The sequence below is a fragment of the Phyllobates terribilis genome, unplaced genomic scaffold (assembly GCF_046119375.1).
Source record: "Phyllobates terribilis strain yellow unplaced genomic scaffold, ASM4611937v1 Scaffold_11__3_contigs__length_659146591, whole genome shotgun sequence".
Taxonomy (NCBI): domain Eukaryota; kingdom Metazoa; phylum Chordata; class Amphibia; order Anura; family Dendrobatidae; genus Phyllobates; species Phyllobates terribilis.
The window spans coordinates 411,634,493-411,778,671 of NW_027362771.1; the positions used below are offsets into that span (position 1 = coordinate 411,634,493).

Here is a 144,179-nt window from a genome sequence, read left to right on the forward strand (position 1 = left end):
TCCACTTGTAAAGTACCGGTATTAGGAAAAACTTTCCAACCAAAATATTCATAGTCATCTTTTTCAAATATACAGTAAATGCCACATTAAAAGTACATTGCGTTATGCAATTAAATATGAAAAAATCAGCTACACCAACATTCACTAGGATTTATACAAGTCAAGATTTAGAAGAGTTGAAAGAGAGCAGGCAGCAATTCAGTGTGTGTAAGAGAGGTAACATGGTTTTCACTTTAATCCTATATATATTTCTAAGGTTAAAAAAACTACCTCCTTTTTGTTTCCTATTAACCATTTTACACCTTTCCATAAGCTGCATCCAGGCTTGGACTGGCCCACAGGAGAACAGGAGAATCCTCCGGTGGGCCCCTGAGCAGGAGTGGGCCACCAACCTCTTATATGATCAGCACTTGGCACAATATACTTGAATCACTATGTGCAGACAAAGGCGGCATCTTTTCATGGGACAACACTGAAAATATGACCCTTTGATACAATGTAAAGTAGGCAGTGTACAGCTTGTATAACAGTGTAAATTTGGCATGCCCTATAAATAACTCAACACACAGCCATTAATGTCTAAACCACTGGCAACAAAAATGAGTACACCCCTAAGTGAAAATGGCCAAATTGTACCCAAAGTATCAATATTTTGTGTGGCAACCATTATTTTCAAGCACTGCCTTAACGCTCTTGGCCATGGAGTTCATTAGAGCTTCACAGGTTGCCACTGGAATCCTCTTTCACTCCTCCATGATGACATCACGGATCTCGTGGATGTTAGAGAACTTGCGCTCCTCCACCTTCCGTTTGAGGATGCCCCACAGATGCTTAATAGGGCTTAGGTCTGGAGACATGCTTGGCCAGTCCAGCACCTTTACACTCAGTTTCTTTAGCAAGGCAGTGGTCATCTTGGAGGTGTGTTTGGGTTCGTTATGTTGGAATTCTGCCCTGTGGACCAGTTTCTGAAGGGGGGGATCATGCTCTGCTTCAGTATATCACAGTACATGTTGGCATTCATGGTTCCTTCAATGAACTGTAGGTCCCTACAGATAGCAGAACTCATGAAGCTCCAAACATAACACTCCTACCACCATGCTTGACTGTAGGCAAGACACCCTTATCTTTGTACTCACCTGGTTGCCGCCACACACGCTTGACACCATCTGAACCAAATAAGTTTATCTTGGTCTCATCAGACATGGTTCCAGTAATCCATGTCCTTAGTCTGCTTGTCTTCAGCAAAGTATTTTCAGGCTTTCTTGTGCATCATCTTTAGAAGAGACTTCTTTCTGGGATGACAGCCATGCAAACCAATTTGATGCAGTTTGCGGCGTATGGTCTGAGCACTCACAGGCCGACCCCCCACCCCTTTAACCTCTGCAGCAATACTGGTAGCACACATATGTCTATTTTGAAAAGACACCTTCTGGATATGACACTGAGCACGTGCACTCAACTTCTTTGGTCGACCACCGCTGTATGGTCTTGGCCACCGTGCTGCAGCTCAGTTTCAGGGTGTTGGCAATCTTCTTATAGCCTAGGCCATCTTTATGTAAAGCAACAATTCTTTTTTTATGATCCTCAGAGTTCTTAGCCATGAGATGCCATGTTGAACTTCCAGTGACCAGTATGAGAGAGTGAGAGAGATGACACCAAATTTACCACAACTGCTCCCCATTCACACCTGAGACCTTGCAATAAGTCACATGACACCAGGGAAAATGGCTATAGGGCACATTTTGGCCATTTTCACTTAGGGGTGTACTCACTTTGTTGCCAATGGTTTAGACATTAAATGCTGTGTGTTGAGTTATTTAGAGGGCACACCAAATTTACACTTTTATACAAGCTGGACACTGACTACTTTGATACAATGTAAAGTGTCATATCTTCAGTGTTGTCCCATGAAAATATATAAGAAAATATTTACAAAAATGTGAGGGCCGGATGCACTCACTTTTGTGACATACTATATATTCAGTTTCCTTAAAGTCTATTATTCACATGATACTTTAAGGAGTTGTAAGGTGGCTGTTAGACACATAGTGGATGGAAACTAAACGTGGAGTAATACTTTAGTACATATAGGACAAAAAGGGGTTAATTGGCCATGACAAGTTGATTATGATCAGCTGAATGACTGCTCACCATATCTCCACCCCTGGTTGTGGTTCACTTGGTAAAATGAGATGTTTGTCTCACACATGGCTGTGTGTATGGAGGTGTTCAGATCTCCTGGATTGAGTGCCTTTGCTAAAGGAATAAGAAGCTGGACTCTAAACCATGAGGGCTAACCAGCACTATTGTATGGACTTGTTTTATGTTATGTTTAATTTTAAGCCGGACAGGGGCTGTATTTGAGTTTCCTGTGATTTGGTTTATGAGGACTGAAATAAACCAGCTGGACTTTAAATAGAAACGGTTCCTGTGATACCGCAGATCGCTCCCAAGTGAGTAGCATTGTTACTGGTATTCCCATCTTTAAGATCTTATCCCAATATGTAGTAGGTGTAATAATAATAGTATGTTGGTAGCATCTTCTCTTTCAAAATAGAGAAGAACATATGTGAATTCATGATAACATCAATGAAATGTAGCTCCCTGACACCAGCAGCATTCATGCACCTCCACATAAGGACACTTCTTTTTTCTTTGCACTCCTCACCTTTGCGACGCCATACCTTTTGAAGGCATCAGTTCCAAAAACATTTATCTTGGTTTCATCACTCCAGGGTATAGAGTCCCAGTAGTCTTCATATTTTTCATCATGGGCCCAGGCAAATTGAAGGCAAGCTTTTTTTGTGCATGGGCTTTGGGAGAGGCTTCATTCATGGACAACACCAATCCATGCCATTCCTCTGTAGTGTATGCCATATTGTGTCATTGGAAACTCCCACCCCAGTTTGGCTTTCTATTTCTTTTGCTAACTACAGCGAAGTTACATGTCGGTTTTCTTCAACCTTTCCCAGAATAAATTTGGAGCCAATCAAACACTTCCCTGATGCTATTGCATGATGGAGAATTATCAGCCTGTATTTTCTGAGCATTGAGAACATCATTGATTTTGAACAAATTCACAACTGCATTTTCTGAAATGTACCCCCAAATTTGCAAGGAACCTCCAATTCACTTGTGCCTGCAGGAACTCATTACTGTATCTCTCTGAAGCCTTTCGGAGAACAAACTGCCAAATTTTGACTCATCGGTCCAAAGCACCTGCTACTATTTTTCTGCATCCCAGTTCTGATATTTTCATGCATAGTTGAGTCGCTTGGCCTTAATTCCATGTCGAAGGTATGGCTTTTTGCCACAATTCTTTCTTGAAGACTACTTTTGGCCACAATTCTCTGAAGAGTAGATCGGTGTAACCGTGTCCGTGTTCCACTCGTTACTGCCAGTTCTGAGCTGATGGTGCTGCTGGATATCTTCCGATTTGAATGGGTAGTAAGCATCATGGCTTTTTAATCTGCTGCTCTAAGTTTCCTTGGCCAATCACTGCATCTACAGTCCTCAGTGTTGCTCATTTCTTGGCATCTTCAGTGCTGAGATATACAATCAGATACTTATGGATCATAAGCTCTGGCTTATCAGAAGAGGCTGTAGTAGGAGGGTAGATTAACCACTTAGTGACGGAGCTAATATTGACCTTAATGACCAGGCCACATATTTGAGATCTGACCCGTGTCACTTTATGTGGTAATAACTCTGGAACGCTACAACAGATCCCAGTGATTCGGAGAACGTTTTTTTGTGACATATTGTACTTCAGGTTAGTGGTAAATTTTGGTCTATATGATTTGTGTATATTTATGAAAATACAAAAAATTAGAACATTTTCAAACTTAAAATTTTCATGCCCTTAAATCAGACAGTTATACCACAAAAAATAATTAATAAATAACATTTATCATATGCCTACTGTACATCTGCATCATTTTTGAAACATAACTTTTTTTTTTTGTTAAGAAGATAGAAGGGTTAAAAGTTGATTAGCAATTTCTCATTTTTCCAACATCCAAGGGGTAATTTTTCCAACCACATCATATTTGAAGTGACTTTGGGGGCCTATATGACAGAAAATACCCCAAAGTGACACCATTCTAAAAACTGCACCCCTGAAAGTTCTCAAAACCATATTCAATAAGTTTATTAACCCTTCAAGTGCTTCACGGGAATTAAAGGAATGTGTAAGGAAAAAATTAACATTTTACTTTTTTCACAAAAATTTTACTTTAGCCCCAAATTTTATACTTTCACAAGTGTAACAGGTTAAAATGAACATCAACATTTGTTTTGCAATTTCTCCTGAGTACGCCAATACCCCATATGTGGAGGAAAACTACTATTTGGCACATGGCAGGGCTCAGAAGGGAAGCAGCACCCTTTGACTTTTTTAATGCAAAAATGTCTGGAATTGAGAGCGGACTCCATGTCGCGTTTGGAGAGCCCCTCATGTACCTAAACCCCCACAAGTGACCCTATTTTGGAAACTATACCCCTCAAGGAATGTATCTAGATGTGTGATGAGCACCTTGAACCCTCAGGTGCTTCACAGAAGTTTATAATGGAGAAAATAAAAAGTAAAATTTTGACACAAAAATGTTCTTTTAGCCCCAATTTTTTTATTTTCACAAAGGTAACATGAGAAAATGGACCCCAAAATAGGTAGTGCAATTTCTCCTGAGTACACTGATACCCCATATGCAGGGTTCAGAAGGAAAGGAGCACCTTTTGACTGTTTGAACGCAAAAATAGCTGGAATCGAAAGCGGACACCATGTTGCATTTGGAGAGCCCCTGATGTGAATAAACAGTGGAAACCACCCACAAGTGACCCCATTTTGGAAACTAGTGCTCTCAAGGAATGAATCTAGATGTGTGGTGAGCACCTTGAACCCCCAGGTTGCATTTTCACAAGGGTAACAGGAGAAAATGGACCATATAGATTGTTGTGCAATTTCTCCTGAGTACACCCATATCCCATATGTGGGGGAAACTACTTTTTGGGCGCACGGCAGGGCTCAGAAGGGAAGAAGCGCCATTTGACTTTTTGAACGCAAAATTTGCTGGAATCATTAGTGGACACCATGTTGCGTTTGCAGAGCCCCTGATGTGCCTAAACAGTGGCAACCCCTCACAAGTAAACCCATTCTGGAAACTAGACCCCTCAAGGAATGTATCTAGATGTGTGGTGAACACCTAGAACCCACAGGTGCTTCACAGAGGTTTATATTGCTCAATTGTGAAAATTGAAAAAAAAAATTTCCCGCTAAAATGTTGGTTTTGCCTCAAATTTTTCATTTTCACAAGGGTAACGGAGCACCCTTGTGAAAATTTGCTGTGCAATTTCTCTTGAGTACACAGATTCCCCATGTTACATACCTGGCAGCGTCCTTGCATAGTGGTTCATCTCCCAATGTGCAAGAGCGTGCACTTGATCTCCAGTCCAGACTACCACTTTGGCTTCTTTGCATGTTGTCTGCTTTGCTTTGCTCTGTCTGTTTAGGGCGACGCCCGCCGAAATTCCTGTTTCTTGTAGCTGCTGCAGACACACCCCTGATGCGTCATCAGCCTATTGCTGTCTGTCACCTGGTATTTAACCCAGCTCCTCCCTGGAATCCATGCCTGAGCATTGTGTTCTGTCAGTTGGCTTCTGGTTGCTGACGTGCCAGGTCCTGTCTTTGTTTCCTGCCTTGCGGTATCAGTTCCCGTGTCTGAACTGAGTCCTGTCTGTGTTCTCTTGCCAGCTGCCTTTCCTGGAGGCTGTATTTCCAGGCCCGTGTGAACACGCACCTTGCCTGTTCATCTCACCTTCTGGGGGCCGCATACCCAGACTCGCTCCTGTATCTCGCTACAGTACAGTTCCTGTCTGAACTGTCTCCTAACCTGCTTCCTGTTTTTCTCTGTGTCCGTACCTTCCCTTTCTCCTGCTTTGTCTGAACCAGCACTTGGCTTTACCTTGGCTCATTCCTGTTTTGTCGCAGTACAGTTCCTGTCTGAACTGTCTCCTAACCTGTCTCCTGTTTTTCTCTATGTCCGTACCTTCACTTTTTCTGCAGAGTCTGAACCTGCACCTAACTCCTTCTCATTGTCTCTGTACTTCTGTTTGTGAGTTTAGAGTTCACTCGCTACTTCATTGCAAGTATCGATTGTGTATCTGGTTCTGCCTTTCCCTTCCTGTCTGTTCCGTGTGAACAGAGCCCTGTCCCTTCTGCTCTGCCTTGCTCACCGCTCTTGCGGTTTCCGCTCTCTGCTCTGCCTTGCTCACCGCTCTTGCGGTTTCCGCTCTCTGCTCTGCCTTGCTCACCGCTCTTGCGGTTTCCGCTCTCTGCTCTGCCTTGCTCACCGCTCTTGCGGTTTCCGCTCTCTGCTCTGCCTTGCTCACCGCTCTTGTGGTTTCCGCTCTCTGCTCTGCCTTGCTCACCGCTCTTGCGGTTTCCGCTCTCTGCTCTGCCTTGCTCACCGCTCTTGCGGTTTCCGCTCCGGGCGGTCTCACTCGGCTGTGTTTGTCTACCGCATCTGCGGTTCTGTTCCTGAGTCACAGTCTGTACTGGGTCCTATCCACTCTGTGCTCCATTCCGGCCGTACCTGCCTGTACCTCTCTGCCTGCATAGCAGTCGTGCTTACCAGCATCCACCCGTCTGCATACCAGCCGTGTCTGCCTATACCCCCCAGTCTGTGTGCCAGCCTAACCTTCCAGTTCCTGTATTCCCCGGTGTGGGCCAACAGCCGTGTCCGGAGTCTGACCTGGAGTAGACCCTGATCCCTCTGCTTGGTTCCTCCCTGGTGCACTGGCGTCATATGCCATCGTGCGACCTTGGTCGGATCGGGCAGATACCTAGTTACGCCCCTCCAGGCACTCTCCGGTTCATGGTCCAGTGGAGCTACTAAACACGCACACGCCAGTCAGTCCGGGCGTGTGCATTACACCCCATATGAGGTCGAAAACTACTTTTGAGGCACAGTGCAAAGTTCAGAAGTGAAAAAGCATCATAATGGAGTTCAGATTTTGCTGGAATGGTTTGAAGGTGCCATGTCACATTGCCAAAGCCCTTGAGGTGTCAGAAAAGCAGAAACCCCCATAAATGACTTCATTTTACAAACTACACCCCCACAATGAACTGATCTAGGGGTGCAGTGAGAATGTTGACACCACATGTGCCTCACAGAAATTTATACCATTGGGTGGTGAAGAAAGAATAAATACATTTTTAGTATAATCTCTTTTTATTGAAATAGAGATAGACATTAACAAAACATATATTAATAAATGCCGGTGCTTGGTCACGATGATCAAATTAACATATACTCAAAGCATGCAGCAATTGCTCGTGTATGGCAGGCAATCCCTGCACGTGTTTTGGTCGTCTAACAGCCGCAATATATGCGGGGCGGAGACTCAAGCATATCACTCCAGCACCCGCGATACTTGGTGCACCCCGATGCAAACTCAAGTAGCAGGCATTTGCACTCAACACTAGTTGTCATATGTCATCATTTTTTTTTTTTTACTTTTGAAAACCCTAACCCTAACCCTAACCCTAAACCCAACCCTGACCCTAAACCGAACCCTAACCCTTAGCCCAACCCTAACCCTAACGGCACAAAATGAAAGAAATAAAAATTATAAAATATATAATCTGATTGAGGGGATGACACAGGGGGGGTGACATACTAATTACTGGCTTTTGATCACTGTGATAGACCCTATCCCATTGATCAAAAAGAATCAATAGGAAAAATCCCTGCTGTTGCCGGGTAGCGGTTAGCAGCTTTTTTTTTCAGGAAGAGGGGGCAGAGACAAGTATATTAAGTCAGAAAAAGAGAAATTATTTTAATTGCGTGTGAAATATGTTGGTGCTATAAAATATTATTAAATGTTTCCTATTCCTGACTCCTGTATAGATAAAATTCATCACCATATGGCTGATATAGAAAACTTGTCATGGACTATAACATCTGTGAGCGAATATAATGTAGGAAACCTACGGAAACTGAATAGACACAGCACAATGTGTAGATAGAGAACACATATAAACCATGTGTTGCTTGTTTTTGATTTGTACAGTAGGACGATTTTCAATTCTACAGCAGGGTATTTGCTTTTGTGGCTGTGTCATGGTTAAAGGGACACCCACGATTTTATTCCTAGGTTTTGCAGATTCAGCTATTAATTCCAGAGCTGATGTATAACTGCATCCACATTTACAATTTTCCCACTTTCCTCCCTATCTTTATATCCTAGAAATGCCAATGAAATAGCACTTTGTTTCCAACACAATAAGCCTTTTTTCTTTCTCTTCAGTGTTGTATTTATGTATCTTCTATGTAAATAGACATACAATTCACATTACCAAAATAGAAATTCTAATATATCAAAATTGAAATATATTTTTCTGATATTCTATACATTTCAATGCAATTTATAAAAAAATTAAAAACACAAAATCCCATCGCCGAAGCAAGACCAGAGATGCCCATTAGACAGGACCGTGCTGTATGGGGGGATTATAAAAGGTATTTTTGTGCTATGCAGAAGGCATGTGGGATTTATATACAGCATACTAGAATACCTGAAAAAGAGGCAGTAAAGGTGGTGGCTGTAGTCTATATCAGGAAAAGCTGGTGACAGGTTACCTTTAATTATCCTAAATGTTATGACTATTAAACACCTCCTCAATACTAGAAAAAAACAATAGGTGACTGGATAATAACTTTAAAAGTTGTTGCAAAAATCATATGCAATATATGCAGTATTATACTTTTTTTCTGCAGCAACTTTTTTTAGTTTATGGTATTGGGGAAGTCTTGTAAGGGCACTTTCCTGATTTATAACACAGATGTTGTAGGATAGTTATACCTAAAAACATTTACAGTAGAATTTAGGTCCTTCTGTATCATCTCTCTAGTAATCTGTTTTAGAGGGACCATTCCGTTCACTGCTAATTATAATGGGAGTTGTATTTGTACATCCAGAACTGCAAGAAAAGACAATATGGTAAAAGAATATTGCTTACAATAACTGCTGCATTGTTAGTGCCCTTTAGTTTTAAACCATGGTAATAAATTTCATCAATGGCTATAAAAATGCATGTGACCAAGTAGTACTCATGTGATTTATAGCACGAAGATAAATGTGCAAGAAAGATATGCATAACTCGTGATTTCATTTTCAATAAAGGTTTAGAAAACTTGCAGGAATGCCCTATAACCCTCCCATTAGGTATCTATGTAATAGGGGAAAAAACAATACTAAAGGGACCTGAGGTTTATTGTAAAAGTTCTGTTGGCAGCCTGAGTTCACCGGATTTTTCCTCAGCGTTTCTGCATCTCCCTGGCAGAAAAAACGCATGCGGATTGTACATGCGGATTGTACATGCGGATTGTACATGCATTTTTCCTGCCAGGGACAAGCGGATGTGAAGCGTTCTTCACATGCATTTCCGCATGCGGGTTGTCAAGCACTTTCCAAGCGATTTTAGCATCACTTAGAAAGTTCTTGACAACTTGATTACACTATATAAATCCATGCAACCGGCATGGGTTTATATAGTGTGACTGTAAAAGAATGGTAAAAAATAAATATATACGAATCAGCGGTCGCGTGCCCCGTCACATGACTAAATGATGTCACTGCAGGTCCTTTATTCTACTGCGAGCTGCCGGCAAGCGAGATAAGGACACCGGGGGCCATCAGAAGGTAAGTATATATTTATTTTTTATTTTCTCCTTTTTTTTTTTCAGATTCTATGGTACCCGGGTCTGGAGGAGAGTCTCCTCTTCTCCAAACCCAGGTACCATCCGCACATTGAAACGCATGGATTCCGCATGTACAGATGCAGTGATGTTGATTACATACGTTCCAATGCAAGTCAATAGCGGCGAAAACGCAGCGCTTCCACAAAATAATTGGTAGTGCTGCGGATTTTTCCGCAATGATAATCCGCAGCGGAAATTTCCTCAGCATGTGCACAGCACATGCGGATTATCATTGGGGAACATGGCAGGCCTTCTACCAAGCGTTTTTTAAGCGTTTCTGCAGCGGAATTGCCGCTGCGGAAACGCTTAAAAAACGCATAGTGGGCACACAGCCTAAGATTTGTGGCATAGCGCTGCTCATCATGAATTTGGTCTCCACGCCAGGGGCGTACATAGGAATCATGGGGCCCCATAGCAGAAGCTCTAATTGGCTCCCCCCAAAAGAAATAGTAAATAATAGTCGGGGTCACCAAAGATCAGATCTCACAACTTTCCATCCTTTACATAGTAATTTTCCTCCTGCTGAAGTCCTAGATCGCTCTTTCATTGCCCCATAAAGTGTGATGGCAATAAAAGGGCCCCCCAAAAACAGTATGATACCCCCATGGTGAATTCCTCCACATACGCAGTATAATGACCCTACTATACCCCACCTCAACTCCCAAGGCAAAGTATGCTGACCCCAACACAGTATGATCCCCCAACTGTGAGCCCCTAGAGCTAGAGAGGATGGTACATAATAAGGGAGGGTGTTATACATAATAAAAGAGGAAACTATATAACTAAGGATGGCGCTATACAAAATAAGTGAATACACTATATACTAAAGGACTGTGCTATACATTATAAGGCTACATTCCTGCATCTGTGTGCAGTGTCGGTGTGCTACCCTGTTTTACCGACGCATTGAGCATGGCCTATTCTAATCCTCAAAATCGGATCAGAACAGGACATTCTCTGACCCTCTTAGATCTCATTCTCAGATCCGTGATTTTCATGGATGTGTGAATGGATCTATAAAACTGTAAGAGTCCGTAGACCATCCTATAAAAAAATCTGATAGCACGCGGACATTTTACACAAATGTGAGAATGTGGCCTAAGGGATTTTACAGACAACATTATCACTCCAAGTCACACAGTGCAGATACAGAATAATATTTACATCCAGGCACTTGCCGCTGACGTCTCACTGATCAGAGACTGTTTCTGCTGCTTCTTCTCCATCTGGTCAGACCTTCATGTCGACATCTCCCAGCCACGTCTCGTCTTGTCACGATGATCTCCAGCCTAGAAAATAATAAGGTCACATATTGTATGCATACATAGGTCTCCCCCGCTCGGCGTCCTCGAATACAGATATGTACCCCCCCATTAATATACTATTTGTCACTTAGTAATCAAAACATAAAGTGATAAGCAGCACTGTGCCCCCCATTAACTATAATCTCCACCAGCCAATAATATAAATTATTCAGTCTCTGTGACTCTCCCCAACTGTAAGGCTATGTGCACATGGAAAACATACAAGGCTTTAAAAGTACAAGCAAAGTGAAACCCCCACAATTGCTCTCTCCCACCACCTCCATCATTGCTCTGTCTCAGCACCCCCATCATTGCTCTCTCCCACCACCTCCATCATTGCTCTGTCTCAGCACCCCCGTCATTGCTCTGTCCCAGCACCCCCGTCATTGCTCTGTCCCAGCACCCCCGTCATTGCTCTGTCCCAGCACCCCCATCATTGCTCTCTCCCAGCACCCCCATCATTGCTCTCTCCCAGCACCCCCATCATTGCTCTCTCCCATCCCATCATTGCTCTGTCCCAGAAACTCCATCATTGCTCTGTCCCAGCACCTCCATCATTGCTCTCTCCTTACCCACCATCCCCATCATTGCTCTCCCCAGCCCTATCAGCCCCATTATTGCTCTCCCCAGCCCCATCATCCCTCTTCCCAGCCCCATCAACTCCATTATTCCTCTCCCCAGCCCCATTATTGCTCACCCCAGCCCCACCATCCCATCATTGCTCACCCCAGCCCCACCATTTCTCTCCCCAGCCCCATCATCCCCATTATTCCTCTCCCCAGCCCCATTATTGCTCTTCCCAGCCCCATCATTCCTCTCCCCAGCCCCATCAGCCCCAATATTGCTCTCCCCAGCCCAACAACCCCATTATTTCTCTCCCCAGTCCCATCATTCCTCTCCCCAGCCCCATTATTGCTCTCCCCAGCCCCATCACTCCTCTCCCCAGCCCCATTATTGCTCTTCCCAGCCCCATCATTCCTCTCCCTAGCCCCATCATTGCTCTTCCCAGCTTCATCAGCCCCATTATTGCACTCCCCAGCCCCACCATCCCACCATTGCTCTCCCCCCACCTCCCCTCCCCAGCGTTTCAGTAAAAAAAACAACAAAAAAAAACAACTTACCTCAGCTCGCTCCCCTGCAGCATCCTCCTGGTTGCCGGCAGCTTTCTTCCTGACCCAGGCGCGCGCTGCATGATGACGTCATCAATCTACGCGTGCCTGGGTCAGGGAGGAAGCAGAGGACGAACCTTCCAGCTCCGCTGCTATTCTCCTCCTGACAGCAGCTCAGCTCCAGGGATCGCTCACTGACCGCCACGTGCAGGGAGCAGCTGCACCTTGCGGGCCCCTTGGTGCAGCTGCATGGTGGGGACCCGGCGCAGCTGTACCGGTGGCGGTATGTCCATCCCTGGACTGCTATAGGGCCCCCCCTGGGCTCACGGGCCCCATAGCAGTCGCGTGGTCTGCCGCCATTGGCGGTACGCCACTGCTCCACGCTCCGGTCTCAGTTCAGCCCACTTTTTTCTGAGTTGGCGAAACTGACGTTAGAGTGCCAAAAGTCACATCATTTTAGTACATTGCCAGTTGCGCCAAAATTCTGTGACTTTTCGAAGCTTTTTGTGTTATAATACTGGTGTGAAAGCTTTGATGAATCTGGCTCAATGTTGATCACCTCATATCGCATTTTGTTTGCAAGGGTACAGTAGCTGAAAAAAAACACAGTTATGGCGTTTAGATTTTTTTCCTAGTTATGCAATTTACCAATTAGGTTAATATTGGGTTATATTTTGATAGTTCTTTTATGGACATGGAAATGCCACACTTTTTAAATTTATTTTTAATGGTGGAAAATTAGGTGGTTCAAACTTTTCTATTTTATTTCAAGTTTTTAAAACTTTTTTTTACTGTATTTTGTAGCCTTAAGGGAACTTTAACCTGCGATTGTCTGCTCTATATACAGCAATAGCACAGTACTGCTGTACATAGCAAACATCACTGACTTATGAATGCCAGCCACAAACTGGCTTTCTTAGGAGTAGTGTCATGACAGGCACTGGAGTCTTCCGCAGACCACCGGCCGTCGTGACAAATCATCTGCGCATCTTTGGGGCGCCAATGAGCAGTTAGAACAGCCCCTTCCACCGGGCTGCCGCTCTAAATCTTGCGGTCACAGATTTACAGACGTGAACAGAGCTCCACTCCACTCGCGTTTGTTAGAGCTAGATGATGGCTGAATAACAGTCATCATCTGCTGGAAAAGATGCAGGCTCAGGTCCTGAACACGAATCAAAGATAGGGAACAGACTTATGACCTACCAGTACATCAGGGTTATTCCCATCTCAGCCATTTATGGCTGGCCCAGAATACCAGCATCGAAGTGCTGGGACCAGGAGATGAGGCTATGGCAACAGTGAACCACAGCTGAGCTACAATTTCCATAACTTACGAGTTCGGTAAATCGTATTGCTTGATGCACTACACTGTTTAGCCAACTCCTGTTACCTTCCATGGGAGCTACAGAAACAATGTAGCCAAACCAGGAGGGGAATACCTATTTAAAGGTGTTTTGCTAAATGAATTTGATTTACTGCAATGGCTTTCCAGTGTAAAATTAACAAACTTAGGTTAAAGGCAATGTGTCATCGAAAATGGCCTCTTGTTTAAATCAAGTTTATGTGCAACACATTATTTTTAATGGACATTTTTAAAAACTAAAATGAGAAAGTTTGCCATTTTCACACTGGCCACGTTTTTAGACTACCCTTTTCAGGAAATTCACATGGACATTCACCGCAATGAATAGACTCATACACTGTCTTTTGTATTGACGCAACTAATGAGTGTGTGCAACAGTCACTGTGGAGGGAGGGGGACAACGGGCAGCTGTGACATCACCTATTGGCATTGTAATCCTCCCCTGATAAGGAGCATGCGGAAAACTCTTCCTGAAAGGACAAAAAGTATGAATCTAAAATAGTCTCAGTGGCCAGAGTGAAAATTGAAAGATTATTAATTTTGGTTTTTAACCACTTCAGGACTGCCCAACTTAAAAGGAATCTTTCACCGGGTTTTTGCTACTTCATCTGAGAGCGGTGTTATGTAGGAAGGGAGACCCGGATTCCAGCGATGTATCACTTAGTTTACTGGGTTCAGCAGTTGTGACACAATCAGAGTTTTTAGATGTAGCAGAGCTCAAAAACACTGCCCACACTATAACTTTCTGTGTACACTGTATATTGACAGTAAGCTGCTTACCAGAGGAGGGGATTTGGTCAGACCACTTGGCATGAAGGAGCTAGGCTGGGCAGTGATAATCGGGTAATAAAACACATAGCCTAATAAATGACACATCCCTGAAATCTGTATCTCAGCCTCTACCTTATCATGGTATTCTCAGATTATATAGCTAAAACCTGCTGACAGATTCCCTTTAAGGCAATGTTCACACACATTGTGTTTTTTTTCTGCTGCAAATCTGCTAACTTTTCTCTGGCAGGAAAATAGCTGCGTAAAAAACACCGATAGACGTACTGACTGACGCAGCTGAAAATTTGCATAAAAATCTGCTGCAAAATACGCAGCAAAACACAAAGTGTGTGAACACAGCCTAAGGATGCAGCATTTTCCTTTGTTGTTTTTTCACTGTCACACTTTTTTTTTTCCATTGACATAACCGTATGAGGGCTGTTATTTTTAACGAGGTGAGTTATATTTATCAGTGACATAATTTTGGGGCCATATAATTTATTAACCAATTTTCAGTAATGGGTGGTCAAAAATACGCAACAAAAAACGCAGCTGTTTTCCTGCCAGAGAAAAGTTAGCAGCAGAAAAAAACACAACGTGTGTGAACATAGCCTTCCATTTCAAAGTTTATGCCATTCAGCATGCTTCAAAAATATGGTGTTATCTTCATTCTATAGGTCAGTATGATTATGGCGATACCAAATGTGTATAGGTTTCATTACTTTTGGACATTAAATATATTGTTTGGAAAAAAAATCCTTTGTTTTTGTGTCGCTATATTCTGAGAACTAGATGTCTAACACTTTTCTGTTAATAGAGCTGTGCGAGGGGTTTATTTTTTTTCTTAAGGCAAGAGGTAGGTTTTCATTGGTACCATTGTGTGGTATGTACGACTTTTTAATTATTTTATTACACTTGTAAGGCGGAATGAAGAAAAAAAAACGTATTTTTTTTCTGTGCAAAGGGAGTAAAAACTTTTACAGCATGTTTTTTTTTTCTGGAACTGAGGTTTTCACTGGTATTTTTGGATACATACAGATTTTGATCACCTTTTATTCCATCTTTTTGTTCCAAGAATAAATAAAAAACACTAAATCTAGAATTGTTTTTTATTTGATTTTTTTAGTGTTCACAATACAGTATAACATGTTACTTTTATTCTGTAGTGATATACGATTATGCTGATACCCAATTAATGTATTTTTTTTTTCATCTTAAGGCTATGTTCACACACGTTGTGTTTTGCTGTGGATTTTGCAGCAGATTTTTATGCAAATTTTCAGCTGCGTCTAGCAGTACCAGCAAAGTCTCTGAGAAATCAGAACTCTCTGTTCACACATGTTGCTTTCGGTTTGCTGCATTGCTTGTGTTTTTGGAAAATAGAGCATGTCACTTCTTTCAGCGGTTTTTCACCCATAAGAAGGAATGGGTGGTGAAAAAAATGCATCAAAAAATGCAGCTACATTTTTTCCAGCATTTTTTATGGCAAAATATGGGTTCTATTTTGTGATTAACCATCTTGTTTTGGTCACTGAGATGGTTGCATTGGGAGAGTTTAATTAAATTAGTGATGTGTACAGTCTAAACATTAGCTGACCTACCTGTGAGAATGAACAATACCTGTGGCCCAATGAGGTGTGAAATTGATCAATGCCTGTGCAACTGAATGGCAGACCCCATAGTGTGAAAGTAAAGTGTCATACAAACTCAATGCATTGCCAGTACCTAAACTATTCCTGAACAATTCACCTCCACCACTATGCCAAAAACAAAATGATTTTTTTTTCACTGAACTTTTTGTACATGGATGAATAGAGACAGAATGACAGTGAAAAAAAATACTGAGAACACATAAAAAAATGAAGCAAAACCTGCATTTTTGACGCAGTTGTTTTCCTGCCAGAGAAAAGTTGTCAGCAGATTTAGCTGCAGAAAAAAAAACACGTGTGTGAACATAGTCTTACTCCTTGGCAGAAATGTTTTTTTATACCTGTTCTTTTGGGGGTGGGAGAGTGGTGACATTCTGAGAGCTTTAACCTTTTTATTCTTTGTTTCCAATGTTGTACGAGGGCTAGTTTTTTTTGTGTAACAGGCTGTGCATGTGACTTGATTCTTTATTTTATTTTTTTTTGTGAGGCAGGATAAACATAAAAAGCAATTCTGCCATTGTTTTTCCATTTTTGTTGTGGAGTTCACTCTCCGAGAAAAATAATGAAACAGTTTTATAGTATGGGTCGTTACAGAAGCACAGATACCAAAATATGTGTGGTTATTTTTAGGGTGTTTTTTTATTTTTTATTTACAAAATAAAGCTTTGTGCTGTTTAAGTTGGAGTTTTTTTTTTTTACTTTATTTTTAAATACTCATTAGTCCCATAAGGACACTTGAACATGCAGTCCTCTCATCACATGTTCAATACACTGTACAACCTATCTATCCTCTGGTAGGATCTAAGAGACTGAGGGATTTGGCAGACTAGGAGGCCTTTTTTTAGGCCTCCAAATCCCCGAGGTAGAACTTTCCTTCTGTCAAACTCATTATATGTGCTGTCAGTACGTCCGCAGCATATAGAGTGTTAAAGGGCCAGCATCACACAAAGCTGCGCTCCTGGATGTTGCAGTGTGAACCCAGGTGTGCCTTATGCATTCACGAGCCATACATAGAAGCTTCATATAATGCTTCACCATGACGTACAGGTACAGCAGAATGCACAAATGGGTTTTTGCTGTTTACCATATTTTGCAGACTATAAGACGCACCCCAAATTTTAGGGTGTAAAATAGGAAAAAACAAACTGTGGTGCATCTTATACTCCGTTTTAACGTTAGTTTACCGAGAGGATCGGTGGTGTTTCCCGAGATCTCAATCTGCGCATGTGCCGCCTCTAGCAGCCATTTTCCCGAAGCCCACCGCATGGAACTGAATGAGGAAGGGGACACTGCTCACGGACGCCGACATCTAATGAGCGCTCAGGCACTGCAGCATAGCCCCACTCCTGCCGCCGGCCTCTTTAAGCAGCGACCCTTCCTCCTGTGACCCCGCTCCACCGTCGCCGACCTCTCTCCCCAGTAAGCTACCTTCAGATTATAACACACACCCCCATTTTCCTCCCGAATTTGGAGGGAAAAAAGTGTGTTTTATAATCCAAAAAATACGGTAATCTGAGATCATCATAATATAGAGCCTGATTCCAGGGCTGTGTCACTTACTGGGCTGCTTGCTGTAGTTTCAATACCATTAGTTTTTTATCAGCAGGAAATTATCACTGCCTGACTAGGTAAAACTTGTGTAAACTGGACCCCCTCCTCTACTGACTGTCAGCAAGCTGTCAATGTACACGGGAAGCTGCCAGTTAGGGGTGTGGGCAGGGTGATACACAGCTTAGCATTTTGAACACCGCTACATCTACAATAAGGATTGTATCAAAACTACACCAAGCAGTCCAGTAAGTGACATCACTGGAAGCAGGGTTTCTTGCCCTTTATTATGCTGCTCTCAGATTGCATAGCAAAACACATTTTTAAATGCAACTCAAAACAGAATTAAAAATGGCATATTTTTGTAAAGACACTTTCCTTTAAAGAAGCACTCCCATCACAGTTTTTATCCTCTTAATATATTGTAGTTATCATATTATATAGCACTGTGTACTTACAATTGCTCATTTTGCATTTCTACCCAGCTAATTCTTCTGTTTCCCATTAGATCTATGGCATCACGTGATTAAAAACTGACCAAGTTCTATTCTATGTATGAGTCACTACAAAAGTCTATAGCAGGGGGGAGGAGCAGAGCAGCTGGGTCAGAAGTTGAAGAGGGGAATGATTAATGCCCGGACAAAAGACTTCCTGTTTCTGCATAGAGCAGAGAAAATGGAGAGTGCTTTAAACTCGCCCTCTGCAGATTCAGCAATAGTTCTCAGCTGCTGCCCCAGATATTTTTGATGGTTACAGCGCACATTAATGCTGCGGCTACTCACTAGGCTCAGTGTGTATAATGATCAGGGGACGCAGCAGAGTGGCAATTGGACCTACCCAGGGTGAATTAATCTAAATTTGTTTTTTTTTTACACTGTGGAAGTCTTTCCACTAACCAAACATGAAAACAGAAACCCCCTTTCAGTAATAATTACATGTGACCTATTTTACCAAGCTAATAGTGAAGGTTGTAAGCTGGCACCAGAAAGGATTGTACTACCCATGGTAAATAGTATACCAAGATTTAAAAAAAAAAAAAAAAAAAAAGTGAAAAAGAAAAAATACAGCTAAGAAAAGGATTACCCTCCGTGTCATAGAAAATGTTAAAATCTCTGCAGCCCCTGAAGTGCAGGGACATTCACACCCTCCTCCCTCCTCCTCTATCACACAGATTAGCAGCAAGACATGAGCTTGCAATCTATGTGGCCTATATGTAGAATGCCCAGTTGACAAGTAGGAAATTAGATGTCGCTGGATCGTGAACCATCTTAATTAACATGCAAGAGCTCGTTTTAGGATAAAAGACCCCGGTAGTACTAACGAGGATGTATATTGTGCACAGACAAAGAGATTTAGAATAGACAGGTAATTGGACAGGAAAAGGTCTTTACAGAGGATTGGGTAACAATAGGGACATGTGTTGACACAGACACAGAAATGGAGGAAGCCTTTTGTCCCCAGGAAATACATTGTCCTGTCAGGGGAAATGTTATACATTTACAATAGCTGGCCTAGACTTGACATCTCCAAAAGAAAATGTTGAATATTGAAGTTTGTATCAATTTAGTATTGATGGGACATACCTTTTCGGCTTCAGGGCTAGTAGGAAAAAATATGCATCTTCTTCTTCTAACTGTATCCCCTGCCTATAGGCCTCAAACCGATAATGGGAAAATCCCTGACAGCAGCCATGTCATATTTGGTCTCTGGGTAACGGTAAAATCCCAATTAGAAGTATGGTGGGATCTCAAACTTCGCCGATCATTTGGAGTGAAGTTATCGCACAAGTTGGGAATTTCATAAAATCCTCCTGAAGGGCTGAAGACATCCCACAACCCAGCTCACGTGAGGTCATCACGGGGGGTGTGTGAGTGTAACTCAGGTGGTGATAAAAGATCAAGGCAAATTATGATGTGTTCCTGTAGAGATACCCATCGTGTATGCATGAATCCTGTTCACTGAACGTCCCCAGGCAAAGCGCTCCTTTGACCAAGTTGACTTATTTCAGTGAATGGTGTAGTAAGTTCTTTTGTTAATCCCTTTTATTTTCTGTAATTGTATTTGCTGTATTGTTTTGTCCCCTTTGTAAAATATGTTCCATATTTTTTTTATAAAACACCACAGTTTAAAATTAAATTTAATAGTTCTGTTCCTTTTTGTTATGTAAACCGCTCCCCCAAGCCATATGCTACCAAAAATCAGGCCTCCAGCCACCCTGCATATAAAAAACGACTGGTGGTGGCAGCAAATAATCTTTCTTGGCTTATTCCAATAGTAAACCCACTATATTCAAATTTCATGGCTCATGTGAACTATACATTACTGTTGGTTTCATTTGTCTGATAAGATTTTTCTCTTTTCATAGTAACCAAAGTGTGCAAGGTGTTCAGTACTGAAGGATTCCGAACTTTCCATCGTTCAAAGCTTTAGAAACACAAGTTCATCATCGTTCAGTTTAATTTTCCCACAACTGTCTCACTGTTGATTCAACTCAGATATGGCTTCAAGAGGTTGCAAGCATCCAGCAGATGCCTCTTGTTATATCTTTGCAGGATTTATTAAAACAATAGGAAAACAGTTCTGTTTCATCAGTTAAGTTGTGTCAAGCGTACGAGGCATACTTTGGGATGCCTGTTGAAGACCAGGACAAATCATGGGTTTCACATTTCACTTGTGAGATGTGTAAGAAAACTCCAGAAGGATGGTACAGAGGGGAAAAGAGGACTATGAAGTTTGGTGTTCCAAGAATATGGTGAGAACCCACTGATCATTCCATGAACTGTTGTTACTTCGGCATGGTGGACCCTACTAAACAACATGCCGGCAAGTATGCACCTGCAGTCTTTTATCCAAACAAACCATCATCCATTGCTCCTGTGCCACATGGCCCTGAACGTCCTGTTCCTACTCCTCCAGCCAGATGAACCTAGTGATGAAAGGAGTAGCTCAGAGATATTGAAGATCAGACTTACAGTGATACAGATGAAAACAATGATAGAAAACGATACTATCTCAAGCAAAATGACCTTAATGATTTGATCAGGGACCTTGGTCTTACAAAGTCTAATGCTGAGCTCAAGCAATGCAATTTGTTGAATGTAACTATGCAAGTGTCGGAACAGAGGAAGCAACATCACATTTTTTCCATCTTTTTTTTTTTTTTTATCTGTAAAGATGAACTCTGCTATTGTCAGGATATAACTGGTCTGTTTCAGAATATTGGAATTCTATTTGATCCTAGTAAGTGGCGCCTCTTCGTTGACAGTTCATCAAAGAGTCTCAAAGCAGTAGTACTCTGTAATGGTAATAAGTATCCTTCTCTTCCCCTTGCCCATTCAGCGAAGGATAAAGAAGACTATGAAAATGGGCAGATATTTCTAAATGCATTGAAATATGAGGAAAACGGGTGGGAAGGAATTGATGAAAATTTCAAAATGGTAGCATTCTTGATGGGTCTTTAAGGAGTGTATACCAAGTTTCCATGCTTTGTCTTTGGGATAGCAGGGATAATAAAGCACACTACCATAGTCAATATTGGCCTGAACGTACTGAGTTTTGTGTGGGGAATAACATTAAATGGGAGCCACTTGTCGATCCTCGAAAGGTACTAATACCACCTTTGCACATCAAACTAAGTCTCATGAACCAATTTGTTACAGCTTTGGGCAAGGAATCAGTGGCATTCAAGTATCTACAAGATCTCTCTTCCCAAAATTGTCAGAAGCAAAAATTTAAGCTGGTGTTTTTGTTGGCCCTCAAATCAAGAAAGTTATAGAGTGTCAAGAGTTTCTCAACCTCCATAAAAAAAAAAAAAAAAAAAAAAAAGGGAAGGAGAAAGCAGCTTGGATCAATTTTGTTAAAGTCGTTACAGGTTAAAGCTGAAAACTGCGTTGCATTCGTGAGACTCTGGTGAAAAGCTATAGCAAAATAGGCTGCAAGAGGACTCTAAAGGTACATACAGTTGAAACCAGAAGTTTATATACACTATATAAAAAGACACATGCATGTTTTTCGCAATATCTGACATGAAATCAGAATAAACCTTTTACGCTTTAGATCAATTAGGATTACCATAATTTTTAATATTTGCCAAATGCCAAAATAATGAGAGAGAGATAATGTTTTAAGGCAATTTTATTACTTACTGCAAAGTCAAAAGTTTACATACATTTCATTAGTATTTGGTACCATTGCCCTTAAACTGAATGACTTTGGTCAAACGTTTGGGATATCCTTCCACAAGCTTCTCAATAGCTGGTCAGAATTTGGGCCCATTCCTCCTGACAAAACTGGTGTAACTGATCCAGGTTTGTGGTCGCCTTGCTCGCACTTGCCTTTTTAGCTTTGCCCATAAATTTTCAATAGGACTGAGATTAGGGCTTTGTGATGGCCACTCCAAAACATTGACTTTGTTATCCTTAAGCCACTTTATTAACATTTTGGCAGTATGGTTTGGGTCATTGTCCACTTGGAAGACCCATTTCCGACCAAGCTATAACTTCCTGGCTGATGTCTTGAGATGTTACTTCAGTATTGCCACAATCTTTTCTCATGATGCCATCTATTTTGTGAAGTGCACCAGTCCCTCCTGCAGCAAAACAACCCCACAACATGATGCTGCCATCCCAATGTTTCACAGTTGGGATGGTGTTCTTTGGCTTCCAAGCTTCTCCTTTTTTCCTCCAAACGTAACGATGGTCATTATGCCCAAAAAGTTCAATTTTAGTTTCATCAGACCACAGGACAGGTCTCCAAAAATTAAGGTCTGTGTTCCTGTGGGCATTTGCAAACATTAATCTGGCTTTTTTATGTTTCTTTTTGAGTAATGGCTTCTTCCTGGCAGAGTGGCCTTTCAGCCCATGTTGATACAGTACTCGTTTCACTGTGGTTACTGACACAATCTTACCAGCTTCCGCCATTATCTTCCAAGGTCTTTTGCTTTTGCCCTTTGGTTGATATGCACATGTCAGACCAAAGCACATTCAGCTCTGGGACACAGAACCCATCACCTTCCTGAGCAGTATGATGGCTGGACATTCCCATCTTGTTTGTACTTGCGTATAATTGTTTGTACTTGCGTATAATTGTTTGTACAGATGAACGAGGCCTCTTCAGGTATCTTGAAATTGTACCCAACGATTAGCCAAACTTGTGCAAGTCCACAATTCTCTTCCTGATATCTTGACTGATTTCTTTAGACTTTCCAATGATGCTACACAAAGAAGCAGTGTTTCAGGTGTGCATTAAAACATATCCACAGGAGCCTCTAATTAACTCAGATGTTGCCAAAAAAACCTACCATAAACTTCCAAACACATGACATCATATGGGCAGTCCAGAATTGTTTAAAGGCATAGTAATCTTAGTGAATGTAAACATTTGACTTTGCAGTAAGTAATAAAAATGCCTTAAAACATAATCTGTCTCTTTATTCTGGCATTTGGCAAATATTAAAAATTATGGTAATCCTACTTGACCTAAAACGGGAAAGATTTATTCTGATTTCATGTCAAATATAGAGAAAAACATGCATTTGTGTCTTTTTATATAGTGTATGTAAACTTCTGGTTTCAACTGTATCCTTGATGGCCATCTTGACAGAGTCAAACAGAACATGGGTGTCTATTTAGAGGAGCCAGGAGAGCGCTTTCATCAAGATATCCTTTGAACGTCGCTACCACGGAAACTACAATGAAAACATGATGGGGGACTAAATTTAGGGATTAATGCATGAACATGATCTCACATACCCTCGCAAAAGTAAACATTTCTAGATTCCTTTTAATCAAGTTGTAGCATTTTGATTAAAATATACTACTGGTATGAAATAGATTGTATTTTGTTTATATTATGAACTTAAACCTAAACATTTGTAATTTTTCTTAAAGAAAGTATTCCAATTTCAACTTTTCGCTGTCTGACAGCAAAATCAAAGTTTTTGCAAGCGAATACATTTTTTTTCATGTTTTTAGCATACAGTGGGTACTGAAAGTATTCAGACCCCTTTAGATTTTTCACTCTTTGTTTCATTGCAGCCATTTGGTAAATTCTAAAAAGTTCATTTTTTCTCATTAAAAGTACACTCTGCACCCCATCTTGACCGAAAAAAACAGAAATGTAGAATTTTTTGCAAATGTATTAAAAAAGAAAAACTGAAATATCACATGGTCATGTTTGAAACCACTCCTTTGTTATTTAAGCTGTGTGCTTAGGGTCATTGTCTTGTAGGAAGGTGAACCTTCGGCCAAGTCTGAGGTCCAGAGCACTCTGGAAGAGGTTTTCATCCAGGATACCTCTGTACTTGGCCGCATTCATGTTTCCTTCAATTGCAACCAGTCGTCCTGTCCCAGCAGCTGAAAAACACCCCCATAGCATGATGCTTCTCCACACATACCACTTAGAACTTTTTGGTGATAATTCTATCTTCGTCTCATCAGACCAGAGAATCTTATTTCTCATAGTCTGGGAGATCTTCATGTGTTTTTGAGCAAACTCTATGCGGGCTTTCATATGTCTTGCACTGAGAAGAGGCTTCCGTCGGGCCACTCTGCCATAAAGGCCAGACTGGTGGAGGGCTGATAGTTGACTTTGTGGAACTTTCTCCCATCTCCCTACTGCATCTCTGGAGCTCAGCCACAGTGATCTTGAGTCTTGGTGAGAGAGGTAAAGAAGAACCCCTTCTCCACGACTGCTCAGTTTGGCCAGATGGCCAGGTCTAGGAAGACTTCTGGTGGTCCCAAACTTCTTCCATTTAAGGATTATGGAGGCCACTGTGCTCTTAGGAACCTTGAGTAATGCAGAAATTCTTTTGCAACCTTGGCCAGATCTGATCCTTGCCACAATTCTGTCTCTGAGCTCCTTGGGCAGTTCCTTAGAGCTCATGATTCTCATTTGGTCTGACATGCACTGTGAGGTGTTATATAGACAGGTGTGTGCCTTTCCAAATCAAGTTCTATCAGTTTAATTAAGCACAGCTGGACTCCAATGAAGGAGTAGAACCATCTCAAGGAGGATCACAAGGAAATAGACAGCATGTGACTTAAATATGAGTGTCTGAGCAAAGGGTCTGAATACTTATGACTGTGATATTTCAGTTTTTCTTTTTTAATACATTTGCAAAAATTTCTACATTTCTGTTCTTTTTCAGTCAAGATGAGGTGCAGAGTGTACTTTAATGAGAAAAAAAAAATTAACTTTTTAGTATTGCCCAAATGGCTGCAATGAAACAGAGTGAAAAATTTAAAGGGGTCTGAATACTTTCCGCACCCACTGTATAAGCAATTAAGAAATGAGATTTATTCCCTGGGAACAAAAATCATGTTACATAGTGTTATTAATTGCGCTTTTTATTAGTTGTTTTCTTCACTTACACAGGAAGATGCAAAACGGAGAACTTCCAACTCTGTATGGTCCATACACCCTAATAAGTAGAAAAGGCTTGTTGTCCCTATTGGACAAATGTTTAAAGGGAACCTGTCACATGAAAAACCGCTATTAACCTGCAGATATGGGGTTAATAGTGTTCTGAACCAGCCCGGCGCCTGCACTTTGAGCCCCGCTGCCAGGGGAAAATTAACTTTATTCTTCCCGGCAGTATTCGGCATTCAGTCACAGGGATGGCGACAGCATGGGTTCAGTCATTGCTCTGTGTATAGAGAACAGTGGCTGAAACCGCGCCCCCAGCACTGACTGACAGCTTGCTGGCTGTCAGTCAAGGCTGGGGTGTGGTTACAGACACCACTCTCAATACACAGAGCGGTAAATGAACCGTGCATGTGCCACCCCGTCACTGAAACCCAAACACTGCCGGGGAAAATAAAGCTCAAAGTGCGGGTGCCAATCAGATTCAGAACCCTATTAACCTGCAGATTAACCCAATATCTGCAGGTTAGTAGCTTTTTTTTTCCCAAGTTCCCTTTAAGAAACTTTAACAGACATTTATAGTAACCTGGTAGTTTTCTACCATATCTATACAGAAAATAATGAAAAGTTGAATGCTCCAGTTTTTTGTGAACCGAAAACCTGGAAGAGAATAAATAATTACTAACGTTTTTTTTAAGTTTTATCAATGATTAGGAAATACTCTACATTTATTAATAAATCATTTTTACAGATGTTTGCCATGCAGTGACCTCTTTATGTTCACCGTTTAGGAACAGATACTAAAATAGGTGGGTTCAAACAGGCAGACCCCCTGACTCCTGTTTGATGTCAATAGCAATACCAAAAAGTTATGGACACCAGCAGCCCAGAAAGAAAGATGGCAAACGGTCCCAAGCACTGGTGCACATTGCAAGAAGTGACCTGGTACAATGCTAGAGGTGAAGGTCCCAGCAGGAGAGATGTGGTGCTTTTTGTTTCATCTCCAATGAGACTCAAGGACGCTTTACACAAATACTGTAAGGAGAAAAAATGAACTTGAGCTGTCTAGAAACATGAATAACATTTCTATGCATAATATAGAACATTTTGAGAATTAATGTATCTAGTGTTAGAGCTCCTCCGGTTTCAAGTCTACAATTAATAAATGTTCTACAATATTTGTCAGTTTCAGGTAGAACTTCTATTTCAGTATGGTGCTCAGTAAGGAGACAACTAAAACCACCTCCGTGTTGCACTGTCTCATTGCTGAAATGATAAATGCCTACATAAACATTTGTTAGGTATTAATAAACATGAAGTAACATGAATATCAGGGGGCTACAAGCTGAATGTGTTTGTAGGATGAACTTTCTAAATACTAAAGTCCTGTGATCACGGCAGCATCGGCACTGAATTAACCATGCAGATTCTCATTCTGCGGAGTGTGAAGAGGAGGTGGAATGTGACCTAGGCTTAAAGACAGAATAAATGGACTGCAGCTTCACTGGATCTATAACATGGCAAACAATAACTTCTATACAAAAAAGTACGCTGTACAAACAGCTGAGCTTTAAAGTGAAAAGCTTCACAAATATAATGTGCATGAGGATCAAAGTCAAAAATTAACACTGTTTTCATTTTTCACTGGAGAGAAGCTGTACCTCCAAGAACTTTGATGTCTCTTTGGGAAGAACAGGACTAATATTCAGAACAAATGTGGTATGATCAGACCATGTTCCTGTACGGTCAGACACAGCCATTACACAGTACACAGCAGGGGCACATTTATAAGATTATCTCAGCACAGGAACATTTTATTTACACACATCCAATTGTGGAAATTATTATCATTCCAAGATCTATTGATTAAAATTAACTTTCGTTCGTGGGAAAACCCCTTTAAGAGAAAACAAGTTCGCTGTTATTTGTGGCTAGGATGACAATACACATTAGACACAGGTAAGAAATAAATATTTCTCATTTATTCAGCTTCAACTTTTCTAATTATATTTACGAGATATGAAGCTGCATTTTGTGTTAAATGGAAAGCACCATCAACACTACCTCAAAAAACACTGCAAACAATTCTATCCTGCAAATATTGTCAAATGGATGTAAGGGTCTTGTTTCTAAGCAAGAAATACACAAGTTCTTTTCTGAGCTGAGGTGTTTATTTTGCTGCTTGAAACCTAAGCGACTGTGCGGCACCTTCTAAGTGTAGTCTACAAATGAATATATCTATTCAGGAACAGATATGTTCATGGCATTCTTGCTAAATGCAGCCAGCAGATCAGTTTATACAAGGAAGTTTTGAAAGGATACTCATTTCAAGTTATTGCAGGTTACTTTACATATTTTCTTTTTTTAAGGTAAAATACGTTTATACCAAACCAACTGTAATGTGTAGATTTAAAATGGTGACAAAACCTTCTCTAGGGACAGGACTTGCCTGCGGCAAACTTTACTAGAATGTTACATTTTACAGGGCAGGATGACAATACAGCAGAGATCCTGGGATATTTTGGTTATCTTCTGGAGGTTAAAGCTGTTTTAGTTTATTCTCTTGGGAAAAATGCAGCAGCAAAACATACCAGCTGATTGAAAAGCACTTCCTTTTGTTTTGATTTTTTTTCAGGGTGCAAACAACAACCCACAGTAGTTCGTCTTTACCAATCCAAAGTCCTTTTTAAGGGTTATATAACTGCACTGTTGCCTTTAAGTACTTGTTTTGCTATTATGGAAAAGCTTGCTCTCTGTTAAGCAAGCTTGCTGACTACAGCCTGGTTGAGAGAATTCAACTGATTGGTCCATTTATCTAGAGCATTGTATCGTGCGCCGCCTCGCTTTTGATGGTCCAGTTCCAGGAGTTGGTTTACTTGATCAATCCGTCCATGAATAGTGCTTTACCATCAAAAACAGGAAAAAAAATGAAGGATCATTATTTAAATCATCGCACATAACACTTAGTATTAACACTTATTGGCTTCTATCTGCTCTTAAATCAGGTTGTGTATAACATGAGGGGAAAAATTATATATATATATATACACACACACACACACACACACACACACACACACACACACACAGTACAGACCAAAAGTTTGGACACACCTTCTCATTTAAAGATCATTTCTGTTTTTCATGACTATGAAAATTGTACATTCACACTGAAGGCATCAAAACTATGAATTAACACATGTGGAATTATATACTTAACAAAAAAGTGTGAAACAACTGAAAATATGTCTTGTATTCTAGGTTCTTCAAAGTAGCCACCTTTTGCTTTGATGACTGCTTTGCACACTCTTGGCATTCTCTTGATGAACTTCAAGAGGTAGTCACCGGAAATGGTTTTCACTTCACAGGTGTGCCCTGTCAGGTTAAATAATAAGTAGGATTTCTTGCCTTATAAATGGGGTTGGGACCATCAGTTGTGTTGTGCAGAAGTCTGGTGGATACACAGCTGATAGTCCTACTGAATAGACTGTTACAATTTGTATTATGGCAAGAAAAAAGCAGCTAAGTAAAGAAAAACGAGTGGCCATCATTACTTTAAGAAATGAAGGTCAGTCAGTCCAAAAAATTGGGCAAACTTTGAAAGTGTCCCCAAGTGCAGTTGCAAAAACCATCAAGCGCTACAAAGAAACTGGCTAAGATGAGGACCGCCCCAGGAAAGGAAGACCAAGAGTCACCTCTGCTTCTGAGGATAAGTTTATCCGAGTCACCAGCCTCAGAAATCGCAGGTTAGCAGCTCAGATTAGAGACCAGGCCAATGCCACACAGAGTTCTAGCAGCAGACATATTTCTTCAACAACTGTTAAGAGGAGACTTTGTGCAGCAGGCCTTCATGGTAAAATAGCTGCTAGGAAACCACTGCTAAGGACAGGCAACAAGCAGAAGAGACTTGTTTGGGCTAAAGAATACAAGGAATGGACATTAGACCAGTGGAAATCTGTGCTTTGGTCTGATGAGTCCAAATTTGAGATCTTTGGTTCCAACCACCGTGTCTTTGTGCGATGCAGAAAAGGTAAACGGATGGACTCTACATGCCTGGTTCCCACCGTGAAGCATGGAGGAGGAGGTGTGATGGTGTGGGGGTGCTTTGCTGGTGACTAGAGATGAGCGGTGTTCGACTCGAACTGTTCGCCAATCGCAAATTCGAGCTGTTTTGGGCGGTGTTCGAGCCGTTCGACGAACCCGAACGATTTGCAAAAAATCCGGCTGTTCGAGGTTATGTTAGATAACTGTTCGTGCACCAAAATCGTAACTGGATTTTTTCACAGTAATACTGTTAATCAATGTTAATAGACAGTTTCAGTGTAGAGTGGGGGTGGGGGGGCAGGGGATGGATCTCTGCAGAAATAATGCCGATCTCCATTTTTTTTTTTTTTTTTTTTTTATTTCCCGCATTTACAGTGGGGAGGTGCAGTCTGTCAGCCTATCAGCAGCGCACACACGCAGCGAAGTGCTTTTATTTCACACAAGCAAGGGCATGTGTCATTGGCTGTGTATATGTCACATGTCCTTGCCCTATAAGACCCAGCCATTTTCCCCGTCGTCACCATTTTCTCACTGCTGCAGCTGAGTGTTAGACGGCACCGCTGCTGCTGTGGGAGCTATACTTTGTAACTGTGTGAATTGCAAGCGAATTTGCTCTTAAATAGACAGATAGGTTTAGGGAGTAGGGATTAGTTGTAATTGCAGCCCTTTTGAGGGCTAGGTTACAGCAGTTCCTAGCACTTTTTGCCAGGCAGGTCTGTGCCAGTGCTGTGCAAGTGTTTTTCACAGCATTTGGCTAAATCTAGCTAAGCAAATCCTTTTGGGCCTCTAGCAGTGTGTGGTAGTCAGTGGAGTAGCCTATCTGTGTTGCAAGCTACAACACCTTTGTATTTAATAACAATTTTTCACTGCATCTAGCCAAGTAAAACCTTTTGAGTATAGTAGCAGTGTCTGTTACTCACTGTAGTAGCCCATCTGTAGCAAGCTACACCACCTTTGTATTTAATAACAATTTTTTACTGCATCTAGCCAGTAAATAATTTTGGGTATAGTAGCAGTGTCTGTTACTCATTGGAGTAGCCCATCTGTACGGATATGCAGCGATACTAAATAACCAATGGTGCACAAGCTTATGGCCTCCGTATTGGGCAGAACAAGTGCTGACAAAAAAACAGACACTCCTGGAACTCTTCCCAATAGTGGTAGCAATAGAAATATGGGGCGCGTGCCTGGCTAACAAAAATATATGCTTCATAAAAAAACACCAGCCTAGCGCACTTCATTAATAAGATGGCATCATCGCCTCTCCCAGTGTTAGGCCTACTACGCCGGCTAGCATTCCTGTGCCTAAAACACAATGTATGAGTCCGCGCTAGCCACGATGCTGAGGGGTCTAACGCTGCTGCTAACGCTTTATCACAATTCAATTGGCAGATTTTCACAGAGCTCCTCCCCAACACCCACCCATCGGGCAACAGTTGCCCACCCTCCCTATGGGATCTAGTGGCGAATAGTTGATGCCATTAATCAGAGCGTCAGTTGCCCCGTCGAAGTGACAAGCATACGGTAAGGCATGGAAAGAGTGGACACGACTAGTAGCAGGCAGACAGGTTGACCAATGTGAACAAGCCAGATTACAAGTCACCATAGAATTTCTCCACCAGCTAATGATGAGGGGCATATCAGGGGCGTCAGCGCAGCGGTGTCTGACCGGAGTAGCATTTCACTTCCAACTACTGAATTGGGGAGATGTGACAAAAAGATTCCTCATCAGAGAATCCATAAAAGGGTGGAAAAGGGGTCAGCCAAGTCAGGAGTGTAGACGTCCCGTCCCGTGTCACTAAAACCGATTTCTCACATCATATCCCTAACACCATTAACATGACACTCACAATTTGAAGCAACACTACTGTCTACTGCATTTGTGATCGCCTTCTTCGGGGCGCTATGCATAAGCGAATTAGTCCCTCAATCCAAAATTACCACCAGTGGAGGCTTATTACACCAGGACGTAGTCATAGCCAATAATGCAATAGCATACGCCAATCGAAAACAGTTCCAGCGGGCAGGGGCACTTGGGTACTTCTACAACCCACAAACGGTACACTGAGTCGGGTAACAATAGTACAAACATATCTAACCATCAGATCACAAAGTAATTTCTTCCTATCACACATTGATGGAATGCCATTATCAAGACACCAGTTCCAAGCTATATTTAATAAATGCCTAACATCGGCAGGGAACCACCCCAAAGATTATGGGACACAGTTATTCCACATAGGCACGGCCACGGAAGCAGCAAGAGCAGGACTGTCAGAAACGGAAGTTCAGAGGATCGGGAGATGGCGATCCACGTGTTTGGCGAGATACATAAAACCGGACTAGTTATCCTAACGTGGTTTGTTTCTTTTACAGGTGACGCTAAGCCAACAGTGTGGGTGATAGGCCACTCGTATATATATTGGGCTGAAAAAAGGGCGAAAGTCCGCCCAGGCGGGAGGAAATTAGAGTTTCATAAACACATTTCAACTGGAGAGGTATTAGAGGCCTGCAATGGCCACAGGTACTAATGGAGGTAATCAAGGTAGCGAGAGAGACAAGAGGTCCGGTCATCTTAGTTATACAGGCCGGGGGAAACTACCTAGGTCATCACAAGAGCGCATAACTAATGGCAATAATGAAACTAGACACTGAGCGCTTCAGAGAATTTTTCACAAAACTAACTATAGTATGGTCAGAGATTGTGCCGATAGTGGTATGGCAAGGTGCGCGAGACATCACGACCATCGAACGGACAAGGCGGGTAATAAATATTCGGATGGCAAAATTTAGAAGAGACAGAGGCGGTGTAGTGATACAACACCGACAACTGGAAGGAGATAAAGCAGGCCTCATACGGCCCGACGGTGTTCACTTAATGGATATTGGACTGGACATATTCCTGTCAGGACTCCAGGACGGAGTGGAACAAGCGTTAAGAGTGATGGATGGGGGTCAGAGTCCTGCATACGAGTACGCAGGATCCTCCGTGGCCTGGAAATAGAAAGGACATGTTGGGGAGTTACACTTGTTGGCCAACTTGCCGGTGTGGAGACACAGGGCATGCTGCAACAAGCTGAATTATTTTAGAAATAAAATGCCTTTCTAATGGAAGGAGTATAAAGAGTTAATATTGTCAAGGAAAGGGGGGCGGTAGGGGGCTGAGTGTCTGGGTTTGGTTGGGGGTCCCCACAGTCTGCCTAGGCTAGATGCAGTTAAAAATTCTTATTAGATACACAGGCGGTGTAGCTTGCTTCATAGCTGGGCTACTACGCTGACTAGCAGACACTGAAGATTTGGAGCAGACCTCTGAGTAAACAGCTCTTCAGACTCAACCATCTGTTACCCCAAGCCATAGTGTTTGTAGTTTCTTACGGTTAAAGGGGGGGGAGCGACCCAACCCACCTGGAATTGACGATGCCAACGTCACGTAAGACACAGCAAGGGGACTCCAAAAAGAGTCTCCATTTTTTCCAAAAATTGTGGCACAGACACCACTTAAGTGGCATCAATTGCCCCAGAGTTGCTTAAAACGGTTGGTGAGGTGATTTTACCAAATCCTCAAGCTTTTAGTCTCCCCAGGATGACACAGGGGTAGAAAAGTCCTTGGAGATCCATGATTTGTTCATCTTTATGAACGCGAGTCTGTCTACATTCTCAGTGGACAGCCGCGTGCGCTTATCTGTCAGCACACCACCAGCAGCGCTGAACACACGTTCAGAGAGAACGCTGGCTGCAGGGCATGACAAGATCTCCAAGGCGTGAGTGGCGAGCTCCGGACATTTTTCAAGATTAGAAGCCCAAAATGAGCAAGGGTCTAGTGACACAGTCATGGCTTCGATGTTCACTTGGAGATACTCCTGTACCATCCTCTCTAGGCGTTGACTGTGTGTCAGACTTCTTGTCTCCTGTGGCCTTGCAAAGGATGGTCTAAAAAAGTGGTGAAACGATTCCACAAAATTGCTGTTACCAGCAGATACTGTGTTACTGTTACGGTTTGAGTGATGAAGACTCGACAGTCCCACGGTTGGCAAGTTAGAACTGTGAGATTCACTACGTTCACCACTGGTGTTTTGTGGAACAGCACATGTAAGATTCTGCAACAGCCTCTGCTGATACTCCTGCATGCGTGAATCCCTTTCTATGGCAGGAATTATTTCGGCAAATTTACTTTTGTATCGGGGATCTAAGTGTGGCAACCCAGTAGTCGGGATTACTTCGAATTCTGACAATCCGAGGGTCATGTTGCAGGTAGTGCAGCAAGGCGGCACTCATGTGTCTTGCGCATCCAGGAGGACCAAGTCCTTGTTGTGCTGGTAGCGAGGTAAGAATCATGCTTCCTTCCTCTGCCCTCTCCCCCCAACCTCGCACAACAGAAATGTGATCAAGGTCTCCCTCATCTGATGAGTCTTCCATGCCCATCGCCAGTTCGTCTTCCACTTCTTCCTCGGCTCCTGCCCCTTCCTCAACAGTTTGGCTGCTACCATGCGCCCTGGTTAATCCCTCTCCCCCACCCTCCCATGCCTGCCGCCTTGGTGCTGCCGACCGTCTGGACCTTGGAGATGTTATCCCTTCCGCATAATACTCCTCTACTTCCTCCACCTCCTCTTGTCCCACCACCTGACTCCGAATTCTGTTTAACGTGTGCTCCAGCATGTAAATCACCGGAATAATCATGCTGATAATGGCATTGTCAGCACTATCATCTTCGTCGCCATTTCAAAACTGTGCAGAAGGGTGCATAGGTCCCTAATCTGAGACCACTCCTGCAGCGTGATTTGACCCACCTCTGGATCTCGTTGGCCCAGGCTATACGTCAGAACGTATTGCACCAGGGCTTGTTGGTGCTGCCACAGTTGCTGCAACATGTGCAGAGTTGAATTCCACCGTGTCGGCACATCGCATTTCAGCCGGTGAACTGGCAGGCCCATCATTGAGCTGCGGGATGCGAAAAGCGGAAGTGAGCACACAGCGACCGTGCCCTCTGCAGAAGGCCATCTAGTCTGGGATAGTGGGCCAAAAATTGCTGGACAACCAGGTTCAACACGTGAGCCATACAAGGCACTTGTGTGACACTGCCCCGGCGATTGGCCGCACCCAGGTTTGCAGCATTGTCGCACACGGCCTTCCCTGGTTGCAGGTCCAGTGGAGACAACCATTCATGAAACTGTGTCTCCAGAGCTGACCACAACTCCTCAGCTGTGTGACTCACATTTCCCAGACATTTTCAAAGTAAACACCGCCTGATGCCGTTCAGCCCTGCTGCCAGCATAGTTAGGAGGTGTGCAGGATTCCTTATGCGCAGTTAGAAAGCGGGTGGCATTACCAGACAGGTTTTGGGTGCAGGTGGAGGACCGAGAGGAGGTTGAGGAGGCAGAAGCAGTGGAGGAACTTTGAGATAAAGAGGATTGACGCACAACTCGTGGGGACGGCAAGACTTGGACAGCAGCCCCTTGTCCTGCTGTCACCATAGTTACCCAATGCCCAGTCAGCGACATGTAACGCCCCTGTCCATACTGTCCTACTCGTCCAAGTGTCTGTGGTGAAATGCACCCTGTCACACACAGAGTTTCTCAAAGAAGCGGTGATGTGTGCGACATGCTGGTGTAGCGCAGGCACACCTTTCTTTGAGAAGTAGTGCCGACTGGGCATCTGGTACTGGGGTACAGCGACGGACATAAGGTCTCGAAAATCCTCTGTGTCCACCAGGCGGAAAGGCAGCATTTCTGTAGCCAACAGCTTGCAGATGGTGAAATTCAACCTCTTAGCTTTCTCATGGCTAGGAGGAAATGGTCTTTTACTTGTCCACATCTGAGGGACCGAGGGCTGGCTGTTGTGCTTAGACGGGGTTGAGTAGGGTGTCCCCGGCAAACTGCCGGTCTGTGAGGAAGATGCAGGTGGAAAAGTTAGGTTGCCTTGATCCAAAGGTGGTGCTCTCTATGTCGGTGAGCACTCAACACCAGCTGGTGTTTCCACTTCCAAATGAAATGATGACCTGCCAATCACACTGGCTGTTGCAGGTAAAGAGGTGGCAAAAACATGTGTGACTGCTGTCCCCCCAGTCACAGAGGATGAAGAGGCCGCGGATGCACAAGATGGGGCAGACGGTGGTTGGCCCGGCCCGCTAGGCCACATTGTAGCACAGTGAGCTTCCCACCGCAACTTATGCTTCACATCCATGTGACGGTTCATGCAATGAAGTACTCAACCTATGGATTTTTTGGCCTCTACTTAGCTTTTGGTGACAAATATTACAGATAACACGAGTTGGGTCATCCTTATCGATCTGAAAAAATGTCCAGGCTATGCAAGGCTTAGAGCCCATGCGACCTAAAGAGCCACCACGACTTGTGGTCAGAGGCAGAGTTGTGTTTGAGGATGCAGTTGTTGACGTGCTTCCAGTACTACGTCTCTGTCCAGGAAGGCGCAACCTAACCTCGTCGTCAATAGCATCCTCCTCCACCTCCTCTGCTGACCTCATCGACTGGCTGACTGTGGGTTGACAGTAAGTGGGATCTCCAACATTGTCATCAGCACCCTGTGTGTTCTCACACCCGTCGTCCTCAGAGCCAACCTCTTCCTGCCCTGACCGAAAAGTCAAGTTGTCGCTCCAATCAGGTATTTGAGTCTCATCATCGTCTTCATCATTGTCTCCACCAACAGGAGTTACAATTTGGGAACAAGGGTCTACATTATGCTCAGAACCTTCTTCATCTGGTCCTGGATCCGACTCCTAAAGATTCTGGGCATCAGTGCAGATCATTTCCTCGTCTGGATTAAAAGAAGCTCTGGAGCAGACCTCCGTTTCCCAGGCTATAGTATGAGAAAACAGCTGTGCAGACTCAACCATCTTTGTTACCCCATACTCAGAAGGGCAGCTGGAGACAAGGGAGCTGTGAGGAAGCAAGTGCGATTGGGGTGACACCTCTGAGGACTGGAGTATTTGTGATGTTGAAGTTGAGGTGGAGGAGAGCCCACTTGAAGGAGCACTTGATATCCGTTGAAGCACTTGCTGTTTTTGTGCCTCATCTGTAAGTTGTAGCGATGGGCGTGTCCGTAAGAAAGGGATCATATCACATTGTCCACCAAAAGAAGTAGACATCTTAGTTTGGCTGGAAGATGGTCTTTCTTCTGCAGATGTTACTCCCCCCCCCCACCGCGGGGGGGCTTGACCCACCAGCGGACAGGCACCAGTATTGGGAGAGGGGGGCTGGCCGTCAGGGTCCACCGCGGCTCTGGCACAAACCCGGCGACACGGAGGTCGCACGGGCAGGAACGGACTGGCCGTGTCGGCTTCGCACTCCAGCGTAGTCCCTCTGCCCGCTCGCGCCCGTAACCTCAAAGGGATGCGCAAGCGGCTTTTCTTCCCAGGGCTGTTCCCCGCCCAGCAAGAACGTGGGGGAGCTCAGGTCGGCCTTCCACTGTACTCCCTTACCTCCCTCGCCCTCTTTCCTTCTTCCGTTCTCCATCTAACCCCTCGGCTCTGTGGTGTCCGCTCTCCCTCCAGCTCTCTCCTTCTCACAGGTGGACTACCGCGTGTATTCACACTGTGGCGAATCTTTTGGGCCCAGGCATAAGAAGTTGTCGAGGTAATGGATAATATGTGCCCCCTTAGAAACGTCCATTACAACCCATTTTGAGGAAGCAACTAAACGTCTCAAATAGTGAGCAGGATCTGGACCACCCCATGGGCAAGCAGCGATCTATATAGTATGCTCCTTCCCAGAAGCAGCCCAATAGGTGGACACTATTCGGAGGCACAGGTAGTAAGTAACCGGAACGCCGCATCAATGTCTGTTTTGGCCATTAGGGTGACCCTTCCCAACTTCTTGATCCGCCTGATTGCCTTGTCAAAGGATGTACAGTATATACTACTGTACTTGGTTCCGCGTCGATGTTGTCGTTTACCGACCTGCCCTTGGATATGACAAATGGTGGATTAGTCCGAATGTATTGGGTTCCGTTTTTGGCACAACTCACAACGGGGATACCACTATGTCTTGTAAGGAAAGTGTTCTGAATGGAACCGCCATTCTACCTAAAGATATTTGTTTTTTAAATTTTCTTGTCACGACGTCTGGGTGTTGGTAGGCTGATTTTAGATTTTTACTCCAGCCTTTCTTGATTTTAGAAGGGCATGACAAGCCTACATCTGTGTCTCCCCCTCCTTTTACTCCTCCACCTCTTTTCTTTTCGCATGACTATATGTACTTGTCACTTCTCCATGTGTTAGTTGTGTCTTCTGAGCAGTTTGTCAGCTTTTGGACACCTTTGAAGGTGTTTTCTATGTGTTTCTATGTGTTTTTGTTTGCCTGCCATTGGTTTTAACGGTGTTCGACGAACCGAACCCGAACACTACGGGGGTGGCTCAACTCTATTGGTGACATTGTTGGGGATTTATTCAAAATTGAAGGCATACTGAACCAGCATGGCTACCACAGCATCTTGCAGTGGCATGCTAATCCATCCGGTTTGCGTTTAGTTGGACTATCATTTAATTTTTCAACAGGACAATGACCCCAAACACACCTCCAGGCTGTGTAAGGGCTATTTGACCAAGAAGGAGAGTGATGGGGTGCTACGCCAGATGACCTGGCCTCCACAGTCACCAGACCTGAACCCAATCGAGATGGTTTGGGGTGAGCTGGACCACAGAGTGAAGGCAAAAGGGCCAACAAGTGCTAAGCATCTCTGGGAACTCCTTCAAGATTGTTGGAAGACCATTTCTGGTGACTACGTCTTGAAGCTCATCAAGAGAATGCCAAGAATGTGCAAAGCAGTCATCAAAGCAAAAAGGTGACTACTTAGAACATATTTTCAGTTGTTTCACACTTTTTTGTTAAGTATATAACTCCACATGTGTTAATTCATAGTTTTGATGCCTTCAGTGTGAATGTACAATTTTCAAAGTCATGAAAATACAGAAAAATCTTTAAATGAGAAGGTGTGTCCAAACTTTTGGTTTGTACTGTATATATAATTGCATATACAGTATATGTGCAATGTAAGAATGATTTCAAGAATAGAAGTGTTAATATGTATTTTTTATCAATTAAAACAATGCAAAGTTAATGAACAAAAGAGAAATCTAAATCAATATTTGGCTTGACCACTCTATGCTTTCAAAATGGCATCAATTCCTCTAGATAAACTTGCACAAAGTCAAGCATTTTGTAGAATTCTAGTAAGGTGTATGAGTAACCGATTACCAAACAGGTGATAATGATCATAATTTTCATATGTAGGTTGAAACACCGTCATCAACCTAAATAGCTGTGTAGGAGGCTTAAAACTAAGTGAGGAACAGTAAGGCGCTGCTACAAAGGGTAGGTTGGAAAAGACCGTTTCATGTCTCAGGTCATAGTAGAGCTGAGTATAGTAACAAGACACAAGGTAGTTATACTGCATCAGCAAGGTCTCACCCAAGCAAAGATCTCCAAGTAGACTGGAGTTTCAAGATGTGTTGTTCAAGCTCTTTTGAAGAAGCACCAAGAAACAGACAATGTTGAGTACAAATGATGCAGGGGTCAGCCTAGGAAACCTGCCACCAGGTTTTCCCAATAAAAAGTACAGCCACACCTTTAAGGCCTCTTTTACAGCGTTCTAGTATGCTATATGTATGACCCCAAACCCTCTGCATAGCACAGAAAATACCTTTTATTATATCCACAAAGTGCGCAGTGTGGTCCAATGGGAGTCTATGGTCTTGAACCGGACAATTGCCTACAATTGTTGTCCTCCTTCCCTGCTTCATGACCTGTCCTATGTCATCCACACAGTGTCCCTCAGTCTCGCTCCTGCACAGGCGCGCTTCTCTCTGCCCTGCCAAGGGTAGAGCAAAGTACTGAGCTGCACATTCACCAGGAAACGCCGGAAGAAAATCCTGCGCATGCGCATTACCGTACTTGCTGGCAGGACAGAGAGAAGTGTGCCTGCTCAAGAGCGCGATTGGGAGACACTGTGTGGATGATGTAGGATGCATCATCCACATCAAGCAGAGAATGAAGGGAGTAATTTTTGGAAGCGAGGAGGCGCCACATCAAGACCATAGACGCCCATTGGACCGGTCTGTGGGTATAATAAAAGGTCTTTATTGTGCTATGCAGAGGGGATTGGAGATATGCTTACAAAATACTAGATTGCTGTAAAAGAGGCTTTAAAAGTTGTGGCCTTACTTTACATTGGAAAAACTTTGTGACATGTTCCCTTAAATGAAGTGCAACAAACAAATCACGTTTACGTTACTTCGAAATACAAAGATGTTCAGCAGCGTAATCAGCTCAGAACTGACAGTAACCAGTGAGTTCCAGCTAAACCTATCTAATGCTTGGAGAAATGTGGCCAGAAGTGACCTAGATGAAAGAATGGAGGCGAAAAAAACATACCTTTGACATGGAAACAAGTGAATCAACTATTCATAAAACCAGAGGAACTGGTGTGCCCAAACATGGCAGCAGTTGCTCTGGACTGTGTGCAAGTCTACGCTGCTGTTTTGAATGCAAAGGGTGGTCACAACAAATACCGTATTTTTCTAACTATAAGACGTACTTTTTTCCTCAAAAATTTTGAAGGAAAGTGGGGGGTGAGTCTTACAGTCCGGATGTACGGTTGTCCGGCTGTGGATGGTGAGGGAAGCAGCAGCGGTGGAGGAGCGGGTCACAGAGGCAGGAGCCGCCTGCTGCGGCTAACACTGTGCCGGCTGTTAAAGAAAATGAATATTCACTGCTCCCCACGCCCATAGTCCCTCCCACCTCTATGCACTGAAGCCAGCGATGGGAGGGACTATGGGTGTGGGGAGCAGTGAATATTCCGGCAGCTGAGCTCAGCGTGAGGGCACATGTCTGTGACGTCATACACTGCTTACACGGTGACATTATCTTATGCCGCTGGAGCAGAGGGAAGGCGAGTAGAATCCTTTATTATTTTTATGTGTGCTGCGTGAGGGGGTCATATATACCAGAATGGGGATTGGGGGGTGCCATGTATACCAGGATGGGGGTGCCATGTATACCAGGGATGGGGGACCATGTATACCAAGGATGGAGGACCATGTATACCAAGGATGGAGGACCATGTATACCAAGGATGGAGGACCATGTATACCAAGGATGGAGGACCATGTATACCAGGATGGGGATGGGGGACCATGTATACCAGGAAATGGGGGCACATATACAAGGATGGAGGGGGGGGGGGCGAACATATATACCAGGATAGGGAATATTAGTTCAAAATTGGGGGACATTACCCCTATAAACAGTGTCAGCAGCAGACCACCCCTCCCCCCCCATAACAGTGCATCAGGACCACATTTCTGCTTCAATTGTTTTTTATATTTTCCTCCTTTAAAACCTAGGCACCTCTTATGGTCTGGCGCGTCTTATAGTCCGAAAAATAGGGTAATGATTTGATTTAGATTTCTTTTTTTCTTCATTCACTTTCCATTTTGTTAAATAAAAATACTATTAACATTTCTATTTGTGAAAGCACTTAAATCTTCAGCATTTTTTTCCACACCTGCCTAAAACTTTGGCACAGAATTGTAGATCTTGTTAAAATAAACAGGTTCCTTAAAAATACATTTAATATGCATCAGCACAAGCAATATATAAGCGCAGATTTGCAGATCAATGTCACAGTCATAACTCTTTAACCAAACAACTACAAATATCAGTTTTATAGACCACTGAGCATAGAATAAAAATGTATCTAGATTTTCAGAATACTTACTATTAACAGTACATGTGAACATAAGAAATTTTGTAATATATTTTATTAGAGAAAAACGCCTCTTTCCCCCTTATCACTAACTTTCTCCCTCTACTATCATTTACTCTTAGGCTGCGTGCCCACTATGCGTTTATCAAGCGTTTATTGATGCCGATTTTCCGCAGCGTAAACGCTTGGTAATCCGTGCCCCATGATGCCCAATGAAAATCTGCATGTTCTGTGCCCATGCTGCGGAATTTTCCGCAGCGAATTTTCCTTGTGGAAAAATCCGCAGCATGTCTATTTGTGCGTTTCTGCATGAGGATTTGAGGTCCCAATGCATTTGAAAACCGCGTGTCAAATCCGCATGTAAAAACGCTGCAAAACCGCGTGTCAAATCCGCAAGCGTTTTTACTGCCAAGAACAAGCAGAAACGCTGCAGAAAATTTCTGCTTCAATTCTGCATCGTGAGCACATAGCCTTACGAACTGCATATATCTGCCTTGGGCGAAGGATCAAATTACACCTGCTGCCTATATACCTCTATGGAGAGGGGAGAGTGAAGGACATTGAGGTAGACAAAAGTAGAAAGGCACAGAAATAGATGGGGCTTCTAGTGCAAAGGGAAAAATTGCTAAAAATGTCGGATACATGTCAAAGATTGGCCACACACATGATGGCTTCTTTTAACAAAACAGCAATTTCTAAGTTATATAATGGGTTTATTTAAAAAAATAAGTGGAAGTTGTATAAACCATTACGTACTTATCCAGTATGCACTGCACCAGCAAACTCTCAACATCCGCTACATCTATGTTAAGTTCCTAGAGAAAAAATAAGGAGAATGAAAAACAAAACAAAAACAACGGTCTTTAACTGAGATAGCAAAATCAATTCATGTATCAATTTATATGGAGACTTAGCACCTGATTCATCAAAGCCTTTACGCCAGTATTCTTGTGTTAAAACCTTTGAAAAGTCATAATTTTGGCGCAACACAAGGCTGCACTAAAAAGTTGCAACTTTGACATTTTCGCCCAGCTCCGATATATCGGGCCCTTAGAAATAAAGTTCAGCTTCAGGACATCTACAATAAATATACACACAACCAAAAGGAGTAATATGTACCATAGTACATATACTATGTATCCATAGTATCATTGTAAAATGAAGCTGTTATTTGCATACATTATCCTGTATGATAGGTTTAGGACACGGCTGGCTGAGTGGAATCGTATGATGCAATTCTATCATATGTGGATTACAACACAATTGCGCACACAATCCTTGGTCACACCACCACAAAAATTCAGATAAGCTAGAAAATGTCAAGCACATGACAGCGTGAATGTAAGGGTGAAAGTAACAGCACTAGATGACTGTTCAAACATGGCACTACATAAACCATATCTATCTGTACGTGTCGCTGTACCCAGGGCGACATATTATTGTGTAAGTGTAAAAAAATGCAGCTCAAATACTAGAGTCATACTTTTCAGAGGTTTTCCTACACCTCTGTCATTCAGGCAACTCAGTTATCTGGGAAACTTATATTATATCAATAGGAATAGCTGGAAATTTATGAACACGTGAATGACCTTTCTATTCCTGACAATCTGCGCTGAGGTCCTGTTCTGAAAATAGATCAGGGTGTTGGACATTTATGGCCTATCCAACTTATAGGCCATAAATGTCTCATAAGGAACAAACTCCTTTAAATGCTCAGCATTTTATTAATCTAGTTTGAGCGTTTGTCAATTCTCTATGAATGTAAAACCAGTGATAGGCTAGAGATGTCAGCTACTGAATATGTAATATTATTTACCTTTAATGACATCCTATATTCAGGGAATAGGCAGGAGCGGTGACAATGGCCTTTAGCACTTTGACGGTTTGCCTGTATTTATCCACTAATGTCAGGATAATAGTCATTGCTTGCAATGCAGTCTCTTAAAGAGGTTACCTAATCTTATTAAATAGGTAAAATTGCAAAGTGGTTGTGAAAACAAGCAACTCTGCAATTTACTCTTTTCTTAACCCCTTCACCCCCAGACCATTTTACGTTTTTGCATTTCCGTGTTTTGCTCCCCTTCTTCTCAGAGCCATAACTTATTTTATTTTTCCATCTATATAGCCATGTGAGGGCTTATTTTTTGCGGGACAAGTTGTGCTTTTGAACGAAATGACACCATTGTTTTTACTATATTGTGTACTGGAAAACGTGAAAAAAATTTCAAGTGCGGTGAAATTGCAAAAAAAGTGAAATTCCACAGTTTTTTTTTTTTTAGCATGTTCACTAAATGCTAAAACTGACCTGCCATTATGATTCTCCAGGTCATTACGAGTTTTTAGATACCAAACATGTATAGGTTCTTTTTCAATTAAGTGGTGAAAAAAATATCCAAAGTTTGTTTAAAAAAAAAAAAATGGTGCCATTTTCCGAGTGTCTTTATTTTTCGAGATCTGGGGCCTGGGTGAGGGATAATTTTTTTTGCGTGCCAAGCTTCCGTTTTTTTTTTTTTTTTTTTTTTTTTATTGATATCACTTTAGGGGTAGATCCGATGTTTTGATCTCCGCTATTGCATTTTATTGCAATATAGCGGCGACCAAAAAAAAAACCCCACAAAAATGTAATTCTGGCGTTTTGAATTTTTTTTTTTTCTGCGCTGTTTACTGATAGGATTCTTTTTTCTATTGATAGACTGGGCGATTCTGAACGCAGCGATACCAAATATTATAATATATATATATATATATATATATATATATATATATATATATATATATATATATCTATATATATATATATATATATATATCTCCGAAGCCCGCACTAGAGGAGAAAGGAGTTAAAAATCTTCTATTCTCTAGAACGAAAGATTTTTAATACTATATTGCACTGCTCCTTGCTAAGGCTAATGGCCACCTCAGAGAAGGCTGGTTTACTGGGCAAAGAGCGCACACTTGCAAGCGGTTTGCTAATGCCATGCTATAACTGGCCAGATTGCTGCATCTGGCTACCTTCAGTGCCCCTGTGTTCCTCCAATGCGGAGGAGGCAAAGCTACATGGAAAGGCACACCATCAGTACCAGCAGCTCAGCTGTGCTGCCAGTCTGCACTGTCAATCTACACTAGCCCACCTTTTCCCCATCAAGCAGGAAGCTGGGGAGCTGCGTGCGTCTGAAGATAGGAATTGGAGACAACGCTTTAAACATATTACATAAAGTGGCTTGATCATTTCATATGGAAGTTAGGTTTATCTACCTTATTAATTTGCTTTTTATACGCCACTTTTTATACACCACTGATTTATACATCAGCAAACATATAAATGCAGAAACCGAATCTTACATTTTGGATTGCTGTAGAATAATACCGAAAAATATCTGTGTTCTAGTTACTGACTAAATAGCGGGAATCACATTCTTTAATTCCTTGTTCTACAAAAACAATAATATAAAGTCTGTAATTTAGGTGTCCTTGCTACAATCGTGGCCAAAAAGCTGTTCTCAGACTAAAATATGTCTGAGCGGTCATTGGTAGATAATGTGTGCGCACAGTGCTTCCCCAAACTAGACTCACTACATCAGGAAAAGAAAAAAAAAAAGATTTTCACGAGCCGCATTCCATTTTAATACCTGAAGCGATACAGTTAAAAATTACCTAAATCACAAGAGGACATGTCACCAGGTCCAGACAAAGTGAGATGTTTTTACTATTTTATTATTCCCACTGGTCCCTGAGTATTCAGTTTTGTTTTATTTTAATCTGCCAATTGGTTCCAGAAATATGGGCCTTTTTATTTACTCTTCTTCACCAAGATGTCGGTGCTCACATGATACTGCTGCTGCTACTACTGCTACTTTAGAAAAATTAGTACTAAATAAAAGGTCCATATATCAGGAACTGTATGGCAGATTTAAAATAAGCAAAAGACAGAATACTCAGGGAAGCAGTGGGAACAAAATAAGAGCAAAAACTGGCCACTTAACCTAGTGATAAATCCACTTTAATACGAAGCAAAATAAACTGTCATTTGACGTGGAGCTGGACATTACTATAAGTATACCACAAATTAGTGCTCAGACAGGGAACTCTAAATGCTTAAAAATAAGATTACAGTATATTGTCTGAATTTACACTAATTATATTAATTTGAAGATTGTGACCAAATTAACTTAAGTACTGAAAGAAGCATGAATAATGAATATCACATGGTGAATGGAACTTTATAAGAAAAACCCGTTTAAAAGATAACCTTTAATAGATATCATTAAAACCTTGCCTAGAGGCTCATGACAAATACTAAGTGACACAGAAATAGACACAAATGATGGACACGTGACCCAATACTGTCAATAAATAGATATTCAAAATATTAGGCAATAGGCTATAGCGTCCAGTATGACGACATATAAATTAAAGAGAGACCCATAGATTAGATGTCTCTCAGTGAGGCCTATCCAAATATAACAGTAACGGATCACAACAACAAGAAACACCACTAGGAGTACAACCAATAGATATTACTCGTCTGCTGTGGCTCCAGATACAGACCTGGTAGAGATGGCGTAAGAAATACATATAATGGTCCTTTATGTCACCTCAATTATCTCAGCACACCACCTATTAGGCGGAGTTCACACGATGCGTTTTTAATGCGTTTCCGCGGCGTTTTTGCAGTTGCGTAAACGCCGCGGAAACGCATTAAAAACGCATGGTAGAAGGCCAGCAATGTTCCCCAATGGAAATCCGCATGTGCTGTGCCCATGATGCGGATTTTTTCGCAGCGTAAACGCTGCGCTCAAAAATCCGCAGCATGTCAATTAATTTTGCGTAAACGCGGCGTTTTCGCCGCCATTGACTTGCATTAGAACGCGCCAATTCCGCAAGACTACATCTGTACTTGCGCTATTGGCGCGTTCTAATGTGCGGATGGTACCCGGGTGTAGAGGAGAGGAAAGTCTCATCCACACCCAGGTACCATTAAAAAAGCTGTAAAACAAGAATAAAATAAAAAATAAATGTATACTTACCTTCTGTCGGCCCGCGCACCGCTCCTGCTTGGTTCCCAGCACTTTGCAGTGAGTTGAAGGACCTGCGCTGACGTCAGAGTCATGTGACGGGTCACGTGACGCTGACGTCGGCAGGTCTTTCAAGTTAAAGTTGCCGGTGAGGGAGAACGGATTGAACAGGACAGCGCGGGCCATCGGAGGTAAAGTATACATTTATTTTTTATTTTTACCACTCTCTCGGGTCACACTATATAAATCCATGCCGGTTGCATGGATTTATATAGTGTGACCTAGTTGTCAAGCACTTTCCAGGTGATGCTAAAATCGCCTGGAAAGCGCATGTGAATCCGCATGTATTCTGCAGGAAAAAAGCATGCACAACCTGCATGCGTTTTTTCTGCCAGGGAGATGCAGAAATGATGCAGAAATTTTCTGCTTCATTTCTGCATCGTGTGCACATACCCTTACTATCATATAGACATGCCTAATCATTTACTGCAATTAACAAGACAGTTACCAGGCGGGAACCGTACTCCAAACTAACAATATGATAGATACTTCCCTGGACTGGGGCACAGTGGCAGGTACCATCGCACAAAATACATAATGAAGAATAAGATGCATGTACAGATAACACAATACCTCCTACCTATACAAGTTCATAAAGAGTTAAAGTGCATAACCGGTGACTCATCTCACTGTGCAGGGATCCTGCCTCCCCAGTACACTACAGGGTTCCATATTCCTCAATGATGATGTGAGACGTATTTATACATATTTATATACCCATGAATTTATTCTATTTCTGTGATCTCACTTTATAAGAACCAACAAAACATGAACATACACAAAATGTAATTATCCGATTACGCGAAAAGGGTGCAAGGATTTATATACTTCTTGGCAAAGTCAGTAATCCAGTATCAGTAGCAGAATACAACCATATTATTTGTATAAATTGCCTTCATTTTGTTGTTGACATGCTCTTATGAGGAGATACAGCTTGTGTCAGTAATTTATTTAGGGAACACACAAAGAAGCTATTGTATATGATACTTGCAAGGGTATGGACACAGTTTTTTTGCTTTTTTTTCGAGGATTTTAGACCAGATTCTCCTTCAAAATCCACATACATCACTTTATATTCCAATTAATTTAAATGAGAAAACACTCGTATGATACATATGATGCTATTTTTTTTTCCAAATTTTAATTCTTGAGGGATTTATGCCTGAAAAAAAGCTAGAAATTTGGCCACTGAATAAATTAAGACATACACGAAAACAGGGTAAAAGAAAAGTCCCCAGAAATGCTTGAGGTTTCCACAGCAGAATAATCCTCGGCAAAAACTCAGTGGAAACAAACACTAAAATGTCAGATAATCTCAAGTCTTATGGGCTACTTATTATATTTCTGCCTCTTGCCAAGCAAACCATTTGTACAATAAAACGTGGCAATACCTGAGTAAAGTAATGTTGGTTTAAGTGAATGTGTTGCCTTGCCTGTCATGTCTGCAGAAAAACATTATTTCTTGAGACAGAGAACTAGTAAATAATAAGGATTCTTACCTTGGAAATAAAAGGAATATGTATCCTTGTATAAGGCTTAATTAACTTTATAAGCACTTGTGTTCTGATGTTTCTTAAAAGCTCTGTAAGAAAAAGGAGACAAACTTTGAAGTATGAACATTAAAGGGAGTATGTCACCCCCAAACTGCCTTTTAGACTAACAGCAGAGTAACATAGGGGACAACTTAACCCATTTAAAAAGAACACCTGCACAGCAACTGTGAAAATGGCTTCATCCATATGAAAATGAGGGGGCTTTAGTGTACCCTTGGTGTGGCCGTGAACTGTGTGCACCGATACGCCACCTCAATGTGCGCTTTGAAGACTGCCTAGCTTGTGATGCACAGAGCTTACTGCTAGAGAAAACGCTGTCCCACGTGTGTGCATGTGCACCGATATGCTCTGTGCCAGCCATGCACACACTGACTAGGGGCGCTCTCCTACCTGGCTTCCTGGTGTACAGGCAGTATCAGCAGAGAGGAACAGTATCCGTATCAGTGCACATGCGTACACATATGGGGCAGCATGCGCTCTAGGAGTGAGCGCTGTCCATTGCAAGCTAGTACAGCCCCCAAGAAGCAAATTAAGGGGGCGTAATAGTGCACCTAGCTCATGGCCACATCAAAGGAGCACCAAAGTCCCCTCATTTGCATATGAATTAAAAGTTATTTTCACAAGCACTGTACCAGTAACAGGTACAGTGCTAGTATGATTTTTATAGGGATGAAGCCCCCCTATATCACTGTATAGCTAGTCTAAAGGGCATTTTGGGGTGACAAACACCTTTTAAAGAAGGCATTCTATATGGATGTTCTCATTATAAAAAAAAATATTTATTTTAAAAGCAATCTAAAAGGAAACATGCATGTCAGCAGTATAAATAATTAGCTAAACTGTACTGTCTAAAATAAAACCAGTGAAATTCCCCTCTTCATAATTCCATTTTAGCGTTAACACTGGATACGTCGTCCTCGTAAGCACATCTTCATAGACAGTTTGTGATTTCTTATAGAGCAGAAATGTCAAACTCAAAAACACAGAGGGCCAAAATTAAAAACTTGGACAAAGTCATGGGCCAACCAGTATACAATATAATGGGCCCCACATGGGCCAACCAGTATACAATATAATGGGCCCCACATGGGCCAACCAGTATACAATATAATGGGCCCCACATGGGCCAACCAGTATACAATATAATGGGCCCCACATAGCCCTCCACGCAGTATAACGGGCCCCAACATAGTCCTCCACGCAGTATAACGGGCCCCAACATAGTCCTCCACGCAGTATAACGGGCCCCAACATAGTCCTCCACGCCGTATAACGGGCCCCACATAGTCCTCCACGCCGTATAACGGGCCCCACATAGTCCTCCACACAGTATAACGGGCCCCACATAGTCCTCCACACAGTATAACGGGCCCCACATAGTCCTCCACACAGTATAGTGGGCCCCACATAGTCCTCCACACAGTATAGTGGGCCCCACATAGTCCTCCATACAGTATAGTGGGCCCCACATAGTCCTCCATACAGTATAGTGGGCCCCACATAGTCCTCCATACAGTATAGTGGGCCCCACATAGTCCTCCATACAGTATAGTGGGCCCCACATAGTCCTCCATACAGTATAGTGGGCCCCACATAGTCCTCCATACAGTATAGTGGGCCCCACATAGTCCTCCATACAGTATAGTGGGCCCCACATAGTCCTCCATACAGTATAGTGGGCCCCACATAGTCCTCCATACAGTATAGTGGGCCCCACATAGTCCTCCATACAGTATAATGGGCCCTACATAGTCCTCCATACAGTATAATGGCCCCACATAGTCCTCCATACAGTATAATGGGCCCCACATAGGAGTGGTGGTTCTGGTGTCATGGGCCAAATATAAAATTACCCTGCAGGCCAGATTTGATCCACGGGTTGGAGTTTGCCATGTATTTTATAGAGGTATCTTACATGCAACGCTGCAGAAGGAACGTATACATAATGTAAATGGATATACTAGAGAGCACACCACAATGCACAGGAGAAAGGAGAGCCACCAGGAAACCTTCAGATATAATATTAGCCAGCTAGTAAATTAGTAAACTGTGCCCAGTATGCTCTGCTGCTTAGGAACATCAGGCACGCCTCAGACACCAATAGATTTCTACACACTTGTGGAAAACTACTGGTGACAGCAACATCCTCTAGGGACCCTGGTATAATACACTGTAGGTAACGGAATAATAACGGTAATAAGTATTGTAACAGAAAAATAAGCTTTGACTGAGCACTCCACCTCTAGGCCACAGGCGGTTTTAGTTGCAGCAGGTTCTTGCTGTCCCATACACAAGCAGACTTGGGTCGCTTAGAGAGGAGTTCACATTGGTATGTTCCTGGTATGACGAGAAACGCCTTAATGTAGTTACCCTGTACACATGAATTGGCCAATTTATGCGCTAAGATTTCTCATTGATTTCTATTTTCTAGAGCAGTAATGCTATTCAAATTTCATGTATTTCATGTTCGCATACTTAGCGTTGCAGAGTGCTACTTTGTTTGTTAGTTAATAAGTATTGTGTTATGCAGGATGGCTGTTGTGACTCGCTCACACATCATCTAGCTTTATTTTGATCTGCTATTTTCAATATTGTACATAATTGACCTCATATGGACTATACATTGTATTATGCGTTCCATTATCCAGGTGTACCCACTTCCTTTTTTCCTGCATTTGTATCCTCCATTCATGTTGATTTATTGTGATATGGTCCTTATATATATTTTTTTTAATAGTCTGTAATAAAGATATTTTTTAGCCTTTTGCAGAGAAGCCTCACATCTTAAATGTGTTCTTGTCAGCTTTGTGCTTCTTTTGGCAGTACTGGTTGTGGATCGAGGAATTTTTTGTGTAGCTATATTTTGAATGGGGCAAAAATGGGGGGAGATTTGAACGTTTAGATTTTTTTAAAACTTTTTTTTTTTTTTTTTTACTTGTTTCAATAGTCTCCTTAGTAAACCTAAAGCTGTGATCATCCGATCGCTTGTGCTACACATAGCAGAGCTGAAGCCCTGCTATGTGTAGCAGTAATCATCATCTCCTATGAATGCCAGCGTTCTTAGGAAATGTAGAATGACAAGCATGGGGGTCTTCTACAGACCCCCAACTGTCATGACAACCCATCGGTGCCCCTCGATCATGTGACAGGGGTGCCGATGAGTGCTCGGGCTAAATGATATCAGTGATTGACAGCGGCATTTAACATGTTATCAGCGGTGGGTGGATCACAATTTCACCCAGGGCTTTTAGACGCACTTGACAGCTAATCAAATCAGCTGCCATGTGCGGAGAAAGATGTGGACTTAGCCCCAAAGTGAGAGAGGCGACCTTGGACGTATAGAGGTCGTAAAGGGGTTAAATTTCCATGCAGTCCGCACTTTGCATTGATGTTAAACAACGTCATTGCAGAGTACGTTGCATGCACACAGCCGGATTCCCCACAGAGATGGTTTATTACCATTTGACACTGTACCACATAAACACATAATGGTAAATTAAGGTCTATAGGATTAGAAAGTAAGGTTTGTAACTGGTTCGAAAACTGGCTCAAAACATCGCACCCCAGAGTAGTGGTGAATGACTGCTACTCTGAATGGTCCCTAGTTATAAGGTTCAGTGGTGGGTCCACTATCAGTCAATTTATGTATTAATGATATAGTGACACCAAACTATGCAATATAGAGCAGTATATGGAATATGTTTATAAGTTACAAGCGGACGTTGGTAAATTGAGTGTTTGGGCATACACATGGATGACATTCATTGTGGAGAAATTTAAAGAAGTTGTCCACTACTTTTTATAAAGGCCCCAATGTATTTAACTTGTGCAGATAAGTGTTGTGTTTTTGTAATTACCTTTCGTTGTTTATTGCCTGTGAGACGCGCTATCACTGGCCGCTCACAGGCATCACATGACCCCCGGCTGCAGCCGGCTCTTGCTTCCGCTGATGTCATGTCAAGTGAGGCGTGACTCCGTGATGCGCCCCCCTCGTGGTGGATGCTGGGCAGTGTTACCCCGCGCGTCACACCTAGCATGGGAGCGCATCACTGAGTCACGCCTCACTTGACATGACATCAGCGGAAGCAAGAGCCGGCTGCAGCCGGGGGTCATGTGATGCCTGTGAGCGACCAGCCATAGCGCTGCTCACAGGTAATAAACAACGAAAGGTAATTACAAAAACACAACACTTATCTGCACAAGTTAAATACATTGGGGCCATTATAAAAAGTGGTGGACAACTTCTTTAAGGTTATATATATATATATATGGGCATTAATAATATGCGGGTATTAAATGTTCTAGAACAGTGTTTCCCTAAACCTCATCCTCACGGCCCCCAACAACATCATGTTTTCAGATTTCCTTACTGTGGCACAGGTGAGAGTCTGTGGTAGTTTCTTATGCTTTAATGATTCCATCACTTGTGCAATACTAAGAAAATCATGAAAACATGATATGTTGGAGGCCCTGAGGACTGGAGTTTGGAAACACTACTCTAGCGGGAGTAAAACTAGAAGAGCCAATTGTAGATAAGGATCTGGTTGTATATGTCCTTCACAGACTAAATAACAACATGCAATTTCAATCAGCAGCTTCTAATGTCATGCATTAAATAGGTATAGACTTGACTGGCGGGACAGGGACAGAATACTGCCACTTCACAATGCGTTAGTGCAAACTCATATAGAACATGAAGGTTCAGTTCTGGGCACCAGTCCATAGAAACGATGCCCTGGAGAAGGTAAAGATACAAAAAAAGCCACAAAATTGATAAGGGCCATGGAGGATCTTAGTTATGAGGAGAGACTAAAATAATTAAATGTATTTAGTTTTGAGAAGAAAGTGGGGACATGATTAAGTTATACGAGTACAAAAAGGGCCCATGCCAAAAGCGTTTATGTAAAACCCCCTCAATAGACAAGAGGGCACTCCTCCTACGTGGAGAAAAATTAAATCTCCAGAGGAGACACGGCTTCTTTACCATGAGCACTATTAATCTGGAGGATAGTTTACCTAAAGAGCTGGTCAAAGCGGGAACTGTTAATGGTTTCAAAAAAGGTTTAGATGTTTTTTTTTAAGAAAATAAATAATTATTAGATGTGTACAGTTCTTTTCTGAATGTTTAGTCCAGTGGATCGACATTTAGGATCAGGAGGGAAAGATTGGCTCTTCTGGGGCAAACGGGATCATGCATTATAGTTGTACATATACACCTTCCTTTTATCCTTTCCCATCACTCGGTTGAACTTGATGGACATTTGTCTTCTTTCGATCGTAGTCATCTCTGCTTTCCTGGTCGGTGTATACTCAGCGCTGACCAAACGAAGGGTGTAAAGAATAGGATTGCCAAGAATACTTCTTCCATACCCTGCCGTCATAGGATCCCCTACTGGGATCTTATGAGACAGTCAGCTTGGTCATGCAAGCAGAAGGCTGAATTTCCACTGTAATTAGGAGCTAATATACAATCCCCAGTTACAACTGAAATCAGCAATAAAAAGAATATATTAATATGTTATGTTTGAGACAAAGCTTTATCTTTGCCCCACAGAAAAATCAATTGACTGCTAAACACTACAGTTGGTTGATGAGCTCGGTCCTATCTGTACTGATAAACATTAGTATGGTATAGTTCTCATTTCTTGTGAATATTAATGTGTCCATTTCGTAAAATTTCGCACTTGTGTTTTTCCTCTAAATAAAGGCTGCACATATGAATTGCCCGTGTTTAGAGCATTATTTATACAAAATACTGAACGACTTTCACCTTCAATGTGCTCCCTTATAAAGGGGTCATCCATGATGTTGCTGTGATTTGTTTTCAGAATTTTCTCAAACTCAGTGATGTCATTATTTTGATAGGCACTAGATAAAAAGAAAGAACGGTTAGAATATTCCTTTGTATGTACATCAAAGTTAACAACATTTCCTATGGCTTCTAGCCCAATATTTTATCATTCACAAAAAATATTCAGCTTTTCCACTCCAGAAACTTTGTTGCCAATTTTCTCATTAGCAGCTAAGTAAATATTTCACCAGGAAAGGGCCAAAAGGAGCTGCAGAAGTCTGGTGGACACACCTTAGTTTAGGACAGCCTAGAGATCCCACAGCGTAATATTCTGTCATGTCAAACAATACAACCAGGACAGCAAAGAATTTTATTAGCACGTCCCATATGTTTGGCTCTATTCACATCACACTATGTATCTACACTTGTGCATTGGAAGAAGCTCTCACAGTTACTACTGTCAGAGGTATATGTCAGAAGCTTTTCATATGTCAAAGAGTGAGTGAAACAGTTATGTGAACAGGATCTTAAAAGTGCTGAAAGATGAACAGCATTTCTGGATGGTGCAAGTTATCTGCAGATTACCACATTTTCTGCAGATAAACCCTGTGTGGCCAGCTTAATACAATCACCGCTGATAGGGACTGTTCCAGCTCCCTGCACAGCACCGATCACTGGAAGCGAGCAGCTGCAGGGAGGATTTAACTTAATTTCCTCCCTGTAGCCACGCTTCCAGTAACACAGCAAAACATGGTTAAAATAACATTTACCTACAGATTACCACTATATCTGCAGGTAAATAGTTGGTTTTGCAGGTGGCAGGTTCCATTTAAACAAAACTTTGGAAGCAATGTTTTGTCCTTACTAAAGAAATTAGGAATATAACAGTATCCAAAAATCTGCAGCGTTTAGATGCTCCACGGGGCATCTTTCTTTATCGCTTCATTGGGGGACACAGGACCATAGGACCATGGGTGTATGCTGCTGTCGCTAGGAGGTTGACACTATGCAAAAAAAGGAAAATAGCTCCTCCTCCGAAGTATGCACCCGCCTACAGGCACCAAGCTCACCAGTTTAAGCTTAGTGTCTGTAGGAGGTAGACCTGGATCTTTACAGATCCAACCCTGTTGTGTTTATTAACCTTTCTTTTTTCTTTTTCAGATACAGCTCTTCAGGCTAACAGGGCACATTGCGTCCCCTGTTAACCCACTAGCGACCGAGAGAGCAATGTGGCTACCCCCACATCGCCCACTCTCGGACCCGCTGGGCAGGACTTATCCCCTGTCACCTTAGGGTGTCTCAGGGTGATTTCGGTGGCCAGTCCTAGCCTGTTCCCCACCCCAGCCCCCTCCTCGGAGCGGCCTGGGAGGGAGACGGTGGTCCCTGCGGGTGACCTTCCCCCAGTTTTCTGGGGTTGACACCGTCTCCTGCACTGTCCAGGACAGTGCGGGAAGGAGGAAAAGCCAGGATCCCCCCCTATCCAGGAAGGCATCCTGAGACCATCCTCAGAAGGAGAAAGGAAGGGACGGTACCCGGACCCGCTAAGACAGGTACTTCCCTGTCTTCTAGCTGCAGGTCCCACTCCCCCGGCGTTACCTGTCTCCCTCCACCCTCCCCCTCTCACCAAAAATGGAGCTTAACAGCGCTTCCCTGGGCCACTTCCTCCTTCTCCTTCACAATGCGCGGCAAATCTGCCGCGCTTTTCTCCTTTGGGGGGCGTGTCTGGTGGGCGGTCCCGCTCCAACGCCTATACGCCCCCTCCTTTTTGACCAACCAGGGCCGAGGAGCATAGTGACGCTTCCATCACGCCCTCGTGCCTTCTGCGGACCTATTACGGCGGGTCTCCCAAGCCCGCCCCCCCCCTTCCCATCTACCTATCGGAGCCTTGTCGCGCTCAGTCATCAACTCTGCGTCCTCTGCACCGACGCCATCTCTCTGCCGCACGCAGCTCCCCGCTCCGACGGCACCTATTGACCCGCTCCAGCCTCACCTTCGGAGCCTTCAGGGGGACACGGGACTGCTTCTCTACAGGATCGGGTTGGCTCTGTCCTGACACCGACCCCCCTGCTCACAGCGCTCCCCTCTGCAGTATCCCTGGTCAGGCACATATGTCCAAACCCAGGGAGCCCTCAGTCCGTCCCTCTCACATCGTCACATAGTATCGCAAAGGGCACAGGCGTAGCAAGTGGCCCGCGGGTCTCACTACGGCCTTCTGCTCGACCTGCAAACCTCCCGCCATGCTGGCACCCCAAGATCCCCCCACCGCTCAGGACGTGGTAACCCCCTCCCCTTCGGAGTGGGCTGTTGCTATGTCACAGTCTGTCTGTCTCTGACCTCACCAAGGTTTCTCAATCTCTGGTGCAGGTCTTAAAACGCTTGCCAGAACGTTTGCCTATGCTATCCACGGCCACCAGCGCTCCGAACGTCCCCACAGACGATTCGCAGGCACCCCTGCCCCCTCCTCACAAGGGCAGAAACGGACCCACGCAAGCTCATCCTCCAGCTCTCCAGACTCCAAGATGCTCCCTGCGTCTCACACCTCTTCCCCGGAGGTCGCCCAGGGATCCAACTCTGCTTCAGATTCAGACTCTGACCAGTATTCCAAAGGTCCAGGACATGATAGACAGCCTTATAACGGCTGTCAGACTCTGCATGTTACAGAAGACGAGAGCCCTTCCCGGGATTACTCAGTTTCCTTCAAAAAGATTAAGCGTCCTGCACGCACTTTTGAAAAACGCTGTCAAATTCTGCATGGTTAGAAAAAGCAGTGGGAGCATCCAGAAAAGCGCTTTACAGGAAAGAAACAGTTAAACATCCTATACCCCTTTAACCATGACCTTGTGAGCAAATGGACGGAGTCCCCATCTGTGGATCCTCCCGTCTCTCGCCTTTCCGCCAAGACGGTACTGTCTCTTACGGATGGTTCCTCCCTTAAGGATACCACGGATAGACAGGTTGAGTCCCTCACCAAGTCAGCCTTTGAGGCTGCGGGCACCTCACTCTGCCCTTTCTTCGCCTCAACTTGGGTATCAAAAGCGGTGTCCGCATGGGCCAAACAGCTCAGACAGGGCATCCTAGCAGGCGCCTCCCCGGACGATCTGGCCGACTTAGCTGATCAGATCGGCCATGCCGGAAAATAGTTGCTTACGGCGTCCCTCGACTCCGCTGCATGCTCAGCCCAGGTTTCCAGTAATCTCGTTGCCTTACGTAGAATTCTTTGGCTTAAGGCTTGGAACGCCGACCCGGCTTCCAAAAGATCTCTAACTAATCTTCCTTTTCAGGGTTCCAGGCTGTTTGGATCCAAGCTAGATCAGATCATCTCCGATGCTACTGGGGGTAAGAGCACCTCTCTCCCCCAACCCAGACCCAAACTCCCTTTTCCTAGGAGATGCCCCCTTCAATTCCGGTCCTTTCATCAGTTCGCTCAACCGAACCCCTCCTCTCAACAGGACCGTACTCCAGCACAGCGGGACAGTCGTAGACCTTCCTTTAGGCCCACGCCTAACTGGCGCCCAAAGAGTCGCTCCTCCAAGTCCTCTGGATCACGATCCAACAGGTTTTCCTCAACATGACAGGTCACTCCCACCTGGGACTTCTCCCAGGGTGGGCGGCTGTCTCCTTCTGTTCACAGATTCTTGGCTCCCGGCAATAGGAGATGCCTGGGTAAAAGAAATTGTGACTTCCGGCTACAAAATAGAGTTCGATTCCAGCCCATGATCACTCTCTCTCAGGTCCCGCCCCCCACAACCATCTCTGCTTCCCGGTTTCCTCCAAGCCATCACCTCCCTTCTACGCTCAGGAGTCATAGTCCCGGTTCCCGTTCAGTAAAGGTTTTCCGGTTTTTACTCAAATCTCTTCGTCGTCCCAAAAAAGGACGGCTCACTACGTCCGATTCTGGACCTTAAACAGCTAAACCGACATGTACGCATCCGACAGTTCAGGATGGAGTCCCTCAGGTCGGTAATCGCCTCGATGGAGGCCGGGGAATATCTATGCTCAGTGGACATTCAGGATGCATACCTTCACATCCCAATCTGCGCGTCACATCAGAAGTTCCTACGCTTTTCCTTCAAGAACGCGCATTACCAGTTCACTGCCCTCCCCTTCGGCCTCGCCACAGCCCCGAGGGTTTTCACGAAGGTGATGGTGACAGTTATGGCCATTCTTCGAACAAGGGGAATTGTAATCATCCCCTACCTCGACGACCTGTTAATCAAAGGCCCCACGTTCAAGGACTGTCTCCACAGCCTCCAGATCACCTTGAACACTCTCTGCCGGTTAGGCTGGCTGATCAACACGGACAAGTCCTCCTTGGTCCCATGCCAACGCCTAACCTTCCTAGGGATGCAGTTCGACACGGCCCGTGCCCGGGTCCTCCTTCCGAGGGAAAAGATAAACTCCCTACGACAAGCAATCCACATCCTCTCCGACCCAGGTCCACACTCCCTTCGCCTATGCATGAGTGTCCTGGGAAAGATGGTAGCGGCCATGGAGGCAGTTGTCCCTTCTCTCAGCTTGGGACAAGGATCCGTCATCTCTAGATCGACGTATCAGGTTACCTCCTCAAGTAAGACGGTCGCTAACCTGGTGGTCCCGCCCTTCTTCCTTCAGACCCGGGAGATCATTCCTTCCACTTCGCTGGCAGGTGGTCACGACCGATGCCAGCCTCATCGGTTGGGGGCCAGTTTTCCTACAACACACGGTCCAGGGCCGGTGGAGTCCCCACAAAGTCTCCCTTCCCATCAACATTCTGGAGATAAGGGCGATTTATCTGGCGTTGCGTCACTGGCAGAAGATCCTGGCAGGGTCCCCAGTCCGGGTACAATCGGACAATGACACGGCCGTGGCATACATAAACCATCAAGGAGGAACGCGCAGCAAGCCCGTTTTAAAAGAGGTGGCAAGAGTGCTACTTTGGGCAGAGAAAACGGTCCCGGCAATCTCAGCAGTCCACATTCCAGGGGTCGACAACTGGGCGGCCGACTTCCTCAGTCGGCAGGGCTTCGCCTCAGGAGAATGGTCTCTCCATCCCGAGGTGTTTCACTAAATCTGCTTGCGTTGGGGCATGCCGGAGGTCGACCTCATGGCGTCCCGGTTAAACCACAAGGTCCCGTCCTTTGTAGCTCAGTCCCGCGATCCACTAGCAATCGCTCAGGACGCGCTAGTCATATCATGGTCACAGTTCCAACTGCCCTATCTCTTTCCACCTCTACCTTTGATCCCTCGAGTCATCAAAAAGGTCAAGACAGAGGGAGTACCAGTTCTCCTAGTAGCCCCAGATTGGCCCAGACGCGTCTGGTACGCAGATCTGGTAAATCTGCTTGTCGAATCCCCCTGGAGACTACCAGACCGTCCAGACCTCCTCTCTCAGGGTCCTATTCTTCATCAGAGTTCTCGTTCTCTGAATTTAATGGTATGGCCGTTGAGGCCGCGGTGTTGAAGACGGCAGGCTTTACTGACAATGTCATTCAGACCCTAATTAACGCCAGAAAACCCGCTACCTCGCGCATATATCACAGAACTTGGAGAGCCTTTTTTCGTCACTGCGAACAAGATCAACTGACTCCTATGTCCTTTTCTTTGCCAGTCATTTTGGCTTTTCTTCAGTCTGGTCTAGAGGCGGGACTATCTCTCAGCACTCTCAAGGGCAAAGTTTCGGCCTTGTCCATTCTATTCCAACGTAACTTAGCTAGCTGTCCTCAGGTCAGGACCTTTCTACAAGGGGTGGCCCACCTGGCGCCCCCCTATCGCTCTCCAGTGGAACCATGGGACCTTAATATGGTCCTAAGCGTCCTACAACAGACTCCTTTTGAACCCATTCAGAACATTCCAGACTCTCTCCTTTCCTGGAAGGTGGCTTTTCTGGTGACTGTTACCTCTATTAGAAGGGTTGCAGAACTAGCAGCCCTCTCTTGTCGGTCGCCTTTTCTGGTATTCCATCAAGACAAGGTAGTGCTCAGGCTGGTGCCTTCCTTTTTGTCAAAAGTGGTTTCCGCTTTTCACATTAATGAGGACATCGTTTTGCCTTCCTTTTGCCCTGCTCCAGTGCATCCACGGGAGAAGTCTCTGCACAAACTGGACCTGGTCAGAGCTCTACGTGTGTACCTTTCCAGAACGGCCTTCCCTTCGGCGCTCGGATGCCCTTTTTGTCATCCCTGAGGGGCATCGCAAGGGTCTCCCTGCTTCCAAGTCAACCATCGCCAGTTGGATACGTTCGACCAACTTGGACGCACATCGCATCTCGGGCAAACCTCCCCCTCCCGGAGTAAGGGCTCACTCCACCAGGGCGGTGGGGGCCTCTTGGGCGGTTCGCCATCAGGCTTCGGCCTCTCGAATGTGCAAGGCCGCAACGTGGTCTTCTCTTCACACCTTTTCAAGGTTTTACAAGGTCCACACTTAATCTTCGGCTGATGCCAGTCTTGGACGGAAGGTCCTGCAGGCGGCAGTTGCCGAAGTCTGACCTAGTCTGTGACTATCTTCTGTTCTCCCACCCAAGGGACTGCTTTGGGACGTCCCATGGTCCTGTGTCCCCCAATGAAGCGATAAAGAAAGAGGGATTTTTGGGTACTCACCATAAAATCTCTTTCTTGGAGCCTTCATTTGGGGACACAGCACCCTCCCTGTGTTTGGACCTATGTCCTGTTGGCCCTGTTGGGCATCTCATTTAGTTTTTCACGGTTGTGCCCCGTTGGGCACTACATAGTTGGTTCTTATTGTGCTTCTCCTACAGCTCTAGCCACTAACTGGTGAGCTTGCGATGTGGTAAAGATAGACTTGTGTTTAGTCATGGATGGAGATATACAGTGCCTACAAGTAGTATTCAACCCCCCTGCAGATTTAGCTGGTTTGATAAGATGCAAATAAGTTAGAGCCTTCAAACTGCAAACGAGAGTACGTTTTATGAACAGAAGCATAAATCTTACAAACCAAAAAGTTATGTTGCTCAGATGAATTTTATTAAATTTTAAACATAAAAGTGTGGGTCAATTATTATACAACCCCTATGTTTAATATTTTGTGGAATAACCCTTGTTTGCAATTACAGCTAATAATCGTCTTTTATAAGACCTGATCAGGCCAGCACAGGTCTGTGGAGTTATCTTGACCCACTCCTCCATGCAGATCTTCTCCAAGTTATCTAGGTTCTTTGGGTGTCTCATGTGGACTTTATTCTTGAGCTCCTTCCACAAGTTTTCAATTGGGTTAAGGTCAGGAGACTGACTAGGCCACTCCAACACCTTGACTTTTTCCCTCTTGAACCAGGCCTTGGTTTTCTTGGCTGTGTGCTTTGGGTCGTTGTCTTGTTGGAAGATGAAATTACGACCCATCTTAAGATCCTTGATGGAGGAGCGGATGTTCTTGGCCAAAATCTCCAGGTAGGCCGTGCTATCCATCTTCCCATGGATGCGGACCAGATGGCCAGGCCCCTTGGCTGAGAAACAGCCCCACAGCATGATGCTGCCACCACCATGCTTGACTGTAGGGATGGTATTCTTGGGGTCGTATGCAGTGCCATCCAGTCTCCAAACGTCACGTGTGTGGTTGGCACCAAAGATCTCGATCTTGGTCTCATCAGACCATAGAACCTTGAACCAGTCTGTCTCAGAGTCCTCCAAGTGATCATGAGCAAACTGTAGACGAGCCTTGACATGACGCTTTGAAAGTAAAGGTACCATACAGGCTCGTCTGGAACGGAGACCATTGCGGTGGAGTACGTTACTTATGGTATTGACTGAAACCAATGTCCCCACTGCCATGAGATCTTCCCGGAGCTCCTTCCTTGTTGTCCTTGGGTTAGCCTTGACTCTTCGGACAAGCCTGGCCTCGGCACGGGAGGACACTTTCAAAGGCTGTCCAGGCCGTGGAAGGCTAACAGTAGTTCCATAAGCCTTCCACTTACGGATGATGCTCCCAACAGTGGAGACAGGTAGGCCCAACTCCTTGGAAAGGGTTTTGTACCCCTTGCCAGCCTTGTGACCCTCCACGATCTTGTCTCTGATGGCCTTGGAATGCTCCTTTGTCTTTCCCATGTTGACCATGCCTGAGTGCTGTTCACAAGTTTGGGGAGGGTCTTAAATAGTCAGAAAAGGCTGGCAAAAGAGATCTTTAATCCACACATGTGAAGCTCATTATTCTTGGTGCCTGAACTACTTCTTAATACTTTAGGGGGACCAAACAGAATTCTTGTGGTTTGAGGGGTTGAATAATAAATGACACTCTGAATTAACTTTTAACGTTTTAAAAAAACAAAAACAAAATTTGCTGCAGTGCATTTCCCACTTCCAGGCTGATCTACAGTACAAATGTCACAATGCCAAGTTAATTCCGCATGTGTCAACCAGCTAAATCTGCAGGGGGTTGAATACTACTTGTAGGCACTGTAAGATACTGCACATTAAATGCACAAAGTTCAGCAAATTAAAACAGAAATCTAAGAAACAGGTTTCTTATAATTAGTGGTAAACTTCGAGAGGACCTACCAACAGGTCAAAAGTCATCAGATTTTGATAAGATTTTATTCCAACTACTGTCTGTTTTTTTAAAAATCCGTTGTACGGTCCCAGAGATATGGGTCTTTTTATTTGGTACTAATTTCTATGGTCTTTACAAGGGGGAGGTAGCCTTTACTTATGGCTGATAACTTTCTAGCGGTTCTTGCACGGGGCCTGGCCCAGAAAACTGGCACATTATCAGAATTATGGGTAGCCACACACAAGCAGCAGCTTACCTTACTAAATTTGTCATTGCTAGAATTTCAGGATCATTTTTATAAGGTTTAGCCTAAGGGGAAGAAGAAGAATGATTATAATCAAGTAACATCAACATCCTACAAAGGTTCACCCAGCATACAGAAAGAGTCATATACCTCCTGAGAGTCGAACGGGTTTATACCAGACTTCATGAGCATGTTTGCCAGGACTAGGTATTTCAAGCATGTTGTTCTTCTTGGGCTTCCAGATTCATCATAATTTTTAAATGCTTCAAAGAAATCTGTGTGCGCCTTCTCAAATTCCCCTTCTCTTAGGTGCATCTTCCCTCCACATTCTGAAAGAGAAAACAAAAACCTCATTCATTCATTCATGCATGTCAGCAGCTATCTAGATAAGGAACATTACACAAAAAAACAACAGACTATGGGCATCAGACCCTAAGGAAAACACATCAACAGTTTATTGGATATCTTAAGAAAATAACTGTTCACCACTTAACAACCCGTGTGCTTTGCCCTATTGGTTTCACTCCGTTTCATATTTGTTAGGCGTCATTTCCAAGCTATGTAGACAGCACTTTGTTGATTTAAACAAAATAGGTTAAAATGCTATCAGTCAAGTGATGGAAGCATCCGCACTAAAGGAGACCTGATGGGAGTCTTTAGTGGTTCTCACAATGGCTCTGAATTGTGGCTTTCCTGTGGGAGGCTCAGCATGATCCCCTAAATCCCAAACTACATCTCAGAGGATAGATCTGCTTTAGAGGTTAAGTCCGATAAGCATCAGCATACACAGAGTGCAGATTACTCATTTAAGTGATAGGGTTGCAGCTGTAGAAAAACTCAGCTATACTCGCCCTCTCCCAGGTCCAGGGCTGCCTCTCTGCTGTCGCCCCCAATCTTTGTTTACAAGCTCCTACATCACATGTGACCACGGCAGCCAATCACTGAGCTCAGCAGCTTGGGCTGTCTGGAGTAGTTATATGCACATAAGTCGCTGCTGCAGCCTATCAACAAACACCTGGAAGTGACGGAGAGGCAGTGCTGGACCCAAGGAGGGTGAATACAGCACAGGTGACATTAAACAGCTGCAGCTCTATGATTAAATAGAAAACAATATCTCAGACTTCCTCTTGAAAATTAGAAATTCTTTGGGATAAAAGATAAGACTACTTGGAGCATTTGTAATAAGACAGCAGATGGGTAAATCCCATAGCATGAGTCTGAAATTATCTGTCATGCCCATCCTTTCCTCCTCCGCCTCCCCCCCCCCAATATCTGCTGATGGGTATGAACAAGGACAGCCCCATACATAATACTACTGAAAAATGTGAGTGTTTGGCTGCCACTCATTTAGGTACAGCCACCTTTAGGCAGAAGACTATGTTTTGCCACATTCATTGTATGCCTTTACAGATAGAACTGATCTTTAGCGCTGTCCTATTATAGTTGTACGTGCTCGCCAACAAGCAATCACGATTACATACATTGCATAGTTGTGCAACAGAACAAATAGGCAGAGAAAGTCACAAATTCCCAGATTACAATTTTATCTCAGAGTCACCTTCTTCTACCATACAGATAAGACTTTACAATGCTATGAATACATCACCAGGAAGTTCTCTCATAAGCTTTTCCCTGAAATGTACACAACATAAGGTTAACCCGTGTAAATCAATTGATGTGGGTGTGCGGTCAATAAAGCAATTGCTCAGACCCTTGTGATAGCTGATACCTTCTAGATCGATAAGGGTCTGACGGCAGAGTACAATGCTCGGCTATCTTCGTCAATCCCTTACAGAATGACTAGAGCAGTGGTCAACCGTGCGTACTGCCTCTCCATTTCAACAGGGAACAGAAGTCCCCCCCACTCTTGTGAACAGTGGTGGTCTCAACAGCTAGCCCCCCTCGTATTTAGAAGTGATCATCCATTCTGTGGATAGATGATAATTTCTCCTTACCAGAATACCATTTAAGGCTGTGTGCCCACGATGCGTGTTTTTAAGCGTTTCCGCAGCGGCAGAAACGCTTAAAAAACACATGGTAGGGTTATCATTGCGGAAAAAAACACAGCACTACCAATTATTTTGCAGAAGTGCTGCGTTTTCGCCACCATTGTCTTGCATTGAATCGCTTGGATTCCGCATCACTGCATCTGTACATGCGGAATCCAAACGTTTCAATGTGCGGATGGTACCCTGGTGTGGAGGACTGAAGACTCTCCTCCGGACCCGGGTATCATAGTACCTGTAAAAAAAAAAAAGAATAAAATAAAAAATAAACATCATATTTATCTTCTGATGGCCCCTGCTGCACTTGTCTTCACTTGCCGGCAGATCGCGTTGGACTGAAGGACCTGCGCCGATGTCATAGTCATGTGACGGCAGGTCCTTCAGTGTAGTGCACTGTGAGCTGCCGGCAAGCCAGGACGGAGCGAATCAAGACTCCGGGGGCCATCGGAAGGCAAGTATAGATTTATTTTTTTATTTTTAAACATTCTTTTACGGTCACACTATATAAATCCATGCCGTTTGCATGGATTTACCGTATATTCCGGCGTATAAGACGACTTTTGAAGACTGAAAAATCTTCTGTCTAGTCTGGGGTCGTCTTATACGCCGGTAATGCTTTTGAACTTTCAGAAATTGACATGCGGGGATACTCTGGGGGTGTTAATAAGCTGCCGTGGCCGTATCCCTGCCATGTTGGAGTTAATATAAGGTGGAGGGAGTTAAAATACGGCGGCGGTAGGTCCAGACAGTCAGCGCTTCTGTGCTGAAACGGACACATCGCTGCGTATTCCCAGCTCCGGACACAGCGCAGGGCTTCTGTGCCGACAGTTTTCACTTGTCACAGAAGCGGTGCGCTGTGTCCGGAGCAGGGAAGTTCGCATCGCTTCTGTGACAATATATGAAAAGCCGGCAATTCAGCAGCGGCATAAGCCGGCACCCGACAATTTAGAATAGAAAGAATAGAGCATCACACATAGATTAGATAGATAGAAACATGTCAGTCACATATATATGAAGTACAGTGACAGTATTGCTTACTGTACTTGTCATTTAGTGTAAAGGATTTATTAAAACAAATATTAGTGTTTTCATGCACCGTCTCTTTAAAAAAGCCGGCCGGCAATTCAGCATCTGTACCCGACAATTTATAACAGAAAGATAGAGCATCACACATAGATTAGATAGATAGAAACATGTCAGTCACATATATATGAAGTACAGTGACAGTGCTGGTTACTGTACTTGTCATCTAGTGTTAAAATAACGGATTTATTTAAAAAAAAATTGGCGTGGGGTTCCCCTTAATTTTAGTCTCTAGCGGAGGTTAAGCAGACAGCTGGGGCAGATGTTTGAAGCCTGGGAAGGGGGTAATACCCACGGAGCTTCCCAGGCTACTAATATCAGCCCCCAGCTGAATACTTAGCCTTTACTAGCTATTAAAATGGGGGACCCCCCAAAAAAAATGACGTGGGGTCCCCCCTAATTTAATAGCTAGCAAAGGCTAGGCAGACAGCTGGGGGCTGATATTAATAGCCCAGGAAGGGAGCCATGAATATTGGCCCCCTCCCAGGCTAGAAACACCAGCCGTCAGCCGCCCCAGAAATGGCGCATCCATAGGATGCGCCAATTCTGGCACTTAGCCTCGCTCTTCCACGCTGCCCTGGTGCGGTGGCAGGGGGTAATAGTGGTGGGGTTCATGTCAGCTTATAATGCCAGCTGACATCAAGCCCAGGTTAGTAATGGAGAGGCGTCTATAAGACACCCCCATTACTAACCCCATAGTCAAAGTTAAAAAAAACACAAACACCCAGAATAAAGTCCTTTAATTGAAATAAACACACAATTCTTTATTGTTCTAAATTAAACCATACTTACCATCAAGCCCATTCCAGCTGAAGCCAACGATCTCCTGCAATAAAAGAAAAATAATAAAGCAACCTCATCCTTACCTCTCCATGGTTCCCAGGACCGGTCCAGCTCTGCTACATTCACATGACAGGCTGGACCGCAGCAGAACGCTGCCATCCAGCCTGTCATCCCGCAGACACTGAGAAGCGCAGGCATGCTTGCGCTCTGCAGTGTCTGGCTGTGACGGCATCCAGATGAGCCGACAATGAACTCAGCTCACCTCCTGGACGTCCGTCACTGACAGCGTGGGAAACTTCTACTGCGCATGCGGGGAGCAGGAGAATTTTCCCACGCTGTCAGTGACGTGCATGAGGTGAGCCGAGTTCATTGGACATGATCTCGGCTCATCTGGATGCCGTCACAGTCAGACACTGAGGAGCCCAAGCATACCTGCGCTTCTCAGTGTCTGCCGCATGGCAAGCTGAACGGCAGCGTTCTGCTGCGGTCCAGCCTGTCATGTGAATGTAGCAGAGCTGGACCGGTCCTGGGAACCATGGAGAGGTAAGGATGAGGTTGCTTTATTATTTTACTTTTATTGCAGGAGATCGTTGGCTTCAGCTGGAATGGGCGTGATGGTAAGTATGGTTTAATTTAGAACATTAAAAAATTGTGTCTTTATTTCAATTAAAGGACTTTATTCTGGGTGTTTGTGTTTTTTTTAATTACTTTACTAGAAATTCATGGCGGTCATGTCTAATATTGGCGTGACCCCATGAATTTCGGGCTTAGGGCCAGCTGATAATGCCAAGCTGGCCTTAACCCCTTTATTACCCAGTGAGCCACCGCACCAGGGCCCTGGATGAGTTGGGTACAGCGCCAGAAGATGGCGCTTCTATGAACGCGCCATTTTCCGGGGTGGCTGCGGACTGCAATTTGCAGCGGGGGGGGGCCAGAAAGCTTGGGCCTCCCTGCGCTGCAGATTCCAGCCCCCAGCTGCCTAGTTGTACCTGGCTGGACACAAAAATAGGGCGAAGCCCCACGTCTTTTTTTTTTAAATTATTTCATGAAATAATTAAAAAAAAAAAGGGCTTCCCTATATTGTTGTGTCCGGCCAGGTACAAATAGGCAGCTGGTGGTTGGGGGCAGCACGTTCCTGCCTGCTGTACCTGGCTGGCATACAAAAATATGGCGAAGCCCACGTCAACATTTTTGGGAAAAATTAATTACAAAATTAATAATAATTTAGGGACTGCATCTTTATTAACCCCTCAATTGTCATTTAGTGTTAAAATAAAGGATTTTTTAAAAAGAAAATTGGCGTGGGATCCACCATCATTATAGTCTCTAGCGGAGGTTAAGCAGACAGCTGGGGCAGATGTTTGAAGTCTGGGAAGGGGGTAATACCCACGGAGCTTCCCAGGCTACTAATATCAGCCCCCAGCTGAATACCTAGCCTTTACTAGCTATTAGAATGGGGGACCCCCCCAAAAAATGACGTGGGGTCCCCCCTATTTTAATATGTTTATGAGTGACAGTTTTCCTGCTATATACCTGCATGTCATAAGAATTTAAATTAAAAAAAGGACCATGTTAAATTCAAATCTGTTTTTTTTTTTATTTTTACCGGTGTTTGGTATGCGTTGGAAAAGGGGTAGTCTTATACGGTGAATATATCCTAAACTCTATATTTTAACAGGAAAGTAGGGGGGTCGTCTTATACACCAGGTCGTCTTATACGCCGGAATATACGGTGTATATAGTGTGACCAAGTTGACAAGCACTTTCCAAGTGATGCTAAAATCGCTTGGAAAGCGCTTGACAACCCGCATGCAGAAATGCATGTGAAGAATGCTTCACATCCGCATGTCCCTGGCAGGAAAAACGCATGTACAAAAAAAATCCTGAGCATTTCTGCATCGTGGGCACATAGCCTAATACATCTTTGTAACGGCAGGATTAATTTACACAATAAAAGCATAAAATTCATGTGTTGTGCATTCACTGTTGGCAGTAGGTGATCTGGATGCAATATTCATTCATTTGCAAGTAAGCATAATGAAAAAAAAAAACAACAAAAACAACAACAAAAAAACAATGGTTGCAGAAACATAGCCTTAAAACAAAGAAAAAAAACATAATATTGTACCATTTGTATTACAGCTGCTAAGAAAACCTTGGGCTTGGGCTACACAGCCACGTGTTGTGCGATAGCAATTCTTAGACAAGTTGTGTGAACTAAAACCTTTGTGTAACTTGCCTTCGCCTGACTAATTTACAGCTGTGATTTCGCTATTAAAAAAAAAGTCCAGATCGCAGATAAATTGCATGTGACTTGCTTTAAAATCTATGGCAGGTGAATCGCATGCGAAAGAAAATCAAATAGAATTGGAAACAATTAGGACACTCTGTAACAGTAAGTCTCTGTGTAGTCCTAGCCTAAAACATACAGTCATGAGTATTATATTTGTAAGCATCCTTTGATGATTGACACCCATCATGTCTCTGCCTATATTATTAACTGGATCCATCATAGTTGCGTGGGTGGGCAGAATGTCAGACTTCTGACCAGAGTGAACTTATCTATAATATACTTACCTTGTAATGTCTTCACATCCGTTTCAGTCCAGATGTGTTCGGATCCCAGAATTCAAAGAAGTGATGCGTGTCTCAATATGGAAACCGCTGGTGGTACCAGCCTCTTGCGCGGTACCACCAGCGGAACACCGTCGCGAACACGCTGCACACACCGCCGTGATCAGCAGAATGATTCACTGACCGCCTCCATCTTTGTACAGGAGCAGAGCATGCGCACTTTTAATGTGACCACCGCTATCTGTTTTACTGCGCTTGCGCGAATTCAGCGCAGGTGCAGTGAATCATTCGGCTGATCCCGGCGGCAGATGCGCGACCGAGAACACAGGGGGGAGACAGACAGCGCACACAGGGGGGAGACAGACGGAGCACACAGGGGGGAGACAGACGGAGCACACAGGGGGGAGACAGACGGAGCACACAGGGGGGAGACAGACAACTCAAACGGGACAGCACATGAGGGGAGAATGTAGCACAAGAAGTAGAGAGACAGCAGACAATGGGGGAAAGCACATGGGTACACAGGTCAAAGAAGAGATCACATGAGAGGAGAAGACAGCAAATGGGGGAGAGAGAAAGTGCACAGGGGGAGAGAGACAGAGCACGGGGGGGCAGCTCAAAAGGGACAGCACATGAGGGGAGAACACAGCACAGGAAGGAAAGAGACAGCATACAAGGGGGATAGCACATGGGGTAGACAGGTCAAACAAGAGAGCACAGACGGGAGAAGTCAGCACATGGGTGAAAGAGAGAATGGATAGGTGGGTGAGCACATGGGGGGTGGGGGGAGAGATTCTCAACGCTGCAAAGCCTGCAGCCTGGGGCTTGTCGTGACATTACCGCCCTCCCGATGCGATAGCCTCCATCTACTTTCTATATAACTGTACATTCGCTTCAATCTTCATTGGGAGCCATGATACAAATGGCATAACATATTTTCTGCCAGTTATGGTATTTCGGAGAACATGCAACCCTGAAACATTAATAATGCGAATTGAATCAAAATGTTCAAAGAACCCACGTCTTCATCTCACCTCTGATCACTCCCATAATAAGAGGGTGAGGGATGGCAGATTTGATGTGCAACGACTGTTCATATAGTGCTTTAAGTTTTTTGTTGTTTTTCTGTGCTGTGTACATTTGAATTTCCAAAGCGTAGATCTCCAGTAGCTGCGTTCCCTTCTTCAGATCGTCCTCTCCATCATCAGTCTACAACAGAGAGTAAACATAAATTTTTCATGTCGTTGCATAAGTTCTAATGAGCAGTAGGTTTTTCGCTTTGCCCATTTTAATCCCCCCTAAAATAAATACAAAATAAAAGTACTCCTTAGAAAAAAACACCATGCTAAACAAACTTTTCAATTGGCATCTTTATAAAAAATGCTTTACAGACACTGCTGCTACAAATGTATTGTAGCGCCCCCTGGTGTTCATTTCAGAGTCTCGAAATGTTCCTCTGAGGTGTGCAGTGCTGGTCACACATGCCCAGTAGCTCAGCCATGCAATCTGAACCCTGTACATGATGGGGGCAGCCATTGCTGCTGTTGTGGAGGCCTGACAATTAGATTCAGCACAATAGATGTGGTTTCCACCCAGCAGGACTAGACTCATTGAATAGATGTCCCAATATGGAATGAAAAGAACACCAGTGGGCGCCACAACAAGTATGTAGCAGCAATATCGAGACAATAGAGCATTCTTCCAAAGTGATTTCAGTGGAAGAGTAATTTCGTTTTGATTAAACTAAAAATAGAAAAAGGGTATTCTCAAGTATAGACGTTATCATCTATCCAAAAGGATAGAGGATAACCTTCTGGTCACTGGGGGGGTCTGACTCCAATCCCGAGAACCAAGGCTCTGAAGAGCCCCATGTGAATGGAGCAGTGGTTGATCATGCACACTGCTGCTCCATTCATTCTTAATGGGACTGCCAGAGATAGCTGAGCGCTGCACTCGGCTGGCCTTTGGCAATCCCAGGAGAATGAATGGAGCAGCTGTGCACAAGACTGACCACCCTCTTCACTCACAGGGAGCTCTTCAGATCATTGGTTCTTGAGATCAGTGGGAGTCCCAGCAGTCGGAAAGTTATTCCCTATCATAAGGAAACTTCCAAATTTGAAAATAACCCTTTAATAAAAATATTAAAAATACAGTCATGTGACAAAAAAGTAGAAAATAATTACCTGACACGACTGGTGTAGCTGACGTAAAATTTTCTGTAATTTTCCAAACTCTTCACGTTCCAAGTACAGCTTACCAAGCTGCAAACAGAAAGCTCCGGGTGAGTTTAGCTCTCAGGAAAATGTAATAAAGCCAAGTGTGAAATACGGCCCTAGCATACTGGTAACAAACGCAATCTAGTATGTTACCTTTGTATTTGTCTTAAACCATAGCCGATCATTCTTCGCATCCTTCAGAGCGTCAAGTGTGGTTTCATAAAACTCCTGCAGAAGGTCCATCTTGGGAAAGAGCACAGAAAAAAGAAAAAACCCCACAAAATGTCAATGCAACTCTGTCATAAGCTTTAGATTCACATCGATCATTAACGGAAAAACCCACTCAAAAGTGAGCCTCTGAATTGTAAACGGTTACTGTCGGCAAGGGCACTTTATTAAAGTGAACTTGTCATGTAAAAAAGGGCTATTAACCTGCAGATATGGGGTTAATCTGCAGGTTAATAACGCTCTGAAGCAGTCTGGCCACCGCTCTGAAAGCCCCACTGCGAGGAGGAAATGAACTTTATTCCTCCTGGCATCCTTGGGCTTTCAGTTATAGGAGTGCGGCCGGCGCGGCTTCAGTCACCGCTCAGTATACAGTGAGCGGCAGCTGTAACCACACCCGTGTACTGACCGACAGCCGGCTCTGATGCCCGGTAACATTCAGAAATTCCACCAGACACCCATCTATGACATGACAATTAATTTTTTTGTGACACTGGAATCAAAAATGGTCAAAAACACAAGAGACATTATTAGTGCAGAAAATGTTGACTATATAACATGAGAAATTGCTTAAGAGACATGACAGCCGGGAGGTTTTTAATTTAGCGGTGCCATGTGTCAATAACAGAGGCCGACTGGGCACTTACTTATCTTACTCCAACCACCTCAGTATTTTACGTGACCACATGAAGGTAAAACAGTAACTAAACTTTCATTATTTCTTTTTTTATAATTTTGTCCCACATAAAGTTATGAATCTTTCCAAATTAGGAGATTTGTCTTCATTCCTGTAAAAAAAAATAAATGTCTGGAAGAGGCTTACTACCCCTTTCGTTTCCCCTGGCTATAGATGCATTTGTATCAGTGCGTGGAGTAAGGTGACGGCAGTGAATGAAGACAAATCCCCCAATAAAGTGATTTGTCAAGTTTCATACGTTCCATGATGGACAAAATTATTTAAATAAAAGTTTAGCTGCTCTTTAATTCAATAGATTAAATCGGACTAATGAAGGCATTACAAGAGCAAACATTTGCAATGAGAAAAGAGGAGAATAAAAGGGGTATTCCAGTAATAACTTATCACCAACTTATTATATAGGTGATAACTACTAGATTGATAGACTTGACAGCGAAGACCCCCACCAAACGCCAGAATGGAGGCGTCATATCCGCGTTAGCATGAAGCAGCAGTCACGCTAGCATGCATTGCTCGCATGGACATAGCACAGCACTTGCTTATCTCAGGCAGTCCCATAGACTTACATGGAGAAGCAGCAGCATGCAGAAGCAACTGCGGCCCCAGTCAAACGGAGGATGCGGGACCCAGTACTGCGGATCAGTGGTGGTCTTAGAAAGCAGTTATTGTCTATGTAATGGGGAGATGATAATTTGTTATTAGCGGCATATTCCTTTTTGGAGATCCCTGGTAAAGTTTAAATTAGCTTGAATGTAAAAAGCTGGGACAACGCAGCTAGGTTTTTTTTTACTCAGAGTGGATTTTTGCATGGCACATATGATGGGAAGGTCTGATATTTACAATAACTATTCTACATGAATACTGACATGGTGAGGTACAGAATGCATCTACAGGGCAAATCCAGAGCTCCTGAGGAGGGGAACCACTTGGCATTGAGCAGCTTTTTAAGAACTTTTTTCGATTGTGACCACTGAAACCATCTAAACAAGTCAGACCTGTTTTGAAGTGGAGATGTAGTCGAGGATGGAGTTGATAGATTTCTCAGAGTAGTTTCTGGTGACGGCGCTGCGGATGTAGGTTAAAAGTTGCTTGTATCTATTCATCATTTCTGGATAGTTGCCCTGTTAAAACACAAAAGTCAATTACATACAAGTTCTGCATATGCATTAGAAGTGTAGGGTCCCTTTTGTACAACAGAGAATGGTTTCTATTATTTATTTTATGGATTTACTGTTTCTAGCAGAAATGGCAAAAAATTAACCCTTTTCTCATCAGTCCTTTCTCCCATACCAGTCATCCAAGAGGCAAAACTTTTTTTTATCTTTCCTCCAGCAAGTTGCAGTTGGGAGTGCAACAATTTCATTTATTTTATACAGGTCTAAAAAAAACAAAAACAGAAAACAAAAAAATGTTATGGGGAAGAAAATCCCAACACATTTCCTTGTTTGAGTTTCATTATTTAAAAGGGGATGTCCACCTTTGGAGACATTTTTTTTCCGTTTTTAACTTAAAGAGGTGGTCCACTACATTGTATAATTTACCCATCGATTTACACCTTTTAACTAAATATTTTTGTAGATACTGTCTGCTGTCATATGTGCCTGTGAGCGGCGCCATCGCTACTCGCTTAGTCCACATCACGTGATCTGGCTGCAGCCACCGCTGACGTCACATCAACTTCCGGACTTCCTTGATTCCCCCAGGCGTGACCCAGTCACCCCTGATTGATGGGCTGTGGGAGGCGTTTCACCGCACGTCACAGCCCAGTATCCAGTGCGCGCTTTCCTGCTCTCCTCTGCTTTCGTTGGCAGCAAGCACGCACTGGATATAGGGCTGTGACGTGCGGTGACGCGCTGCCCACAGACTAGTCAATCAGGGGGGTGCGTGCGACTGGGTCACGCCTGGGGGAATCCAGGGAGTCCAGAAGTTGACCTGACGACGTGATGCGGACTGAGCGAGCAGCGACAGCGCCACTCACAGGCAGATATGGAAGCAGAGGGTATTTACAAAATACTTGGTTAAAAGGTGTAAATCGATGGGGGCATTATACAATGTAGTGGACCACCTCTCTAAATGCATGCATTTGCAGCTAAAAATCATTTGTACAACTGGGTTTCATTACAAATTTTGCACTATTTGGCTTTTACAGGCTCTTTTGTTTCCCCACATTTAACTGTGATATGGTCTGTAGTCATAAATCAGATGAAAGGAGCTCCGAAAAAGACAATAAGAGTTACATATTCACTGTTACAGTCAGAGAGCTCTCATTGATGGATTCACGGTTAATTCATTCTGCAACCAGCATTAGACAGTAGAAAAGAGCGGCTATGGAAGGCAAATTAGTGTAAAATTGTAATGAAATCCAATTGCAAAAAGGCTTTTTAGCCCCAAATACATTTAACTTAAGAAATAAAAAATTATCCAAATGTGTACAACCCCTTTAAGCCGTGTGCCCAAAAATGTTAATTCTCATGTGCTTTTTTATTTTATTTTAACCGACATTTATTTTGTAGGGTTAATGTGGTATTTTAATATTGCTGAACTTTTATAGATCAGGTGACACCAAAGATGATTTTTTTTCTTTATTATTAGTATGAACTTCATATGAGCACAAATAAGACAGACAATGGGGGTTTCATTAGGCCCCCATATGTTATTACAACACATCAGCCATTTAAAACCTGCAATATGTTAATCCTTAATGCAGATTTGCACAATATTTGATACTTTGCAAAGTACAAGGTGTAATAAGGTTTTTTTTCCTGTCCTGTGTGAACGTACCCTGCTGTGTAAAACTGTATATTATTATAGTTAGCGTAAAAAGTATAATACACTGTACTTAAATGAGTTGTCCACTACTTTTTACGATTCCCCCAATGTACTAACCCTGTGATTTTAAGTGTTTTTGTAAATACCTATCGCTGGCCGCTCACAGTATCACGTGACCCCCGACTGCAGCTGGCTCTGACATCCGCTGATGTCACGTCAAGTTCCGGGGTGACTCAGTGCTGCGGGGGGCGTGGGGGTCACGTGATGCCTGTGAGCGGCCAAGGATAGCGCCGCTCACAGGCAATAAAGACTACTCAAGATAATTACAAAAAGTCTTATAATCACAGGGTTAACACATTGGGGCAATCTTAAAAAGTAGTGGACAACTTCAAGTCAGGGTTTTATCCTACACATTTTATATATTTTTTTTCCCCCCCACAAACATTTTTAAAATATTGCAGTTTTTACAGAGGTCACTGAGAATTATCTTTATTGTCAGAGGGTGGGCGAGTCAATGACAGCTCGATTTTACTGCTGAAGGTTCGGATAAGGTAGGATAGCAACGCTATACACGAAATACAGAAGAGACTTTATATGCATGCTGCATGCCCCCTAGTGTCTGGGATGGTACTACTTTACTTTATGGACACTAGTAAATCTGTAAAAGAACTGCTATTAATTTCACCAGCTACAAAGTGCACCCACTCCACTGTACTAGATATCTCATTAACGCAATAAGGCGGTCTGTGCTCCAATATGGCTACATCGCTTGATTGCAGCTGTTGCTGCGAAGGGTGGCCCAACCAATTATTAGGTTTAAGGAACAATCACTTTTTCACACAGGGCCCTGAAGGTTTGGCTTTCTTTTTCCCTTAATAATAAAGACCTTCATTTAAAAACTGCATTTTGTGTTTACTTGTGTTATCTTTGTCTAATATTTTAATTTGTTTTGTGACTTGAAACACTTAAGTGTGACGAACATGCAAAAGAACACTTTTTCATACCACTGTAGTTCATGGTTATCAGATTGTCAGCAACCGTTCAGCTGGTCACTGCAGATCACGGGACAGCTATGTGCACTCATCCGCATCTTAAGGGTGCAGGAGCACACTGCCAACGAACCGAGAGCAGACGGCCAACGAACCGAGAGCAGACGGCCAACGAACCGAGAGCAGACGGCCAACGAACCGAGAGCAGACGGCCAACGAACCGAGAGCAGACGGCCAACGAACCGAGAGCAGACGGCCAACGAACCGAGAGCAGACTGCCAACGAACCGAGAGCAGACTGCCAACGAACCGAGAGCAGACTGCCAACGAACCGAGAGCAGACTGCCAACGAACCGAGAGCAGACTGCCAACGAACCGAGAGCAGACTGCCAACGAACCGAGAGCAGACTGCCAACGAACCGAGAGCAGACTGCCAACGAACCGAGAGCAGACTGCCAACGAACCGAGAGCAGACTGCCAACGAACCGAGAGCAGACTGCCAACGAACCGAGAGCAGACTGCCAACGAACCGAGAGCAGACTGCCAACGAAAAAAGCATCCATCTGCAAAATGGATGAGACTAGTGCACGGTGAGTTCCATCAGTCCACTGGGAAGATCGCTGGTGTGCACTAGCACATTGATATTTATTGCAGCATTTGGTCTACTTTCATCTGAACAGACCCCAACATTTACAGTATTTTCATATAGCCAGGAATTCAAGGGCAAAGCAAGTGTATCATGTAAATAAGGATTTAAGGGATTACAAGTAGACCTGCAGTAAACCTAATTCAGCTGCTTCTGACGTGATTACAGAGTATTTTGCCTGCCATACGTCACTCTCCGACTTGCCTTGTAATGTTCTGCTAGCTCATTCTCGTGCCTGTACCAGTGATTGCAGGTAAGGTATAGCCTGAATAAGATGACATATAGGGGTACTGTCGGTGGAGACAGTTTATCTGGTAGTCATAATAAACTTCTCAGTATACTTACCACATCACCAATCACAAGCCAACATAATGCATAGCGGTGCAGCATGTGATTGACCACCATGGTCACGGGACATCATTACACCACTGTACGAACAGAGCACAGAAGAAGAGCCAAGCATCTGTTCATAACAGTAGGTTTATTGAGAAGGTCATTCTTTTTGTGCTGCCTGCCATTATTATAAGCAGACAAAAACCCCTTTAATATGGCCACACTATAAGTTACATTTCCCCAGATCCAATGTAAGCTACATAAAATGAGATATCTGTCAGGGTAATCATTACCTTCCATCTGCGTTGCATGGCAGATCATGAGGTTACAGAATTATTAGCTAATAATTTGTAAAAAGGAGTCAGATATGAGCAATGAAAAGTCCAGCACTTATCTTATACAACGGACAGTGACTTTGCAAGGCCCAGAGCATCCATTCATTTGAATGGTCTACACTGCATACTACATTTCCAGATGATTATACCCCAAATGATTACAGCTAATCTCTACAAGAGGGAACGTCCTTGTGAGACAATCAGTTATGGGGTAGCCTGAGATGAAGTGGTTAGCACATGGCTAGAATGTGGCCGCATGTACACCTCAGCCGCACACCAACTGGTTTTTGTGGCCAAATCATCATAATCAGATCCTTTTCATATAAAGAATGACATGCCATAAAATAGACAAAATTAAGTATAAAAATCATAGAAAATGGGTTTTTCCTTTTTCTACTTTATTATGTGTCAGCTCTAAAAGATGAACAAATGACAAAACAGGACAAGGAATGCAGTGGTATAGAGAAATCTTTACCAGCTTGAAGTTTATTTTGATCATCTGTTTCAATGCTTTAAATCCCCATTCTCCCTTTTCACCTTCCAGTTCCAAAACCTAAAATATACAAGAAAGAATATATTGTTTAAAAACACAAATTCAGCTGAATTTTACAAAGGAAATTTAGTTTGGCCATCCCGGATACAAAATAGTCAACTAGATATTTTGCAACTGCACATTAGATGAACTCTGTAAAACAGACCTAAACTGAAAGGGGTATTCTCAAATTATTAAATTGCTTTAATTAGACAGAATGAAAATAATCACGTTTGCAATTGACTTGCTTCTTCTAACAGCTTTTATCTTTCATAGAGTACAGCTGGCTTCCATGGAGCTTGACCACTAGAGTCAGCCCAGACCCTGGTGCAGTAGTTACATTCCAGGAAAGGGATTAACTTGTAATATACCAGCCACCTCTCTCAAGCCCATTGATTGCTATACAGCCATTATCTCCTCACCTCCCTCTCCATGCTTAACTCCTGACCAGCTGCTGTTATAAATCTTGCAAACTCATCAGCCCATAACATGGACTTCTAGCACAGCAGTTCTCGTAATCATGGCTCATACTGTCCTAAGCTGTGTGATTGTTTAAACGCCCTGTTACCTTTATGTGCAAATACAGTGACAGCATTGTACACTCCAGAACAAACCACTGATAGCTAAATGTGTCACAGCAGAACTTGTGCTGAGCTTTAAAGTTCTAATACTATAGCTCTGCCATTCACTCAACAAGCAGTGCCCCCCTGCCAGAAACCAGGAAGTAAGGAGACTGGAAAGCTGTGTGCTGCTGAAGAGATAACTTGAGCATAAACTTTTGACCCAAATAACCAGTGAATACACTTCCTATTATAACCAAATAACTTCTGAAAATTACTATTAATGAAGGAGCTCTAGACTCCTGCTATAGTGTTACGAGGGTATTTATAAAGGGTAATAATACATTCTCCAAATCATTTATATTAATATAAAATGTAAAAGACATTGAAGTATTCGGGTACGTACCCATGATCAGGCTATAGCAGTGCTTTGGATGCAGCTTATTTTCAGTGTCCAAAGCGCTGCGCCCAATCACGCAGGTAGATTCACATGTGTTCATTGAACACAAAACTATTCCTCAACATTCAATCCTCTGTCTTCAAACACAGACAGCCACCTCATGCTCTCTCCTGCTCCCACCTACTAACACTTTCTCTGCTCCTCCTCACTGCTGGCGATTAGTGTTGAGCGAGTATGTTCTGTTAACCCTTTCGCCGAGTATGCTCGGGCCAAGCTCAGAGTATTTACAGCTGCTCGGTGATATGTTTGAATTGCTCCCATGTGCATGATTTGCGACTGTTCGACAGTTTTACTACATGTGAGGAATGTCTATTTCTTACACATTCCTCACATGTAATAAAGCTGTCAAACAGTTGCAAATAATGCACACGGGAGCGATTCAAACATATCACCGAGCAGCTGTAAATACTCGGAGCTCAGCCCGAGCATACTCGGAACAGAACATACTCGCTCAACACTACTGGCGATATCTCCCCAAATCCTGGCCCTCCTCGTCACATCTCCACTGTCGCTTCCACCTCCTATGCACGATCTATCACAAACTCTCACAACCCTTCTAACCTCATACCCATCCGCCCAGCCCCCGCTTCCCCAGTCCCACTAACAGGAGCTCTATCGCTCCATCAGCAACAAACTTTCCTACATCCATGATCTTTTCATCACTAACAAACTTTCCTCCCTCGGCATCACCGAAACCTGCCTCATTCCCTCTAACACAACCTCTCCAGCTGCACTTTAATACAGTAGATTTCACCTTTCCCACCCCCCCGCCCCTTTGGCAAGCATGGTGGAGGAGTAGGTGTTCTCTTGTCAGATAACTGCTCCTTCACTCAAATCCCACTGCCACCCTCCATTATTCTCCCCTTTTTTGAGGTGCACTGTGTGTGCATCTACTCTCCCTCCAATTGGCTGTCGTTTAGCGCCCACCCAGGACCAGCCACCACCTTCTTAGACCATTTCACCACCTGGCTTCTTCATTTTCTTTCCGCTGACATCCCCACAATCATCATGGGTGACTTCAACATCCCCATCGACACTTCCCTCTCAGCTGCCTCTAAGCTTCTTTCCCTCACTTCCTCCTTCGGCCTTACTCAATGGTCTTCTGCAGCCACTCACAAAGATGGCCACACACTGGACCTCATCTTCACCCGCCTCTGTTCCTTATCTAACCTCTCTAACTCACCTCCCCCCCTTTCTGACCAGAACCTACTTACATTCTCTACCCTCTCCTCTCCAGGGCCACAATCCCCACTCCACAAACTTGCACACCCTCGCAGAAATCTTAAACATCTTGACCTACACTCACTCTCTGAATCCCTTCTCCCTCTTATAGACATTAGTTCCTTACATGATGCAGATGTTTCTGCCGCTTTATACAACACCACCACAGCTGCAGCTCTCAATTCGGTCGCCCCCCTCACACACCAAAGCTCGCACAAACAACAACAGGCAACCCTGGCACACCAGCCAAACCAAAGAACTGCGACGGGCCTCCAGGGTTGCTGAGCGTAGATGGAAAGGTCTCACTCCAATGAGCCCTTCATCGCATTCAAACAGTCCCTCACTACCTTCAAGTCCACACTCACTGCAGCAAAACAAACATACTTTGCATCTCTCATATCCTCCCTGTCTCACAACCCTAAACAACTATTCAACACCTTCAATTCTCTCCTCCCTCTCCTCTCAGCCGAAGACTTTGCCTCATTTTTCAAGCAGAAGATTGACACCATCAGACAAAGCTTCTGCCTAAAGTCCCCACAGTCCCTCCTCACACCTACTCAATCCTCCTCCTCCAAAACCATCTTCTCCACCATTACGGAAGATCAACTTTCCTCTTTACTCTCCAAATCACACCTCACCACCTGTGAACTTGACCCAATCAAGTCTCACCTCATCCCCAACCTTACCACTATCCTCATCCCAACCCTAACCCACCTTTTCAACCTGTCACTAATAAATGGTGTCTTCCCCTCATGCTTCAAACATGCCTCAATCACACCCATCCTAAAATAGCCCTCCCTCGACCCATCCTCTCTGACTAGCTACCGCCCCATAGCACTTCTTCCTTATGCTTCAAAACTACTGGAACAACATGTCCACTTTGAACTGTCCTCCAACCTCTCCTCCTGCTCTCTCAATGACCGCTTCCAACCGCACCATTCTACATAAACTGCCCTGACTAAAGTCTTCACCAACCTACTAACCGCCAAATCCAAGCAACACTACTCTGTCCTCCTCCTCGACCTGTCATCTGCCTTTGACATAGTGGACCATTCCCTCTTACTACAGACTCTCATCTCTTGGCATCACGGACTTGGCCCTATCTTGGATCTCTTCATACCTAACAGACAGGACATTCAGTGTCTCCCACTCACACACCACCTCCTCATCTCGCCCCCAAGGTTCAGTTCTAGGACCCCTGCTCTTCTCCATCTACACATTCGGCCTAGGACAGCTCAGAGTTTCACGGCTTTCAGTATCACCTCTATGCTGATGACACACAGATCTACATCTCTGGACCCGATATCTCCTCCCTACTAACCAGAATCCCACAATGTCTGTCCGCTATTTCATCCTTCTTCTCTGCTAGATTTCTAAAACTTAACATGGATAAAACTGAATTCATCATCTTTCCACCATCTCATTCAACCCTACCAATTGACCTATCCATCAACGTCAATGGCTGCCCACTCTCCCCAGTCACGCAAGCTCACTGCCTTGGGGTAACCCTGGACTCTGAACTCTCCTTCAAACCACATATCCAAGCCCTTTCCACTTCCTGCCGACTCCAACTCAAAAATATCTCTCGGATCTGCACATTCCTCAACCCCGAATCTGCAAAAACACTAGTGTATGGCCTCATCATCTCCCGTCTCAACTACTGCAACCTCCAGCTCTGTGGCCTCTCCTCTAACACTCTGGAACCCCTCCAACCTAACCTAAACTCTGCTGCCCGACTAATCCACCTCTCCCCCCGCTATTTCCCGGCCTCTCCTCTCCGTCAATCCCTTCTTTGGCTCCCCATTGCCTAAAGACTCCAGTTTAAAACCCTAACCATGGCATATAAAGCAATCCACAATCCTCCATATATCTGTGACCTAGTCTTCCGGTACATACCTGCACGCAACCTCCGATCCTCACAAAATCCCCTGCTCTACTCCCCTCTTATCTCCTCCTCCCACAATCGCATACAAGATTACTCCCGTTCATCCCCCCTCCTCTGGAACGCTCTACCCCAACATATCAGACTCCCGCCTAAAGTGGAAACCTTCAAAAGGAACCTTTTCAGACTAGCCTACAACCTGCAGTAACCACTGCTCCACCATACCACTGAATGCCCAGCTCTACCCTCACATACTGTATCCTCACCCATCCCTTGTAGACTGTGAGCCCTTGCGGGCAGGGTCCTCGCTCCTCCTGTACCAGTCGCCATCACATTTTATTCAAGATTATTGTAAGTGTTTTTGCTATGTATACCCCTTTTTCACATGTAAAGCACCATGGAATAAGTGGCGCTATAATAAATAAATAAATAATAATATCATCATCATCATCAACACATGCGGAGTTACCGCACCCTATACATTCTACTGTGGAAATTTCTGTTGCGGAGACACTAGTCTCCGCAACAGAAATTGAAATGCTGCAGTTCGTAAAGCCGCGCCGCGGGTGAGTTTACGCGGCGTCAAATAGAAGTGCTGCGGGAATGGGATTTCTATAAATCCCATCCACTGTGCTTGTAATCTAGAACGCAGCGTTTTGGACACAGAGCTGCTGCTATTACGGATCGTGGGCACGCAGCCATAGAAACAAAAACTGATGTTTGCTTAATCTGTACAGATGGAAATCCTTCAATTGTTTTTTTTTTGGCATCACTAATTCAGTGGACCAGTCTATTAAATGAGAATTCTGTGTATAATGTAAACTCATTAGGATTGGGTACCATGTCTAGATTTCTGAGAAATGACCTAGAGCAACCTCTACCACAAAATATATATTTACAAAGCATGAAAAGGGGTAAAATCACCAGTTTAATTGAATTCTACAGAAAATAAGTACTAGCAGGATAAGTAGTATCCAGCTATTATCCGACTCCAATCGATTGGCTGAATAGGGAATTATGTCCCTTGCTTTTTTCTAGCTGCGCATGTGCTTTGTTACTTGCATTTATAGCACTGATGAACACAGCTGCAGGAGGGCTCATGATCATTGGGCAAAGAAAGCAAAAATCACAGTAGCAAAAAAAAAAAAAAAATTGAAAAATAAAAACTAACTTTAATAAACTTCCATGATCACACCACAAACACTTTGGATAGTTTTATGAAATAATGTTGGTTTAGAAACAGTGTATAGAATGAAAGTCCATTCTCCACTCACCTTCTGGAAGCTGCTGAGAGCAGCTTTTGGATCATCTTCCTTCAAAGCTTTGGAGTTATAGTACTGATTTTCTAAATCGACATTGGGTTCAGAGTTGCTGTCTTCTGAGTATTCCTGTGTGGACAAAAGCAAAAAAAACCATGTAAATAACGGATATTCTGGGGCAGATTTATTTACGTAGGATGTATCAACTTATGTTGCTGCAATAATGGCACAAAATGCAACAGGATTACAGTGCATGTGACCGCTGCAGACAATCACTGGGTTCACAAACTGCTGAATTGTAATGTCACCAGTAGGGCCTTCTGTTATGCCGATACACAGAGTTCCTGCAGCTCCCTATTACGGGGTCACAGTGGACTTCATCTGTCAGTGCTGAACATTCTGCACTTCATCTGTCAGTGCTGAACATTCTGCACATCACTACCATGTGAACAGAATGAAGAAATACACTGGAACCTCAACCATATGTGTAACAGTACACAGAGTAAACAATTGATACATTTTATAGATTAGCTAACATGTAATAAATGCACACTACGCCGAGTTCACACATGACAATATCAATGCTGCATATATGTTGAAAATATATGGCATTTTCCTAAGGTGGGTTGGTGCTCGAGAAGGGTTTCACTCCGTTAAAGCAAATATATGAAGGTAAACGGCACTCCAAATGATGAATAATTCATAAATGATTTATTGTGAGGCAATCCCATAGGGACAGAATGTACTGTGACTAGTGTTGAGCGAGCACTAAAATGCTCGGGTGCTCGAAGCTCGGGCCGAGCTCGCCGTGATACTCGGGTGCTCGACCCGAGCAACGAGCCCAATGTTAGTCTATGGGAGACCCGAGCATTTTTGCGGTGGCACCCTCGGCAGTCTTTTAAAAGCCTAACAAGTGCCCAAAACGATAGTGACAGTGCTCAAATGACATGGGGACAGCATGGGGATCGCCCCAGGAAGCATTTCTGACCCCCAGGTCACTGCTGTCAACAACGTGGTCAGAGGTATTAACCACTTTTACGGGCTCACAATAAAACGTTCAAAAACGAAAGTGAAACGGTTTTCCTGTGAAATATGTTAAGGAAGTTCCTTTCCAGGGAAAAGACTTGTGTATAAGTTAAAATAAATCACCAAAAACAAAAATACTCCTCCACACCTTCGGCTATGTTCACAAGTAGCATTTTTTATGCGTTTTTGCACTTTTGTATTGCTTTCAACTATGACAAATGCATTCACCGGGAAATGTCATTTTAACATTTTACAACCTTATCTGGCCATGTGCTGTGTGACACATGCATAAAGTGCTGAAAAGACATGGGAACAGCATGGGGAAGACCCCTGGAAGCATCTCTGACTCCCAGGTCACAGTCTAAAAGTGTGCCCATCATAAGTGATCCTGGCCGCATCAGAAGATGCAGACTTGCAACTATCCCCATGCAAGTTCTAGTCCCAGGGCAGTGTTCAATTGTACCTCCCCCATTCCTTGCAACACAAGCGCAAGTATGCAGCCTGCCACCCACCCACCCCCAGGCTGCAATACCATACTGCTTGCTTGAACTTGAAATTGGGCCTTTTAGGCATGTGGAGGCGGAATCTGGCCACCACGTCATGGCTGTGTTGGCGGCCTGGAATCCATACTGAGTCCCCAGCCGCCCGGCGGCCGGGTGTCCATACTCAGTCCCCAGCCGCCTGGTGGCCGGGTGTCCCCACTTGCTCCCCAGCCTCCAGGGGGTGGCCGAGTGTCCATACTCTGTCCCCAGCCACCCCTATTTGTCCCGGTAACCTTTCCCACACTTATCTTAGCCTGGCCTGCTTTAGGGCAGCATTGGCCGAGCCCACCGGACTATCAGACTCCTCCGGTGGGCCCTGGCTCCTCGATCAGGGGATTTGAGAGTGCCAAGGTGAGGAGCATGATGAGGATGATAGAAGTTAGCATCTGCTTTGTTTTGTTGTAATGCAAGTGCATGTATGTAGTAGCGGCTAGGCCTGAGGTGGTCAGCGTTTTGGCGCATATCCTACCTCCTCCGAGGATTGCTAAATGTTTTCCTGCTACTATCCAAGTTCTATGACTCCCGTTAAAACAAAGCTTCAGGTGATAAATGATGGATGAGGTAGTGGCAAAGGAGAAAGAACAGGGACCATTCACATCAATATCAGGCCAGTCAGCCAGATATGTCTTGTAGGATATGTTTCTGTAACAAAGGGAGCGGTTCGGCTACACAGTTATAGGGCATACAGTGAGTGCAATGCCTACCAAAAATTTCGAGGCACTCCAATGCCCCTTGGAAATGTCATGGAGGTCAGAGGGCGTTAACTAAACCTTTTTTTTCCATTTATAGCAACTGGGTCTCCTGTGCACTGTTGGCCTAAGCAGTGAATGGAAGGCTTTCCAAAAATTATGAGGAACTGCAATGCCCCTTACAAGAGCCATGTGTGGCACCCCAGGGGTCTGGTCACCACAGTAATAGAGATATTACGTCGGAGAGCAAGTGGGAGGTTTCCTGGTCTGGATCCCTTAAACATGCAACATCCTCCTGCCCCAGTCCTGGGAGGGGAGAATTCTGCCCTTATAAACTGGATCTGGGGCAGGGTTGAGTGAGAGCAAGGGAAAGTAACAGCAAGGAGCTCTGTAGGAGCTAGGAGCTAAAGACCAGGGGCTGGAAGCTGAGCAGAGCTCGCCCTGGCAGAAGACAATAGGAACCGGACACAGGAGTCCGAGGCTGTGAGGACTTATATATCCAGCAGCAGAAACCAGCCGGCAGGGGATTTCAGGTCCTCTGGCCATAGAAGCCCGGAGGCTCAGTCACAAGCAAGGGACCAGCATCGCCGTCGTGGAGCGGAGGCTAACAGAAGGCCCCAAGTCACCAGCCATACGGGTGAGCACTACACGGTACACTCAGGGACGTGGGCTACTTCTACCCGCTTACAGCAAGGTAGTCAGGAAGAGTGCAGACAGACGGGGAGGCCTACAACTCCACCTGGCCAGGGGAACTCCTGCTTGCTCACAGACTGACCAGGCCTCTTATGCTAGCCAGTACTCCCGGGAGGGTCTACCTTATAATCATCAGTAAAGACCCTGAACTGCACTGCAAAGACTCTGAGTCATTCCTGCTGCGCTCGTGCACCATCACCCCCATCATCCACACTCACTGCCCTGAGGCTATACTCCTCCCGTGGGGAGTTATCCCATTCTCTGCTGCGCACACAACACCAGCCTCAGCGGTCTGCCTCGCAGCGGTGGTACTCCCTGACCGCAATCCACGGGTGGCAAAGTCGGACAATTAACCTCAAAACCTAAGAAAGACTGCCACTGGTTTGACCAGCCTGAGCCACGGGACCGGGTCACCGCCACGGAGACTACAGACCCCAGAGACCCGGCACCGGGTATCCCACACATGTGTACACACGGCCCAGGGGGCGCGTCACATGCAGTACAGCATATTACAAACATAAGTCCCAATATTGGGGAGTGGGTCTCCCATAGTATTTGCTTATGCCTTGCAAGCAAAAGCTGCCAAAAATTAGGACGAAGCAACTTGCAATGCCCCTTACAAGAGCCATGCAGTACAGCATATTACAAACTGTAACGGGTCTGGGAGGTGGAACCTCTGAGCAACTATACAAAGGGGCAGTCCTTGTAAGGAAGCGGGTGGCTCCCAGGGCAGGCAGTCACGGCTAGTGACGGGGACAGTCTCTGGGTAGAAGGGCAGGAGGTCACGGCAAGTGACGGGGACAGTCTCTTTACAGGCGGGTGGTCACGGCAAGTGACGGCTAAGCCTCCAGACAGGCTAGCAGGCGAGTAGCAGGTGGACGCTCCCAGGTGAGCGGGCAAGAGTCTCTGGACAGGCAGGTGGTCACAGCACGTGACGGCAGAGCCTCCAGGTAGGCTAGCAGGCAAGTAGCAGGCGGACGCTCCCTGGTGAGCGGATAAGAGTCTCTGGACAGGCAGGTGGTCACAGCACGTGACGGCAGAGCCTCCAGGTAGGCTAGCGGGCAGGTAGCAGATGAGCGCTCCCAGGTGAGCGGGCAAACAGATCCATAGACAGACTGGTAGGGCTGGTAGGCAGACTGTCGGACCGCAGGAATGTAAGCAGAAAGACAGGTATCAGGCAGGTATCAAACAGGATTCTGGCAGGTATCTGGTTACGGGACCTGAGGGCTGAAGCAGAGTGATAGGCTATGCAACAACATTGCTCAGGCACCTCCATTTTGGAGGAGGTGCCTTATATATGGTGAGGTCCTCCGGCCATTGGCCGGGGACTCCTTAGGACGGCGCGCGCGGCCCCTTTAAGAGAGGGGGTGCGCGCGCGCGCGCGCCCTAAGCACAGTGTCCGGGAAGCAGCGCGCGCTGCCAGCAGAGCGGGAGGAAGACGCCGGGCACGGAGCGGAGAGGTGAGGGGAACAGCGTCCCTGCCTAGCAGGAGGCAGGGACGCCGACGCTACAGTACCCCCCCATTTTTTAGGCCAGACAGAAATTTATCAAGGATGAGAGGGGCATGGATGTCCTCCCGGGGCTCCCACGTTCTCTCCTCAGGACCAAACCCCTTCCAATCTACTAGAAAAAAGGTTTTTCCTCTTACCCTTTTGGTGGCCAGAATGTTCTCTACCTCAAACTCGTTTTCAGCGGAAACCGGAGCAGGAGGCGTACCTGTAGACTTGGAGAAAGAGTTAAGTACCACGGGTTTGAGGAGAGATACATGGAAGGAGTTAGGGATCCGCAAGTTGGCCGGGAGTTTCAATTTATAGGCCACCGGATTGATTTGTTTGATAACTTCCAGTGGGCCGATGAACCGAGGCCCTAACTTGTAGGAAGGAATCTTGAGCCTGACATACTTGGACGAGAGCCAGACCTTATCTCCAGGACGGAATTGTGGAGGGTCCAGGCGTTTTTTGTCAGCGTGTTTTTTCATCCGCTCGGATGACCGAAGAAGTGCGGATCGGGTACTCTCCCAAATGGAGGAGAATTCGCCAACGAGAGATTCCGCAGCCGGATTGTCCACCGAGGTGGAGACGGGAAATGGAATCCGAGGATGCTGACCGAAGACTACAAAAAACGGGGATTTGGAGGAAGATTCGCTCTCGTGATTATTGTAAGAGAACTCGGCCCATGGTAGGAGATCCACCCAGTCCGAATGGTGGGCATTAACGAAGTGCCGGAGGTAACTGGTCAGGATTTGATTGATCCGCTCCACTTGACCATTGGACTGTGGGTGGTAAGCGGAGGAGAAGTCCAGGGTGACGTCAAGTAGCTTACATGTGGCTCTCCAGAAGCGTGAGGTGAACTGAACCCCACGATCCGACACGATGTGGAGGGGCAGGCCGTGGAGACGGAAGATGTGGCGGATAAAGTCTTTAGCCAGCTCGGGTGCAGACGGGAGGCCCGGCAGGGGAATGAAGTGAGCCATCTTGGAAAAGCGGTCAGCGACCACCCAAATGACCGTACAACCGGCAGAGACAGGGAGAACCGTTATAAAGTCCATAGCTATATGCTGCCACGGGGCAGCAGGCACTGGAAGAAGAGGAAGGAGGCGACCGGCTGGCAGGTGTCTCGGAACCTTGTTGCGGGCGCAGGACACACAGGCTGAAACAAAGTCTATTACGTCCTTGTGCAGGGTAGGCCACCAGTAATGCCGGGAAATAAGCTGGAGGGTCTTTTTCTGACCGGCGTGGCCAGCTAGCTTAGACGAGTGACCCCAGTGTAGGACCTTCTTCCGATCAGGTACTGTTACGAACGTCTTACCGGGAGGGAGACTATTTAGATTCACGGGGGCCACCTGCATTACTCTGGCGGGATCAATGATGTGCTTAGGCTCCTCCTCTAGATCAGACACCAGGAAGGATCGGGACAAGGCGTCAGCTTTGATGTTTTTGTCTGCCGGGCGAAAATGAAGAACGAAATCAAAGAGGGCAAAAAACAAGGACCACCGGGCTTGGCGCGGGTTAAGTCTCTGGGCGCTCTGGAGGTAAGCCAAGTTCTTGTGGTCCGTGTAAATAATTACCGCGTGAAGAGCCCCCTCGAGCAGGTAACGCCACTCCTCCAGTGCCAGCTTAATGGTCAATAACTCTCGGTCTCCTATAGAATAATTGCGCTCAGAAGGGGAGAAGAGTTTGGAGAAGAAGTCGCAAGTTACCATTCTTCCGGAAGACGACTTTTGGGCAAGTACCGCTCCGGCTCCAGAGGAGGAGGCGTCCACTTCCAGTAAGAATTGTTTGTTGCCGTCCGGACGATGCAGCACCGGGGTGGAAGAGAAAGCCTGTTTTAAGGAAAGAAAGGTTTCCTCTGCTTCGGGCGGCCATTCTCTGGGATTAGTGCCCTTACGGGTGAGCGCAGAGATTGGGGCAGTCCGGGAAGAGAAGTGCGGTATGAAGAGGCGTTAGTAGTTGGCGAAGCCCAGGAACCGCTGAATAGCCTTCAACCCCTCTGGTCGGGGCCATTTCTGGATGGCAGACAGTTTCTCAGGATCCATTCGTAGGCCGGTCTGAGAGATTATGTAGCCCAAAAACGGAAGCGAGGTCTGCTCAAAGAGGCACTTCTCATATTTAGCGAAGAGGTGGTTCTGTCTGAGCCTGAGCAGGACCTGACGAACATCCCTCCGGTGAGTGAGAAGATCCGGAGAGAAGACCAAGATGTTGTCCAGGTACACCACTACGCAGGAGTAGAGAAGGTCCCGGAAGATGTCATTGACCAACTCTTGAAAGACGGCGGGAGCGTTACAGAGACCGAAGGGCATTACCAGGTATTCATAGTGGCCGTCCCGGGTGTTGAATGCCGTCTTCCATTCATCCCCCTGACGGATACGGACCAGGTTATACGCCCCACGAAGGTCCAGCTTGGTGAAGATTCTAGCCCCCCTCAGACGGTCAAATAATTCCGGAATGAGCGGAAGGGGGTATTTATTCTTCATCGTGATTTGGTTAAGGCCTCTATAGTCTATACAGGGACGGAGTGAGCCGTCCTTCTTTTTGACGAAGAAGAAGCCTGCTCCCGCCGGGGAGGTCGGTTTCCGGATAAATCCCTGGGCCAGATTCTCCTCAATATATTCAGACATGGACAGGGTCTCAGCAGCGGACAAAGGGTAAATACGCCCACGGGGAGGAGTAGCGCCGGGCATGAGGTCGATTGGGCAGTCGTATGGTCTATGAGGGGGTAATGTCTCTGCCTCCTTTTTATTGAAGACGTTCGAATAAGACCAATAGGGAACCGGAAGACCAGGTAGCTTGTCTGGGGTAGGAGCAGGACGAGCAGGATGAACAGGAACTAAACAAGTCTTATGGCAGTCCTGTCCCCAGCGAAGGACTTCTCCGGTCTGCCAATCAAGCACGGGTGCATGTTTCTGAAGCCAAGGTAGGCCTAGCAAGAGGGCGTGAGAGTCCAGGCAGAATATGAAAGAAGATGCTCTCTGAGTGCAGCATTCCCACCTGCAGGGTTAAGGATTCAGTGATGAGTTGGATGGGATGTGGTAAGAGGCCCCCATCTACGGCAGCGACAGATAAGGGTACAGCTAGAGGTTTGGTGGGAATGCGGTATTTCTCTACCAGGGACTGAGAAATGAGATTTCCGGCAGCTCCAGAGTCAAGTTGGGCTAGTTCAAAATAACGGTTCTCCCCGCAGATGATAGAGACCGACAGCAACAGAGATGGAGAGGGTTTACTCTTGTCTAGGACGACCTCTCTGAGCGATCCTAAACACAGGCGTTTCCCGACCACTCCGGGCAGGAACGGATCCGGTGCTCCTTACTGCCACAGTAGAAGCAGCTCCCCTCGGCTCGGCGTAACTCTTGATGGGTCTTGACCATCTTGGTCAGGTCGACCTGCACAGGCTCGGGTGAGTGCGCCTGGGGAGTAAAGGGAGAAGTGACGGGTTTCTGGAAGGTAGGGGCTAGACGTGGAAACCTCCTCTCACGGGTGACCTCTTTGGTGCGCTCCTGGAACCGGATGTCAATCCGGGTGGCAAGAGTTATTAAGTCGTCGAGAGTGGTAGGAATGTCCCGACCGGCGAGTTCATCTTTAATACGGCCGGACAGACCCTCCCAAAAGACAGACACCAGGGCGTCGTTATCCCAGGCCAGCGCCGAAGCAAGGGTACGGAACCGTATGGCATATTGGCCCACGGTGAGATTTCCTTGACGAAGGAGTAGCAGAGATGATGCGGATGAGGTCTTCTGTCTTGGTTCGTCAAAGACTTTCCGGAAAGCGGTGAGAAAGGCTGGCAGGTTGGACACCAAGGGGTCTCCTCTCTCCCATAGAGGATTTAGCCAAGCCAGTGCCTCTCCCGTGAGATGGGACATGATGAAGGCTACTTTGGCTCGGTCGGTGGAAAACTGGTGTGCCAACAGTTCGAAGTGCAGAGTGCACTGGTTAATGAAGTCCCGTGCCTGGCTGGGATCTCCGCCAAAACGAGGAGGAGCGGAGAGGCGGGGACCGGGAAGAGATGCCATGGTGTTGATGGGCTGCAGCGGTGCCGGGGTAGTAAGTGTGCGTGTGGAGGCAGCTCCCGAAGAGGTAGACAATGTGTCCAGGCGGGAGTTAACACTACGCATGTGACTCAGGATGGACTCCTGTTGGGACCTCTGACGGGAAAGTTCATGACATAAGTCCGAGAGCGAGGGAGCTTGGGTGCACCGGGTTCCATGGCCCGAGCAAACTGTAATGGGTCTGGGAGGTGGAACCTCTGAGCAACTATACAAAGGGGCAGTCCTTGTAAGGAAGCGGGTGGCTCCCAGGGCAGGCGGGCAGGTAGTCACGGCTAGTGACGGGGACAGTCTCTGGGTAGAAGGGCAGGAGGTCACGGCAGGTGACGGGGACAGTCTCTGGGTAGAAGGGCAGGAGGTCACGGCAAGTGACGGGGACAGTCTCTTGACAGGCGGGTGGTCACGGCAAGTGACGGCTAAGCCTCCAGACAGGCTAGCAGGCGGGTAGCAGGTGGACGCTCCCAGGTGAGCGGGCAAGAGTCTCTGGACAGGCAGGTGGTCACAGCAAGTGACGGCTGAGCCTCCAGGTAGGCTAGCAGGCAGACGCTCCCAGGTGAGCGGGTAAGAGTCTCTGGACAGGCAGGTGGTCACAGCACGTGACGGCAGAGCCTCCAGGTAGGCTAGCGGGCAGGTAGCAGATGAGCGCTCCTAGGTGAGCGGGCAAACAGATCCATAGACAGATTGGTAGGGCTGGTAGGCAGACTGTCGGACCGCAGGAATGTAAGCAGAAAGACAAGTATCAGGCAGGTATCAAACAGGATTCTGGCAGGTATCTGGTTACGGGACCTGAGGGCTGAAGCAGAGTGATAGGCTATGCAACAACATTGCTCAGGCACCTCCATTTTGGAGGAGGTGCCTTATATATGGTGAGGTCCTCCGGCCATTGGCCGGGGACTCCTTAGGACGGCGCGCGCGGCCCCTTTAAGAGGGGGAGCGCGCGCGCGCACCCCCTAAGCACAGTGGCCGGGAAGCAGCGCGCGCTGCCAGCAGAGCGGGAGGAAGACGCCGGGCACGGAGCGGAGAGGTGAGGGGAACAGCGTCCCTGCCTAGCAGGAGGCAGGGACGCCGACGCTACACAAACATAAGTCCCATTATTGGGGAGTGGGTGTCCCATAGTATTTGCTTATGCCTTCCAAGCAAAAGCTGCCAAAAATAAGGAAGGAGGAACTTGCAATGCTGGCACCCTGGTGGTATAGTGGTGGTGGAGGCTGAGGATAAGGAGAAGAAGATAAAACAGCCGAAACGAGGAAGCGTATACCCATGTGTGGGTGTGAAGCGGTGCATGTGAATACACCTCCCAAAATAACACAGTGGATTTGACTTTATGTTACTCTGCTGTCATTTGGTGGTGATGAGAAGTCTGGCCCAATCCAGCCCTTGTTCATTTTGATAAGGGTCAGCTTGTCAGCATTGTCAGTTGACAGGCGAGTGCGCTTATCAGTTATAATTCCCCCAGCGGCACTAAAAACACGCTCCGCTAACACGCTAGCTGCAGGGCAGGCCAGGACCTCCAAGGCGTACAGAGCGAGTTCATTTCAAGTGTCCAGCTTGGATACCCAATAATTAAAAGGCACAGAGGAATCACGGAGGACGCTGGTAAGGTCGGCAAGGTACTCCCTCACCATCTTTTGAAACTTTCCACTCCTTGTGAGAGTACCCCGCTCCTCAGGGCCTGTAAGCTGGGCGGGTGTCAGAAAACTGTCCCAGAACGTTGACAGTGTTCCCCTGCTGGATTGGAGTTGCATCTCTCTCGCCTGTACGCCTTGGTTGGGCAACGAACTGTGACCTCTGCCGCTAGCGTGTTCAGATGGGAATTTTTTTTAAGAGTTCTGCAGCAAGGGCTTTCTGGTACTGCCCCATTTTTGTAGCCCTCTCCACCTCAGGAATAAGAGAGTGAAAGTTCTCCTTGTAGCGGGGGTCTACAAGTGTCACCAACCAGTAATGACTGTCACCCAACATTTTGACAACGCGAGGGTCACGGTTAAGGCAGCGAAACAAAGTCAGCCATGCGTGCCAGACTGGTAACGGGCAAGATTTCCGTGTCCTCACCAAGATGACGACTGACCATGCTCTCCTCCTCCTCCTCCTCCCCCCTGTCCTCAGGCCACTCACGCTGAACCGACGGTATGACACTTGTACAGGTACTACCGTCTACAACGCATGATAGCAGCTTCTGTTCTTCCTCCCCCTCCTCTCCCTCATTGTCCCCCAATGCACGTTGGGATGAGATGAGGCTGGGTTGTGTGTAATTGCCCACTATGGCTTCTTGATCCATCTCATCATACTCTGGCTGCAATGCCTCCTCTTTAATTCTGTGCAGAGAGCGTTGCAAAAGACAGACAAGTGGGATGCTGACACTAATGATGGCCTCCTCAAAGTTTGTCAGGATGGTACATATGTCAGACATCCAGGTCCACTCCTGAGGTCTTATGTGTGGAGTATGACCTGAATATCGACGGCCTTGTTGCAGCTGGTACTCCACAACTGCTCTCTTCTGCTCACAAATCCTTTGCAACATGTGGAGGGTAGAGTTCCAACGTGTGGGGACATCACACACCAGTCGGTGTGCCGGAAGCTGCAAACGCTGCTGCAACACAGCAAGGGCGGCGGAAGCTGTAGCCGACTTGCGAAAATGAGCTGACAGGCGGCGTACTTTCACGAGCAGATCTGGCAACTCGGGGTACGATTTAAGAAACCGCTGAACCACGAGGTTAAGCACATGAGCCAGGCATGGTACGTGTGTGATCTCACCTCGCCTCACAGCCGCCACCAGGTTACGGCCATTGTCACACACACCATGCCGGGATGTAGGTTCAGCGGTCTCAGCCACAGATCTGCCTGCTCTTTCACAGCTGTCCACAACTCACAAGCAGTGTGAGGTTTATCACCTAAGCTTATGAGTTTCAGCACAGCCTGTTGCCGCTTGGCAGAGACAGTACTGCAATGCTTCCAGCTTGTAACTGATGTGGAGGCTGAACATGAGGAGGAGGAGGAGGATGCGCAGGAGCTGTACACTGTGGGGGCAACTCTGACTGACATAGGGCCCGCAATACTCGGTGTGGGGAGGATGTGTTCCGTTCCAAGGTCCGACTGGGTCCCGGCTTCCACTATGTTTACAGTGTGCCGTCAGAGAGATGTACCGTCCCCGGCCACAAGCACTTGTCCACGTGTCCGTTGTCAGGTGCACTCTCCCAGTAACTGCGTTGTTGAGGGCACGGCAGATGCTTTGGGACAGGTGCTTGTTTAGTGCGGGGATGGCACACTGGGCAAAATAGTGTCGGCTGGGGACCGAGTACCGAGGGACGGCCACCGCCATAAGATTGTGGAAGGATTCCGTCTCCACCAGCCTAAAAAGGCAGCATTTCCAACGCAAGCAGTCGTGAAATGTGCGAATTTAGGACTGTGGCCTGTGGGGCGTTAGCTGCGAATTTCCGCTTTCGTTCAAAGGTCTGGGATATGGACAATTGAACGCTGCGGTGGGACTTGGACGTGGATGCTGTTTCTTGAGAAACTGCCATAACAAGTGAAGACTGAGAGGAGGGGGCATCTTTACATGCAGTATGGACAGGGGATTGCCTTGCACACACAACAGGGGGTTCTATTGCACGCACAACAGTGGAAGAAGCAGTGGTGACACCCGATGACACTGGTCGTGGACCCTGGGTTTCGCCCCACAAAGTCGGGTGCTTTGCTGCCATGTGCCTAATCATGCTGGTGGTGGTCAGGCTGGTAGTTTTGTCACCCCTGCTGATGCTGGCATGGCAGGTGGAACATATGGCCTTTTTGGGGTTATCAGCAGAGTCTTTAAAAAAATTCCAGACTCTGGAAGACCTACCGCTTGTACTGGCAACGTCCCTCATGTTGGTGTTACGGGGAACGGTTGCCTGCCTTCTGTCTGCGGCCACCACACTGCTTCTTCCTGCCTGTTGGGGTACTCTGCCTCCCTCCCCCTGTGTGCTGCTGGCCTCACTCTGCATGTCCTCCTTCCACGTTGGGTCAGTTACTAGATCATCCACCACCTCCTCTTCTTCCACTTGCGCACCACGATCCTCCTCCTCACTTCCTGGCAATTGTGTCTCGTCATCGTCCACCTCTTGTGACAGATTGACAACGTCGACTTCCTGTGGCCGTGGCTGTTCAAATATTTGGGCATCGCAACATGGGATCTCCTCTTCCACCACTTCAAGCGTATCAGGCGAGGGGCCCAAATATGGAAATGGACCAGTGAACAGCTCTTCAGTGTCCAAGTGTGGGATCACTTGCTGTCTGACGACACTCGGCATGGTGGGAGGATGGAGCATCAGGGTGAGGAGGAGTATGCGGTCGAGACTCACGGCTACTAAGAGTTGACCGTGTGGAAGACAGACCGGAGCTGGTGGTGCCCAGGTAACTGGAAGTATTATCTGCTATCCAATTAATAACCTGTTCACACTGATCAGTTCTCAATACTGGTGTTGTTCTGTGCTTCCCTAGTAATTCGGACAAGAAGTGGGAGCGAGAAGATGTGGCTGTTGGTTGTGGCACATTTTCACCTTGGCCACGGCCCCGTCCTCTGCACGAACCATCACCAGAACGTCCACTTCCACGTCCCTTGCCACGCGCCTTGCCCATTGTAAATGAAGTAAAATAGCTTACACTTGCACTAGCAATGGAAAAAGGGTAATATAGAGTAGATTAGAACCGTGGAAGAGGAAAACCACAGTTATTGTTTACTGGGGTATACCACACTTTTTTAAATAGAGAAATTTGCATCTGAACAGTGAGCGACACACTCAAACTGCTTTTTTTTTTTTTTTTTTTTTAGATACCAAAGGCCCAAAACTGGATAGTACAGCGATTTGACCCGTGGAACTGCGAAACCACACTGGGATGTCGGGCCTACACAAGACTATTTTCAACAGATATATTTTTGTGTCACAACAGTCAGGAGACACGACACTACTGTTTTTCTTTACAGAAAAAACTACCAAAACCTGAATAATAGAGATTTTTTTACCGTGGGATGGCAAAACCACAGTTATTGTTTAATGGGGTATACCACACTTTTTTAAATAGAGATATTTGCGGCTGAACAGTGAGCGACACACTCAAACAGCTGTTTTTTTTATTTTTTTTTTAGATACAAATGGCCCAAAATGGATAATACAGAGGTTTGAACCGTGGAAGTGCAAAACAACACTTCTATTTCTCTAGCCTACACCAGACTATTTTCAACAGTTATATTTGTGTCTGAAAAATCAGAAACGCCTTTTTTTTGGGGGGGGGACACACCAAAAGGTTAATAAGACGGGTATTTGTACAGTGTGAAGGAGGAAAAAAAAAAGGAGGATTTAGATGAAAAAAAAAAAGGATTTTTCCTGGCCCCCGACACCTGGTGCTAAGTCCAGCAATTTCAGCAACAGGAGCACACAGGACTGTAATGCAGTGTTTGTTGGTATAACCACTGTGTCTCCTATACAGCCTGCCTGCCTGGTGTCTGAGATGGATATTAGTCCTGAAAAGGACTGTTTGTTTGTTCTGGCAGCCTTTACAGACCCTACACTAACTATTTCGCAGTTTATATCTCTCCCTAAATCAGCAGCGCTGTCCCTACACTGTCTAATCCGGAGCGACTGTGTCCAAGATGGCGGCGCCCGGTTTTAAATACTCAAGGTGACGCTGTGCGGCCAGCCAATCACTGTAATGCCCACAACCAACATGGCTGCAGCAATCCCTGCATGTTCATTGGCTCTGTAAAGAGCGCCAAACATGCAGGGCGGAGACCCGAGCTCCCGCCCGAGTAACCCGGAAATGCTCGGTGCTCGCCGAATATCCCGAGTAGCGTGATGCTCGGGCGAGTACCGAGCAGTGTCGAGCATGTTCGCTCAACACTAACTGTGACATTTTGGTCTGAGAACAAGGACCTTCATCAGTCATAGATTGCAGAGGGGTGTAGCAGAGAACGTAGGGCATCGCTGAATAGGGGCTTTACACATAGATATAGTTGCTGCTATTCGTCAGCGCTATCCTACGTTCCCTGCCACTCTCTTCTGCAATCAAGGTCTGATGAAGGTCCATGTTCTGAGACCGAAGCATACTGTACCTATGGGATCGCCTCACAAAGCATTTATGATCCATTCATCACTTGGAGTGCTGAGTACCTTCATATAATATCAATTGTGCATCCTCTGGAGTAGGGTCAGAGGCCGTGCACTTAAATGAGTCGCCCCAAAATCAAAGTTTGCCATTTAACTTCAGGATCGGTGATAACTTTCTGATTATGGGGGTTCAATCGTTGAAATCTTGAGAATGAGGGTTTCATCCAATTTATGAATGGCACACACGTGTGTTTTCTATGGGATCGATGGAGGCAGACAAAAAATAGGCTATTAGGGAAGTTTTAATTTGGTACAACCTATTAGTGCATAAGGAAGAAGAACTTATCATTGCATGTTACAGCCCCAATGGGAAGTCTGTCCCCCTTGTGTAAGGTGCTCTGGATTCATCACTGGCTCTGAATCAAATCATGTAAAGTTTTCAGAAAATCCAGCACTCCAAAAAGTCAACTTGTTTATTTAAAACTATTAAAATAGGCGAAAAGTAATTATTTTAACCTTTTTCACATAAAGAAGTTCATTTTATGGAGTGCCTGATTTTCTGAAAACTTTACAAAATTTATTAGTGTTGGTTTACATTTTCCAGGGCTTCCGACACTTGGCGCCAAGAATAGTGCAGCATCCAGCTCCATCCCTGATGTCACTACTACAGAAACCCAATACATGCCAGGCTAAGGCTATATTCACACGTTGCGTTTTTGCTGCGTTTTTTCAGGGCTGTGGAGTCGGTGTCGGTATAAAATAAACCGACTGACTCCTAAAACATAATAAATTGGGTACAGTAGTACAATGCAGTTTGTGGGGAATATTTTTTCATAAGAATTTGGGAAAGTTATGAAATGTCCTATAAATGTCTGTTCTAGTCCTGATCTAAGGGTCTAGAGTTTTAGCCGAGATTAATCTGTAAATTTATTACTTAAACATGAGCCGTGTATGAGGGAGTCGGAGTTGGTGTCATGGAAATTGAGGAGTCGGAGGTTTGGCTTACTGACACTACAGCCCTGGTTTGGTGCATAAAAAAAGAACATGATTCAACTTCCTCAGTATTTTCGTGCACCCAAAACAGAGCAAAACCTGATATCTGTGTTTTTTGCTGCGTTCTTGCACTACCCACTGCTTTCTATGGGTGAAAAACGCTGAAAGTGACATGCTGCATTTTGCAAAAACGCAGCTCTTTGACAAAACAGGAAAAAAGAAACAAGGTGTGTGCATGAGATTTCTGAAATCAGTCTGAAAGACTGCATCTGTGTATTTAGCCAAACATACATGCGGCGGAAAAGCTCCTTGCAAATACGTTAAGGCAGGGCTCGACAAACCCAGGCGCCTGGTCGCCAGTGGCGCCTAGAAAATGTTGTCTGGTGCTTGAGGAGTTGAGAAGAAAAAAAAATACTCTCAATCCAATCCCACCTCCTGCACGGAGTCATCCAATCGGAGGAAGCAGGGACAGTATCGCTCAGGCCGCCTTCTCCACTTTGCTCCGCCCCCCTTATGCTCCGGGACTGGACAGGGAGAGTTGGGTTACGGGGAAAGGATCGCTGTGGCCGGGGGCCCGTTCTCATCTCCCGCTACCTGTGTAAGTACATACAAAGGCCGTGCTCCCCGGGGAGACGCCGTGTGTGAGGGGGTCTATATGTACAGTTTGTCAACAAAAAAACGGAACAGGCATTTTTTAAAAAAAATTAGTTTCTTTGATTTTTCTGAGAAAAAAACTGAGAATATAAAAAATTTATAAATGTAATGACATCTATTTTTTTTTTTTTAAAAAGCAATTTTTAAAGCATTCGTAAAAATTTTAAAAAAAAAGTCAAGAAAAAAACGGAACATTTTATCTTTACTTTTCCCTCCAAAAAACATTTAAGGTTAGTATGTTGTTTCATTGATTTAGAAAAGTGTTGTTCCTACAAAAAAGGATTTGAAACTTCTTATGGTTAGAAAATAAAATATATGGATAATAAGGCAGATTGATTTTTAATCTTCTCTAGAAGTGCTGAGAGACCCTATCCTGCTGGACCACCACTGAATGGAGTTTCCTACATTGCTAAATCTTTTTGTAAGTAGGGTATAGCAGTATATACACAGTATATGCTGTAATTATATGGTTACTATATGGCAGTATATTCACAGTGTATCCCATTATTATATGGGTACTATATGGCGGACTGCGGAGTGCTGCTGGAAGAACAAAGTCGGGTGCCGCCGGGAGAACGAAGCCGGAGTACTGCCTCGTCCACTCGGACAAAGAAGGGTAAAGAGATCATGTGTAAGTTATAATTGGCATAGCAGAGCAAAGTGCACATTTTTTTTTCTTTTCTGGGTTCAGGAAAAAAATGAAGCGCAGAGCAACAGAGAGAATACCAGAAAATGAAAAGCAACTGAAAATGACACAGTTCTTTACAAAGACCTCTCTTGAAAGCGCAGTGCAACAGGTAGAAAGTGCCGGGCAACAGGTAACTGAAGAAACAAGAGTTGACCCACCAGCAGAGGAGTCCCCATCAACAAGCCGTTGTCAAACTGCTGGACCCAGGAGATTTAGGCAAGAGTGGTGTAAAGAACTCGCATGGCTTAAATTTGACCATACAACTGGTATAGCTATATGCGAGATTTGTGCTTCCTTCCCTGGCATTGCTGACCAAGCATCTAGGATCGTAAAAGGATTTTCAGGACCCTTTAAACTTGAAACCTTCAAAAAGCAGCAAAGTCTCTCCAGCATCTAAATTGCGTGGAGGCTAAACATGCAGCGTTGGCTCCAGAAGCTACTCCATTGGCTGCTTGTATAAGGAAAATGGATGAAGACATTTTTAAACATATGACCATTCTATTTAATGTGGCCTATTATATTGCCAAAAACAACAGACCTTTCACAGATTTTGAAGGGTTGCTAGAGTTGACGGAGAAATTAGGGAGTGCTGTGCGACAGGAATATGCAAACGATAAAAGATGCAAAGAATTAATTTCCCATATTGCAGAAATAATCAGGAAAAACCTAATCAGTGAGCTCAAAGAGGCAAAATATGTCAGCTTGATGCTAGATGGCTCAACTGACAAAGCAGGGGTTGAACAACTGATTCTGTATGTCAGGTACATCAAGGACAACAGGGTCAAAGAAGTATTTCTTTCTGTTTCTCCTCTTGAAATGGCTACTGCAGATGGATATTTAGAAGCGCTCACAGAAGAACTTAGAACACTTGGTCTTGTAGGCTGGCTTTCTTCAAGTCACTTGATTGCCATTGGTACAGATGGTGCTGCCAGCATGATTGGGACCGAAAATGGCTTGGTGCAGAAAATACGCCAAAACATCAGTCATTTAATTGGCATTCACTGTGTTGCACACCGATTGAACTTAAGTGTATTAAGTTCAGTAAAACAAGCTAAATTAATTGATGATTTTGACTCTATTTTAAAGAAACTCTACCAATTTTATCAATACTCACCTAAGAGAATGCGACAGCTGAAGCAAGTAGCAGAAAACCTGCAGCTTACAATTCTGAAATTCCAATACTTGCATAATGTCAGATGGGTAGCAAGCAAAGTCGGTGCTCTGTCTGCACTTGTCAAAGACTGGAAATGCGTGACAATCCACCTAGAAAGTGTGGCTGCGGAAAAAGACAGTGCCTCTGCAGCTGCCCATGGTTTACTGAGAAAGCTCACAGATTTTAAATTTGTTCACATGCTCCATTTTCTACTGGACTATCTGGAAATTCTTAAAAACTTGTCACTTATATTTCAAAGGGAAGAGCTTTTTTTAAGCACAATTGAGTTGCATGTGAAAAGCACAATTTCAACAATCAATTCACTTAGAGATGCACCAAAACAACATGAGGCCAGATTTGTCTCAGGAACATCTCTTCAAGGACTGTTTCAAAATGTACAGCTACATGGACTGAGCAACACTGTAGCTGCATCAATTCAGCAGGAAAAAGCTAATTTAATTAATCATGCAGTTAAATACTTGACAGTGCGATTTCTAAGTGATATAAATATTGAAAGATCCACCGCAGTGTTTGACACCTTTGCCTGGCCAGCAGGAACAACATTGCAAGACTACGGTGTGGTTGAGATTACTGCATTGGCTCATCATTTTCGTAAACAGCTATCTCCACCTGAAAGTGATGACCAATGCATTCACTCACTCCTCAATGAGTGGTATGAGTTTAAGGTCCTTGGAAAAGGAAAGAAACTGTGTGAGCTTCTGGATTTGGCACTCTCCAACACCGAGAGATTTCCAGTTCTGGGAAACCTGTTGTCGATTGTGGCGGTGCTCCCTGTCTCAACCTCATGTTGTGAAAGAGGATTTAGTTTGATGAACATGGTCAAAAATAAATTCAGATCAAGGATGCAAGAAGAAAGTTTAAGTGACTTGTTTATGATCACCATGAATGGGCCATCTGTGAAGGCGTTTGATCCTGCCAAGGCTGTGGACCACTGGTACTTCAGCTCTAAAATCACAAGGCATGTTCATGGCCACAAAAAGCAAAGTGAAAAACACTAGAATGTTGCCTAAAATCTAAAATATCAAAATATAATATTTATTATCTTTAAAAGTAAAATGTTGTTTATAACGTTTGTTATGTTTTTTTTGTTAAATTAAAAACCAAGTTTGCTTAAAAAAAATTCTGGCTCCTAAATTTTTTGGCTGGCTCCTAGATTCTGAACAACTTTGTCGACCCCTGCATTAAGGGCCTGTCCACATGTTGCAGCTTTGTCACAAAACCTATTTGTCACTTGCAGATGTTCATCTGCAGCATGTCAATTTTTTTCAGCGTTGTTGCTGCAGATTTCACTCATACTAATGAGTGGGGAAAAATTTGCATCAAAAACGCAAGTAAAAAAAAACACCAAAAAACGCACATATTATATGCAGTGTTTTTCCTGCCAAGAGAAGTAAACATGATGCAGAACTTTCAGCACCAAATACTTAACGTGTCACATACCCTAAAATACTAGCATAAGACCTCATTCACCAGGTTCCTTTCAGCTGACACCTTGCCTGTATGTGTCTGCATACCATTTATTTAAAGAAAAACTGTTGTCAGGATTTTGCTACCCCGTCAGATAGCAGCATGATGTAGGGCCGGTGTTCCTGATTCCAGCGATGTGTCACTTCCTTGGCTCCTTGCTGGAGTCTTGATAAAATCTGTGTTCTCTGGTGCTGATCTATCAGTTCTCTGAATGCTGAGCTCAGTATATCCCCACCCAAACCACTGATTGGCAACTTTCTGTGTGCACGGTGCATAGGCAGGAAGCTGCCAATCAGTGGTGGGGACGGGGTTATGCAGAACAGGAATATGGAGCACTACACAACACCAGATTTACTAGTCCTCTAGTGATAATCTCTTGCTCATAAAGGCATGTTAGGAAAATTACAGCAGGCTGCTCAGCAAGTGACACATTGCAGGAATCAGGGTCTCAGCCCCTACATCATGCTGCTTTCAAATTAGGTGTCAAAAGCTTGGTGACAGATTTCCTTTAAATATACATGCCCGGACAGTAAGCTCAGGCAATACATGCAATAATCCTTGATGAGGTCCTGTTGTTCAGTGTAAATCGGTCATAAGATACATTTGTTGCCGTGTCGGGCGTACCTTTATAATTTAGTGTAATTTAGTGTAATGATAAATATCATGTGTACATTATCATATCACATTATTTTCCTAGTAGTAATAGACTTGTGCCTTTACATAAACTTTTCTTGGTGGTAAATATTTACACACTTAAAGAGTGTCAAAAGTGACCAGTTTTTACTCTTAGTATTCCTGTTCCCCAAAGTATTTTTTTTTTAATCCACCATAAAGTTCCAGATATATTTATGTGCATGTGTTAGTTAAGCATGCTGACACCCCTAATTGTTAAAGAAATTGTCCACTACTTTTACATTGATGCCCCATACGTTGGGTGCGGGACCCCGTATGATCGGCCGGGGTCCCGCACCCCCACCGATCAGCTGTTATCAGTGCCGGCGGCCAGAAGTACTTACTTCTGGTGCTTGGCCGTCCACCTGATAGTGGCCGCCGTGGGGTACTGCACATCCGCCTCCAATTCAATGAGAGGCGGATATGTAGCATCCCGCGGTGGCCACCGCACCGCAGATAGACGGCCAAGCACTGCAAGCACTTCCGGCCGGAGGCTGTCGCCACCGATAAAAGCTGTTCGGCGGGGGTGCGGGACTACTGCCGATCAGACATTGATGCCCTATCCTACGAATGGCTCATCAATGTAAAAGTAGTGGACTACATCTTTAAGTTCTGTTCTTTTCAGCTGCACCCAGTGCAAACAGGTGCATAGTTAAAAGGACTGTCAGCGCAGAATGACTGTTCAAACCAAGCACAGGCGCTCGGTGCATCATGGTGTGGCCAAACAATTACATACACCTTCCCACCTGCTTGGTTTCCATCTAAAACACCTGTCTTTGGCCCTGTGAAGCCAGAGCTGTCAATCAAAGAAGAGGGAGGGTGGTGGAGATAGAGGGGAAACAAGCAGGTGGGAAGGTATATATAAATGATTGGCCCCGCCATGATGCACCAATCCAGGGCTGTGGAGTCTGTATCCATTTTGATGGAGTCGGTATAAAATGAACCAACTCTGACTCCTAAAATATATAATAAATTGGGTACAGTAATTCAATGCAGTTTGTGGGGAGTATTTTTTCAGAAGAATTTGGGAAAGTTATGAAGTGCCCTATAAGTGTCTGTCCTATTACTGATCTAAGGGTCTAGACTTTTAGCTGAGATGAATCTGTGCTACAGTAAATTTATCACTTAAACATGAGCCATGTGTGAGGGAGTCGGAGTCATGGAAATTGAAAAGTTGGGAGTAGGAGGTTTGGCTTACCGACTCCACAGCCCTGCCGATCGCCTGTGCTTGGTGTGAAACGTCATATATACCGGTACACCAAGAATTCTTCTGTGCAGTCTTGTACGATTTCCAAAATAATGGGAGTGGAGTGGGAGAGAACAAAGACGCCAGCCAAAGACTGCAGGCAGGAGGGAAGCCGAAAAGAAGATGCCCCAACAACATGGACCACGACGCTAAATACAACGCGGAAACAATTGTAACACAACGTACAAAGATACTTTACGCTGTTTAGAAAACAAGTTATATGTGTTGTGTGCCAGGGTGAGTGGCTGGGGTGCCAAAAACAGAGGTTAACCCCTTCACCTTTGGGCGATTTTCCGTTTTTTTTGCTCCCCTTCTTCCCAGAGTCATAACTTTTTTATTTTTCCGTCAAAATGGCCGTGTGAGGGCTTGTTTTTTGCATGATGAGTTTTGAATGACAACATTGCTTTTACAATATCGTGTACTGGGAAACAAAATTCCAATTGCGGTGAAATTGCAAAAAAAAAAAAAGTGCAATTCTACAATAATAATAAAAAAAAAAATTATTTACCATGTTAACAAAATGCTAAAACTGACCTGTCATTATGATTCTCCAGGTCATTATGAGTTTGCAGATACCAAACATATATAGGTTCTTCTTTAAGTGGTGAAAAAAAATTCAAAGTTTGCAAGAAAAAGAAAAAATGGTGCCATTTTCCGAGACCTGTGGTGTCTCCATTTTTCGAGATCTGGGGCCGGGTGAGGGCTTATTTTTTTTCGTACCGAGCTGACTTTTTTATTGATACCATATTGGGGTACATATGATGTTTTGATCACCTGTTATTGCAAGGATGAGGTGGCCAGAAACCGTAACTCTGGCGTTTAGATTTTTTTTCTCATTACGCCATTTACCGATCGGATTAATTTACTTTATATTTTTATAGATCAGACATTTCTGAACGCAGCGATACCAAATGTGTGTATTGTTTTATTTTGAATGGGGTGATTTGAACTTGTGTTTTTTTTTACTGGCTTAAATTGTCCCCTTAGGAGACTTGAACCTGTGATCATCCGATCACCTGTGCTATAGATAGCAGGGCTTCAGCACTGCTATGTGTAGCATAAATCATCATCTCCTATGAACCCGGCCCGTTCATAGGAGATTTACAATGACAGGCACAGGTGTATTCTGCAGACCCCCGGATGTCATGACAACCCATTGGCGCCCCGTGATCACATGACAGAGGTGCCAATGGGTGTGTCTTGTGACACGCTTCTGCCGGGCGAATATTAAATGCCGATGTCAGAGGTTGACAGCGGTATTTAACTTAAGAGCCACGGGTGGATCACTGTTAAGATGCACATGACAGCTGATCAGCGTTTCTATGTCTTATTTATAGCTAAAAAGTTACTACGATTGCAGAACCCTGATGACATTTAAATACTTGAGCACAGTATGTCAACTTAATGCGATACCCTGTCTTAAATTGGATAAGCACATTCAATAGCTACCTGCCAAGAGATGTCCCCGACTCCCATATAAACGAGTGTATTCGTAGCAGATATGGGTAGCTCCAACACATCTTTCCATAGACACAGGCAGTGACCAAGGCCGGAATGGACCCAAACGTTGGCCTTCTCTGCTCATTTGGATATTAAAAGCCAATCTTCTAATACATTTCTCTCCTTAATTGCATAGAATAGGCACCCACGGCACTTAGTATGTACAAGGGATTCATATCCTACCACAGAGCATCACAATATTAATCCGAGCGCCGACAATTACTCTTCCATAAGACTTGCACACTGTCAGGATTCAGCAGTCATATAAGGTGTCTGCAGAAATATCTGGGGAGCCCAGAAAATCCCTTTAGTTTCCCTATTAAATACTGTTATCACCTATTTACAGGATAGAAGGAGATTCAACACCACAACCTCATAGTAGAAAAACAGGTAACCAGGTGCCCACAGATCAAAATTACTGGCCCACTGGGACTTCCAAATTATTATAAGAGATAGGACCACAGCCCTCTACAAAGAAAACTCCACGTTTGAGTTATTACCAGCCCAGACTAAGGCCTGTTTGGGGTTGAAATGTTGCATTCACTGTGGTGAATTTTCACTATGAAGTTCTGCAGTCATCTCTCAACTATTTACAGGGCAGATGATAAATGTATGATTGCTGTGGTCTAAATGCCGAGACCCCTCCCTATCACAAGAATGGGGCTAACTTGTGCACCGTGGGTTAATGGGAGTGGCAGCAAGCCTGAGAGACTTCTGCTCTATTCACGTCTATGGAGAAGAGATATTACAGTGCTACCTCCATCACAGGGCTGTGGAGTCGGAGTCCATTTTGGTGGAGTCGGTATAAAATGGACTGACTCCAACTCCTAAAATATATAATAAGTTGGGTACAGTAGTTCAATGCAGTTTGTGAGGAATATTTTTTCATAAGAATTTGGGAAAGTTATGAAATGTCCTATAAATGTCTGTCCTATTCCTGATCTAAGGGTCTAGACTTTTAGCGGAGATGAATCTGTGCTACAGTAAATTCATCACTTAAACATCAGCCATGTATGAGGGAGTCGGAGTTGGAGACATGGAAATTGAGGAGTCGGAGGTTTGGCTTCATTCACATCAGTCCCATAGAAGTCATTTTTCGGCTCCCTTTCAAGAATGCGCAGTGGAGTAATATTATTAGGATAAGGCCTGTATGATTTAGAGAGTAAGTTAGCATTTTATTAGAATACAACTGGGTAAGCATGAGCAAGGATTAGTGCACACCGAGTCAGTGCACGTAGCCTACAGTATATAACAAAAGCGTCTCCCAATATGTAATGTAACTGTCCTATAGGCCAACATTCACCAGACTGAGTCTGGCTGCATGCCATTTGTTTTCCTCTACAGGAAAGTGCAACAAATTGTGCTTTCCTATTAAGAAGGCCACTAAACTAAAAATCGTGTGGTATAGATTTTTTTTTAATTACAATTTGCCCTTGGGGTGGACTGATGCCTAGACGTCTACCCACACTGTGGCCACGGCCACCTCCTGAGAGTATGAGCCCAATAATTTTCATGAACATAGTACATCACTGGCCTTACACCACATTCAGGTGTAGATCTCATGCAGACATATTTTAGCTTCTGTATTACGGCTACAAGTCCCGGTCTAATCATGGATCTACTGACCTGAATCATTATAGGTACCTATGATACTGTAAGTTGAGTTCACAAAAGCTGCAGTTGGGCTTGAACTTGAGGCCGTAATACTGATGGTGAAATGTGCCTGCAGTGCATATGACTGAATGACAGCCCAATGACATTCATATTCTGAACGATCTAATAAAGAACGATATGACTGCCTCCATGAGCAGTGTATTTGTGGACAGGAAGTTTGTACTAATAGGTTGCAGCCAAAGAAAATGTAACACTCCAATACTCACCCTTTTTTACTGACAGGCTGCAGTGGTGACAGTTTAACCACAGTGTATGCGACCGCTGCAGTCAATAAATGAGCTCAGTGGCTCTGCCAAGGTGATAAGAGATTAAAATAGACCCAGGAATATGAAGAGTTAAAGATAGGATCAAGGTAAAAAACAAGTCTCCATTTATGTTATGTGCCACTTGTTTGCAATCTTTCTGCAATTTGGTGGGTTTTTTTTGACAGCAAAATCAAAACCCTAAAGCAGTCTGATAGCAAGTCGCAGGCACATTGCAAACGGTTTCCTGGTCAAGCAACTTGTTTAAAGTGAGTGTCAGCACAGAATGACTATTCAAACCAAGCTCAAGCGCCCGATGTATCATCACGAGGCCAATCATTTATATACAGTTTCCCAACTTCAAGTTTTCACCTCTATCTCCACCCCACAGACTTTTTGATTGACAGCTATAGCTTCATAGAGCCAGAGAAGGGCTGACAGAGTCCCTTTAATACTTGTTGTTGTGCAGGTAAAGTCACCATGTACCGGCACACAGATTTTTAACAATTGAGTGTCAGCTGCCATCCAAAACAGTGCATACAGCACAACTTATATCTTTGGACTACTCAATAGTTAAATATCAGTGAGCAGCACTACAAATAATCACAAAAGTAGCTCAGTAATCCCTTTAGGGCTATACGGTACCACTGGGCACTCTCGCCAGGCGTAAGATTAAGGTTGGATGAGCGCTGAACTTTGCAGACCAATCAGATCAGAAACTGCAGATTTGTTGGGCTCCATGTGCTCGTCTGCAGAGTGAACGGGTGCAGGAGCCGTCTACAATTAACATGCAATAGTATCGCGTGCGGCCATTACTGCAGGCCTGAAGTCCGTGTGGAAAGTCGTTCACGTCCTCTAGCACATCCACTACAATGGGTCTACAGTGCTTACAGCCACAGACTCCTGTAGTGTGAACGGACCCTACGCCACATGCGACTCGCTGACATCATGTCAGATTACTTGGGTTTTCAACAACCAGCAACTCCCGGATAAATCACACACAATATATTGTCTCAAAGCAGCCAAAGAATCTCAACCTAGAAGGAAAAACAAAACTCGTCTCGTCCCCCATAACCACCAATCAGAACAACCTTCAGCTGTCATTTTTTGTAATTAAACCTGTCAGAAGTCTCGTTGTTAATACAGTGGAAATAGTGCGGCAGCCTCCCCCTATGCACGCCGTGCCACGGCGGCAGCCTCCCCCTATGCACGCCGTGCCACGGCGGCAGCCTCCCCCTATGCACGCCGTGCCACGGCGGCAGCCTCCCCCTATGCACGCCGTGCCACGGCGGCAGCCTCCCCCTATGCACGCCGTGCCACGGCGGCAGCCTCCCCCTATGCACGCCGTGCCACGGCGGCTGCTGGTTACAGGGTAGTGAGGACTAACGCCTGCAGCAGCCACACCGCTCCCTCCCTGTCTACTGGTCCTATATTAGCACATTACAGTCGGCCACCACAGTCTGGCTGGTAACAGAGAGCAGCAGCCTGCAGGTCATGTACATGACACATATCAGGGCTGGGCTCTGCTCGGTGGGTACTCAGCGGCCTATACCTGGCTGCCAGCAAGGCCTCAGGAGCTGAGTGCAGTCCGCCGCCATCTGCAGGCAGCCGGGTGACCTGCAGCCAGGGCCGCCCGGAGCCCGTTACACCAGCAGTGCCCCCCGGGAGCGCCAGCCTGGGGGAGGGAGACGTCCCTGCTCACTGTCCCGCCAACAGAGTTCCCTCTCGGGCGAATAGCTGCGCAATGAGGGGAGGCCGCCGTCCGGGCCGCACAGCCCGAGCACATCACGGCCCCGCTGCTGAAAACTTACCAGGTCGTAATCTTCCTCATCATCGCACATGAAGTCATCCTCCATGTCAGACATCTTGGCCGGGGAACTGGAGCCAACGGCTTCCCAGGATTCTTTGCGCTTGCCGGAATTATTTCCTTAGCCGGAACGAATTGTTTTCTACTCGCTGTTCACAGGGGAAGATGAAGGCTGTTACACGTAAACAGGAAGTTCAGAGGGGAGGGGAGGCAAGCGTAACAACTAGCATAGCAACAGCGCTCACAAGGAGCGCGGCTATCAGTCTGCTGGTGCTTGTAGTACTCACACAGAAGGGACACTGATAATGGTATAACATGGCCGGTGCAGCAGTGCTTGTGCTCATGGTTATCTAACAGCTTATAGAAAGCTAGAAGGATACTATAGAGGGCATTGTAGCAAGCTTCAGGGCTGTGGCCCAACCCGCGTGTTCATTTCATGGGGCATGACGTGAATGGACAGAACGTGAATGGACAGAACATGGCTGACATCCCTGTGCTTGTTACATCGGTGGCTCAGTGGTTAGAACTGTACTATATATAGAGCAGCACGGTGGCTCAGTGGTTAGCACTGTACTATATATAGGGCAGCATGGTGGCTCAGTGGTTAGCACTGTACTATATATAGAGCAGCACGGTGGCTCAGTGGTTAGCACTGTACTATATATAGGGCAGCATGGTGGCTCAGTGGTTAGCACTGTACTATATATAGAGCAGCACGGTGGCTCAGTGGTTAGCACTGTACTATATATAGGGCAGCATGGTGGCTCAGTGGTTAGCACTGTACTATATATAGAGCAGTACGGTGGCTCAGTGGTTAGCACTGTACTATATATAGGGCAGCACAGTGGCTCTGGTTAGCGCTGTACTATATATAGGGCAGCATGGTGGCTCAGTGGTTAGCACTGTACTATAGAGGGCAGCACGGTGGCTCACTGGTTAGCACTGTACTTTAGGGCAGCACGGTCGCTCAGTGGTTAGCACTGTACTATATAGGGCAGCACGGTGGCTCAGTGGTTAGCACTGTACTATATATAAGGCAGCACGGTGGCTCAGTGGTTAGCACTATATATAGGGCAGCACAGTGGCTCAGTGGTTAGCACTGTACTATATAGGGCAGCATGATGGTTCAGTGGTTAGCACTGTACCATATATAGGGCAGCACGGTGGCTCAGAGGTTAGCATTGTACTATATATAGGGCAGCCCAGTTGGCTCAGTGGTTAGCACTGTACTATATAGGGCAGCATAATTTAACTGGTTAACAGCCGAAGGTGGATCGCGATTCCACTCATGGTTGTTGCCGGCATATATCAGCTGTAATAATCAGCTGACATGTTCCCGATTCAGTGCGGGCTCAGCTCACTAAAGGTCGGAGGGCCTCCTGAAAACAAAGTTCCCATCATTAGGAAGTGTGTCTCCCATATTGTTTGCCTATGCAGTGAAGAAACGGCTGCCAAAAATTTGGAGGAACTCCAATGCCCCTTGCAAGAGACGTAAAGGTCGGAGGGCCTCTTGAAAACAATGTTCCCATTATTAGAAATGTGTCTCCCATACTGTTGGCCTATGCAGTGAAGCAACGGCTGCCAAAAATTTGGAGGAACGCCAATGCCCCTTGCAAGAAACGTAGAGGTCAGAGGGCCTCCTGAAAACAAAGTTCCCATTATTAGGAAGTGTGTCTCCCATACTGTTTGTCTATGCAGTGAAGCAACGGCTGCCAAAAATTTGGAGGAACTCCAATGCCCCTTGTAAGAGACGTAGATATGTTGATATGGTACATATGGTGGTGATATGGTGGTGGAGGATGAGGATGCGGAGAAGGAGGACAAGAGCCAATACACAAAATCAGGAGGCATATACCCATGTCTGGGTGTGAAGACAGAGGTGCATGGGAATAGAGTTAGACCTCCCCAAAGAAAAACACTGTATTTGAGTTTATGTTATGCCGCTATCATTCGGTGGTGTTGAGAAGTCTGGCCCAATCCAGCCCTTGTTCATTTTTATAAGAGTCAGCCTGTCAGCATTTTCAGTTGACAGGCGGATGCGCCTATCGGTTATAATTCCACCGGCGGCACTAAAAACCCGGTCTGACAAAATGCCTGCGGCAGGGCAGGCCAGGACCTCCAAGGCGTAGAGAGCCAGTTCATGCCACGTGTCCAGCTTGAATACCCAATAATTATAAGACTCAGAGGAATCACGGAGGATGTTGGTACGGTCGGCAAGGTACTCCCTCACCATCTTCCGAAACTTTGCACTCCTTGTGAGAGTACCCGCGCCTCAGGGCCTGTGCGATGGGAGGGTCTGAGAAAACTGTCCCAGAACTTTGACAGTTTTCCCTACCTCTGCTGGATTGCATTTGTGGCTCTCTTGCCTGTACTCCTTGGTTGTCCCAACGAACTGCGACCTCTGCTGCCAGCGTTTTCAGATGGGAATTTTTTTAATAATTCCGCAACAAGGGCCTTCTCTTACTGCATCATTTTATTAGGCCTGTCCTGCAAGGCAATAAGAGACATAAAGTTCTCCTTGTAGCGTGGGTCTAGAAGCATCACCAACCAGTAATGACTGTCACCCAAAATTTGTTTTCCAATGATTTTATTAATTTTAAATAATTTTATGCAGAGGAAGGAAAGGGAGAACTAGGGAAAATTGAGAGAAACAGGGGAAGGAAAGAAAAGGAATGAGGGGAAGGAGAATAGAGGTACTCAATAATATCATACAATACAACCAAATGTAATATATGAACAAAAAGATTACATAATTAGGTAACCAACAAAATATATTACAATAAAAATTACATTGAAAAAAAAATATTATGTTAAATAATTTGGAACTTGAATTGAACTAATAACCAGAAATATAATTCACCTGAGTCGTGGTTGAATAATGAATTAATTTATTAGGGAAATAATTCAGACCATCTTAGCCATTTTTTGGAAAATTTATGAAATTGATTATTTGAAATGGCAATTTTATGTTCATAGATTTTATGGAGTTTGATTCTGTCTATTATATCTGGAAAGGTAGGAGGATCTGTTTTCTTCCAATGAAACGCAATGGCATTTTTTATAACAAGGAATATATGTATAATAATAGATCTAATTGAACCATTGATATTTTCCATGCCAATAGATAATAATGCCATTTGAGGGGTTATATTCATTTTACTTTTAGAAATTTTATAAATGAGTTCAAAAGTTTGTGACCATAAAGATTTAATCTTTGGACAATTCCAAAAAATATGAAACAAATCCCCCCTGGAACCACAATTCCTCCAACATAGCGGTTGGTTATTAGGATCTATAAATGATAATTTTGTAGGAGTATAGTACCACCTAGTAAGTAATTTATAATGTGCCTCATGGAGGGGCATTGAAATATTTGACGAATAAGAAAAGCTTAGAGCATTTTCCCAATTTTCTGGAGAAGTGGAAAAATGTAGAATTGATTCCCACTTAAACATATAGGAATTCTTAACCAATTCGGTGTCTTTATTGAACCAACTATAAATGTTTTTAAGGTTCCAAAAAATTTTATGATTAAAATTATTAAACAAGGTTGAAGTGGCTTCAGAACATAAAGGTTTGTTACTAATATTTTTTTTGAATAAGATCCTTTGCTATTAAATAGTGAAAGAAATCTGTTGAGGGTAGATTAAATTTATTTTTGAAGTCAATAAAAGAAAGAAAATTTTCTCCCTCATAAAAATCTTTTAATTTTTTTTATTCCATAGTTTGCCCAACAAGAGGGAATATAAGAGTCATCCAAAGAAGCAATGAATGTTAGTGGAAGGAGTTTTACATATTGAAGTTTATCAGAACCTCTTATTGGTTTAGATAATTTTTGCCAAGCATATATGATAGCTTGAAAAATAGGATGGGATGGGAGACTAGAAGGTTTTATAAATAAATGTTTAAAAAATAAAACACGAGGATGTGTGTTGTTATTTAGAGTGATTTCCAAGTCCAGCCAAGCCGGGGCAACTAAATTTTGTAGCCAACATGAGCTTTGCTTGACTAGACATGCTAGATAATATACCGTAACATTTGGAAGACCAAGTCCCCTGTGTAGTTTTGTCTTATAAAGGATATTTTTAGCAATTCTAGCTTTTTTATTTCCCAAAATAAATGAGTTAAGAAGGGATTGGAGGGTAGTTAAATATGTTCTTGATATTTTCAGTGGAAGTGATCTAAAAATATAGAGTATTTTTGGGAGAATAAAGGTTTTTATTGTTAAATTCTTACCTATCCAGGATAAATCTTGGTTACGGTATATTGCTAAGTCATTTGATATTGTATTAATTAATTGGTCAATGTTAGAAGATATTGACATCTTTTGTTATTATAATGCCTAAATAAATAAGTTTCTTTTCCGCCCAACCAAAAGAAGAGAGCTTTTTGATGTTATTAATTAAGTCATTTTTTAAATTAAAGGAGAGTATTTTTGATTTGTCATTATTTATTTTAAAATAGGATATCTCTGAAAATATTTTAAGGAGGTCAATTAACTCCTTTATTGAATTTAAAGAATTTGAAAGGGTTAAAAGGATATCGTCTGCATATAAACTAATCTTAAAGTGGCGCGAAGGAGTATGTATGCTAACTATATTTTGGTTTTCTCTAATCTTTTGAGCCAGCGGCTCCATGGCAATTGTGAACAACAAAGGGGAGAGGGGACATCCTTGCCTGGAGCCGTTAGAAATTAAAAATGAATTAGAAAGGTGATTATTAACATATATTTTTGCACTCGGATTTGAATATAATGCCATGACATTGGTCAAGAATTGGTTATCCAAGCCGAATTTCAATAGGGTATGTTTCAAAAAATTCCAGTTCAGTCTGTCAAACACTTTTTCAGCGTCCAAAGCTATTAAAACAGATGGAATTTTAGAGGAATTAATTTAATGGTATTAATTAGTCTTCTTGTGCCATCTATAGATTGCCTACCTTTAATAAATCCTATTTGGTCATTATTGATTAAATTGAGCAATATCTCGTTCAGTCTATTTGCTAAAATATTTGAATATATTTTAATATCTACATTTATTAAAGAAATAGGCCTATAATTTTTGACTTCCTCTAAATCACTATTTGGTTTGGGGATTAAAACGATTGTTGCTTCCAACATCTCAGACGGAAAGGAACCTTGAGAAGATGCTACTTTAAACATTTGGGTTAGGTGTGGAGTTAAAATTTCACTAAAATTTTTGAAATATTCACCACAAAAACCATCCAGACCGGGGGATTTTGCATTTTTAAGATTTTGAATTATTTCAGCTGTTTCTTTAAGAGTGAAAGGGGCATTTAATAGGGTTAATTCATTACTATTAAGTTTAGGTAATTCAATAGAAGAAAGGAATGTTTCAATACTACTCTCCTTTGGTTGTAGGGTATGAGACTGGAGGTTAATATTATATAAACTTTGATAAAACTTAGCAAATAATTCTGCAATATCTTTGGGATGTGATCTAAAGGAGCCATCGGCCGATTTAATTCTGTCGATTCTATTATGAATTCTTCTTTGTTTAATGCGATTCATCATGAATCTAGTTGGTTTATTAAGAGACGAGTAAGATTTGAATTTTAATGTTTTTATCATGGATTCATATGAAGAAAAAATTTCTGCCTTTAATTCCTGCCTAAGTTTAAGAATTTCGCTTTGCAATACAGAAGAGGGAGATGAAAGATTAATTTGTTGAAGTTCTTTAGGGATTGGAGTTTCGAAATTTTGGCTCTATTGTTTTTTTTATGTCTCGAAGAAATTTGCATTAAAATTCCTCTTATGAAAGCTTTATGGGCATTCCATCGTACAATAGGATTTATAGAGTCTGAATTATTGTCAATAAAAAAAATTTTAAGGGCTAATTCTATTTCAGATTTATAATTAGGATGTGAAATAAGATATGAATTGCACTTCCATAAAAAATCATTTTTTATTGGAGTACCTAAATTAATTGTTCCAATAACAGGGGAATGGTCCGATATAGACTTTGCATTAATAGTGATTTTTTTAAACTTGGAAAGAACAAAGATCTCAGTGACGATTAAATCTATACTCGAGGCAGATTGATGGGCATCTGAAAAATGTGTATATTCTTTGGAAGAAGTATTTATACATCTAAAAACGTAGAATAATTCGTTCTTGAATAACCAACTATTGAGAGTAGAGGAAAGGTGACGTGTTGGTGAAGAAGAATCCATAACACCATCCGGTACGATATTAAAATCACCTAACATGAGCAAATTTCCTTTTTTCATTAATGGTATTTTTTCCAATAACTTGTTAAGGAAATCAATTTGACCTCTGTTGGGGGCATATAAGTTTACAATGGTGCAAGGTTGGTCATTTAGGCAACATACTAGAATATGAAATCTACCTTTGCTATCTTTATATTCTTCAATAAATTTGAAAGGGGTAGAATTTTTAATTATAGTAATTACGCCTGCTTTTTTCTTAATATTTAGAGATTCGAAAATATGTGTGAAATTTTTGTGGTAAAAACTTGGATGACTATTTATTGAGAATTTTGCTTCTTGGATACAAATGATATCCGCTTGAAGTTTAGTAATTTCTTTCCAGAAAGAAAACCTTTTATTAGGACTATTCAATCCCCTAACATTATATGTCAGGAGATTGAAACTCATCCTAGGGAATCACAAGATGAAACAAAGGGTCGTTATGTATTTACTGACCTAAATGTAGGTCTCCAGAGACACTCAGGTGAAAAATGTAAGTAACAACTCAAGTTCAAATTATAACAATAATATAACCAAAGTAATATAAAATAAAAGAATAAATTACAAAGCAGAAAGAACAAAAAAAAAAAACTTGAAATTTCAAAACAGAGTCCTCTTGAAGGAATCCAACTTTCTGATGGATTCTGCTTCTTCTTTCGGGGACAGTTCGTGAAGATCCCATAGAAACTTTTCCAATTTGATAGACGATATTGCAAAAATTCAATAGATCATCTAAAGATACTTGAAAGAGTAAAATCAGATTGTAAAATACACCACTATACCCCTCAACGGGTATCTTTTAGCTAAGATCTAGACTTAGTGGGAGAATAATTTTTAATTTTGTCTATAAGTTCCTACCTTCTAGCGGGGAATAGATGGGTACAGATTTCCTTTTGGAAAAAACGATTAGTTTTTAAGGAAAACCCCACTTATATGGAATTCCTTTGTCCCGAAGATAAGTTGTTATATCATTAAAACTTTTCCTATCATCCATTGTAGCTTTTGATAGACCTGAGAATATTTTAAGCTGATTAAATGGGGCTGGAAAATACTTTTTTTCTTTGATAAAACCAAAAATTCTCTCTTTTGTATTATAATAATGACTACGGAGCAATACATCTCTGGGTATGTCTGATGAGATGAAACTAGGACGTGGAAGCCTATGGATTCTGTCAATGGTCAAGTCCATATTGGACAGTGAAGGAATAGCCTTTTTGAAAATTGATTTAACAAATTCTGATAACTCTCCTGAAGGAACATTTTCCGAAATCCCTCTTATTTTAATATTATTCCTTCTATTCCTGTCTTCAATATCTGCAACTTTTATTTTAAGTTTTCTGATTTCTTGAACTAGATTTTGATTAGTTTTAGTAAGTTGAATGTTTTTTCCCTCAACATCTGTTATTCTTTTTTCTTGTTCTTCCAATTTTTTATTGAAAAGGTCAAATGTCGATTGGAATATCCCCGCTTGCTTTTCAAAGGCAGTATTCATATTAAGATTAAATTTTTCGGCCAGGTTCGTCATAAATAATTCTATTTCATTCCTCATAGGTAAGTATAAATCATCTTTATTAATGGGGATTTTACCCATAATGTTTGAGGGAGGAGAATCCGGGTGTTTCTTAAAACGGATTCTTTCTGGACTTAAGCTAGGGGAAGTATTGTCCAGTTCATTTTCTTTTTCTAGATCCTCATGTGAGGATCTATAACCCCAACTACCAGACCCTTCCTTTTTGATGATATCGAAAGATACAGATTGTCTATTGGTGTTGAATCAGGGTTCAAAAGTATAGGATTGTCTTTTCCCAATATTTTCCCTGACGGATCTTTGGGTTTTGCCAAATTTTTATTATTCCCTTCATGTCTAACAGCTTTAATGTATGATAAAGATGTGTTAGATTTGTTTGGTTCAAATTTATCCGTAACCCTTTTTAATAGGGACCTGGATTTAGTGGGACTAAGAAGATTAGGAGTATCAACTGCAGGGTCAATACAAGAATGGAGCTGTTTGGGTAAACCTTTTTTGGGGGACTTCTTAGAAGTCGGGACATTAGATTTGGGGATAGCCCCTAATTTACTCATTTTCTATAAAGGGATCGGACTAATTCGTTTATTTTATAAAAAATCCAATAAGTTACTACTTATAATTTAAATAAGTGTAATAACTATATAGAATAATCCTATATTGAAGCTAGAGAAAATAATAGAATTTCAAAGAAAACAATGGGGTTTAAAAAATGAGAAAGACAATGTTTTACAAGATAATATTCATCAGTGTAAACGGTTTTCTTTTGACATCAGTGTTTCAATGGGTTAAATAACAAATCCTTACAGATATAAGTTATATCATATCCAGAATTAAACCATAAAACAAAATCTTGCTTAATAGGGTTCTAGTATATAGGAATAGATTGATTTCGTTATCACTATAAATTCAATCAATAACTGAACCCAGAGTTGTATATATAGAAACAATATCTATAACTATAGAAGGGAGGATCTTCTTGTAAGAACTAACTGTGACCTAAAATAGGCAAGAACCAATAGATCCCAACTTAGTAAAGTACATAAATTCCTTTTTAGAGATGAGCAGTACTGGGAATTCTTCCCAGATCGCAAATGCCGGTATTCTGCGGTACTGCCGGCTTTCTTCTTTAATATATCAGCTGTGCCACTTTTAAAATTGAAGATAAGGAAATCCAAGCGTTCAGGAGGGTCCACTGGATCTATTCCTCAATGAAACTTGACTGACCACAGCTTTATATTGTAAAGGACAGTAAATAAAGGATGTCCAGCGCCAGATTAAACAGAGAATCACTTTCACTTATGAAGAATGACACCGCCGGCTTTCTTCTTTAATATACCTGTTGTGCCACTTTTAACATTGAAACTTAGTGTGCCCAAGTGTACAGGAGGGTCCACTGGATCTTACTTTCAGTGTAACTAGACTGACCACAGCTTTAAATTGCTAAGAACAGTAACTTAATAATATCCAGCGCTAGTTTGAACAAAGAGAAACTTTCACTTGTGAAAAATGACGTCACCCAAAATTTGGATAATGCGAGGGTCACGGGAAAGGCAACGTAACATAAACTCAGCCATGTGTGCCAGACTGCAAAGAGGCAAGACTTCCATGTCCTCACCAAGAGGACGACTAACCATGCTCTCCTCCTCATCCTCCTCTTCCTCCTCCTCCCTGTCCTCAGGCCATCCAAGCTGAACAAACGGTATGACAGTTGTGCAGGTAGTACCGTCTATAGCGCAGGAAATTAGTTCCTGTTCTTCCTCCTCCTCTTCCCCATTGTCACCCAATCCACGTTGGGATGAGATGATGCTGGGCTGTGTGTAATCACCCTGTATGGTTCCTTGCTCCATCTCATCGTGCTCCGCCTGCAATGCATCCTCTTTAATTGAGAGCAGAGAGCATTTCAGAAGACAGAGAAGCGAGATGGTGATGCTAATTATGGCGTCATCGCCGCTCACCATCTTGGTGGAGTCCTTAAAGTTTTGAAGGATGGTACAGATGTCTGACATCCATGTCCACTCCTTAGGTTTTATGTGTGGAGTCTGACCTGAATACCGAAGGCCATGTTGATGCTGGTAGTCAACAACTGCCCTCTTCTGCTCACAAATCCTTCCCAACATCTGCAGCGTAGAGTTCTAGAGTTTGGAACGCAGTTATATGTGATATGTCTGACAGAGAACCACGGTTTTAAATAGTAGGCCTATAATTTACTAATATTATTCTTCACAGACACCTAGTGTGAATAGCTTGACCGACACGCTGCAACGAAATGAAAATGGAAGAAATAGCTGATTTTGGAACACTCTTATAGGTGATATGTCTGACAGAGAACCACGGTTTTAAACAGCAGACCTATAATTTACTAATATTATTCTACACAGAGACCTAGTGTGAATAGCTTGACCGACACGCTGCAACAAAATGAAAATGGATGATTTTGCCACAGTTCGCATTGATGTGCCATCCTGGATGAGCTGCACTAACTGAGCAACTTCTATGGGTTGTAGAGTCCGTCTCATGCTACCACGAGTGTGAAAGCTCAACCAACATTCAAAAGTGACCAAAACATCAGCCAGAAAGCATTGGTACTGAGATGTGGTCTGTGGTCACCACCTGCCGAACCACTCCTTTATTGAGGGTGTCTTGATAATTGCCAATAATTTCCATTGTCTATTCCATTTGCACAACAGCATGTGAAATTGGTTGTCAATCAGTGTTGCTTCCTAAGTGGACAGTTTGATTTCACAGAAGTTTGATTTACTTGGAGTTATATTCTGTTGTTTAAGTGTGCCCTTTATTTTTTTGAGCAGTGTATAACAACTCAATTCAAGAACAAAAAGTGTTCAAATAATTGCAAATTTGGAATGTTATTGTTTTCAAACTCGCTGACAAGGGGGGCAATCTTATTATTTGGCTAACTAGTAAATATGAAGAACAAGGCTTCAAGTTGTTGTAATAGTAAAAATGTATTACAACTGATATTTTATCCTATTACGTCCTTTCAAGGCGAATTACAAGCCATCTTGAGTGCAGCATATGAAAAATGCATTTTCCTCAAGAAATCTGCAAGTATTTAATGCACTCATTACTACCTTTTGCTTGATTCCTAAAATCCACAAGACTCTACTGGCAGGCCAATTGTGCCAGGCAACAGAAGTCTGGGTAAAGTAGCTTCTCAATTCATTAATTTTTATTTAAAAGAGCACTCCTCCTCCCATCAAAGTTTTTATCCTCTTAATAAATTGCAGTCATCATATTATACAGCACTGTGCACTTACAATTGCTCAATAGCGGCGTTTCATAGTCAAACATACCTGGCTGAGATCATACAGCCGGTGCCTGATAGATACCTCCTGTGGATTGGGCAGTCTTTATCAGTTGACAGGTCCTCTTTAAACTACCTACTGCAAAACCGCAGTATTAAAATATATAGTGTAAATTACGGTCTCCTCTAAAGCTGACCGAGATGGCAGCGATGAAGGCCTTCAGCAGCCCCCCGACTGCCATGGGAAGCCATCGGATCCCAACAATCGTATCATGGGGAGATGATGGAAGCCGCTATAGTTGAGCACTAGAAACTGTGGCATGTTGCTTGTGCTACTGTGAGCTCTTGATGATTTGTGTGCCCATGTGTATTCAGCACGAGAGAAGATTTCACAGACAAGCATTAATCACTTCATTGATAGCAGCCAAGGCGTGTAAGTGCAAGTATTTCTGCTTGAAGTAGTAGCACTCACACTTTATACTGATTAAATTGACATGTTTTGAAAGTTTTGTTTCCATATTTTCATCATTTGGATATCATGAACATGTCTATCGGTTCTGTGATTTCCATAATTCCATGACTGTTCCTTCCTTGTGTTGCAATTTCAATGTTGAGGGGTGTCACATACACACTTCTCAGCAAGTGATGTGGAGTGCGCCTGTACATGTTAATTTATATCCTCTGTAATGAGGCTACGGGACACATAGTTGATGGGAGGTATGCATCACGGAAGTGGTTGCCCTCTGATGTAAACCTGGAGGAATGCTCTAGTACTAATAGTACTAAGAAGCTTTTTTTGTGCATCTGGGTCAGGTTTATGGGCAGCCTGAGAGATGGTTGCCCACATACCCCACCTTTGGGTGTGGTTCACATGATAAAGTGGAGTCTGTGTGTTTGACACATGTTCTGTGAGTGGAGGTAAGAAGACCTCTTGTGTGATGTCTCCAGACTGAGCCGGTCTGCTGGATGCTATCCAGCCTGTGTGTCCTGAACTGTCTCTAAAGAGACTTTGTTGGAACTGTTTACTTTGTTTTGCCTGCACTGAAAGGCCGTTTATTTTCCTTTGCTTGTGGCATGGTTTATGAAGCCCCAATAAACCAGACTGGACATTTAAATGGAAACGGTCTCTGTGTTGCCTCACCACGCATTCTCACACCTCTCACTCAGTCTCTGCGTATAAGCTGCAAAGTGAGCATGAATCACACCCCAACACAGTCCACACACCCCGGCTACACAACATGCTGCCACCACTCATTACCACACAGGGTGATGAGTCCCCGAAATAGACTACTGTCTAATGTCAGACAATCAAAAGGGTCTCTGAAGGCCTATGGATTCTTCAGAGCATACAAGGACCACACGTATTAAAGTTTTAAGCTTTAATATAAAAAAATACAGTGCTTGCAAGAAAAAGTATTAAAGGATAAGAACAAAATGACATACAAATATACAAAAGTTATAAGAAAAAAAGGGAGAAACAACAGATATAGCAAAACGTTTCCATCTAAAATTATTCTTCTGTTTCCTTGAGGCAAGGAGAAATTAATTATCGATCACAACCAATCGCAGTTGACCCCCATATGTGAATACCTTCCTATTGTGCAACCCATCTTTTTATATGCCTGGTCCTGGGCTCACATTTCTAGGATGGCCTAGATTATAATATTAAAATTACTCGTCTGTGACTGGACCATGGGCTAATTTATGGGCAAGCACGTTGCATTTTAAAAACTTTGTGTCTCCAATCCCCCCCACCTCCATATAGTAAATAGGAAATATCCAGCCTGGCTACAATGACCATCTGCACACCTTTGAAGCTTGGCTCTCTAGGATGAGATGTCAGTGCATGAAATAGAAAGTAGCTCCTCCACCCATCCACAAGGCAGATGGGCACACACAGACAACCACATCAGCAGTCTGAACTCAGCTTTGTGCGCATTCACACAATTGTATTTTATGGTCTGTTATAGCTGCAATGTCCAACTGCAGTTCTCCTGGCCTGAAATCACAGCCTTACATACTCCAGACTTTCACGTCAGGAGACCTGTGGTTAGATCAGACCTTGCTGCTCTAATACAAACCGTAAAATACATTGTGTGAACGTATCCTTATACACACATCCATGATTTTTCAGAACCGAAAAAAAACGGACTGTTCTTCATCAGTGTGCTGAATCTGTTTTTCATCTGTGTGTCTGTCTTTACAATCTGTAATTATCTCATGAGCCAAAAATAGCACCATGAAGTATAATGTGATAGATATAATGTGGGATAGTGTTCTGACACCGAAAAACACCACCAGCAATGGATGACAAACACTGATATGTGCTGCCCTATATAGTACAATGCTAACCACTGAGCCACCGTGCTGCCCTATATATAGTAGTGTTAGCCACTGAGCCACCGTGCTGCCCTATATATAGTAGTGCTAACCACTGAGCCACCATGCTGCCCTATATATAGTACAGTGCTAACCACTGAGCCACCGTGCTTCCCTATACATAGTACAGTGCTAACCACTGAGCCACCATGCTGCCCTATATATAGTACAGTACTAACCACTGAGCCACCATGCTGCCCTATATATAGTAAAGTGCTAACCACTGAGCCACCGTGCTGCTCTATATATAGTACAGTGCTATCCACTGAACCAACGTGTTGCCCTATATATAGTAGTGCTAACCACTGAGCCACCATGCTAGCCTATATAGTACAGTGCTAACCACTGAGCCACCATGCTGCCCTATTTAAAAAGTACTAACCACTGAGCCACCATGCTGCCCTATATATAGTATAGTGCTAACCACTGAGCCACCGTGCTGCCCTATATAGTACAGTGCTTACCACTGAGCCACCGTGCTGCCCTATATATAGTACAGTGTTAGCCACTGAGCCACCGTGCTGCCCTATATATACTACAGTGTTAACCACTGAACCACCATGCTGCGCTATATATAGTACAGTTCTAACCACTGAGCCTCCGTGCTTCCCTATACATAGTACAGTGCTAACCACTGAGCCACTATGCTGCCCTATATATAGTAAAGTGCTAACCACTGAGCCAACGTGCTGCCCTATATATAGTAGTGCTAACCACTGAGCCACCATGCTAGCCTATATAGTACAGTGCTAACCACTGAGCCACCGTGCTGCCCTATACATAGTACAGTGCTAACCACTGAGCCACCATGCTGCCCTATATATAGTACAGTACTAACCACTGAGCCACCATGCTGCCCTATATATAGTAAAGTGCTAACCACTGAGCCACCGTGCTGCCCTATATATAGTAAAGTGCTATCCACTGAACCAACGTGTTGCCCTATATATAGTAGTGCTAACCACTGAGCCACCATGCTAGCCTATATAGTACAGTGCTAACCACTGAGCCACCATGCTGCCCTATTTAAAAAGTACTAACCACTGAGCCACCATGCTGCCCTATATATAGTATAGTGCTAACCACTGAGCCACCGTGCTGCCCTATATAGTACAGTGCTTACCACTGAGCCACCATGCTGCCCTATATATAGTACAGTGTTAGCCACTGAGCCACCATGCTGCCCTATATATAGTACAGTGTTAACCACTGAGCCACCATGCTGCCCTATATATAGTACAGTTCTAACCACTGAACCTCCGTGCTTCCCTATACATAGTACAGTGCTAACCACTGAGCCACCATGCTGCCCTGTATATAGTAAAGTGCTAACCACTGAGCCACCGTGCTGACCTATATATAGTAAAGTGCTAACCACTGAGCCAACGTGCTGCCCTATATATAGTAGTGCTAACCACTGAGCCACCATGCTAGCCTATATAGTACAGTGCTAACCACTGAGCCACCATGTTGCCCTACATCTAGTAGTGCTAACCACTGAGCCACCGTGCTGCCCTATATATAAAGTACTAACCACTGAGCCACCATGCTGCCCTATACATAGTATAGTGCTAACCACTGAGCCACCATGCTGCCCTATATAGTAAAACCACTGAGTCACCATGCTAGCCTATAAAGTACAGTACTAACCACTGAGCCACCATGCTGTCCTGTATAGTACAGTGCTAACCACTGAGCCACCGTGCTGCCCTATATATAGTACAGTGCTAACCACTGAGCCATCATGCTGCCCTATATATAGTACAGTGCTAACCACTGAGTCAACCGAGCTGGCCTATATATAGTACAGTGCTAACCACTGAGCCACCGTGCTGCCCTATATATACTACAGTGTTAACCACTGAACCACCATGCTGCCCTATATATAGTACAGTTCTAACCACTGAGCCACCGTGCTGCCCTATATATAGTACATGCTAACCACTGAGTCACCGTACTGCCCTATATATAGTACAGTGCTAACCACTGAGCCATCATGGTGCCCTATATATAGTACAGTGCTAACCACTGAGCCATCATGGTGCCCTATATATAGTACAGTGCTAACCACTGAGCCATCATGGTGCCCTATATATAGTACATATATATAGTTATGTGTAATACATTGATTGTAACTCTGTGTGCATAGTAGTAACAATATTATTTATACCTTTGTAACGGACTTTGAATAATGGTTACAGTGCTATAGCTATCTCTATACTATACGCTGCCTCCTTAGCTGGGTATGCTCACCCTGTGCCTTCTTGTGTGTGTTTTATCTCACTTTTTAATGTTTATATTATGTGTGTCTTTTTAATTCAAATTTCATTAAAAATGTATTTTTATCTTGTACTTGGCCCTTTGTAAAGTTGTTTTTTGGGGTATACTATATTATCTATACTTTATGGCCTTTTTTCTGGATTTTTTCGGTGTATTTATGTATCCTATAAGACAAACGTACAAAAGAACCACATAAATACAATAACGATATAAACTTTTTATTTAGAAAAATACAAGTTAAAATCACATAAAAAATGTGTAATCAGCTAGGTAACCACTAGGTGGCACCACAGCCTCACAAACTACATTTAAGTTGACAATTGGCTACAGTAGTACTCAATGTATATCCCATTGACCATTTGACATATCTCCTGACATCATAGCCAAAATAAAACCCATAACCAAATGTACATACAACCCTGTGGGAATAAGGTATAATACCTATAGAGGAATGTGGTGCCAATCCAAGGTCCCAAGAAAACCTGCCGTATGTTTCGGCGTCTGCCTTCTTCTGGGGTAGAAGTTACAATGTAAACTCAGAAGGAGATGGTAATATTAGGAGAACTTGGGAAAAGATAAGATGACGAAACACATCTTCAGGTTAAAATAAAATAAATTAAATCTAATTCATCTTGTCAGATCCTTGGTTTTTCTTGTTTGAATGTTCCTCTGTGCAATGTCCATTCCCACTGGCATTAAATTGTACAGATATTAAAATCAGCAGCATTGTTTGACATAAAAGTCTCTGCCGGCTTTAGTAGAGGACCTGCAGACATGACGAGGGCGCATTTTGCTTTGTCTTTTCCATAGTCATGTGTAGCTGACCGGAGACACTTTAGAGTTCTAGAAAACCCTGTGCTCACCAAGCCCTTAAAGTCATCAATTTTTTTTAAGTTGCTGTCTGCTTCAAATGAGAGGTTACATGCGTGATTTGTTACAGTCACAGTTTTGCTAATTGGCATCTTCTGAACATCATACTACCACAATACCACAACATACTTTTGGTTGGCATCACTGCAAGATCCCTGGCAGAGGAAGGAATGGAGCAGCTGGTTCAGGAGTTGAAAAGGGGATGAAGCTGGTCTGCTAAGCACTTTGCAGTGATGTAGAATTGTAGTTCTCTTGATGTCTCATGCAGGGAAAAGAGACTTCCTGTTTCTACATATGGCTTAGAAGGATTCAGCTAGTCTGTTTCTAATCATATGATGTCATAGATCAGTGGTGGCGAATCTATGGCACGTGTGCCAGACGGGACACTCATATCCCTCTATGTGAATACACTAGCCGTCGCCCCAAATGTCTCCTGTGATGCCTACGCCATCCCAAAATATTTCCTGTGATGCCTGCTGTCACCACTCGTCACGGCATCCGTGCCAGGTTCTCTCTTTACGCAGAGTGAGTCCCAGCAGTGGCTGCAGCTCCACTCTATCGACCTGCGTTCTCTGAATGGAACTCGATAGACTGGATAAAGAAGACTGGGATCATCGTGGGACCTCCATATTAAGGATTTAGGGCATTCACCTCAGGATTATTCATTATTTTTTTTAATAGTGGGGTAAAAGAGGGTAATTGTCGGGGAGTACCTTTTACAATAAATAACTTTTCTCTGTACGTGTGTTTATTTCTTTTGACCTGGTTAGTAATGGGGGTGTCTGACAGACACATCTCCATTACTAAGCCCTGGGCTTGGTGTCAGCGTTCATTAGCTGAGATCAACCCCAAAACCATTAACCCGATTACCAACGCACCAGGGCCATCGGGAAGAGCTGAGGCCAAGCGCCAGAATTGATGCATCTAATGGATTTTTCCATTTCTGTGGCGTCTGAGGGCTGGTCTTATTAGGCTGGGTAGAGGCCAATATCCATGGCCCTTCCCAGCCTACTAATATCAGCCCACAACTGTCTGCTTAGGCTTTGCTGGTTTTTAAAAATAGGGGGGAACCCCCCACGTCATTTTTTGGAGGGGGGGGTGCATCTTTTTAATAACCAGTATGAGGATAGGCATTTTTTTGCCTCCAGGATTAACACATGACCCACTGCATCAATGTAAGTTCCGACAATGGGTAACATTGGCTATCACATGGAGGTTTCTCTGGTTCTCCAATTATATGCCTTCCCAGGCCATTACTGAAGCACCTGCATATAATAATGAACTGTGGTGACTAGTGTTGAGCCACCCCCGTAGTGTTCGAGTTCGGTTCGGTTCGTCGAACACCCGTGTGTTCGCCGAACTGTTCGTCGAACTGTTCGTCGAACACCTTCGAACACCGTTAAAACCAATGGCAGGCAAACAAAAACACATAGAAACACATAGAAAACACCTTCAAAGGTGTCCAAAAGCTGACAAACTGCTCTGAAGACACAACTAACACATGGAAAAGTGACAAGTACATATAGTCATGCGAAAAGAAAAGAGGTGGAGGAGTAAAAGGAGGGGGAGACACAGATATAGGCATGTCATGCCCTTCTAAAATCCAAAAAGTGAGAAGCCGACACGTTCAGTCCGCTCCTGCCCATGCCACCTCCGTGTCGCCGGGTTTGTGCCAGAGCCGCGGTGAACCCTGACGGCCAGCCCCCCTCTCCCAATACTGGTGCCTGTCCGCTGGTGGGTCGAGCGAGCCCCCCTGTGGTGGAGGCAGCTCTAAGCTTTTTAATTTAAATTGTCTCTCTAATTTGAATGAATACACTTTAAATCAATTTACAAGGATCTATTGGAGGGCAAGTCTCATGCCAGCAGCCGCGTAATTCCAGCTCCAGTAGCGTCCACTAAAGCTGCTGCAGTTAAAAAGCTTTTATAAGGATCGAGCTCGGCTGTCCACCGCAAGGCATCCTACTGCCAGTCCCAGCCCCTATGCCTTGGGGTGCCTCCTGATGCTCTTCACTGAGTATCCCGTGGTCCCGAAGCATTTCCTTTGAAAAAATTAAGTGTCAAAACTACAGGTGGTGTAGCTTGCTTAACAGCCGGGATAATCCGCTGACTAGCAGACACTGCTACTAGGCACAAAGTATTTCCTGGGCTAGATGCAGTTAAAAATTTGTAATTAGATACTCTCGTTGGATGCTGAGAAAGCATTCCATAGAGTCTCCTGGCACGCCATATATGATTCTCTTAAAAAGCTTGGGGTAGGGGTCTAGGGGACCCTTTTATAGCCAAAATCACGGCCCTGTATCACAATACGTCACCTAGGCTGAAGATAAATGGAACTGTAGCACCCTGAGGGCTCGGTTGCTACAGAGGTATTGCACCTCACCCAGAGGTGTGATATCTCACTCTCAGGTAAGGATGGAGTGTGGATCAGGACCCGACACCTGCATGCATTACACCACATTGCCGTGGGGCAGGGCGACCAATATGCCCGAGATGGGCACGACAGTCCCTGTCCCTGGCTGGAGTGGGGGGAGGGAACACTGAGGAAGGGGAACCCTGTAGTGCAGGAGCAGGGAGGAAGCAGTTCCTGGGTGCATTGAGAAGGGAGTATAAAAGGTGGGCACCATCTTAGTTCAGTGCAGAGAAGTCTGAGCAGAAGTGGCAGGGAGCAGGGGCTCTGCATGAGCTCTGCTCCGGAGGCGGGCCTAGTAACAGAGGCCCAGGCCTGGAAGAGGGAGAAGGAAGGAAGAGGAGCGCAGAAGGCTCCAGGAACGAGGAATGAAGGGATCCCAGGGGTGCGGACGGGCGAGTCGCCACCGCACGCCCGAATCCACCTGCGTGGAGGGGTCAGGCCAAAGGGGGAGGCCGGTCCCCGAAACTAGTGGAGGCAGGAAACGACCCTCAGCTAGAAACCGGAGGCTGTGACATTTTATGTGGCGCAGCCCCTCGCTACACCCGCTAGGAAGGCACCACATAGGGTCAGGGAAACTGGCGCCAAGTTTACCAAGAGGAGGCCCGAGGCAGCCGGACAGAAGGGTTGGTAAGAAAGGCCAGACAAAGGACATACAAAGGGGGTCCTGTGAAGCGCTCCAAAGTTATCTGGGAGTTGTCTGAGCCCCTCACCTGGTGAGCACAGTACGACGTGGGCAGCCGTTACCTGCAGACGTGGTCTGGATAATAAGAACTGTGAGTAAAGGCCCTGGACTGCATCACTGACTCCGTGTCGTTACTGCTGCTGCCCTGCACCATCACCCCCATCCTCCGCATACACTGCCCTGAGGCTATACTCCTCCCGTGGGGAGTTATGCTACGCTCTGCTGCACCCACAACACCAGCCTCAGCGGTCTGCCCTGGAGCGGCGGTTCACTCTGACCGCAATCCACGGGTGGCGTAGTCGGACATTTAAACATCAAAACCACATAAATAGTTCCGCCACTGGTTTGACCGCCCTGAGCCACGGAACCGGGTCGCCGCCACGGAGACTACAACCACCAGCATCCACCAAAAAGGGTCCGGCTCCGGGTGTCCCAAGGCCCAGGGGGCGCGTCAGAACATTTTCATCACCTTTCACAATCACCAATGGGACAAGGCAGGGATGTTCTCTGTCCCCTCTCTTATACATCCTAGTGACGGAGCACCTGCTCTCATCAATTCGCCATAACCCCAATATTAGGTGGATTGAGGTGGGAGGCACCGAGTACAAGTGCTGTCTATTTGCTGATGATGTCCTAGTATATATCACTCAATCACATATATCCATCCATGCTGTTATGGCTGAAATAGATCACTTTGTTACATGGTCAAATTTTAAAATCAATGCAGCGAAGTCTGAGGCCCTCGATGTCTCCCTCCCCAAATCCATATAGGATTCCATCCAGTCCAACTTTCCCTTTGCCTGGCCCTCACAGGGTATCAAATACTTAGGAATTCCTATTTATAGAGACCTCTCCCATCTATGTTATCTTAATTTTGGGCCCTTTATTGAACAACTCCATACAGACCACGGTTGGCAAGTTAGAACTGTAAGATTCACTACGTGAACCACTGGTGTTTTGTGGAAAAGCACATGTACACTGTGTTCCAAATTATTATGCAAAAAGTGTTTAGGAGTGATAAGGGAAGAATTTGTTTGTTTGTCAGTTAAACTCATTGATGGTGATGCGTGTCAGGGCTCTTTATATCACTGTAAGCAATTGCAGACACCTGTGCTAATTAGTTTGGCAGGTGTGTCCAATGAAAGGCAAGACTACTTAAGAAGGCTGTCTCACATTATTAAGCAGCCTACATTTTCTGCCAAAATGGGAAAGAAAAAGGATGTGTCGGCTGCTGAGAAGCAACAAATTGTGGAGTGTTTAGGTCAAGGCATGACTACAATCAACATTGTGTGATGATCAGGATGAAGTGTCTTGGCAATCAAGAAGTATGTAGCTGATTCACAGTACACACGTGCTGATAAGGGCAAATTGAGGACTCTTTCCTACAAGCAATTACGTCAGGTTAAAAGAGCAGCGGCAAAAAAGCCTTGTCATAGCAGCAGACAAGTTTTTGAAGCTGCTGGTGCCTCCAACGTCCCCCGAACAACAAGATGCAGGTCCTTCAGAGGTTTGCAGCTGTGCATACGCCATCCTGTCAACCTCCTCTATCCACTTCACACAAGCAGAAACGGCTCCAGTGGGCCAAACATTACATGAAGACTGATTTCAAAACTGTTTTGTTCACGGATGAGTGCCGTGCAGCGCTCGATGGTCCAGATGGATGGAGTGGAGAATGGCTGGTTGATGGACACCCCACGCAAACACGGCTACAGCGCCAACAAGGAGGAGGTGGAGTAATGTTTTGGGCTGGAATCATGGGGAGAGAGATTGTCGGCCCCTTTAGGATCCCTGAAGGCGCTAAAGATGAACTCCATAATGTATGTGGATTTTCTCAAACAGCACTTCCTGCCATGGTTCAAGAAGAAGAACCGTGTATTTCACAGCAAGATCATTTTTTTGCATGATAATGCACCATCTCATGCTGCACATAAAACATCTGCATCTCTGGCTGATATGGGCATAAAAGGGGACAAACTTATGTGTGACCCCCATGCTCCCCTGACCTCTACCCCATTCCGAACCTCTGGAGCATCATCAAAAGGAGTGTCTATGATGGCGGGAGGCAGTTCACATGTAAGCAACAGCTCTGGGAGGGTATTCTGTCCTCATGCAAAACAATTGAAGCAGAAACCATCCAAAACCTGACAAATTCAATGGACGAGAGAGTTCAGAAGCTCCTTTCGAACAAGGGGTCCTATGTGAAAATGTAACATCACCTAGAATAAAGTTTTGAGTTGAAAACTGTTTGATTTCAGTTTCTAATAACCTGCTAATGCTTATAATTTCAAAAATGACCATTTTTTTGGTCTTTATTAAAATGAAAAGGTGGTGAAATGATTCCGCAAAATTGATGTTACCAGCAGATACTGTGGTTCTGTTACGGTTTGAGTGCTGAACACTTGACGGTCCCACGGTTGGCAAGTTGGAACTGTGAGATTCACTACGTGCACCACTGGTGTTTTGTGGAAAAGCACATGTAAGATTCTGCAACAGTCTCTGCTGATACTCCTGCATGCGTGCATCCCTTTCTATGGCAGGAATAATTTTGGCAAATTTACTTTTGTACCGAGGATCTAACAGTGTGGCAACCCAGTAGTCAGGATTATTTCTAATTCTCACAATTCGAGGGTCATGTTGCAGGTAGTGCAGCAAGAAGGCACTCATGTGTGTTGCGCATCCAGGAGCACCAAGTCCCTGTTGTGTTGGTGGCGAGGTAACAATCATGCTTCCTTCCTCTGTCCTCTCCCCCCAACCTCGCACAACAGAAATGTGATCAAGGTCTCCCTCATCTGATGAGTCTTCCATCAGTTCGTCCTCCACTTCTTCCTGGGCTCCTGCACCTTCCTCACTAGTTTGGCTGCTACCATGCGCCCTGGTAAAACCATCTCCCCCACCCTCACATGCCTACCGCCTTGGTGCTGCCGACCGTCTGGACCTTGCAGATGTTAGCCCTTCCGCATACAACTCCTCCTCCTCTACTTCCTCCACCTCCTCTTGTGCCACCACCTGACTCCGAATTCTGTTTAACATGTGCTCCAGCATGTAAATCACCGGAATAGTCATGCTGATAATGGCATCGTCAGCACTAAACATCTTCGTCGCCATTTCAAAACTGTGCAGAAGGGTGCATAGGTCCCTGATCTGAGACCACTCCTCCAGCGTGATTTGCCCCACCTCTGGATCTCGTTGGCCCAGGCTATACGTCAGAACGTATTGCACCAGGGCTTGTCGGTGCTGCCACAGTCGCTGCAACATGTGCAGAGTTGAAATCCACCGGGTAGGCACATCGCATTTTAGCCGGTGAAGTGTCAGGCCCAACGACTTCTGTAGAGATGTAAGTCGCTGAGCTGCGGGATGCGAACGGCGGAAGTGAGCACACAGCGACCGTGCCCTCTGCAGAAGGCCATCTAGTCTGGGATAGTGGGCTAAAAATTGCTGGACAACCAGGTTCAACACGTGAGCCATACAAGGCACGTGTGTGACATTGCCCCGGCGAAGGGCCGCACCCAGGTTTGCAGCATTGTCGCACACGGCCTTCCCTGGTTTCAGGTCCAGTGGAGACAACCATTCATGAAATTGGTTCTCCAGAGCTGACCACAACTCCTCAGCTGTGTGACTCACATTTCCCAGACATTTCAAAGTAAAAACCGCCTGATGACGTTGAGCCCTACTGCCAGCACAGTAAGGAGGTGTGCAGGATCCCTTCTGCGCAGTTAGAAAGCTTGTGGCATGACCAGACAGGCTTTGGGTGCAGGTGGAAGACCGAGAGGAGGTTGAGGAGGCAGAAGCAGTGGAGGAACTTTGACATAAAGAGGATTGACGCACAACTCGTGGGGACGGCAAGACTTGGACAGCAGCCCCTTGTCCTGCTGTCACCATAGTTACCCAGTGCCCAGTCAGCGACATGTAACGCCCCTGTCCATGCCTACTCGTCCAAGTGTCTGTGGTGAAATGCACCCTGTCACACACAGAGTTTCTCAAAGAAGCGGTGATGTTGTGTGCGACATGCTGGTGGAGCGCAGGCACACCTTTCTTTGAGAAGTAGTGCCGACTGGGCATCTGGTACTGGGGCACTGCGACGGACATAAGGTCTCGAAAATCCTCTGTGTCCACCAGGCGGAAAGGCAGCATTTCTGTAGCCAAGAGCTTGCAGATGGTGAAATTCAACCTCTTAGCTTTCTCATGGCTAGGAGGAAATGGTCTTTTACTTGTCCACATCTGAGGGACCGAGGGCTGGCTATTGTGCTTAGACGGGGTTGATAAGGGTGTCCCCGGCAAACTGCCGGTCTGTGAGGAAGATGCAGGCGGACATGTTAGGTTGCCTTGATCCAAAGGTGGTGCTATCGATGTCGGACAGCGGTCAACACCAGCTGGTGTTACCACCTCCAAAGAAAATGATGACCTGCCAATCACGCTGGCTGTTGCGGGTAAAGAGGTGGCAGGTCTGCGCCCCAAAACAGGTGTGACTGCTGTCCCCCCAGTCACAGAGGATGAAGAGGCCGCGGATGCACAAGATATGGCAGACGGTGGTTGGCCCGGCCGGCTAGGCCGCATTGTAGCACACTGAGCTTCCCACTGCAACTTATGCTTCATGTCCATGTGCCGGTTCATGAATGAAGTACTCAAACTATGTATTTTTTGGCCTCTACTTAGCTTTTGCTGACAAATGTTACAGATAACACGAGTTGGGTCATCTTTATCGATCTTAAAAAATGCCCAGGCTATGCAAGGCTTAGCACCCATGCGACCTGAAGAGCCACCACGACTTGTGGTGAGAGGCAGAGTTGTGTTTGAGGATGCAGTTGTTGACGTGCTTCCAGTACTACGTCTCTGTCCAGGAAGGCGCAACCTGACCTCGTCGTCACTAGCATCTTCCTTCACCTCCTCTGCTGACCTCATCTCTTGGCTGACTGTGGGTTGACAGTAAGTGGGATCTCCAACCTCATCATCATCACCCTGTGCGTTATCACACCCGTCGTCCTCAGAGCCAACCTGTTCCTGCCCTGACAAAAAACTAAAGTTGTCGCTCCAATCAGGTATTTGAGTCTCATCATCGTCTTCCTCATTGTCTCCACCAACAGGAGTTACAGTTTGGGAATGAGGGTCTACATTATGGTCAGAACCTTCTGCGTCTGGTCCTGGATCCGACTCATAAAGATTCTGGGCATCAGTGCAGATCATTTCCTCGTCTGGATTCACAGAAGCGCTGGAGTCGACCTCTGATTCCCAGGCTATAGTATGAGTAAACAGCTCTGCAGACTCAACCATCTGTTCTACCTCATACTCAGACGGGCAGCTGGAGATTTGGGAGCTGTGAGGAAGCAAGTGCGATTGGGGTAACACCTTTGAGGACTGGAGTATTTGTGATGTTGAAGTTGATGTGGAGGAGAGCCCACTTAAAGGAGCACTTGATATCCGTTGAAGCACCTGCTGTTTTTGTGCCTCATCTGGAATTTGTAGCGATTGGCGTGGCCGTAAGAAAGGGATCTTATCACATTGTCCGCTAAAAGAAGTAGACATTTTAGTTTGGCTGGAAGATGGTCTTTCTTCTGCAGATGTTACTGTTGCTTTAACACCTACCCCACGGACACAACCTTTTTTCCCCTTCCCAACACGCCTATTCCCCTTTCCACCAGCAGCAGGCCTTTTTCCACTCATTTTGGTGGTTAACTAATTCACAACTCTGGAGTTGTTTGCACAAAAAAACAATGGATGGGAACCGAGCAGAGCTGAGTGGCCAAACTGTGGTATTAGGCCAAAACTATTGGCTGGGTTAGATGCAGAAAAAAATTATATTCAATTTGCAACCTGATGGAGGTCAGTATAGATGGACTAATAGAACAAGTCCCACACACAGCTAGAAGCCCAAATATTTTTTCAGAGGTAGATGCAGAAAAAAATATATTCAGTTTGCAACCTGATGGAGGTCAGTATAGATGGACTAATAGAGAAAGTCCCACACACTGCTAGAAGGCCAAATATTTTTTCAGAGCTAGATGCAGAAAAAAATTATATTCAGTTTGCAACCTGATGGAGGTCTGTATAGATGGATTAATAGAACAAGTCCCACACACAGCTAGAAGCCCAATATTTTTTCAGAGCTAGATGCAGAAAAAAATATATTCAGTTTGCAACCTGATGGAGGTCAGTATAGATGGACTAATACAACAAGTCCCACACACAGCTAGAAGCCCAATATTTTTTCAGAGCTAGATGCAGAAAAAAATTATATTCAATTTGCAACCTGATGGAGGTCAGTATAGATGGAGTAATAGAACAAGTCCCACACACAGCTAGAAGCCCAAATATTTTTTCAGAGCTAGATGCAGATAAAAATTATTTTTAATTTGCAACCTGATGGAGGTGAGTATAGATAGACTAATAGAGAAAGTCCCACACACTGTTAGAAGGCCAAATATTTTTTCAGAGCTAGATGCAGAAAAAAATTATATTCAGTTTGCAACCTGATGGAGGTCAGTATAGATGGACTAATAGAGAAAGTCCCACACACTGCTAGAAGGCCAAATATTTTTTCAGAGCTAGATGCAGAAAAAAATTATATTCAGTTTGCAACCTGATGGAGGTCAGTATAGATGGACTAATAGAGAAAGTCCCACACACTGCTAGAAGGCCAAATATTTTTTCAGAGCTAGATGCAGAAAAAAATTATATTCAGTTTGCAACCTGATGGAGGTCTGTATAGATGGATTAATAGAACAAGTCCCACACACAGCTAGAAGCCCAATATTTTTTCAGAGGTAGATGCAGAAAAAAATATATTCAGTTTGCAACCTGATGGAGGTCAGTATAGATGGACTAATACAACAAGTCCCACACACAGCTAGAAGCCCAATATTTTTTCAGAGCTAGATGCAGAAAAAAATTATATTCAATTTGCAACCTGATGGAGGTCAGTATAGATGGAGTAATAGAACAAGTCCCACACACAGCTAGAAGCCCAAATATTTTTTCAGAGGTAGATGCAGATAAAAATTATTTTTAATTTGCAACCTGATGGAGGTCAGTATAGATGGACTAATAGAGAAAGTCCCACACACTGCTAGAAGGCCAAATATTTTTTCAGAGCTAGATGCAGAAAAAAATTATATTCAGTTTGCAACCTGATGGAGGTCTGTATAGATGGATTAATAGAACAAGTCCCACACACAGCTAGAAGCCCAATATTTTTTCAGAGGTAGATGCAGAAAAAAATATATTCAGTTTGCAACCTGATGGAGGTCAGTATAGATGGACTAATACAACAAGTCCCACACACAGCTAGAAGCCCAATATTTTTTCAGAGCTAGATGCAGAAAAAAATTATATTCAATTTGCAACCTGATGGAGGTCAGTATAGATGGAGTAATAGAACAAGTCCCACACACAGCTAGAAGCCCAAATATTTTTTCAGAGGTAGATGCAGATAAAAATTATTTTTAATTTGCAACCTGATGGAGGTCAGTATAGATGGACTAATAGAGAAAGTCCCACACACTGCTAGAAGGCCAAATATTTTTTCAGAGCTAGATGCAGAAAAAAATTATATTCAGTTTGCAACCTGATGGAGGTCTGTATAGATGGATTAATAGAACAAGTCCCACACACAGCTAGAAGCCCAATATTTTTTTAGAGGTAGATGCAGAAAAAAATATATTCAGTTTGCAACCTGATGGAGGTCAGTATAGATGGACTAATACAACAAGTCCCACACACAGCTAGAAGCCCAATATTTTTTCAGAGCTAGATGCAGAAAAAAATTATATTCAATTTGCAACCTGATGGAGGTCAGTATAGATGGAGTAATAGAACAAGTCCCACACACAGCTAGAAGCCCAAATATTTTTTCAGAGGTAGATGCAGATAAAAATTATTTTTAATTTGCAACCTGATGGAGGTCAGTATAGATGGACTAATAGAGAAAGTCCCACACACTGTTAGAAGGCCAAATATTTTTTCAGAGCTAGATGCAGAAAAAAATTATATTCAGTTTGCAACCTGATGGAGGTCTGTATAGATGGATTAATAGAACAAGTCCTACACACAGCTAGAAGCCCAATATTTTTTCAGAGGTAGATGCAGAAAAAAATATATTCAGTTTGCAACCTGATGGAGGTCAGTATAGATGGACTAATACAACAAGTCCCACACACAGCTAGAAGCCCAATATTTTTTCAGAGCTAGATGCAGAAAAAAATTATATTCAATTTGCAACCTGATGGAGGTCAGTATAGATGGAGTAATAGAACAAGTCCCACACACAGCTAGAAGCCCAAATATTTTTTCAGAGCTAGATGCAGATAAAAATTATTTTTAATTTGCAACCTGATGGAGGTCAGTATAGATGGACTAATAGAGAAAGTCCCACACACTGCTAGAAGGCCAAATATTTTTTCAGAGCTAGATGCAGATAAAAATTATTTTTAATTTGCAACCTGATGGAGGTCAGTATAGATGGACTAATAGAGAAAGTCCCACACACTGCTAGAAGGCCAAATATTTTTTCAGAGCTAGATGCAGAAAAAAATTATATTCAGTTTGCAACCTGATGGAGGTCTGTATAGATGGATTAATAGAACAAGTCCCACACACAGCTAGAAGCCCAATATTTTTTCAGAGCTAGATGCAGAAAAAAATTATATTCAATTTGCAACCTGATGGAGGTCAGTATAGATGGAGTAATAGAACAAGTCCCACACACAGCTAGAAGCCCAAATATTTTTTCAGAGGTAGATGCAGAAAAAAATTATATTCAGTTTGCAACATGATGGAGGTCTGCATAGATGGATTAATAGAACAAGTCCCACACACAGCTACAAGCCCAATATTTTTTCAGAGGTAGATGCAGAAAAAAATATATTCAGTTTGCAACTTGGTGGAGGTCAGTATAGATGGACTAATAGAGAAAGTCCCACACACTGCTAGAAGGCCAAATATTTTTTCAGAGCTAGATGCAGAAAAAAATTATATTCAATTTGCAACCTGATGGAGGTCAGTATAGATGGACTAATAGAATGATGCTATGCCCAAAAGATTTTACTTCACTAGGTGCAGTAAAAAAATTGGTATTCTATACACAGGTGGTATATCTTGCAACACAGATTGGCTACTCCACTGACTAACACACTCTGCAATAGGCCAAAAAGGATTAGCTTTGCTAGATTCAGCCAAATGCTGTGAAAAAAACTTGCACAGCACTGGCACAGACCTGCCTGGCAAAAACTGATAGGAACTGATGTAACCTAGTCCTGAGAAGGACTCCAATTACAATTAGTCTTTACTCCCACAACCTATCTATTTAAGAGCACAGACCTGCCTGATAAAAGTCGTAGGAAATGCTGTAACCTAGTCCTTAAAAGGACTGCAATCACAACTATTCCCTACTCCCAAGCTATCTGTAGATTTGTGCGAAAATTGGCTTGAAATTAACAAGGTATAGCGCACACAGCAACAGCGGTGCCGTCTAACACGCAGCTGCAGCAGTGAGAAAATGGTGGCGACGGGGAAAATGGCTTGGTCTTATAGGGCAAGGACATGTGACATACACTGCCAATGACACATGCCCTTGCTTGTGTGAAAAAAAGCACTTCGCTCCGTGTGTGCGCTGCTGATAGGCTGACAGATTGCACCTCCCCACTGTAAATGCGGGAAAGAGAAAAAAAAATGGAGATCTTCATTATTTCTGCAGAGATCCATCCCCTGCCCCTCCCCCTGCCCCGCTGTACACTCAAACTGCGTATTAACATTAATTTTCATCATTACTGAGAAAAAATCCAGTTATGATTTTGGTGCACGAACAGTTATCGAACATAACCTCGAACAGCCGAATTTTTCTCAAATCGTTCGTGTTCGCCGAACGGCTCGAACACCGCCCAAAACAGCTCAAATTTAAGATTGGCGAACAGTTCGAGTAGAACAACGCTCATCTCTAGTGGTGACCTCAACCCTCTCATCCTTAATTTGTAGGCTGTCTGCTAAAACAAAGGAAACACCCGTGAAAGAGCTATATACTCTATCTGTGCAATTCCACAAAATTCCACCATCATAAGCATGCATGTTAATATTTTTTGGTCAGGGGATAAAAGCAAAGCCTGTGAGAATAGCTTTTCACATGTACTGTGTTTGGTTCCAAAAGTAAAGCGGCATGTGTGTCATTATAATCTATTACGCTTAGAAAATGAATATAAATGTGACATAAGGGACACAGTGCAGAGTCGAGCATTATATACTGTCTAGAAAATAATTACCGTATTTTTCGAATATAAGACACACCGGACCATAATACGCATCCCAAATTTTGGGGTGGAAAATAGGAAAAAAAATATTTTTTATAAGATGGTGGTCCTTCTTATAGTCTGAATAGGTATCTTACCTGGGGGAAGGTGAAGCGGGTGTCACAAGAGGTAGGGAAGCCGGCGGAAGAGAAGGAATGCTGCGGACCCTGGATGCGAGAAGCCGGTGCTCCAGCATTGGGGAGATGCGGTGAGGTGAAGCAGGATCGCAAGGCCCTCCTTTCCCTCCCTCAGGAACCCGGCGGCTACAGCAGAAGAGGTGAGATGCTGCTTGGCCCTTGTCTGGGGCTGGTACCTGGGGCCCTCTCGCTGGGGGCCTGGTACCTGGTGGCCTGATACCTGGGGGGACTGGCACTGGGGTGCTGGTACCGGGGTCAGTGTCGTGCTGTGAGCGGCGTGGCACAGCGGCGTGAACGGCTTCCGATGCCCGCGGCCATCTTTTTGAAGCTGTGATCTACAGGAAAATGGCCGCCGGCGTGGCAGAGCACATGTGCCGGCTCCAACAACCATTTTCCTGTAGATCACAGCTTTAGTAACATGGCCGCGGCCATCGGAAAGCCGCTCACGCAGCTCTGCCTCGCAGCCAGTCACCGGCCCCAGTACCTCTACTTCCGTTGCCGAGGGAACGGAGGGACCTGCGATCCCGCTCCACCACCACCGGTAAGTGGCATTCGGACCATAAGACGCACCCCCCATTTTCCTCCCAAATTTGGGGGAAAAAAAGTGCGTCTTATGGTCCGAAAAATATGGTACTTGATACACTGACAATTTTGCAAGTTCTCCCACCTACAAGTAATGGAGAGGTCTGTAATTTTTATCGTAGGTACACTTCAACTGTGAGAGAGAGATAGAATCTAAAAATAAAAACCAGAAAATCACATTGTATGATTTTTACATAATTAACATTCTATTGCATAAAATAAGTATTTGATCACCTACCAACCAGCAAGAATTCTCTCTCTCACAGACCTGCTAGTTTTTCTTTAAGAAGCCTCCTACTCTGCACTCAATACCTGTATTAATTTCACTTGTTTGATCTTGTTACATGTATAAAAGACACCTGTCCACACACTTAACCAATCACACTCCAACCTCTTTACCAAGGCCAAGACCAAAGAGCTGTCTTAGGACACCAGGGACAAAATTGTAGACCTGCACAAGGCTGGGAAGGGCTATAGGAAAATAGGCAAGCAGCTTGGTGATCAGGGAACAATGCGCAGATTGAGATTTTGGGAGATGAGATCTCGTCTTTCGAGATGCCGATTTTCGTATGCTCCGGATAGGGAACCTCACCTCCGCTCACCGCAGACTTCAGTGGCCGGGGTCCGCAGCATCACCCGACTCCTGCCGCAGCCATCTTCACCGCCATACTCCGGTGTGTGTGACCCCTGATCCACCACCGCTGCTCCCCAAGTAAAAAGGATTATAAGGCGAACCACTTTATTTAAATAAACATTTTTGCTATTTTGCACCCCAAAATTTGGGGTGCGTCTCATAATTCGCAAAATATGGTGTGTGTGTGTGTGTATATATATATATATTTATATATATATATATATATACAGTCATATGAAAAAGTTTGGGCACCCCTATTAATCTTCAGCTTATTGTTTTATATAAATTGGTGTTTTTGCACCAGCTATTTCAGCTTGATATATGTAATAACTGTTGGACACAGTAATGGTTCTGCCTTGAAATGAGGTTTATTGTACTAACAGAAAATGTGCAATCTGCATTCAAACAAAATTTGACAGGTGCATAAGTATGGGCACCTCACCAGAAAAGTGACATTAATATTTAGTAGATCCTCCTTTTGCAAAAATAACAGCCTCTAGTCGCTTCCTGTAGCTTTTAATGAGTTCCTGGATCCTGGATGAAGGTATTTTTGACCATTCCTCTTTACAAAACAATTCCAGTTCAGATAAGTTTGATGGTCGCCGAGCATGGACAGCCCTCTTCAAATGATCCCACAGATGTTCAATGATATTCAGGTCTGGGGACTGGGATGGCCATTCCAGAACATTGTCATTGTTCCTCTGCATGAATGCCTGAGTAGATTTGGAGCGGTGTTTTGGATCATTGTCTTGCTGAAAGATCCATCCCCTGCGTAACTTCAACTTTATCACCGATTCTTGAACATTATCATCAAGAATCTGCTGATACTGAGTGGAATCCATGCGTCCCTCAGCTTTAACAAGATTCCCGGTGCCGGCATTGGCCACACAGCCCCAAAGCATGATGGAACCTCCACCAAATTTTACTGTGGGTAGCAAGTGTTTTTCTTGGAATGCTGTGTTTTTTTGCCGCCATGCATAACACCTTTTTGTATGACCAAACAACTCAATCTTGGTTTCATCAGTCCACAGGACCTTCTTCCAAAAAGAAATTGGCTTCTCCAAATGTGCTTTTGCATACCTCAGCCGACTCTGTTTGTGGCGTGCTTGCAGAAACGGCTTCTTTTGCATCACTCTCCCATACAGCTTCTCCTTGTGCAAAGTGCGTTGTATAGTTGACCGATGCACAGTGACACCATCTGCAGCAAGTTGATGCTGCAGCTCTCTGGAGGTGGTCTGAGGATTGTCCTTGACTGATCTCACCATTCTTCTTCTCTGCCTTTCTGATGTTTTTCTTGGCCTGCCACTTCTGGCCTTAACAAGAACTGTCCCTGTGTTCTTCCATTTCCTTACTATGTTCCTCACAGTGGAAACTGACAGGTTAAATCTCTGAGACAGCTTTTTGTATCCTTCCCCTGAACAACTATGTTGAATAACCTTTGTTTTCAGATCATTTGACAGTTGTTTTGAGGAGCCCATGATGCCACTCTTCAGAGGAGATTCAAACAGGAGAACAACTTGCAAGTGGCCACTTTAAGTAGCTTTTCTCATGATTGCATACACCTGGCTATGAAGTTCAAAGCTCAATGAGGTTACAAAACCAAAAAAAAGCGCTTTAGTAAGTCAGTAAAAAGTAGGTAGGAGTATTTAAAACAAGAAAATGATAAGGGTGCCCATACTTATGCACCTGGCAAATTTTGTTTGAATGCAGATTGCACATTTTCTGTTAGTACAATAAACCTCATTTCAAGGCAGAAACATTACTGTGTCCAACAGTTATTACATATATCAAACTGAAATTGCTGTTGCAAAAGCACCAATTTTTATAAAACATTAAGCTTAAGATTAAGACTTTTTCATATAACTGTATATATATGTATATAAAAATATATATATATATACACACATATTCAGTATATACTCATGCATATAGAGCACACTGATAGTATAAATTTTTTTTTTTTAAATGGGTAATTCAAATAAACATTGTAGTAATGCCATCCTGTATAATAAAAGGTTGTGTAAATATAAAGATCCGGTTATAATGCATGTGTGAAGACCTGGTATCTTCCATGGACATAATACTACTCAGACAACAAAGGGTGCCGGTAAAACAGTGTGGCAATACTTTATTGAACCGCCAAACTGACAATAAACACATAGAACAGTCCGAGCAGATACCCAAGATGGTACATGAGTACACAGTGTCACCCTTCCACTGGGAATATTCTTTGGTATGCTTGTAATGGCTTCACCCGATTTGTCTGCAATAGCCTTCCTAACAAGGAGTTTGTATGTTCTCCCCGTGTTTGCGTGGGTTTCCTCCCATACTCCAAAGACATACTGATAGGGAATTTAGATTGTGAGCCCCAGCATAATGTCTGTAAAGTGCTGTGGAATTAATGGCGCTATATAAGTGAGTAAAATAAATGAATAAGTAATAAAGGGACAGTCGTGTACCGCTTCTTTTGTTGAAAACTGACTTTGGTTCTTTGTTGTACAAAGTTCATGTAAGAATTCGTTAAAATATAAATAAGTTAAAAGGTTATTCAATAGTTTGGCAGCTTAGTACTACATAAATCATCATGATATGTTTTTGTAAATATTTATTGTCTATTTTTATTGTCACCGTATAGGAAACAGGAAATCAATGTGACCAGGCTAAGACTCAGATAAGGTTCAAGAAACAATTCTTTATCTTTGTATTTTTCATTAATAAATAAATACACAACTCTACATATAAGGTTAGAAAGGTGCCTCACACTGTGAGGGACATAGGAGTAGACCTGCTGCTCTCACCATAGGACAATACTTGGGTGTTTTTAGTGCTAGTATGCATCATAAAGACCCTCGTGGTTACCTTAATGTAATGCTGATAATAATAGGAGTGTATAGCTGGTCTCAATGTCTGGCAAAGAATATACAGCCACATTGTGAAGGGTAGCAGTAAAACTCGTCACTCAGCAGGCTGCGCACCAAAAGATGTTTATTTACAATAGATCAGTCCGAAGAAACAGCTTATGATGACGTTTCGGTGCTACATGGACCTTCATCAGATAAATGCTGTAGTGGAAGCACCTTCCTGATGGTAATTTAGTGACATTATTGCAGTGCAGACACCTTGTACCTGTTCAGCTGACCCAGCCCTTGTGTTCTCAACTGACATTTGTGAACATCACATGCTCACATCCCATTATGACACCACAGTATTTATCTGATAAAGGTCCATGTAGGACTGAAACGTTATAACCTGTTTCTTCAAACTGACCTATTGTAAATAAATTCACTTTTGTCTACTGATTGCCGAGTTTTACTGCTACCATATACCCAGATTAGACCCCTACTCCGGCGTCTCATCAGACCATACTGGAGTGCCGTTTATGATTTTACTAACATTGTTTTAAAATATTTTTATTAAGTTTTCAATTAACAAAACTGTAAATACTTTATGTATTATATTATACAGAGTGGTTATTGTAGATATAACATATGTGAGTTCTTATCATATAATACAGATATATCTATGCAATATGTTTTAATCACAGATTTACAAGGAAAGAACATAAATTTGGGGAAAGGAGAAAAACAGACAACATAAAAGGAACTTACAATATAATCATACAAGTTGGTTAACCAAAGGGGTAATACATTACTTTTAACATCCCAAATTCTTACAAAGAGTATCATAGCCTAAGTTTCGGAACTACATTCAGTTAGTGAATTAAACAAAATGATATAAATGCACCGTTATTGAATCAGAATTCAAAAATCGTAGTTTCACAATGTTAATGGAGTGTCAAGAAATTAAGTTTGGCATAAAGTTTTGCGACCAAATATCCCATTTAAATTCATATTTATTCAAGTCCTTCTGTCTAAGGGCTACATTGTATTCATAGATATT

At 44.1% G+C, this 144,179-nt stretch overlaps 1 protein-coding gene across 2 annotated transcripts; it reads right to left on the reverse strand.

The window, feature by feature from the left end:
• Positions 1-27,016: 27,016 nt before the first annotated feature.
• Positions 27,017-109,175, reverse strand: COPS2 (COP9 signalosome subunit 2). 2 transcript variants are annotated; one of them, XM_073653077.1, is made up of 13 exons: positions 109,021-109,175; positions 82,349-82,462; positions 76,895-76,972; positions 72,344-72,469; positions 70,580-70,654; positions 70,394-70,471; positions 69,245-69,419; positions 61,915-62,093; positions 61,777-61,829; positions 53,028-53,125; positions 47,204-47,286; positions 41,386-41,444; positions 27,017-27,768 (listed from the first exon to the last, which is right to left on the reverse strand). In XM_073653077.1, the coding sequence occupies exons 1-13, from the start codon at positions 109,072-109,074 to the stop codon at positions 27,624-27,626; spliced, it is 1,317 nt and encodes a 438-aa protein (XP_073509178.1). In that variant the 5' UTR covers positions 109,075-109,175; the 3' UTR covers positions 27,017-27,623. The 2 variants fall into 2 exon arrangements, with proteins under 2 accessions (XP_073509178.1, XP_073509177.1); XM_073653076.1 differs by having other exon boundaries at positions 70,580-70,669.
• Between the last annotated feature and the right edge of the window lie 35,004 nt (positions 109,176-144,179).

Bases quoted from the DNA above. Each gene is read 5' to 3' on its own strand.
- COPS2 (XM_073653076.1), bottom strand. From the start codon at position 109,074: ATGTCTGACATGGAGGATGACTTCATGTGCGATGATGAGGAAGATTAC. The intron at 82,463-109,020 runs GTAAGTTTTCAG...TTGTCCACACAG, and splicing joins ATGAGGAAGATTACGACCTG to GAATACTCAGAAGACAGCAA. The intron at 70,670-72,343 runs GTCTGACTTGTT...CTCTTTCCCAAG, and splicing joins ACATCTCCACTTCAAAACAG to ATGGACCTTCTGCAGGAGTT.